Genomic DNA, 104,334 nt, shown 5'->3' with positions numbered 1-104,334 from the left:
TGCGAGTGCCGTGTCTTCAATGCCCTTGGTCAATACCTCAGGTGCACTCAGAAGGCAGAAGCACCACGTTTTTGCAGTAAACACGGACAGGAAGAGAGCACTGCCTGGAAAAGAAAAGTTTCAGAAGAAGGAAATAGTGCTCAGGAAAGAATGCTGCGGACTTGCTTCTAATAACACGACAGGTAACTGACAGTGTGGCAAAGAGCCAGGCTGAAAAGCTGGTCCTTTTAGACAGCCGGTGACGAGTTAAATGGAAAACAGGTGTGTCTGGTTGAAACCAGAAAGCTCTCTTCTGCCCAGAGGAGGAAGTCTGCTCATTATAGCTGCAGTCATGTGTCCTTTGTCACTCCCAAATCATCTGTCATTATTCACTCAAAGACTTGTGTTTGATGTACACAAGTACTGACCTGAAGGAACGCTTGGTGATTTTTGTCTGTCTATCTCGATCAACATGATTGTGTAAAAAAGCAAAACCAAACACTTGGACCACACCATCCATTCTTTTTTTTTTTTTTTTTTATATCAATAACTTATGATGTTTTAACCCATTTACTCATTGTTGTGCAAACTAGAACTAAATGTCACATTTAAGTTTAGTAGGACCTTTTTTTAGCCTTGAAGTAATTTGTATTGTAATGACCAAAAACTAATTTTCATCAAACTATAACACTAATACCTGAGTTCTTGTGTTCTGGAAACGATGATAACTCCACTATGTTATCCAACAGCTTCATGTTATTACAATGGGTATTATGTTAATTTGTAGTACTGTGGCATGTATTACGTACATAAAACAGAACAGATATTTGTTTTTTATTTTCTCCTGAAATTACATGAAAGAGGGAAATTCCAGTGTTGTATCCGGGGCATTCCTTGTGTTTATTTTTTTGTTTTGATGTTTTAAACCAAAAAATTATAATCAACTAGAAGATCATAAATCCTAGTTCCAGAGGGTGATGACATCTGCCGGGAATGTCTCTTTTGATATGTGTATGGATGCATGCCTGTATTTGATTTCTGTTATACACAAGTGTTTCTAGAACAAGTGTTCTGCCTCAATAAAGTCAATTCTTTTTTCTTTTTGTCTGACTGTATTTTTTTAAAATGTTGTCATTCATATTTTAAGCGCAACTTATGAACTTACAGAATTCTTAAATATGAAAACTTTTGTGCAGAATTTAAATTCCAGATACCTGCCAAAGACCTTTTTGAATGAAGTGTTGCAGGTAGAAAATTAAACCAAGCCCATAGAGAATTTTTAAAATTTTTTTCTTTATTAGTTGTGACATGCAGACACATAAAGGAAAAAGAGATAGTTCCAATTCTTTATTTTATTTCTCATAAAATTTCAGGTTGTGCCAGGGAAAAAAAGAGCAAGGCAAACTGATTGTCTCGTTTGGATATTCTTGGCCATCAACCTCTGTTTCTACAGCCAAAACATTTTTTCTCATTTTCAATATTCTTTTTCATTTGGTCGAGCAATTCACAAGATTCACGAGTTCGTCTTGGTCGCAATGTGTCTACTGGCTTGCAAATAATAGTTGCAACGGTTCCACACTGTGAACAAAAACAGATATGAGTTTGACAAGAGTGTTAAACTTGGAGTAGAGACGCTTTATGTAGTTCTCATTAAAAGTGCAGTCCTTGGCGTAATTTCCATAAACTTAGCAAATCTATATTTTTAAATAAAAAATAAATGCAAGCAAGTTTCTTTTCTCTTTTTGTCCACTTACCTGCCATGAATGTTTCTCTCCATAACGCACAAAGGTTGCCAGGTGCTCACAGTTGTTGAGTATCGCTTTGTACTGATCACAGTTCTCACGCATGCGCTGTATATTATTTTTCATATTTTCTTTGGTCATAACTGGGATTCTGCCGTCCAGATAATTGTCTAGCTGGTAACCATCGTTTTTGTCAAATATATCAAAACGACAGTCTTGAGGTGAATCATATCCTGCATTGAGACAGTAAATAAACTCTTAGAAATAATGTGAATTTCATTAAATTTTACATTTACATCCCTCTTTTCTGCTTTTTTTTCCTGACTGTTTTCATTCACATCTCCACTGTAACTACAGCTTCATAGTGAACACTGTAAGACTGGAAGTTTGTCTAATTTCAGGCCCGATAGCGTCTGCACAAACAAGCTGATGTAACTGGATACCAACTCAACATGTTTGACAAATAAATTACCTTGGACTATTCTGTTTTTCCTGTGAAATAAGTTAATCAGTGTCTTATTCTCCTACAGGTTGTCTTTCTTTTCCTGGAAATGTAAATCATATACTGATTATTCTCACATACAATTTTGGTTTAATAAATACATACCTAGGCGGTGAAATATGTAATCTTTCTTATCCATGGGATTGTATTCGTTGCCAACATACACAGCATAATTGTTTGAGTATGGGCAGAGATTTGTCACAGGGGCATTTCATTGAAATGATATCTCCAAATTTAAACTGTATGTGGAAGAAAACCAAAAGTAATTTTTTTAAAAACACAAAATGCAAATCCTATGGAACTAATTTCAGTGATTGTTTTTACCATTTTTAAATAATGACATTTTGAAATGTGATGTGATGACATTACTTAAACTAAATTCTAAAATATTAAACTGTAGTAAAACAAATGAATAATTACAGAGTTTAGTTTACTTAAGTCCGGGTGTCCATACAAAATTTGATAAAATTGTAAAAATTTTAATGTTAGGATTTCCAATTCACTCTGGTATTGGAAAAAAAAAAAGAAATCTTTACTTACTCCATTAATCCCTGCTACTAAGATGACCGCATGAAGGACTAAAGCGCCCAGGATAAAAGTCTTCATATTCTGGAAAAAAAGTGAAAAGTAGAAAAGCATTTTTTATTTATTTAAATTTAGAAAAATAAGGAATAAAAAACAAAAATAAGGAAAACAAAACAAAAATAGGAAAAAAATAACAATATCAAAAAACAAAATGAACAAAAATCAGACTTACGACTGAAGAAAACTGACGAAAATGGTCCAAATCAGTTCCTTAAACTTATTAATGGACATATACAACAAAAACAAAAAAGAGTGTTTACGAAGGTAATTTGTAAATGAATCTGTCAACAGTTTTATGAAAATGCTGCTAATATGCTGCAGATTGCCTACTTGTAACAATTATCTTTTTATTGTCAGCTTTTGTGTAAAACAAACACAGTCATACATTACAATCACCTCAACAAAAAAAAGGTCCTTGCATAATTTTGGAATTTTTGAAGACATGAAAGTAGGAAAACCCTCCCACATTCTAGTTATACAGTATATTTGCTTTGCAATAACTTCTCATCAATAATCCCTACGAAAAAGAATTGCTTGACGGGATCTTACCCTCCTCTGCAGGATGGTGGAATGGTGTCAGGACAAAGAGGAGAATATTCCTATATATATTATTCAGAGCAGTTTTATCATGTTAAGTCTGTCCAACCGTCATGTCATTCATCAAAAGTGACAAGATAAGTTATTAAACATTGATGCAAAGTAGTTTTAATTTGCATGACTATCTTCATGATGTTTTTTCAGGTTTCTAGTGGTTAGAAATAAAATTACTGCTTTTTTTTTCTTTTGTGTCTTGTCTAGCATTTAAGCAAGCAGAATGTTGGTCTGGATGCTGTGTTCTGCTGAGCTAATTTACTTTGCCAAGGGGAGCATTACTGGTATGATGATCTCCTTTTATTTTCTGGAGTATTATTTTATTTCTTTATTTATTTTGTGTAATTGTAATACAGAGTTTCTACTGCTAGACCAAACCGGAAAGGACAGAAGAGACAGAAAGACAAAGGGAAAGAGAACGAAAACACCTCATAGAGAAAAAGGAGAAGAGAGAGATAAAGAGAGAAATAAAGAAAAAAACAGACATATGCATATACTTACGCATGTACCCTCATACACATTCACCTATATAAACGAATATAACGAACGAAAAAGATAATGAAGAAGGAAAATCACTTTTCAAATACATACAAGTTGAAAAGGAATCCACCAGATCATAAAATAATAGTAATAATAATAATAAAAAAAAAAAAACATTACTACAAAAAAAAAATAAAAATACAGTGGATAAACAAAATAAAATAACCCAGTTACAAGCAAAGTTAGAATGGTTGATCACTTTTGTTATTATTATTACGATTATTATTATTATGATTATTATTATTATGTTTTGTTCTTGTTTTACCGTATTTAGGATAATTGCAGCCCCAGTAATGACATTTCATAGAATAACCGATGATTAATGAAAATAAATGTTTCAAAATGGAAACTGAAAGACAACTAAGCCAAACTGCAGAAACAAGAAACTTGAACATGTCTGCCTACAAAGTTATTCTTCCTGATTCTCTGAGTCTTTTGATGACACTGCACCGGCATCTGGAAATACTCACAATTTTGGGGCTAAACATGAAAATAAAGCACCTTAATGCTGTTTGTTGCAGATTGATGTTTTTTGTTTTTTTTTTCCTTCACTTTTTTTCATTAGTAGGCTGCTGCTGTTATTCACATCTTTCTTTCATCAGCTTTCATGTTTTAATGTTGTAGCCTACAGCATCATCTTCTGACACACTTTAGTGCTAACTGTGATGAAGGAAAATGCAATAGAAATATGAACACATTTATCAAAAAAATATCAATTTAAATTCTTTATGTTTTAAATGTAATCTGATGCAAACATGCTGTTAAAAGAGAAAGACAAAGGTGTGCCTCTTTCAAAGACTGTTAAAAGATAAAAGAAACTACGTAGCCTCCCACTGATGGAGGGCAACTTAACCAAACAGACCAAACGATAACACAGATAATGTTCAGTGGAACTTACAGTGTTGTATTCCAATAAAACTCCTGTCAGGGCACTCTGATATGTCTTAGTTTCTGATAGTCTTAACCGCAAAGGCAAATGTAACACAAAATGAAATGTTGTTTCCAGTGTTCAGTGAAGAACACACACACACACACACTGTCGTGGAATTTATCAGATGAAAAATAGATCTAGAAATCAACCATGTTTTGTCCAGTTTATTGACAATGTACAGTTGCTGCAAGCAAGTGGTCTCGAGATCTCTGCCCCTGCTCAGGGTGTTACAGCGTTCTTTAAGCATACACAAATAACCTTTGCCTGGCAGCACTAGTCAAAACAACTGCCAGCTTGAAGATAACAGTCAAAGCTGAAGGAGGCCTTGAACAGAACATTCAGCTTTATGCATGAACCTACTAGAGCAAGCTTTCTGAACTACTCTAAACTATGCAGAATATATATTTTGTACTACATAAAAGAACTTTAATAAAGAAATAACACATCAAAACTATGCTATGTGTATAATTTCCACCACACACACGAATACATATATGTATATATATATATATATATATATATATATATATATATATATATATATGTTTTGGTTTTTTTTGTGTGTGTGTGTGTGTGTGTGTGTGTGTGTGTGTGTGTGTGTGTGTGTGTGTGTGTATTAATGGACAACACACAATGCACAACACTTTCTTTCCTCTGAAGAATATTTTTATATGTTTATTTTCTCTTACATGCATGGCAATTGAGAACATGTACAGTTCTTTGCTATATTCTTGGATGAATGTTTGTCTCCATCAAAAAGTAAAAATACATGAATTTGTTTCTTTCCTGTTTTCTATATTTGGACATTTGCCAAGTGTGAAGCACTACAATAATTTCAACATCTATGCCTACATAGTTTACATAACAATACAAATACAAACATTTTGAATTATGACTGAAACTGAAAAAAACTTTTCTTTAATAGCCACCTTTATTTTTTATCTATTTTTTTTTTTAAACTTTTTATTTTTATTTTTTTTTGCCAATTTTGCATACCCAACTTGAATTTTACGTTTTCTTACCATGTAAATCATAATGTGTCCACAGTAGCAGAAGTTTAATCATAGTTATTTTGATGCATACTCCTATGCTGATTGGATATACAGATAACAGAGTGCAAGTGAAAATGTGGTTTTTAAGAGGTTAAAAGATTTAAGATATGCTACTGAACATGATGAATACACAATAATACACATCGGAAGTAGTGTTGTTGCGTTCTTTCGTGTGTTGATCCTCAGATTATGGCTGATTTCATGAACTGGAAAAGGAAACAAATGTCAGAACAGAAACGTAATTATATTCAAGCCTTCATCTGTATTTAAATGTGGTCAGTTTTTAAATCATATCTTGTTTTACCCTATAACTGCATCAAATCCAGTCCAGTCAACTTTTTTTTATATAGCACTTTTTAAACAACATAGTTGACCAAAGTGCTGTACACAACTCTGGGCTCAACAACCATTACAAACATCATAGTACAAAGTGAAAAAAAAAAAAAACTTTAAAAAGCTATAAAATTATTACGAATGAAAGTCACACACAATTAAACAACAAAACTGGATGAAATAAAACATAAAACATAAATATGTAATACCTGCAAAAATCTAGATGTCAATGATTTAAATAGTTTGAAATATTGAGCTGTTTAAGCACACTAAAGATCCAAACTGGGAATTTTGCTTTTGCATTTGACCCATCTCTACCAGTTAGTACTAGAGAACAATAAGCTGCAATGTTTTTGTCCCTGGGATGATGAAAGGCCATGTTTCACCTCTGTTGGCACTCCCTGGACAATAAAACCTCCAGACCCTCCTTCTGCAACCAGAAGGAGACCTCTACCCCTAATTGCCTTCATTTAAATATTTTTTATTAGTTATAATATAAGATGCAGAAGCATCTCTAAATGCAAAATTAGGTGTAACTTTTGGCATAAATTTTCATTTGTGTGCTTCTTTAAGCAAATTGCTGGTTTTCAGCATTAATGACCAGATAAACTACCAGTCCCACTCCTAACATTTTGGTGTAAATTGCACATCACAACATACTAACTTACATTGTTTCTTTTGTATGGTCTGACATCATAATCTTAGCTGAGAAGCCTTTTGAGAATGACAGTAGCTGAGAACATCTCAGGTTTACAACCGTATTTCTATTCTTCCACTGTCTTCACTTACTTGGGTTACTTTACTGTGGGTTTGGATGAAGATGTAAAAGACAAAATGAAAAAATAGGATTAATAAAGTTGGGTAAACTCACCTGCTTGAAAGAAAAGCTGGCAACCTGACAGTCACATGGCAAATTTTGCAGATGGGCTTGGAAACGACCTGGAACAAAGCACACATATTTCACCTCGCTGAACCTGACCTTTGGGGTCACTCAGATACACAGAAACCTCATGTATTATTAGCCAAAGTAATATTTTTGAGTCTGCAATTACCTTTGAGAATGTGAAGTTTTGTCAGGACTGCTACGTAGTTGTCATAATCAATCCCACCTTGGGACTGGTGTTCAAACCACAGAGCTATGAAGGCTTCCTCATCTAACTGAAAATCTGTGTTATAAAGACAGTACTGAGTTAAGATCAGTCAAATGAAACACTGAATATGATGCAAACCTTTAGGTATATAGTAAACATGTATCTTGGTTACTTAAATTTGATGTATAATATCGAGCCCGTTTTAAAACCCGGGGAGACCGTTCTTTTAAAGCTGTCGCTCCCCGTCTCTGGAATGAGCTTCCCCAGGATCTGCGCTCTCTGGACTCATTAAATGCTTTTAAAAACCTCTTCAAAACATATTGTTGTTCAGGCAAGCATTTTAGCTCCAAAAAGACTTGGTGACACTGATGTGTATTTATACTGTTTTTATTTATTTTTTTTCACACGTTGCAGGTTTTTTATGTTTTATTGTTGTGAAGCACTTTTTGACCTTCTGTCTACGAAAAGCACTACATAAATAAAGTTTATCTTATCTTATCTTATCTTATCTTATCAAAATGTGATATGAAGTCATTTTCATTCATGAGGATTCTTGCAAACAGAAACATTGTTTTATCACATAGCCAGCACAGCTCTGAATAGCCATCGCTGTTGTTGCCATTAATTAATCAATTATTACTTAATTCAGCTTATTTGTGTTGGAAATTTAGTTTAAAGATTTGAAAAAAAAATCTTGATCAGGGCCTGATACATAATTATAAGGAATAATATGTCAGACTGTATGTGTATGCAGTTTTTCTTATGAAACATACCATATGTATGAACCAAAGTCTTCCTCATTTGGGTTTGAGTGACAGCAGGTGGATCTGTGCTCTCGTATTTCTCCACATATTCTCTCCTGACAACAGCCACATAATGTTCCAGTTTGAACATCTCCACCACATTCAAGTCTGCCGTTTTGTCTTCCTGAAATGCTTGTTAAAGAGCGTAAAAGTTAAAAAAAATTCAACATACTCTCATACAATATCCTCTATTTATGTAAGCTACATGATCCAGCAGTTTGAGTAGGGAAGGATACATCCATGAGAATCAAAAGCAGACGGGCCGTCCTGAGAGTAAGGGCTTCATTTTAAATGATAAATAGAAACATCAGTGTGACATATTCTCATTCAGCCAATGAAAATATCTGGTGAAATAAACAGATAAACAGAGAACTGACATTGGCCACGAACAGTATAGCCACCAAATTTAAGTTTAGTGAGAACATCTTCAGCCTTCAGCATCTGCAGGTGAAGACAAATAAAGATAGATGAGAGAAGATTGCAATAAGTTTAGTTTCCTCAAAAAATGCAAGAATAGCATGCACCATAATTTAGTACAGCCTGAAAAAAAATGTATGAATATACGTTCTTTTTGTGAGTGTTTCCTGGGCAAAAAACATAAAATAAAAATTAAATTAAATGAACAAATGACCCACCAGAAGTTTAGTGTGTTTCTTTCCAGACAAACCAAATGACTTTGACTATAAATTTTCATCTTATTTTATATTGTTTAAAATGAAGTCAGTTCCAGGCACAGATTGAGATGGACACACTAATGATATTTTATGTGTGTAGGAAGGTATATGCCGTCTGCTTAATCTGATATAATTAAACCATGAAACTCTATTAAAAAACTTGCAAAGCTAGCTAAAGTTGATGTTTTTCCTCAAAAGAACGTGAAAATTGCTTGCACTGTGCTTTTTTTAGAGGCTGTGGCCTCGACTGTAATACAGCGCAAGGTGAGTTACTGGTGCAGCTTCTATGCCTGGCCAGAAGAAATCGCTGTTGAGTCATTTTTATTGACACATGAAAAGCACTAAACATAATCACTTTCAAATTGATAGGCAGGCAATTGGAAATTAAATATTGAAAGATTTTATAAATTAAAATTTTAAATAAAGTAAAAAAATATAAAAACTAATTATAAAAAATTAGATGATTCCATGTATTCCTTTCTGCTTACTGCACACCATTGTGTATTCCCTTGTGTATTTACTTTAGTTCATTTTCTGCTCTCTCATTGTGATTCATAATGATTGTGATGTAACTCGTCCTTCTGGTTTTCCCGTGCCAATTCATTGTTTGTTTTGCTGTTCACCTGGGTTGTTAGTTTTCAGTTTGTACTGCCATTCCAAAAGTTTTCTTTGCTTTCTTATTTTTTTCTCAGCAATATTTCTGGTTTTCTGGGCTTTTTTGTTGTTGTTGTTGTTGTTGTTGTTGCTTAGACCATCTCAGTTCACACATTCACCTGAGCTTCAAACATCTGAATTGGGGTCCTGCCACCATGTCTCCTGCTGCTTTGATCCCTGACATTTACCGACAAAGTTCTTTTTTCATTTATCTGAAATTTTAAGCTAAACCACTTTAAAATAACAACTTTTCAAAATTTTTTTTAGCTCACTTGCCTCTGCTCTGCTGTCTTCCTGTAAAAGAAAAATAAGCAGATGTTATTCAAAGAAAAAACAATAAATCGACTGCCCTTTTCACTCTAACTTTCTAGTGTCCATAACTTACAGATATACACATTTCCTGTGGGAATGAGTTACACTGCAGCTCTTCGGGCCAGGAGACGCCAAAACTATTCATGAGACTTTCACAGTGCTGTCTGGCTTTTTCACAGAAAGACCTGCACGGCACCTGCACCTGGCCTTCCACACACTGTGGGGTGTACACCCGACACAAGAAGAGGCGAATGTCTGTTGAGCATACGGCCTGCACCATCGAGTTGAAAAAGGACATCTTTGAAACCGCTTCTCTTTGGCTTGTGTGGCCCAGGAGATTTGGAAAAATGGTCTGGTTGTAAGACAAGCCTTGGCACACAGGAATTCGGATTGGCTCACAGATTCCCCCGCTGGTGCTCACTCCAAACTGCAGACATAAACGCACACTTTTACTCCAGGTCTGACTCTCTTAAGCTACTGTAAGCTTCTCTGATTTATTTGACTGTATCCATGCATTTGTCATCATTAATGTTTAAATTTAATTGGCATCTAATTTTTGCTGCGAACTGATGAAAGTTTTGAAGCAGGTTATTTTGGCTGAAATTCTACCACCACTTCAAGATGTCTAGGGTTAGACATGCCTAAAAGATAACAAATGTGATGAGAGAGAAAACCCATGATGGAAACTTCATTCAAACTTGTAAACTATGCTGATAATTTGCGGCACTGGTGATGTTTAGCCGATGAATTTTATTATTGGCTAATGAAAAATGGATCGAAGTGGTACAGCAGCTCCTGTTAGTAGCAGAAACTATCAATGCATCTCTGATACAGAAACAAAACTTTGAAACAAAACAGATTGTACTTTTTGGAACTTTTCACCTTTTGTAAGGTGGCTAAAAAGACATCAGCATGTATAAAAATGCATTTTTGAAAGTTAAATCATGTATACCTGTTCTTGTACAATTAATAGTTAAATAGTTTTGGTCTTAAAACTTGTAAATTAAAAACTATTCCTGTATTACTGGAATGGCAAAAACCTTAAACGTCATTTTACTGAACTGGTTTTGTTCTAAATTGGACATTGGACATTGGACCTATTGAAATTGGACACAATGATACGTTAAGGGAATAGTCACAAATGTTTAGATAGTGAACTGAATAAGGCATGAACCTTCATGAAAACATATATTTTTCATATTTGAGATATGGGACAGACTCACCTGTTCACAGGACTCTGTGCTAAATGCTTCACATCTGAGGACTTCAGGCCAAGGGAAGCCAAACCTGTTCAGCACCGGCTCACAGCTTCCTCGTACCTGCTCACATAGTGTTCTGCAGGGAGGTTGAGCTTTCCCAGACACACATTTTGGAAGGTACACGGAGCATAGCAAAGGCTTTAAATGAGCAGAGCATCCAAATTGCACAAGTGGCGTAAAGGTAGTTAATGCCAGGCTGGCATCTCCCTGTGTTCTGTGGCCAGAAACTCCAGGCAGAGCTGTTTCTGTGTAAGACAGGTCTTTGCAAAAGGGAATGGTAATGGCCTGACATGTTGATGGGAACGTTTCAGGACCACTGATGAATGGACTCTGTTAAATGAAAAACACACATCAGTCCAGTGAGAACAAATGTTTTTCAAAAACAACAATTTACCAATACCAATGTCTGCTTATGCTGCTACAGTAAACATTTTAAAAACTCATTTATCAATTTTCGGCAGTGATTTATTGCAGTACTGGTTGACGGGACTCACAATGTACTCTGTTTAGTATAGTTCCAGCTGCATAAATATGGAGCTCTGTTTAGTTTTCTATCACAAACTCTTCACTGACTTCAACGATGCAAGCGTGTCTTCGTGTCACACAGACTTACCTGTCCACATGACTCTGTGGTGAAAGCATCACACTTCAAAGACTCGGGCCATTGAAAGCCAAAATTGTCCATCAGTGTTTCACAGCCAGACCTTGCCTGCTCACAGAGTGTTCTGCAGGGAGGCTGACGTCTTCCTGAGACACATTTAGGCACATAGACTGAGCATAAGAAAGGCTTCAGTTGCGGGGAGCATTCCACTTTAATAAATGGGTGAAACGGTTGTATCCCAAGGCTGGCCTCCTCCTGCGTTTTATGACCTAGAGAGTTGGGAAAGATGGTTTCTGAATAAGGCTGATCTTCACAGAGAGGTAAAGTGATTGCTTGGCATGCTCCAAGGGTGCTTTCACTTCTGGGTGAAACAGGGGCGACAGGGACGGGTTCAACTTGAACCTGGAGGATCAGAAAATACAAAACCAGTGATGCATTTCATTGTCATAAATCACAACCGCCCTTTTCCTCTTTTGTTTTGTTTGACACTGGCGGCCTCTGACACAAAGAAGGATTCATAATATACTATGTTATTTAAAGGTTAAACGTACAGATTTAAGTTTCATTTTGACTGTTCAGGCACATTCACATGAACACCTACACTGAATTATTTTCTTCTTTTTTTAAAAATCATTGGCGATTTTTTTTCCCCATAACAATATTTTTCTGCCAGTTTGTCATTGAAAAAAGCTTAATTTACAAGTTAGTGCTTGTCATTTTTTTTCTCTTCAAAGTTACATGCACAATTATGTCTCTCATGCAACACAAGGACCAGCAACTCACTTATGTGATTGTTTATTTAGGTATTATTAGAGTTTAAACAGTGCCTCCATGTGGCAGTGAGATTGCAATTCACTCTTAAAGAAAAAAGAAATAACTTAACAATAAACACAAGTTACAGCACTAAACCAAGATCAGTTCATTAATATGAAAGACACAATTATATATATATATATATATATATTTTTTTTTTTTTTTTTTTTTTTTTATGGTGACACAACAATAATTACATAGATAAATGCAATGTCATCATTACATTTAAAGAAATACTTTTAGGTGTTGATATTTCCTGACTGAATGGATTTAGTGTAAGGTTAGGTAAGGTAAGGTAAGGTAAGGTAAGGTAAGGTAAGGTAAGGTTAGGTAAGGTAAGGTAAGGTAAGGTAAGGTAAGGTAAAAATCAAAGCATAAAACTGAGGTATGACTCACGTCCTCACTGCTAGGGAGAGACATGTAAATTAAACCTTTAAGATGAAAAAGAGATAAAAAATTAAACTCAAGTGGTAAGCTAATGTAAAAAGTAAAGCATGATTTATAAAAGGAAACAGCCAGTTATTAATGTCTCATCAATCTTTTTTAGTTTGCACGATCCTGCATTTGATGCTGTTAATCACTAAAAACTTGACAAAAAGTTTTTAGCCCAATTTTTTGCACATCTTGTATTGTGACATAATATCCTCTTCATACAGTGTTAACAGTTTGGACATACATAATCGCCCATACAGACAGTTGGTGAGATGATGTTGTATTATGCTGCAATATGATCAAAAACAGGATTAAGATGTGAACCATTTAAAACATGGTTAAAATAAATAAACAAATAAAATAAACAAACAATAAACCCCAAAGAAATTACAACTATGATGAGAAGCATACATTATGTACTGCATTCATTTGCACTTTGGCATCTGGGATTTTACCAGGTAAAGGGCAGTTCACTTTAAAATACTTGTTAGAATATCACTGTCAGTACTTGTAGTAATATCAGGAAAGATCAGTCAGACTCTAAGGGTGGCCCACGCCCCCCCATGCCACCCCTTTTAGCTCCACCCTTGTGCGGAGTTTGTGAAACCAGATTAATTTAGTGATTCTCCAGATATGTTGAAGCTCCTTTGTAATAAACCCTCCGATTTATTTGCATTACTAACTCGTAAACCAAGTGTTCAGCGAAAACTGAACTGATTGTTGACCTTTAATATTTCTGTTAGCTAACTTTTCACTATGCTAAAAGAAAACCTGTAACAATATTAAATAAATACTTAGATGTTTCTTGGTAACAGATAAATTAGGGAGTGGGTCATTTATAAAAGGAAAAAGGGTTGTTGGTAAAAATGTAACAAAAAGCACCAACCAGTAAATCAACAGCTCCCGACTTTCTTATGGAGTTTTAATCTGCACAAAACCAGCAGTGTAAAAACAGTTTTGAGATTCATCTGCATGTCTGTTTCTTGGTCTGAAGCAAGTTTTTCATTTAGTTTTGTTTAGGTTTAACAACAGACCAAAGATATTGGTCATTTGCAAATTTTAAAATTGTAAATATTCAATATTTATTCAATTAATCTCATGAGAGCTGTTTTCTCTAACTTCTTTATGTTAAATTAGACATAAAAGCCAAGAAAAGGAATTGCTTTCATTTAAATAAAGGTTAAAAAAAAAAAGGATGAATAATGAAATGATGATTTTATATAAATACTAATGTCAGCTAAAAAACTGTTCCCAGATCTTTAAGTGAATCTTTAAATGACTTCATCGTTCTCCTCTTTACTCAAGGAAAACATGGAAAAACTAATTATAAAACAGAATAAATCACAATTCATTTATTCTCACCTGTATGCAGTTGGACTCTGGTAGAGATTCACACCGAAGCCTCGTTGGCCAGGTTAACCTCTTTGCTCTCAGTGTGGATTCACAATCTCTCTTGACATTCTCACAAAGAGATCTGCATGGTTTCTTGCGACTGTCGTCCTCTGAGTTGCATTCAGGCACAACAACACGACACATGAGTGTAGCGATGTGTGGTGAACAGGCCGTCGCCACCATCTGACCAATCTGCTGCAGGTTGTAGCCTTGGATTCCAGTCGGATGAGGGGTAGTTGTGTATCCCAGACCTTGACAAAAGCTGGATGTTACTGGCTTGCAGGTTGTCCTGTCATTCCTCCCGCTTTGTGCCTGCAACAGCGGCAGACACACAGCCACCAAGAACAAATGCTTCATAGTTACGACTGATCCCTTCAACAGTCCTGAACAGTTTCACAGAGCTTTTGGAGATTTGGTGTGCTTCTCTAAGAGCAGGAGGTGGAGTGCAAGTCTGGAAATGAAGTTTCTCGCAACAAGGCACTGATTCAGGCTCACTGGCAAGGTCACAAAACATTAGGATGCTGAACACATAATGAAAACCAAACTGGCCTGAGAGAAGGAGTACGATTCTGGGAACATTTAACCTAGTGATCATTGCAACATGGGCAACATCTGACTGTGATTATGTGGTTTCTGAGTCACCTATGCAGGGGGTGTTGAGCTTAAAACTGGCATAATAAACCTGACTTATGGAGCGAAAGTACTTAGGCACAGATTAAAAGTGAAAACTTTTCTCGTTGAGAACTACTAGAATTTTATTTAACTTTTCAAAGCGAGTTTAAAGTTGAATCAAACAGCCTTAAATCAGAGTTAAGTGTCTAGGAAGTGTGATACATGATGATTAAAGCCATCTTCATGGAATGATTCATATATAAATATATATATATATATATATATATATATATATATTTATATATATATATATATATATATATATATATATATATATATATATATATATATATATATATATATATATATATATATAATTCCTGTAAAAGTGAAAGATTATAGACATTCACAATTTTAGTAGGTAAAACATTAAATACTTCAGCATCCTAACTCTGGAGGTTTCATATTACGTATTCTTTATTCTGACTTTTCTCGTCCTGACAGAATGTATTGGTACCTGTAATGTTTTCCTATGTTTTGTGTGACTTTGTACTCCAGGTTCACATCTCACCTCCTGAAAATGCTTCTTTCTCCTACTGCTTACCTGTTCACACGACCCTGTAGTAAACGCTTCACACCTTAAGGAGTCGGGCCACTGAAAGCCATAATTGCCCATCAGTGTTGCACAGCCAGACCTCGCCTGCTCACACTGCGTTTTGCATGGAGGCTGAGGTCTCGCTGAGACACATTTAGGCACGTAGACTGAGCACAGGAAAGGCTTCAAATGAGAGGAGCATTCTGCTTCTATAAGTGGAATAAACTGATGTATCTCAAGACCGGCCTCCTCCTGAGTTTTGTGACCTAAAATATTGGGCAGGATGGTCTCGGTGTAAGGCAGATCTTTGCAGGGAGGGATGGCGATGGTCTGACATGTTGCAGGGGTGGGCTGAGTAGCAGGGATGGCCTGACCCTGGAGGAGGAAAAAAAATCGGTGATATATTAAACTTTCATCTAACACAATGAAAGATGGTCTTTGTTTATTCATTTTCATCCCTGCATCTTTAAATGAACAAAGTTACATCATTGGTTACATATTATTGTGATTTCCTCCAAAGATATAAAATCTGCACATAAACTGAAGCCCACTATTCATCCATCCATCCATCCATATTTTAAATATAAATCTTTCAGTCAGTAATGGGTGTTTTGGACATTCAGCCAGGTTGCCATGTTCAACTTTTGAATTGACATATTCTCCGGTGTCCAGACCACTGTTAATAACTCCTCTTGGTCTGAAGGATAGCAGTAAACAGGACCATTTCACACATTGGTGTTATCTTTATAATGGCTTTTACTCACTTGTACACAGTTGGACTCTGGTAGAGATTCACACCGGAGCCTCATGGGCCAAAAAAACCACTTTGCTCTTAGTTTGGATTCACAATCTCTCTTGACTTGCTCACAAAGAGATCTGCATGGTTTCTTGCGACTGTCGTCCTCTGAGTTGCATTCAGGCACAACAACACGACACATGAGTGTAGCGATGTGTGGTGAACAGGCCGTCGCCACCATCTGACCAATCTGCTGCAGGTTGTAGCCTTGGATTCCAGTCGGATGAGGGGTAGTTGTGTATCCCAGACCTTGACAAAAGCTGGATGTTACTGGCTTGCAGCTTGTCCTGTCATTCCTCCCGCTTTGTGCCTGTAACAGCGGCAGACACACAGCCACCAAGAACAAATGCTTCATAGTTATCACTGATCCCTTCAACAGTCCTGAACAATTTCACAGAGCTTTTGGAGGTTCGGCACCACTGTGTCTGCTTCTCTAAGAGTAGGAGGTGGAGTGCAAGTCTGCGAATGAAGTTTCAAGATGCAAAGCACTGATTCAGGATCACAGGTATGGTCACATAACATAAGGATACTTGCATGTAATGTAAACCAAACTGGTCTGAGAGCAGGAGCACTGCTATGGAAATTTTAAGCAAGAGATCATTGCAGCATGCACAACATCTGACTGTGATTATGTGCTTTCTGAGGCCCCAGTGCAGGGGGTGTTGAGCTTAAAACTGGCATAATAAACCTGACTCGTGGACAGAAAGTACTTTGGCACTGATAAAACAAAACAGAAGTGAAAACTTTTTTAAAAAATGTAATTAAAGAAACAAAACAGAGAACAGCAGTGTGTGTTTGTGCTTATTTGGAGAGTAGCCCATCCACGCTGTGGTATCAGATTGTTTTTTCAATGGGTTTACTGAGCGGTGTTAGAGTCTTATTTAACATTTGAAAAAAGGCTAAAAGTTCAATCTTCACTGTACAAGAAGACTGAGATCAGATTTAGGTCTTAAGGATGAAGTGTGAGAATTTACATAAGAAGATGAAAGCTGTTGATTGAATGATATATTTAATTAAAGAGGAGAGTTTATTGACATACTCAGAATTTTAGCATTTACATCAAACACCTTTCCATTTTAACACCAGAGGATTGGGGTTGGTTTATATTATACTATATTATACTAAATGTCTGACTTTTCTCTTCCTGACAGAATGTACCTGTATACAGTTTGGCTGATTCACACGGGAGCCTTGTGGGCCCAAATAACAACTTTGCTTTTAGTTTGCAAACAATACTGTATTTCTTGACTTTGTCCCAAACCGCTCTGCATAGGTTCTTGTGACTGTCATCACCTTTAGGCACAACAATATAACCCAGAGCAGGAGTGTTACTAGGAGAAGTCTAATGCAAAGGTCAAAGAGCATTGTGGCATGTGCAACATCTGGTTGTGATAATGTGTTTAGTGCTTCATCAAGAAGGTGAGAATCAGTTTCATAAATCAGGTACAATACACATGACTTGGACAACAAGTCATTTAGCACTGATATATATATATATAAAAACAACTAATGTGTTTTGTGTCCCTGGTTCACAGAAAATTTTATTTCTAAAATTCCACATTCACATCATCTCATCATCATGATTGACTAAATGAAAAAAATACAAAAGTTTATCACCTTGAAATTGAAACACTACACTGTAACAGAAGCTAGCTGGCAATCTTACTGAAATATATTGTTTCACCCCTTTTAAAAACTATTCAACTCAGCCTAAAAGCTCATGGGGTAAATATACTTTATATAGTTCGCTTAAATAGTTTCTTCACAAAACATTCATAAATCCTTTGGGCTACCAGGATTTCTGAATCCCAGCTGACGTTTCACAAGACTTGCATAATAATTAAAAATCCAAAAACTAGAAACCCAAAAAGGGTTTAATATACTTGACCCTGTCTTTAACAACAATGATCTAGGTTAAAGGGGGTGTGGTGTCACACAGACCATGAAAAGATGTTGCAACGTATAATGTGAGAGTTAATTCAAGTCTTGAGTTATTGTAGCAAAATACGTACAGAAAGGCCCCTGTGCAGACCTCTCCGCAGCTGGGGCTCAAACCAGCGACCTTGTTGTGAGGCTGCAGTGTGGCACTATAAAAACAATACTCCGCTACAACCACGAAAAGCAAAGCTTTGTTTATTGCTTTGAAGACAAGAAACAGTGCAGCAAAGAACAAAATTGACCCGTAAAGCTCTATTAAAATGACAAATAATAAATTAGAGTTAAAACAACAAGAACATCCACAAGATTCTGGTTGGTTTAACCAGACACTAAACGATGCAAAAATAGAAGAAAAAAAAAAATAGAAAAAATAGAAAAAAAGTAAAAATAGAAAAAAACATGATTGGCAAGTTATAAATACTACATGTCTATACAGGCAAGTGAATGTCCAAAGGCCTGAAAACAGAAATATTCTTCATACACACACGATTCAACATTACTAAAAACGTGGAGTGAAATAAATTGTAAATTCCCTTTTTTGTCTTCATTGTCCGGAAGGCTTGAGAGCTACCAGCACAAAGTTTCTTGGAGAAAAGTTTGGGTTGAAGAGAGGAACTAAGTGACAGTCCACACCTGCAGAGAGAGTGTTAGTGCTTTAGTTTCAGAGGATGTAATTACACACAAGTTCCACTTGGGTCATAATTAGGGATGTCATGATGATAGATTGCATTAGTATGATTATTGTCAATTAATGACTATTAAACGATTATCATGGTTATGGTTTGTTAATACATTGCACTCCTTAACAGTCTCAAAGTTTTTTTTATTTATATATTTTAAATTACAAGAGTAATAAAAAAAAAACAGATTTCTGTTAACAATAAATGAATACAACTAATTAAGCCTGGATTTTTCACAGAGAAAACAGATGGCGCAAACAACCGCATCTCCACATAAACAAGCCTCCAGGTCCATGTAAAATACTAAGGGTGGGAAAATCAAATTAAAAAAATGAATATTGGGATTTTTTGCTTCACAACTTTTCTTTTTTCTCAAATAAATTAAAATGGACATTATAGCAGCAACATGATGGTCTGGCTACTGTGTTGTTTTTTCCTAATTGAAATTAAGAAAACTGATGTGCAAAAAAAAAAAAAAAAAAAAAAAAAGTTTTGTACTTTTTTCTTTTGTTTTTCACAATTTAAATCAAAAATTGGAATCAAATTTAATTGAGACAAAAAGCATATCGTCACAGTCCTATAAAATACACTACAGAAGTGGTTGTGAACATTGCTGAAACACAGCAAAGAATCTTGAAAGATGGAAAAAAAAGCCCATCTGGCTATCTTTCGATCTCTAGCTGCTTTTATCAGTTTAGTTGACATTTACAATAAAAACAACAGTGGAACAGTGAGAATTAACAGGACCACTAATCTAAAATTAAATAGATTTTTCAATCCGGCCCTTTGCAACTTAACAGCAAAAAGGCGTCAACCTCATGCCGAGTCGATGATATGAACAGCAAACTGTGAAAAATATTTTTTATTTTCACTCATATAATTCTGTGAATGCTGCAAAACCCATCATGTTGCACTGTGAGTCCATGAGTTGCAGACAATTATAAAATTGCAAATAATTTAACGTTTAATTTAATTGTTACATTACACGAACATTAACATCACTTAACCAAAGTATGGAAAATTTACTTTAGTGCACACAGCTTGTGGCTATCCTGCAGCGGGAGAAACATTTAATGTATTTACTTCTTTCACTGCCACTGTTATGATGCAGTTGAACAGGAAGGTGATGCAGAAATATACCCTGATAAACTTTTCTCCTACAAAATAATCTGACAATGATGACTTAATCCATTTGTTTGGGGATCATAACTCTTCTTCTGGTATACTTTCTTGCACTGTTATGCCTCTCTTGTGACATGTGTTTGTCGTTTCTGTTTTTGTTCCATCTCAAGTTGTGCTGATGGGTCTTTGTGGTTTGGACAGAATGTTTTATGGAAAGTCACAGCACTGAGGGATCTTTATGAGTAAATAATAATGCTGTGTAATAATAAAATCAAATAATTGTGACAGTGTCATCTGTCTCACCGTTCTCCTGCAGGTAAATCATCCGGTCCAGCAGCACCAACGTCTCCACAACAGGAGCCAGCAGCAGGGCCAAGCTGAAGTACACCACCACCCTGTTCTGATGCCTCAACATGGCTTCCACTCGCTCAAGGTCCAGAGGCAAGTTGGGAGGAAGGCTGACCCGGGCCAGACCCAGGCGGGCATATCTAAGAGAGAGGGTAGATATTCATTTAACCAATAAAATGCAACCAAAAAAAATACAAAATTGAAACTGTCTGACACTGACAACCTTGAATGAAATGAGCAAAAATGACAATGCAGCAGGGAGATGAGCAGATAAGAAAATACAGGTTTGTTTTAGAAGCTGCAGCTTTCACTCACTCAGTAAAAGGTAGTAAGTGGGCTTTCTTTATGGTCTGGATTCCTGCCCTGCGGAGATCTGGTCTCGTATCCCTGATGAAAGTCTCCAGCATCGCTCTGTAACAGTGCGTCCTGAGCAACACGCTTTCCTCCCTGAGCCTCCGGACGTAGTCCTCCACCGCATGGCATGCCCCCTCTCTGGCCTTATAGGACAGCTGATGTTCTGGAAGCCCCGCCACCCAGTAGCTCATCGGGTACCCAAACTCAGAGGAGAGTGACTGAGTGTCTGGTGTGAGTGGAGAGGAAGGTATGACCAATCCTGGAGGGGTGGGGTTTTCTTTGGTTGTGATTTTCATGTAGCAACACGCCACAGAGGTGATGCCACGAACATGTGGGCAGTTGACAAAATGTCGGAGGAGGGTGGCGCTGAGGTCACCACAGGCATGAAGACCAGTCAAGACAAAGTCTGGATAGCTTTGCAGGCTGTTTTCGTCTTGGCTGACAACTGGCTGATCAACAGCCTGAAGGTCTGAGCAACAATTTTCAGCAGATAACTCGTCTTCAGTCTTGTTCTTGTTTGCATTTTGTGACTTAGTATCAGAGTGTGATACTAACTCACTGGAGTTGGGAGGTGGTGAACTCTGGACAATACAAGAACATCCCTGATGGTCAAAGCTCCGTGGTCTTTTCTTGCTGGGCCCAGATGGAGTTGGGGGACCTTCTGAGATATGATCTGCAGCTTGTAGCTGTTTGATGAAAGCCTCCCATGATGCCCTGGGGTTTACCCAACCGGCCACATGCCGAGGAAAGGGTTGGGACAAAGCCAGATGGGAGGTGCAGTTCTAAGATAAGAAAAGATGTTTATTAATATTTATTTCTTATGACATACATGGACAGAATGACACAGAGGCTGCTATACAAACATTTTAATGTTTACAATTTATCAAATGAAATTCAAAATGATTATCCCATCACTCTGCAGCCCCTCTCAGCTCCTTGGAACAATACTTTTTTTGTACTGCAGAAGGAAGGAGTATCTATGCTTATATTTATGTGGTGGTTGAGTAGATGTAGAAATCCCTAAATACATAAGACTAAGATGCTATTTGCTTTTAGGTAGATTTCAAACAATTCATTATCTCTGACAACATGACAATGTGAAACATATTAAGGTAATTACTAACTTTTTTCTGCCTTTCCTTCTCCAAGGCCCACAGTAACTGTCCGTCAAATCTGGATGCCATAGAAACAAGTGTGTGGTCGGCCTCAATAGCAGTCACAGACAGTCCAAGCCCGAAAGACAGGAAACGAGTAAGATGACCCTGTTTAGAGAAAAATGTGGGTAAATTTCAAGTTTCATTTAATATCCAACCATTAGAAAGATCAGCTGTATGAAAGATGTTTTTTGTCAAAATGAATATTTTTCAGTAATATGTTGGAGGATTTCATAGTGGGTGAACCCAAGAATACAAATCCTGCATGCCACACAGTAAATCAGAAGCGTCCAGTTCCAGTCCTTAAGGGCCATAATCCAGCAGATTTTCCATGTATCCCTGTTCCAACACACCTGACTTGAATGAATCAGTCTCTGTGCAGAACTTCATTGTCTCTTGGATCCGAATAATGTGAGCCAGGTGTGTTGAAAAAGGGATACATTGAAAACCTGTGGGACATCGACCCTTGAGGATCAACTTTGTAGTAAATCATCACAGCTGGCAAATGGTACCTGCCCAGAGCCCACATCCACTACTCTTCTGCAACCAGTCTGGTCACAAAGTTGCTTCACAAGCTGTCCAAAAAAAGCAAAAAACAACAACAAAAATTAGAACACTGTTAAGGAAAAATAATCAATGCCATGATTTCAAACTACACAAAGAACAAGCAATGCTGTACCACTCCAAGCTTTCGGATCTCATGCTGTTTCTTGGGTTTCACGTGTTTCCTGAATATATGTCCCAATAGAGAACTTTGGCTCTGGTTTTCCTGGAACTCCTCGGGCTTCAGTAAACTGGCTACCTTGCCTCTGCACTCTCTGGGAAATGCCAGGGCATGAGCTGTGGCACGGAAAGCCAAAAGAGACAGCGGCCACACCGAAGGATATCTGTAACAACAGTGCTTGTAGTTATTCATTTACGTCATTGATCCATATTGTTTATTTTTCAATATCAGCTTTCTATAGAGGAGCACGATTTATTTAGCTTTTCTGTAATCACAATCCCCTTTTATGTTACTGTGTTAACACAAAACGTACAATAAATTATACAATTAAGTTTATTTGTAACCATATTTTACTTCAACATACTGTCATTCACTGCCCATGCATTGGAGGTGAGTTGAAAACTAGTGATAGCCTGTAACTACTCCTGTAGTTTTCATTGGTACTGCCCTTTTGTTATCCCTTTTAGCCCCATGAAACATTTATAAAGGCAAATCATTGTAATCCAGCAGTACCTCCTATCTTCATGATAAGTATCCAGCAATAAGTCTGCAATCTGTGGATAAGTCAGGTCCTGCAGGACCAGCTGCCAGGTGCTGGGGAGCGTGTGCCAAAGATCTTCAGAGAAGAACTCCTGTAGGTGGGACAGAAGTGACTTTCACAAAAAGATACAGCCAAAATGTGCAACACAGGATTTTAAGTCACTGTAAGTCATTGTAAGTCTCACTTTAGCATAAATTTGGGATCATTTGCTGGTGTTCAATCAGTGAGGGTAAAAATATACCATGGAGAACAAGGTAAACAAAAGTGGAAACAGAGAGCAAACTGTACAAGATAAATCTTTACGCACAATAATGTAGGAGTCGGTGAGGTGGTAGTACTGAGACAAAAAAACCGCAAGTCTCTTCGCTAGCTGTTTTTGTTGCTCTGCAGAGAAATTTGATGTAAACATTTCAACATCCTGGGCTGCTAACAGGACTGACATGAGACATGCTGTGTAGCTAATGCTAGCATAGGTTAGCTTGTTCAAGCTACACTATTGTTCCAGTTAAAACTAACAGTGTCTAGAGTGCCAACACGGTTATCAAATTTCAGATAAAGAACAAATCCATAACTAAATGTAGAGTGATTTAAATGGACGAATTCCAGTCGCTTTTAAAACAGAGCTGCTATAGCTATCTGAAACTTTAGGTAGTATGTCGATGCGTTCAAGAACCCCCGTATTTATTTTTTTCCTTTCAGTATGTTTATGCAAAGGAAGATTACTTTAAAATATATTCACTGAATACTGATTAAATAACACATGTTGGAATGCGTATCACATTAAATGAAAAAAGTTGTTTAATCAGAATTGTTGCTTTTAAAGAAAACGAGAAAGGTTCTGTAAACAGACCGCCGGAAAGGTCCTTGAAGGCAACATGCCCCGGATGTCGTTGAATGGGAAGCCTCGTGTGGTCCAAGCGTCCAGAAGGTCTGGTTTTGTGTTTCACATAGCTATTCTCAGAGATTCTCTTTAAAGGAATCTATCGATATGGATCCATAATTGTTCATAAAGATACTAAGCTGAATTTTCTTTACAGTAATGGACATTTTAATTATTATAACTAGCAGCAAGAATTAGCGAGCTAACGTTAGCTGTGGTTAACATCACGAACCGCTAACTAATGTTTATCCCAATTGTGAGACTATCTGATAGCACATTATCTTTATAAGAATCTTTAAATATTGAACGTATTTAATTTGTTTTTCAATGATATTCTAGTAATTGCTTATCTGTTACTTTTGTAGAAACGATTAAGTTAATGATAAATGGTTATTTAGGCATGAGCTTTATTGCAATGTCCAAAACAATAACAAAATGTTTTAGTATTCCAAATAAAACAAGTGAAATAATGTAGACCACCTTAAGACAGGAATTAATGTGGTATCCAATGAGACACTGTCATTAAGTTTTATGTTAATCTGCCGTGACTATTTAAAAAAACAAAAAAAAACAAAGTCAAAACAAAACCCGACTTGACTTGACGCCCAGTTCAGCTCAGTATGTTCAACTCGTGACTTCAGGATCATCATCTTTTCAGTTTGGGGTTTGTCTTTTCTATTGTCTTAAATTTATTTGGAATTATTTATATATTATTTAGTTAATTTAAAAGTATATGTAGCCATTAAGCAGATATTTTTATCCTATGATTCTTGAAGTACTGAATGTTTTATTATAAAGCTGTAAATTACACGCTAAAGGGGAACGATGTCCTTTGAAATTACATATAACTATTCTTTGGCTTTCATGGGATCTGTGAATTATTTTCATCCATTGATGTTTACTTTAACAGAAACCAGAACATGATCAAATTTAGATCTCATGTATTTTTAGATTCTCCAGCCTCCTAGTTTTTTGGAGTTTCCTGAACTCTCAGTCTTTGGACGAAGTTGTCCAATTTGATGAAAATTATTGCTCACCTTTGTGGATGCACTCTTTCTTATTGTTATGTATATTATTCGTGGTGTTATGGGCTTATAGGAATAGGATTTTTTTAAATATATAAATATACTGCAGTAGTCTTGATCCACTTTCTTTTAGTTTTTCATCAGCTCTGGTACATGGTGAAGAGTCGACTGCTGTACGAGGAGTCTGTTGTGAATTGTCATAACTTTGATAGTTTGAACTACAAATACGGGCTATTTGTAATGAGGCTACCCAGTAAAGTTAACCAGTAAAGCGCTTAAACTCTAGAGATGAAAAGGGGGGAAAAAGACAGTAAGTGAATAATCACTAGCAAATAAAATTGCATAGAAATAAGATGTAGGATTTAAAAGAATCTCGTGCTCGCAGTTCTTTTTGGAAAAAAATGACATTGTAGCATTTTTTAAAAATATTTTTATGTGTTTTGAAGTAAACATTTTAACCAAAACTGCAAAAATATAAAACTCTGTTTTTGTTGAGACCTAAAAAAAAAAAAAAAAGAGTAAATTTTACTGTCGTTTGAGGGACAGTATTATCATTTAAACACAACTTAACTACTAAAAATACGTTTTGTTTACAACAATCATGTCTACATTTTCATTTCCGCAAGTTATCACACACTAATTAGAAACTCAGGTGTAACTTGATCATCAACATTTTTAGATGCTCCACCGATGTACACAAGTTGTGAAAAGCTTTGAGACTTTGTCAGTCAAGACACTGCTTGATAATGTTTTTCTTACAGGATGATACAGCCAAACTGGTTTCATCTGATACAAACGAGGCTACGAAGAACAGAGATCTACTGATGCTTTCAAAATAAGCAGAACTTCAGATTCATTAAGAAAACATATTTGATGTCAACATGTCAGACCTTATTATCAACCTTTGCTCTTCTGATGGCAGCTCACAAAGAAGTAATCCAGCAGGAAATAAGAAGAAGAAAAACAAGTTTTTTAAGAAAAAGATGCAATTCTTAGCCTCAAAGGGCTACCTGAAAGATAAACAAAATCACCCCCGGCACAAGAAGAACTCCAAACATGACCAAACTTCGTGCCAGAATGGAGGACCCAAAAAGTTTCCTTGTACTGTCACACACGACAAAAGTTTACCTCATCTAGCCAATGCTGCCAGCGCCTCTCGCTCTTTGCCTTCGACATCCTCTCACATCCTGCCTTCAGTTAATGTCACTGTGAACAGCAAAGGCAGCCATGAAATGCCAAAGAAGCCTGTGGACACTAAACCGGCCCCTGGCCCCAAGCCTTCAGTATCAGGCTACCATAAACCCGCCGCCACCTCTGCAGCAGGGAACCCCACTAAGTACCTTGCTATTGACTGTGAGATGGTGGGTTGTGGACCAAAAGGCCGCATCAACCAGCTTGCACGCTGCAGCATAGTGTCCTATGAAGGAGATGTCGTTTTTGATAAGTTCATCAAGCCGTCGATGCCTGTTACGGACTACCGCACGCGGTGGAGTGGTATCCGACCGAGAGACCTCAACAAGGCCACGCTGTTCTCCGAGGCCAGGAAGGAGGTGAGAAAGTGCTCGCTACGTTACAGAACCAAATCATATCCCTTCAATTAGGAACCTAAATTAAAGAAAATTTTACATTTGCGTCACAAATTATTATAGACTTTCAACAGGATTAACCACAGCAAACACTAATGTGAACCAGTCGCATTATTCACAACTCTTTATCATATTAATACTTAGAAAAAAGAAAAAAAAACTTTACAGAGGCCAACATTGCTTAAGATATGAGACATCAAATTTAGATACTCCATACTATAAATGCTTATTGACCATTGTGATTGTTGATGCACCTCAGAAATAAAAGCACATATTAAATAAAAGAACAGCATTTTCTATACAGTTTTAGTTTCTTGTTTATTTATAGAAATGGATTTGCCATCATCTGATTACATAAACCTATGAATGCAGTGACTGACATGTCTTATTTGTCTGTGTAGATTCTGAGGCTGCTCATGGGGAAGGTGGTCATTGGCCACGCCATCCACAATGACTTCAAGGCCCTTGGTTACACTCATCCCAGTGTCTTGACCAGAGACACATCCCGAATCCCTCTGCTCAACCTGAAGGCAGGTTTCGCTGAGAATGACTGCGCTTCACTGAAGAGACTCACAAAGGCCATCTTTAACCGTGACATCCAGGTAACAGTTATATGATATAATAAGATTAATTTTGATTTAATTTGGCACATTTTCATAAAATCTCAGCGTTTGATTTAAAGGAGTTAATTTAAATCAGTTTTTTTCAACCACTGTGCCGTGGCACACTAGTGTGATGTGAGACGTTATCAGGTGTGCCCTGAGAAATTATCCAATTTCACCTAATTGGTCTAAAAAGCAGCTCTGTGTTCATCCAAGCGGGTCCTAGTGAAAGACAATAAAATTCCTTTATTTTGTGTTTATCTGATTTCTATTCAAGAGGCTTTGACGAGATGGAGTTTATATCAATAATATGGACATTTTGGTTTGTGGTGTGCCTTGTGATTTTTAAGTAAAAAGAAGTGTGCCTTGGCTCAAAAAAGGTTGAAAAACACTGATTTAAATTAATATACTGTAATTGCCTTTTGAAAGTTGTTTAAAAAAAAAACAAAAAACAGATAATTCTAGTAAAAAAAAACTTGCACATTTTGAACTATAGAGCATGTCTTTACTTTTTGTCTGTCGCTTACTCTGTCCGGCAGAATAGTTTTATGAAATTTCAGTTTATAAGGATTATAGTTTCCTCTGAAATGTGAAAATGGCTAAAATTTTTAAACTGAATCCTCCCTGTCTTGTGTCCTCAGACTGGGAAGAAGGGCCACTCTTCTGTGGAGGACGCTAAAGCCACTATGGAGCTTTACAAAGTGGTGGAAGAGCAGTGGGAGAGGACTCTTCTCTCCAAATCAATGGCCACTTAGTGCCAACTTTAGGTGGATGACATAGAAATGAATGCTGTTAAACAACATTCTAAAAATACCTAACCCATCTCATAAAAATCTGTTTAATCTCCACATTGTGTGACTGGTATGCCAGAAAACATTATGAGCATAAAAGTAGCCAGAGCAACATGCTGAGCATGTTTACCTTGAACCTTTCAACATCAAATATTCCTTCAGCAGGGTTTGGAACAATGTGGGACTCAAAGTTGGCGATTGGAAACCTGGTTAGTCCAACATTAGCAGCACAAGAGTCAAGGTGTAGAAGCAAGCATACATACATACATACATACATACATACAGGTTTGGTCTATTAGATTATGTAATGGTGTGAAAATACCAGAAAAGGTGGAGGGGATTATTTTCCATTTTCTACGTGTTTTATATTAATGAATATTGGTGAATTTTTAAGCATATAAAATGCTCAGTGGACGGGTTTAAGTCTGTACTAATGATGGGAGAAGCTTTGTTGTGAGATCCATATTCATATTAACTATGAGCCATTACATTCTTTCTCAGGATTTACACTGATACAAAACGGTGCTCCTGCCACTTAAGGGTGGGCATGTCTTTCCAACAACATATGTACATAGTGGCATCAGTTTATGTGCTCCTGTCCACATGAAGGATTGATTTTAAGTAAGCAGAAGGAAAATACTTCTCAACGTGTCATGAGGTTCAGTTGTCTTATGGGAACATTTGTCCGGTAATCAGTCTTAGTGGTCACTGCTAATGAAGGAATTGAAATTGGACTATGTTCATTAAAGGGGTCTTAATTATTTTACAAATAAAAAATAAACTTGATATTATTCTAAAAAGTATGCAGTTATAAAAGAAATGCAGACATAAAGTGCATTTTTATTAAGCATTCAGTTTAGACAAAAACAGATAAACAAAAAAAACAGATAAATCAAGATTCAGAAATAGTTTATTCAAATATATTTCAAGCCTACATTTTTGGTGGAAAAGAGGTCAAGTTTTCTGATCCTGATCACTATGAGAATTTTATTAACTTCCACTAGTGGATTTTTAAAAACCCACTCACACAGCAGTCTGAGCAAGTTATTTCATGGTTCTATCAGAAGTTGTTGTACTGATGGTGATCACAGACGTCCTTGAGTTAAGTGATTATTGGAAATCTCTCTAGTCAACCTAAATCTGCTATTTTGGGAAAACTGGTGAGAAAAGATTTTAAATGTTGTTCCACTTCATATTGATTGTCAAACATTTAGTTTTCTTCCATACATTCAGCCTGGTTTTACTTTCAATAAATCATTACCAAATCATTTTTGAGTTCATTGACTAATTATCTTGATGTTTAATGTTTAGGCAATAAATAAATAAGACACTGATGTACAAAAGACTAGTTTAAATGTTTAAGGCTTGTGTTCTTTCTTTTGTTTTTTTGCTGTGTTCTCGTGTCAGATTATTAGCATAGACGTAGCTAATAGCATTATTTTCCAGATGATGTGCTGGATCGGGATAAGATTGTGATGGTTACTTACTTAGGGAGTCCTTAAAATATGTTAAAATATTGTAAATATACGATCAAAAAATTCCCATATGGTTGTAGATTTAACTCAGCACCTCAATGACAGCACATAATCCAAAACAACAGAGGTATTATTGATTGCATCATTTATTGTATTTCAGATCGAGGTGTACCTTAAAATGTAAATGATAGTTTATAAGAGATGAGTCATCAGATCTGGATGTGTTTTTTATATAGAGTTGGATTATAACAAGTCTTAATGTCCAGTCTGACCAGTGAGGGATATGAAGCATATAATTTTAATTTTGCTTGGTCATCCAGTCCTTTATTTTTTCTAAATGATCTATTTATAAATATCTATATACATAGAGTATCAAATATTCTGCAGGCTTACTATGATGATTTTACCTCCACAAAAGTGGAGGTTGTGTGTTGGTTTGTCTCTGTTAGCAGCGTTAACCCAGCAAGAGATTCTGGTGAACTATTTAGGAAATCTCAGAAATGAAATAAGGAACAAGTACTTAGATTTTTGTGGTTATTTGGATCCAGGAAGTTTTTAAAGAATTCTTTACTTTACGAAAATCGTCTCTGCTCAAGGAGATCGTCAGCAGGCTCATTCTGTGGAGACAATATGTTTGCTGTTAAAGCCTTTATTAGGTTTTCATCTCATTGAATCAGTAAATTAAACTGGTTGTCAAACATATTATGAACATGCCATAAACAGCACTTTTCTTAATTGGAATGTTTTTTTTTTCTAGTACTTCTAATATATATATATATATATATATATATATATATATTTTTTTTTTTTTTTTTTTTTTTTTTTTATATTACCAGTCTTTCAATCAACACCTATACCTGCTGGCAATTCTTTTGACCACCCGTCACATTTAGCTTGCCTCTAATCTCTTATGATAAGCCACTGCCACACTTTGTCTCTGCTTTCACAACTGTTTGTCATTTGAGTGTATCAGCACTTCCCTGCTGTGAATCTGACACCAGCACATTAATTATACAGCATGCCATCCTTCCTGAGAAAAACCACATCAGACACAACCGCCAGCACGTGGAAGTTCATTAAAGAGATAGAAAATCACCAAACCTCGCAGGTAATGTTCCACATGAAGATTAGTATTTGGTTTCAGGCACTTCCTGTTTGTACTGTTGGAAAATTGACAGAAACCTCATGTAACCTAAAAAGGCCTCCACAATTATATCACAAATGTGTTGTCTCATGGCTGTGTGAAGTCCATAATGTGAAATCTGGATCAAATGTCTTTGTAATGTGAATCTAAAATCATATAACTATACACGTACCCCTCAGCTCTGTGATGCATTTTAGCCTCTATTAGCATATTGTTTTTTGTTTTCAGTCAGTAATTTCCTAAATCAAATGTTATTGATGTCCTTTTTTAAAAATAGAATCTGTCTATCCATCCATTTTCTTACCTGCTTGGTCCAATTAAGGGTGGCAGGGAAGCTGGAGCCTATCCCAGCTGTCGTTGGATGAGAGGTTAAAAATAGTATTTCAGGTAATATTGTATAAGAACATCCAGCAGAGTTCAGACTTAGAAATAACAAAAAAGAGAAAAAATTTAGTCTGAAATTTGAGGCAAAAACAGTAAAAGGAAACCAGTTTAAGGCCAAAGGTTTTCAGATAAAGTGTGTTCAAATGTTTCACATCTTTTTTAATTTTCTGAGAACAGCGAACGTGATAATCATGGACACTTTCTATAATAATGAGATGAGGGCAGAGCAGGTTTTGATCTGCAGATATGATTAAAAATTAAAGAATAACTGATTAGTTTAAATGCTACAAAAGCATCTCGGTGTTGTTCAACAAAGAACAGCCCAGCGCGCACACGTAAGTGTTTCCCTAGTAGGCTGTAGTTCAGGTATTCTTTATCTTCAGAACTTAACAATATGATTTCACAATAAGAATTTTCTAAATAGAAAAAAAAAAAGACAATAACAAACCAAGCAGCAAATTAATCATTCTTCAAAATGAAGGATTAAATAATCACCTGCTGTGTTGGTATAAGACCACAGAATACATGAAAGAGCACTGGTTTTCTTACTAGACTATTTTGTACTGAATTTTATGTAACTTATTGCCCCCTGGGTCAACTTATTGAAAATAAAACTCTGTAGATTATTCGTTATCCTTTATTGTATATCCCTTTCCATACACACATCCTACACTATATTAGTCATGCCTCTGCATTAGCCCCATGTGCATAATTAGGTTTTTATTACCAAGTGCCAAGCTGCCAGGAATTCGTCTATTCTACAGATTTTTAGTTGATCTTAAACATACAATACATATACAGCACAGTGTGGGCTGGTGTTAAGTAGGTGGATGTGGAGGGATTATGCTGACCCAGTAGCTTGAAAAACATACTTGGTCTTGATTTTCTTACATTATTTGCCTTTCATGTGTGGATTTTATCTGACTGTTTCTTTGAAAAGTGATTAAATAATATATTTCTACTCAGACAATAGTCTGATTTTCATAAAGTGTTATGAAAGAAAATGCTGTGATAAACCAACTCAGAGAGAGGTTTGGAAACTCATTGATTCAGGTTTTGTCCTGTTTACAACTTTCCTTTTCTGATGGTGAATACACACAATTGTTTATGAATAATTACTAACGACACTTTAAAAAACTAACAACAAAAAAGGTATGCTAGGTCTATGGGCTGGACACATGCTTTTTTGCCTTTAAGTTGTGTTAACTGTCTAAGTTACCAAAATGTTACCCTGATTTGTAAACTTCCTCTTTTTTAGTTTAATTAAAGTTTCCATGAAAATTTCATTCTCTGATTACTTTTTCTGTCACTCTCTGTTTGCTTTGTTTGCTTAATCTCCAGTCCACAGACTGGTCCTGAGCTGCTACAAGATATTTTTTACAAGGCTGAAGTAGTTTGAAAGAAAAAAAAAAAACATTATTTACAATGGAAATCAATTTTAAAAGCAATGAATAATAACTGGCAAATATTTTATAAGATTAAATAATTTATGTAACTAAATATTTACAAATTACTATTGCATATAGACACTGACCAGTGAAATTTTGATATGAGATCTCGTTACAATTACAGCGAAGCTCTTGCGCCCTCTAGTGGCCAAAGCTACGTGCGGCTGATTGCATCTTTAACTTTCAGTAATTATTTCCCAGAAATCGGGTTGTTCAATTTATATCAGATTAACGTTTGGGGACCCCCCCTCTCAACTTTAATTTCACAGCACACCAGTGTGAAAATAATGGATTAATATAGTGATTTCACACGTGGTCGCCTGTCAGCAGGTTTTATGGTTTTCTAAGCAGGAGGGGGATAAAAGAAAAGGACGAGGAGGGGGTCCTTGGTCCTTTAACGCTGCTCCAATCCCGGTTTCTCCTCTTCACCTCCCCTCATCCTAGCAGCAAGGGAAGATTTGGCTACTTTCAGCAGAGAGGGGCTGCATGAGGAATTATAACCAGCACCTGTCCGGATTTCCATCCAGAACACATCGCGGCTCCGCAACTTCCGAAAAGAAAGACTGAGAGTTAACCCGGTTGAAAATGAAGTAAGCCAGTACTGTTTAAAGCTTTTTAATGGAGCAAAAATGCGACTGCTTAGATGTTCTTTTTCCTTTTCTTGTCTGTCAGATTTTCTCAGCTCGTATGTCAACCTTTTTACTTTATTGCAAATGCAAATATTCACGCAGGCCTGCAGTAAAACATGATTATCAGGTTATAATTAAACCAACATGTAGTCCCTTTAGACCATTGATTGAAAAGCACAATATGTGCGTGATTAGGATGCGCATGCACAGGCGAAATAAGACACTGGCTGGCAGCATTTAATGTCACCTGCTGCTGCATCACTGCATCTTAGACATACTGCTGAAAACACTCCAAAGGAACTGATTTTTGGAACTGTGATCATGCAAAGTAATAATGATGATGATAATGATGGGTTAGTTACTACTAATAACACTACAACACATATTAGAATAACAATATACAGTTCATAGCTTTACAAGCAAGGATAAGGTGAGTTTTGGAAATGAATATTTACAAGTACATAATATAGCTATATAATATAATATGAGTGATATGTGTAGCAGACTTTGACAAGAACTTGCAAAGTTTGCAAAGAGGTATTTGTAGATTTCAGTGGACAGAAAGGAGCTCTAATGAAAAATGACAGTATGGATCTTTGTAGTTGGGTGGGCATCTACCAGGTCAATAAGTCTAAGACGCATTTTTGACTACTGGTGATTTAGTTAGTTATCAAACAGAAAGCCTGTGCAGGATTCAAACCAAGTTTTTGTTATTTTTGTCACAATAATGAGTTCTGTTGTAGTTTTTGAACTTACTGGAGATGGCTAAGGCAGGCCTTTCTGATACCTGAGCAGGGCAAATTACAGTAATTATTTAAAGAATACACAAAAGCATGTTTGCAATTTTTGTTTGCTTGTTTTTGTGCAGGTGGCTGCTAAAAGCAGATACCTGGTATTTCAGACTGTCTAAAAAGGATAAAAAGCATTCTTGACTTGAGCATTAAAACTGGGGTTAAATCAAATATTACTCTGAGATTCCTGCAGTATGACAGTAATTATTAAACTATAACCAGCAGAAAGTCCTTTCAGGATGTGATGTGAGATTTGTTTAAAGACAAACATATTTTCAAGGTATTAAGCGATATATATTCATATATATATATATATATATATATATATATATATATATATATATATATATATATATATATATATATATATATGGACATAAATTTAATATTTTTCTGGTCAAAAATGATAAATTGTTTAAGTATTTTAGTTTCCTCTGCACTAAGCTGAATGCCCATTGAACCATACTGTAATTAAAACACACATTGACTTTCGTCCTCATAGGAATATCGGACATGTTAATCTAATCTATTGTGTTAATCTATTTAGTAAACTAATGTAAACCACATCTTAATAGAATCATACTATCTTAAACATTAATACTTAAAAAAAAATGAAGCTCAAATTTATTTTGAACAACTTGCATCTGTGCAGCTGGAGATGCAGTTCACTTTATTGCAGTCAAATAAAGTTTTGAAATCAATTTTCCCATTTATTTTATTTAGTCACGAGAAGCCATTAAAATCCACCAGTCGCTCCTAAAATGGGACTACTATCCCATTTGAGGACAATTTGAGCAACCTTGAAGGTGTAAGTATTTCACAGACAGCAAATATTTAAGCCTCCTTTTAGGCGTGGTTTTACAGTAACCTCTACTTACCTTCAATTAGTCATCAATTACTTGTTTAAAAAAAAACAAAAAACACGCAACATAGCATGTACAGCATAACGTTATCAAAGGCAACTCTAAATGCTTACAACCATCAAGTCTTCCCGTTCAGTGCATCGTATTTTCTCATTAGAGGATGGAGTCTCATTTCCAGGAGTTATGATATTTTTATATAACATTTTTCTTCCAGATGGAAGATGGAAAAAGCGGATTAAAATTGAACATAAATGTAAAGGATTCTGTATCTATTCAGCCTTGCAGTACTTTATAAACACTTCTTATTAATGCTTCACACTCCATTGATTTTCTTACATTTCTTAACTCCAGGTTGCTGTCTGTAATGTTCATTATTATAACTATTTTAGAGTACATTTATTCACTAAAAATGTGTTTTTTTTAATTGAAATTTATTTAAATATTTAGTGAGTACACTTTTAGATTGCTTTTGTCATGCTGATTGTTAATGCAGGTTATTACTAACGCTGAACTTTCCTGGAACTTCAGGAGGCGACACGTCTCCATAGCAACATTAAGTTTCCGGCAACTCCTCAGGAAAGTGCCCCACACAATGTGTCCATACCAAATCTGTGTTTGCTGTTTTTTTTCTCCCTATGTTTGAGTCAGATGCAATTAAATCTCACTGCAGTTCTGCCTGACCAACCTGTGGCACTTACCCGTGAAATAGTTGAAACTCTGCTGCAGCTAACAGCTGAGTCTCTCAGCTTATTGCATTTGTCAGAGCTTTACAAGTTCTGCCCTCTGGCGCTGACAGTCAGCAGCTAAAAGTTAAAAAAGACATGGCTGCCGCTTGAGGCTTACTGGGGAACTGTTCCAAATCATTCCTGTGAACTTAACATCTCTCTTGGCACTCAGTCATGCTGTACGGAGCTTTTTTCTTTCTTGCTGCTACCTCTTTTCTCTGGGAGGTCTCCCTTGCTTCCAGCCCTCCCCGGCTGCTGCTTCCTGTCAGATTGTGTCTGCCAGGGGAGGTTCAGGTTGCCCCTGGAGATGGGCATCCTTTGAGGTGGTGTGATGTGGGACTGGTGGGCTGGAGAATCTGCAGAGGAGCAAAACAGGCTAACGACGGTGGTCCTTGCCGTGAGAAAACGGAGGGGTTGCGATAGAGGTCAGGTTGGTCTAATGGTGGCTCAGCAAGCAGCCTTGCTCTCATTCTCAATCTGAATGACAGATGCGTTGGAGACGGTGTTTGCTGCTCTGGTTATGTGTGTGTGAAAGACTTTCAGGGTCACTAAGTTCACTTGCACTTATTTATTTTGAATCCTGGCAAGCAGGATGTGAAAGGATAACTTAAAATATGCTTTAGGTCAGATGTGAGATCAGCTCATCTCTGTACTGCATCTTAGTATTCAGGAATACGCCTGGCAAGTTCGAGGAACATTAGATAAAACAAAGAGAGATTTATGGATTTTTGTTTTTTTACACAGATGTAGATGTTCCTCTGAATCTACAATGTCAACATTTTTTTCTAGCTAATGGGGTGAAATTCTTTTCTTTTTTTTTCAGTCCCGTGTCTTATGCAAGTCAACAACTTCAATTGAAATTGAATCCAAATACTTTATTACAGATGTTGTTCTGCTTCCACTCATCTATACACTCTTCATCAAGGTCAATAATGATTTCAGTGATTCCACATCACTCTTTCACTAACTCAGCTTTTTAGCTTTACATCAATTCCTGATTATACTTCTGGCTGAATAATCAGTGTGCTACTTGGGATCCTCTTCACTCTTCAGCTATAGTTAAGTAAAGAGAGTCAGAGTGAAGGGAATAGTGAGCATTCCTACATATGTCAGTGTTGTACCATCTGATAACCCTTCCAGTATGAAGATGTGACTACAAATGATATTATGACTGAAAACAGAACTGTCCCAAAAAGTAAGCCTGTTTTTTTCTCCTTTAAAGCGGGAACATTTTCCCTTCCCTTTCCCTTGACGTGCTTTGCTATACACTTCCTTTCCAAAACATAAGCTTTCTGTGATTAAATGAGATCATACGAACTTCTAACTATTTTTGCTACTATTCAGCTAACATCCTCACGTAATCTATTCCAACTTTTTTCACATTTGTTGCCACTCTGTCAAAAACATCTTCTTTGGTTTATTCCAACATTATTTTTGTTCTTTTCAGACAAACATATAACTTTCTTGTATAACTTTGGCTGCTCCTGACTGGACATTAACATTCATTTAACAAATCCAATTGATCAAAGCAATGAAGTATTGATTACATTATTTGTTTTATTTTAAAAATGTAATTTGTGATCAAGTTATCATGAATCACTCATTGTTAATTGACCTTATAGACCACCAACTCAGAATAAACACTGCATTTTACAACAGGCTTTTAAACCTCTGACTGGATATAAACGCTTGAAAACGTTTTAGGGTGAGATATTGATCACAATTTACCTCCCAGAGTTACACTTGTTCCTGAAAAACTGCAGAGTTATATCTGCTGATAAGAATTCGTTGTTGACATCAAAACAAACGCCAGAAGAAAAATAGTTTAGGTTAGAGGTATAAAGATGGGGGGGCTGAATTATTTTACTCTGAGCTGAGACGGTGACGAAAAAAAATCATTTCTCATGGGAACAGCTCACTGAATGGCCCCAATCAAAGTGCCGGACAAATGTTTACTCATGTATACATTATTTCCGTGTGATATCTCCTTTAGTGCAGCTTCAAACATAAATCCCTTCGGTTTTTTAGTATGAAGCACTTTACAATCTTCCATACATCTGATAAATACTTTAAAGGGGTCCTATTATGGTATTTGGAGTTTTCTGAGCTTTCTACAGTGTTACAGTGTTGAATCCTCATCAGACATGTGAACGGCACTGTTTTTATCACCTAAACTCATGTTTGAGTTTGAGTTAAGGTTCGGCGATTGGTTACCTTCTACTGGTTAACAAGGGCATGTACAAATACATCAGGCGGGTGGAAAACGTGGGATAAAGTTATTTCCAACGATGGCTGGTGAGTTTACCAAAGAGAGACATCCTGCTGCATTTGTTGCTGTGGGTTGCTGTTTTCCACTTCGTTTTCAGGGTCTGATTCAGGTTCCAACATGTAGGGCTGTATGCTATGTGTTGACATTGTATTTAGGTTTTTATTGAGTTCATATGAGCCTAATCCTTCTGTTTATGAGATGTTACAATGACGGCGAAAGCAGTTGCAGTGCGCGCTCCCGATGTAGTGCAGTGGCGGGAGGCGGGGCTTAATGCAGAAGAGTCTCAATCCACTCGTTTTGCCCGCAGGCTGATCTGACAGCCTACGGAGAGGGTCGGTCTGAAGTAAATAAAGAGATTTGTGACAATAACTCAATCAATCCCAGCCCTTCTGGTCTCAGAGATAAAAATAAATTAGCCTGAAATGCACATAATAGTTCCACTTTAAACATTATATGATGATAATCTAATAAACCCAGTTTCACTAAGATCACTTAAGATATATTAAATTATGGTGACTTGGGATATTTCAATTCAGGAATTACTTCCTAAGTTTATCAATAAAGCTTCACATATCGAAATCCGAGATCCAATCAGGAACATTAAGGAATTTTTGGGACAGCCTGATTCATCATTTCAGAATGAGTGTTTGAGTAGCTGCATGCTTCCGCACTCAATTACCTGCTGGAGCATCAGTCTTGTCATTACACTGGGTAAAGCGACAAAAAGGGCCAAACTCTCACAAAGCTGGTGAGGTCTTTCAAGAATGTGGCTTCCCCCTTCCTTCTCCCTCCTCCCATGCAGCCTCAAATGACCTTCTCTGGCAAACTGAGCGGTCAAACATCCTCCCTTGGCCCCAACCTCCTTTCCCCTCAAGGTGAAGTCATTGACTATTCAGCCACTTGCGATGCCTGTCTTTGCTCTCGTGATGTTGCCTGGGATGCATCCTTTGCCTGGGGAAAACTAGTTCTCTTTTTCTCCCTCCCCCACTCTCCCTCTGCCCTCCATGCTATATGGAAATACAGTGATGGCAGGAAGCCATACTCTCAGCTCAGCACCCAAGACAGTGTGAGTGAGTCAGAAAATTGCTTGAATGAGAAAGGATTGTTAGATTCTAGTTGTGAGAAGATGGAAGATTTTTCCAACAATCTTACCAAAGTTTTTTCTGGTCCTCATCACAACAGGATGAAATCAGTGCAGTAGGAACCTGAATTGTTTTTATTTTGGGTATTGTTTTTCTATTTCAGGCTCTTTTGGAGGATAATCTGCATTTCAGTTACAGCTCACATTATGCTCAGAAAGAGTATTTCATCTTATTTAATCAAACTCGGCTTTAGAAACTCAAAATTCTGAAAACTTGGGTTGCCGAATAAAATCTAATTAAAAACTGAATCTGCAGACATTTATGTGCATATGGGAGATGGCCGGTGATCATACATGATCATTCGCTCTTCCGGCAGTATTATATTACAAACAGGAATGATTCTTTGATTGAAATCACTACACAGACACAGGAACACTTCCAAAATCTCTGTCTTGGACCACAGTTCACCTTGACTGTAGGTAAGAGCTTCATTATACCATGTGATCATAATGCCATCTTCTCTGAGCAAAAGCTAATGGTCTGAAATAAAGTGTATAACTTTGGTGAGGTCAGAAAAATCGAAATTTGAAATTCTTTCTTTGGCAAAAAAAAAAAAAAAAAAAAATGGAAGCCACATCCTCTGGCCCAAAGAAGCGGAGAGGATCCTGCATGTTAACAGCTATCAGCTAAAATAACTTGCATGTTTGATGGTATGAAGGTGCAATATTGCCTTAGAATTAAAAGTTCTATCTGAAAAGGGACCAGCAATACTAAAAGTAAATGCAGAATTTAATTCAAACATACTGTATGTTTCCATCTTCTTGTTGTCCAAGGAAAGCTTTCTGAATTTCAGTGAAGCAATGCTAAACCACATGCTACTTCTGTCACAACAGCAGGGCCTTGCAGTAGAAGACTCTGCGTGCTGGACTGACTTGCCTGCAGTCTATGACTTTAATTAGTTATTAATTATTCAGTAAGTCTTTAACTCCTGTTTTTCTGACAGTTTTTGTGGTGGACAGCATGAAGCTCAGTCATAAGACAATGTAGCATATTAAAGAAGTTCTACTTAACTCTAACAGATTTTCTCAGTGCAGCATCCATTCTGTATCCTGCTTCTACTCTGAACTCTTTCCAGTGAGTAAAAGTCAGTCCAATATTGACTCTTATCTTTTGCCTTGTCAGTTTCTCTCTGTCTTTTCCTTTCTTCCTCCAACACCAAAAAGCCTTGCGCTTTTTGGTGAATCAGTGTTCAAAATGATGAGTGTTTAAACCACAGTGCATAAAAAAATGTGTTTTCTAATCTCGGACCACTGCTGGGTAACGGCGTCTACAGGGATGTACATAAGAAATGTCACCATGCCATCAAAACTAGTCAAAAATAGGGCTACTTTAAGGTGTGGTAAAAGGACACTGTTGAACAATAACCTGCAAACTTTACGTCCTTTTACAGTGATGTTGTTCTTTTATGTGCAGTTTAGGTTTGGGCTTTGTTTTTACAGTTAGTTCTAATGATTCTCATGAGTACCATGAGACTAGAAAACGTCAGTATTACTTCTTTTAAATTCAGTATAAGTTTGCTGTCTGCTTGGCTTTTCTATTTCTATTTTATGAGTTCCTGGCAGCCAAAATCTCTGTTCAGTAAAATAATCTCAGCAGCCACTTCTTTCCCATGTGGCATCTGTCTTCAAAACTTTCATTACTGCATTAGAAAAACAAAAAACAAAAAAAAACCTTAGTGATTTCATATGAATCCTGTTTTGATTAGGTCTTTCTTTGCTGAGACCCACAAAACTAAACTGAATATCTTTCATTTGTCTCAGAAACAGTTTTTTGCCAACATGACAGATGTCTGATTCCACTAAAATGTTCATATATTTTTGTCTTAGACACAGAAACCTCCTGCTGACACTTCTTAAAAGAAATTGTGCAATAAAGTTCTGAATCATACACCCCCATCCAGCCTATCCCATTTCTTCAAGCCTCTTATAAACAGAGGTGTGTGTAGCCCACCTATACCCGTTGTCTGTAGGTAAGGGCCCCTGAGTTCTTTACTAAAAGCTTAATGACTGTAATATCTAATATTTCCGTTATATACAACATACATTAGCACCAAAATAGTTTTTAATCGTTTTTAACTGCAACTAGCATAATGAACTACTAGTTATTTATAACAAGTGTATTTACATTTTATCCAGGTTACATGTGCATGTGCTCTATAAAGTCTGGCTTGCTTTGGGGTTCATTTGAAAGGCCTACATAATATATGTCAATTATGGCAATAAAATTTGGTTTACAATAAGGTACTGGAGAGAGAGAGAGAGAGAGAGAAAGAGAGAGAGATGTTGAAACTACATGAATTTGTTACGTCCATTTCCTAATGAACTTCTACAGCATTTCCGTTACTAATGTTGTTAGCCACAGAAAAGCAGAGGAATAAAATCTTGAAGAAAAATAATCTCTTAACCTCCTACAAGAGATTGTTTGATCATAAGTAATAAATAAAAGAGAAAAAAAGTCAACCAAGAAACAAATGCTTGTATACTTCTGGACAAGTGGAGTGATGATAATGTAAATCGAATTAAGCTGACAGCTGGGCTTCGGTCCATCCCTTCTGGATGTTTTTAGGGAATCAGAATGCAGGTCACACGTTGCACCTCCTGAAGTCTGATTCAGAGCAGCTAGAAATCTCAGAGGACACACAGGCAGTCCTTCTGTCTGTCTGAGTCGGATTCTCTGCTCCAGCAGGCACACTCACGTATTCCCATGGGGATTGCTCTCTGGCATAATGCATTCCTTTGGACTCCATTCTAACCTGAAGCATTAAACCTAAACCTCTGCTTACTTCATTTTCATTTTTATACTAAAAAAAAATCCTAGCCCTTAAAAACAGTCCCTCCTCACTGAGATCTCAATTTCTGTGTCATTGCATTCAGACAGGTGATAAGATCTAGTTTTTTTTTCTTAATTTCTAAGCTTCCATGCTCCATAGTTTAATGTACAATATTAACATGAAAAATACACAATTACAGCACAGTTATCAATGATTCACACATGCCCACAGCGCTTATTGTTTTAGACTGTATTGAGCTTCGTGCCAGCGAGATTTATTCAGACTCCATAGAGAAGAATTCTTTCTCATGTTCAAGTTTAAACATTTAGTCTCTCTCTTCTTTTTCTCTTTGTGGTATTGTAGACTGGATGTGCCTCCACCCGTGCTGCTGTTTGCCATCTGTTTCCTCGTCCTACCTTCGTCCTCTACTACCCACCACGACTCAGGTACACACCCGTCCCTTTCACTGTGTATTACTTCCACCACCCGATTCACAACTGACATTTGTGTTTTCATTAAATCACAGTGACCTCTGACATTGTATGGCAGTGGGGTGGTCTTCAGTTATTTCCATCTGTTTACTGTTTTTGCTGACAAATACACCCTGGGGACTCAAGGATGTCCCAGTGTTCATAAAACAAAAAAACAAGAACAAAGTTAACTGATGAAGCTCTGTATATGTCTTATCTTGGATTGCATGCAGCACTGCTGTGTAACTTACAAACAATACTTTTACAATATCATGTTTTAAGCAATGATAGCATATCACAAGTATTGTTTTCTTAGTATAAAATGAATGTTTGCGTCAAGTAAAGCAATAGTTTGACTTAAAAGCAGTTTTACTTTGTAACTCCAACTCAAAATGATCTCAAATTATTTAATTAAGATCGATGTTCTTGTATGATTGAATCAAATGAATGCTAGTTTAACACATGAACTTTAGTTTATGCTTTTTTTTTTTTTTTAGTTACATGTAGAACTTGGTCAAAAGTAGCTCACTTTTTCTCCTTGTTTCTGACTTTAATGCTAAGCTAGGCTAAGTCTGTTGACTGTGTGTGTGTGTGTATGTGTGTGTGTGTTTGTGTGTGTACAGAAACTGAGTGGTCACAGTAGGCTTGTTTGACTCAACAAGAAAATGACAAAGAACATTTACACTATCTTTCATCATAAAGTTAATAAATAATATTCTTATTTTTTTAGATGACTCAAAACTCCTGCAAGTCACCATCACCAACCAGCCGGTGATTGCAGTCCTGGGAGGTTTGCTGACCTTACCCTGCCTGGTGTCGTTGGCTCACCCTCCGCCGTCCCCCTCTACAAATGGCCGTCATGCAGTGCTGACTGTGCCCCGTGTGAAGTGGAGCGTCTTGACTCATGGTCAAGAGACAGAAATCCTGGTGGCCCGCGGCGACAGAGTCAGAGTTAGCGAGATCTACCAAGACCGGGCGTCGCTGCTCAATTACGCTTACTCTCCAGCTGACCTCACCTTGCGTCTGGAGAACCTCAGGCAGAATGACACTGGCTTCTACCGCTGCGAGGTGCAGCAGGGTCTGGAGGATGCCGACGATGTTGCACAGGTCAAGGTCAAAGGTCAGAGATTCTTTTATAACAGACTTACAGAGAGTTGCTAGCAAGTAAAATAACATGATGATAATATTCACACTGTAGGTCAACCTTATTAAAGGAGTGCTATTATGGTATTTGGAGTTTTCTGAGCTTTCTACAGTGTTACAGTGTTGAATCCTCATCAGACATGTGAACGACACTGTTTTTTATCACCTAAACGCATATTTGAGTTTTTTGAGTTTTTTCTACTTGGAAATCCTTGTGACGTCCCGGGGGATAAGGTTCGGTAATTGGTTACCTTCTACTGGTTAACAAGGACATGTACAAATACATCAGGCGGGTGGAAAACGTGGGATAAAGTTATTTCCAACGATGGCTGGTGAGTTTACCAAAGAGAGACATCCTGCTGCATTTGTTGCTGTGGGTTGCTGTTTTCCACTTCGTTTTCAGGGTCTGATTCAGGTTCCAACATGTAGGGCTGTATGCTATGTGTTGACATTGTATTTAGGTTTTTATTGAGTTCATATGAGCCTAATCCTTCTGTTTATGAGATGTTACAATGACGGCGAAAGCAGGTGCGGTGCGCGCTCCCAATGTAGTGCAGTGGCGGGAGGCGGGGCTTAATGCGGAAGAGTCTCAATCCACTCGTTTTGCCCACAGGCTTATCTGACAGCCTACGGAGAGGGTCGGTCTGAAGTAAATAAAGCGATTTGTGACAATAACTCAATCAATCCCAGCCCTTCTCGTCTCAGAAATAAAAACAAATTAGCCTGAAATGCACATAATAGTTCCACTTTAATGTTCAAAGGGAAATTGCTTTTACAAAATCTACTCTAAACTAAAGAGTTATAATATTACTCAAACATTTAAGCATCATGACTGAGGAATATAAAGAAAACTGGGATATAAGAGAAAACTATGTCAGTTTCCTGGTCATCAAATGATGGATAGCATCTCAAAACTTCCTGTTTGTACCACAGATGTAACTCTAAAGTCTTGTATTTACGACACTGAAATACGTATAAGGTAAATTAATTGTATTTTACATCAAGGAAGAAACTAAATTGCCCTTTTTTAACCTTATGATCCATGTATAGTTTATTATTTGCACTGTTTGGGGGATTTGGGAGACTACCCAAACTCATAAGCATCCTGATTCTGCTGCTGTATTACAGATAAGTGTGAACTTATTATTTTATCTATCATTTTTTATATATACAGGCCAAAAATGATCTGAAGTAAAACCTGCATCAACAGATTATTTGGTTGCTTTGGAGTAGTCAAGGCAAGCTGTTAACACATGCAAGATATCAATTAATCTCTCGGCAAGCAGCTGCTTATTAGTTATTTGCAAAACTTTGCTTTTTTTTCAGCTCTTTTTTATGCTTCAACTAAATCTTGGGAGAAACTGAAGCTCCTTAGCTGGCTCTGTATTTTTACAGATTTTTACCTACATGTAGATATGCAGCCTCAGGTTATATAAGGATATTATCATTTTATGTTTTTAATTTTTGTTTGCAATCTGTGTGTTACTTCCTGGAAGCTGACACACACTTGTGCCACTGATGGAAAAGCTGCACTTTTGATAAGGTTGACGTGTTGCTTGTCTGCCTTAGGAAAGCAATGTGTGCTGCACCAGTCATCTCGAGCTTAACACACAGTGTAACAATTTTCCTTCAGGCTTATGCCATACTCTCATTTATCATGTTGTAAAACATAGTTAGGATTCAGTAAAATAGCCAGATGTCCGAACAGACAAGGCCGAGTGTATCATGTGCTTCCTGTGTTGAGGAAAAGCATCTTAAAAAGACATGAAGGTTCAACAAAGTACATGAAAAACTTGAGAAAGGGCTGCCGTTCGGGTTTTATTCCTGTTTGACAGTTATGCGATACGCATCGAACATGTGTGATTGATGGTGGTCTCATTCAGTGCACCCAGCAAGTAATAGATTATGGATATTCTGACCAGAACCATTTGTGAGCTAATATATCAGGCAAAGAATCCAAATTACCATATCTTTGAATCCACTAAAGTTCTTAATAATATTATTGTGGAACATTTTTTTAATCATGTTTGGGATTCACTGTAAAAAAAAACAAACAAAAAAAAAACCAGACATAATTTTCAGGCTATGAGCTGCTACATTTTTCACACAATTTGAATCCTGCTTAATGATGCGGGTTATAAATGGATTTTTACAGGCTAAGTCATTTTGCTCTTCATGCACACACATAATCATGGAAAACGCATGAAGAAATGCACGTGATGCAGCCTTTAACTTAACAGCGATTGATGTGGCTGTTGAAGAAAGAAATAGAGCTGCAGCATGCTCTGTGAAGGTGCAGCTTATATTCAAGTTCAAGTTCAAGTTTATTTATATGGCACATTTCTACAGCAGCAGCTGCCTAAAGTGCTGAACAGTAAAGCAACAAACAACACTGCACAATTTAAAAGTTAAAATTAAACACTGCAAAAAACAAAAATCTGGACACAAAATAAAAATCTAAAATAAAAGTAAAAAAAAAGAAAAAGCTCAGGTATGACCAAATGGCAGCGCAAAGAAATGGGTTTTAAGAACAGACTTAAAATCAGGGACAGATTGAGCAGCTCTGATGTGAAGGGAAGGCTATTCCATATCTTAGGAGCAGCAACAGAAAAGGCTCTATCACCCCTGGAGTTTAATCTGGCCAATGGGACCTTAAGTAATAATTGAGAAGAGGACCTAAGAGTCCTGCCTGGAGCATGTTGATGTGACAACTCTGATAAATACGGGGGAGCCAAACCACTTAAGGCTTTAAAAACAATTAATAAAATCGTGTACTGCAGGTCCTAAAACTAACTGGAAGCCAGTGCAGAGAAGCGAGCACAGGGGCGCTCTGCTACCTGGAAATTATGGTATCTTTATTCAGAGGACACAATAATTTGTGAATTTGAAAACAGGAGTATGATTGTCCCTTAAGGTCACCTGCTTCTATGCTCCACTTTTTGTGTCAGCATTTATTTCGGAGTGACCTTTCATTTCTAGCTGACTGTGAAGGAAGCCTTTTTGGGCAGTAGCTCTCATTGTGGTGTCAAAGTTGAAATTTTCTGAGTTGCTGGAACAAACCTAAAACTCCTGGGTCTAAAACATTTATTATGCATGTTAATGTTTTGAAAAATTACAAATCTATAAATGATTTAGCTTTTTTTTTTTTTTTTTAAAAAAGAAAAGAAAAACTGTAGGCCAAACTGTGTACAGTTTTGGTTGTTCAGTAGTTCAGTCTGAAACAGTTTAGTGGTTGTAAGTTGTTTGAGCTGCAAAGAGGTTAAAACAATTCACTTTTAACTAGACCTGTCACAGTAACAAATTTTGCCATATGATTAGTGGTCTCAGAAATTATTATAGATGATGATGTCTAAACACTAAGACAGTTACAAAGTCTATGGTCAAGCTCATATAAAGGGGCATGTATAGACTTGACCAGAGGTGGAATGGTAAAACTAAATGTCTTTGTTTGCCTTCAGTATGTCATTTTCATGTCATTGTAAAGTTGTGGAATTGCCGTTAGTAACATGTATGTTCATCCAGGCAATTCATACTGGCTGTGAAATATTTGCAACATTTTTTAAAATGTCACCTCTCTAACAATGTTAAAGGGCGGTGTCGCTTTACCAACCACGCTGTCTGAGTGCACGCCATGTTGCACTGTCCTGTTTGTATTTAATCTGTCGGTGAAACACCCCGGTGATCGTGGACTGTCGGGAAGATGGAGATGGTCTGTTTGTTCAGGTCTTTTTTTCCCAGCTGGGAAAACTGCAGTTGATTGTTGTGTTTTAAGTGCAGATGGAAGCTTGTTGTATTTTTGTGTTTAGTTAATAGTGTCTTAAAACAAATGCCATCTCTCACTTTGGGTGAGAGAGTGAGGGAGAGAGAAAAGAAAGAAATGAAAATTATTGCGCCTGGCAAACTTCTTGCGAGAATTTTTACTTGTTGTGCGATTAATTGACTTATTGCTTATTGCGACAGGCCTACCTTTAATGCAACCTTGGTGAATTAAATTCTTATTAGTCATTTGTTTTTATCTATAGGTTGTGTGTTATTCATTTTTTTGTTAGAGGATTAGTTTTACATCATAACACTGTTGTGTTGGACAAAAGTTTCTGATGTAGTTTTAGACCGATTTTATATATAGAAAGGTTTTAGGCAGAGGTGTCCAGCTCCAGTCCTCAAGGGCCAGAATCCTGCAGGTTTTCTATGTATCCCTGCTCAGACACACCTGATTCAAATTAATTAGTAGTAGAGCTTAATCAGTTGTGCACGTCATTGGCTGTTTGATCCATTTAGTGGAAGCTAGATGTGTTGGAACAGGAATACATGGGAAACCCGCAGGACAGCGGCCCTCGAGGACCGACTTTGGACACCCCTGTTTTAGAGTTTCAGTGATGTTCATATATTCTGTCACAGCAATATGTCACTTAAGTTTAATAGTTTTAGTTTTTTAGCTTTATTTTTTAATTAATTACACCTTGTAAAAGGATAGACCTGGATTGTTTAAATAGTTTTGTTTTTTTTAATCTTAAAGACTTGTTTCAGAACCAAGCTAGATGGTAACTTTATGCTTACATGACATGCTTACCCAGTTGAGATGGATAAACTTACTGCAGTTGGGACAAATTTAGCCACAAGGAACCTTTGTCAAAACACAACAGATCATTTACATCGATAAACTTTTTTAAATGACGTTAGATTCCTCCATCATACTTTTTTGCGTGGATGAGATCTTTCCATTTAGAGAGACATGAGAAGAAAGCTAATGTTGACAATGATGATGATGATGATGATGATGATGATGATGATGATTATGATGATGATGGTAAAAATTAAGAAACCGGAAAGAAGCGAATGGAGTTCATGTAATACTTCCTGATTTCATTACAGATTATTTTTGTATTTCAAAACAATGTAAGCAGAAGAATTTTTTTTTCTTGTTTTGGTAAACTGTAGAAAAAGCAGCATTTGTGCACACAGGCCTCACAGCAAGAAGCTCACTAGTTCGAGCTTCAGCTGGGTGGAGGTTCAAACAGGGTTTTTCATGTTATACCTGTGTATGCTGGGTTCTCTCTGCGTACTCTGGCTTCTTCCCAGTGTCCAAAGACATGTTAGGTTAATTGATCACTCTAGAGTTTCCACTAGGAATGAATGTTAGCATGAAGTAGTTTTTTGTCCCATGATGATTGCTGGCATAAGTTCCAACTCCTGACCCTGAATTGGACTAAGCCATATAGAAAATGAATGAAAGTCCTTTTAGACAGGAAACTTTAAGGACTGGTAAATTATTTTTGCATGTACCAGAACTACGAATCACTGTCAAATGTGCTTTTGCTCATACCACGATGTACTCAGGTTAGATATATTTATATTGATTATATTGTGATTTTCCTAAGTTTTGAACATACTGTAAATGATGATTGATAACAGCAAAAAAAAGTCACACCATAGAGTGTCTGTGTTTCTTACATTAACTCCAGCTTTGTTTGTAAAGAGCCAGTGTGAACTTAAACTGGAACTGAATTAAAAGGCATCAATGTATAATTCTTCCTCTGACGGGTGTGAAGCAAACTGTGCTATACTGAAAAACATGAGTGATATGATTTCACTGTATAAATATAAGTCATAACAGGGTGCACATTTTAAAGATCTCTCCTCTGGGTTTTTCAGGTGTGGTGTTCCATTATCGCGACGCATCCAGCCGATATGCTTTTACCTTTGAGCAGGCCAGAGAGGCCTGTGAGGAGATCGGAGCTCACATGGCCACCCCAGAACAGCTCCTTGCAGCCTATCACAGCGGATATGAGCAGTGTGATGCTGGCTGGCTCTCAGACCACTCAGTGAGGTCAGGACCTGAGGGAAAAGGGTCCAGCAGGACTCTTTGCTAGACTCAATTTCTTACTCTCTGAACGCCTGCATTTTGAGTTATATAGAGTAAAATCACATTCTGCCACATTTGACAGCATTCCAACATTTTACTTTTGCTCCACATGAACAACAACTCTGAGAAGTGTAGCTAAGCACACATAATGGAAGCCAAGTTAGGACCTCCAGCTAATAGTTTGCTCTTTACACATCATAACACCCAGATCATCAACTAGCTGACATGATCTAATCTCAAGATATTTCCTGACAGAAGGTGAGGCACTTGGTGCTTCATTGTTGCGACTTTCAACCCATAGATATCCTATTCAGATGCCAAGAGAGGGCTGTTTTGGAGACATGGATGGCATGCCAGGAGTGAGGAGCTACGGACTCTTAGAGCCCGATGAGCTCTACGACGTCTACTGTTATGTGGAAAATATTCACGGTAAGACAACTCCAAGTAGACTTTTATTTTCTTATTTTAGATATCTTGTTGATGCTGTAAAATGTTTGTTTAAATTAAAAGAACTCCGGTGTTCTGATATTAAATGCAGACAATGTTAAATGTGCTACATAACTTTCAAACTCACACAGTGACATTGTGTCACACAAGGGCCTGGAATCTAAGCAGGGCTAAAACTGGAATAGGGAGATAGCTTGCAGTCAAGCTGATCTTAGTGTTTTATTTTTTTTTTTAGACAAACAAAGCAACATGTGCTCTACTGTTGTCCTTATATAAGTGTGTTTTTATACAAATAGCATGGTTTATTTTGTGACGACCTAGCGAGCTGTCCAGGGTGTACCCTGCCTTTTGCCCAAAGACTGCTGGGATAGGGTCCAGCTTCTCCGTGACCCTTCAATGGATTAAGCAGTTAGGATAATGAATGAATTTTGAGAAGGAAAACATGCACAGGAGCTCTTAAACATATAACACACTGCCACAGTACAGAGCTCATGAATTTAGCCGGTCACGGATACAGAGGGAGTGACTTTGTCCATTTTTTTTTTTTTGTCGTCAGGCCACCAGCTATAATAGCTTCAGGGAAAATTTTTTGGGATCCCAATTGAACAAACCGTTATCTGCATAGTCAGTAAGACTTCTCATTCTATGCACTGGTTGGCTGAATGCAGCCATATTTGAATATAGCTAATAAAAAACTAAATCATCTTGAAGTGACAAATGGTTTTAAGACTTCGCTGTGTTTCATCTAGTAAATCCACCCAAATGTGTCTGTGGCTAATATTCAATTTACAAACAAAAACCAAAAAGCTTCATGCAACAAAAACTCCTTGCCTGCAAATATCAGCTGACAGAAATAAAACCTCAGAATGATATTTCTTTAGAAAATGTTGTCCAAATTTGTGTCAATAGTTTCGGTGGACACATTGATGGCACAGATTTCTGTAGCTGTCTTTTGTTTTGTCTTTAATTCAGACACTCAACAGTTAGTAGAGCTGAAACATAATAATGTCATATGGCCAACACAGACAGGTAAAATACTGAATTGTAGAGGTTTGAGCACACATAGTCAGTCAGTGAAGCAAACAAGTTAGAACGGTAACAAACAGTAAGGCTGAATTGAATATATCAGCCTAAAAGCACCAAAGGAACAACACAATGTTTGCAGGGAAAAGTCCGAAACCAGGAAGTAAAAATCCCAAGGAAGACACAAATGGTAGAAATGCTGAACACAGTGACAAGAAGGTACAAAGTAAACATATCACAGTGTGTGACTGCTGATAACAAACAGGTGTGTAGGGACCACAGAGCAGGTGTGGAGCAACTGCAAAAAACTTTAGTAAGGGACAGGAAAATATATAGAAGGAAAAAAAAGTTCAATAACACACACAATGGCTCACACAACATTTAATGAATGTTTGAGGTACTTTGATGTAACATTTTATAGAACTTGTCTAAAGACTTACAGTATGAACTGATAAAAGTGATAAAATGCAGCGTTAAACTGAAGAGGGGAGATAAAAGACTAGAAAAGCACTCGGAGAGTGCAAACCTCCGCCAAGGCCTTTAAAAAGTTCCTGGATCCAAACGGTGATCCGGATCACCACTAAAATTAAATCAGTTCTTCCTTTTCACATTTCCAACAACTCCTGAAAATTTAATGAACATCCATCCATAACTTTTCTAGTTATCTTAAACACAAACAGACAAATGCCGGATAAAACATCACCTCCTTGCCGGAGCCTCAGGAGATAATTAAACAAATCTCAATGCCTGTTTTTTTTTTTTCTTCATTTGTTCAAAGGTGAGGTGTTTCATGGCTCGGCTCCCCAGCGCTTCACCTTCTGGGAGGCCAAGGCCTACTGTGTGAGTCACGGTGCAGAATTGGCCTCCACAGCTCAGCTATATGCTGCCTGGAACGATGGACTGAACCACTGCAGCCCAGGTTGGCTGGCAGATGGGAGTGTGCGGTACCCCATCGTCACCCCTAGAGAGCGCTGTGGAGGTGGTGAACCCGGGGTTAAAACCATCTACCGATACAGTAACCAGACAGGATTTCCTGAGATTAACTCTCGACATGACGTCTACTGCTTCAGAAGTAAGGGAGCTGGTTTTTTCTGCATGACATCTCAGTTTTTTTTTATTTAGTTACTCTGCCCAGGGCATCTCATGATGATCATTTATGCTAATAGGGGGTTAACTAAATAAAATATTTCTGTCATGCTCATCTCTCCAGGTGATAATGGTCCTTACACCGAATCTCCCCATGATTTTCTTGCCACTGAGCCAGAAGACATTGGTCAAGATATTGTTTTCTTAACCACAGAGGAGGATGCCAGTCCAAATGAGGTAACACCAGACCAGATTGAAGAGATTCAACATGCCTGGACAAAAAATCCAGTAAAGCAGGAGCCTGCAAACACCCAGTCACCAACTCAGATTTATGAAAAGGAGCCAATGTTCACACAAGACTCTCCTGAGTCTGTAACTCCCTCGTCTGATCATGAAGAGAGCTTGCCTACCAAAGATACCTGGGAGTTAGTGGAGGTCACCAACCCCCTCACAGAGTCTGATATGACTCTACTAGAACGCAGCTACCCAGAGTCCCATCAGCCAGCTCCTGCAGAAAACCCAGATCACGAGGAGTCTCATGAACCTACAACCCTGAAACTTGATGCTGCAGTAACTATTGAAGACTCAACCATGCCTACAACTGATGTTACAGTTTCCAGAAGCCAAGAGCCAACGGAGGATCATCTTTTTGAGACTGACAGCCTGGATCTGCACGTTGTAAACTCCCAGTCTGAAGCAGATGCAGATGAGGTGATTCAGGAAGAGGTTGATCTTCCGGTTTCACAAGAGGACCACACTCAAGGTGTCCACATAGAGCACACCTCTGTAACCACAGTAACCGAATCTCATATCTCAGAACAAGCAGGAAAAGCCACCACTAGTCCTGTTGAGAGTATTTCAGCCGACGTTTCACCAAACAACGAAGAGACAAATATCCACACTGCTACCGTGTTGCTATCTCTTGATAACAGCACACATGACAATGATTCAGCAGAGGAGGAATCTGAAGAGGAGACTGCAAATCCTCTTCCAGATGAGGACGCACAGTACTCCGGGACACAAAGTTTCATCGGTATAGACACCACTGAAGTTGTTCCTACTTCTGGTTCAAGTAAGCTCCTCATAGTAAATGACTCAGAAGACACATGGGACAATTGTTTCAACTGTTTTAAGTCTGAGCTGCTATATTAGTAAGTAGAAATAAAATTAGTACATTACCATAAAGTACTATGCATGAAAACACTTCTACACAAGCTGGTAAATATTTAATGCATTTTAATGCTTAAGCCACATTAAATGGTGACTTTTTACTGTTTTCTGCCTTGGTTTTCCTTTTCAGTTTAAATTGCTGCAGCTTTTAACAGATTTATCTGATTATATTCTCTCTTTACAGGTTATAATCCCACTGAAGAGCACTCAGGTGGAACAGGACAGTCCTCTAGCACAGTGGACCATGATGTTGAGGAATTCAATATTACTTCTGAGGATACTGAAACAGATGAGCAGAGTGGACACATGAATCCAAAAGAAATCCCAACATCAGAAGTCACAGATGACACTTACTCCATCATAAAAAATAATCTGTTCACAATGTTGGCATCCTCAGCCTCTGCAACCATATCCACGCCTTCTGTGGAGGTTGAAGTCGACTCCCAAGAGATTCCAAAACTCCTCTTAAAAAGTAATGCTTCATCTGAGATGGAACATCTAGATGACATTCAGGATAAAGTTGACCAGGAGGGATTAGGAGAAAAGCCTGTAGTCTCCCCCAGCACCGTCCAGAATATCCCAGACAATGATCCAGACGAGGGAGTGGATGAACCATCGGGAGAAAACCCGCATATGAAACCAGAACTCTTGTTGACAAACCGAACCCTTTCCGTGGACGGCACCACAGATAGAATTACTGATGATGCCCACACTGACTCACCTCCACCATCAGAGATAAAAATCACACTGATCCCTCATCTGACCCTTGCACCGGGCTGGGAAGCAGAGCTTTCTTCCTCCACACCACAGGAGTCCCTCTCTGATCGGGAATACAGCGGCGAGCCTCCTGTCACAGAGGAGAATGATGATATCTCTAAGGAGCACGAGTTCACCACGGATAACATCAATGGTAAAGTTTCCTCCTTTATGCTGTGAGATAAAGGAATAACTTAAAAAAAGTATGAGTTCAAATGATATCACCACTTTGATTCTATTGCAGGCATGCAGCAAAAAAAGGCTGCAGTTCTCTAAGTTTAAGTATGACCCGAGAATTTTCACGTTATGATGAACTTTCTCAGCAGAACCTGAGGGGGATGAGGAGGAGCACAGCACTGAAGAGCCATCAGTTAACATCTGCACATGGCATCCCGAGGAGGAGGAGACCTTCAGTCCGGCTGTAACCACCGACAGCAGTGACGGGACCATTGTTGCTCCCACCCTGCAACCTGAGTATTTCAGAAAAGAAGAAGGGGAGCAAACAGGCATGGGTCCCTCTCTCCCTGCTGCCAAAGTTTCTGCTGCAAAGGGAAGCATTGCAGGTATTTTTATTCTGCACAGCACAACGAATTGTAATGGAGACATCAGCTGGTGTTAGTGTGGTTTATTGTTGTTTGGGAAAGGGAAAGTCTGGATCTGAAAATGCCAAATCAGGAGATTTACTATAATCTACAATGAATAACTTGGGCAGATTCTACATAACAGATTGTTTAGCCTCCTGCTTTAGACTCAGACACAATGAAATAAAAGTTTAATTTTTGTACCAGAGGTTCTTGGTAAGTATAACACAGAAACAATGAATTTAATATAGTTGACCTACTTTTAATTCAATGGGACACAAATTATCCCTGATTTTTTATTACTTATCATGAGTATATCGTTAAAACTCTAAAGACGTTGGCAAATACACAAAGTTTCTGGTTTGATACTTTGGTTTATTTCATTGCTCAAAACATTCATATGTGGTTCACTGGTCATTTTAAAATGATTATTGCTAAAATAAAGACAAGAAAATACGAAGCTCTTCCAGTGTGTTCGGTACAGTTTGTGTATCTCTTTAAGATACAGCTGGAGTAACATGTATTTTTATCTTTTTGGGCACTATTTGTGCACCTTTAATTCTCAGAGTGTATGAAGAGCTGATAACAATTAGAGTTTTCTCCATAATGAAATAAAATTCTCCAAAGAATTTTCTCTATTTTTTTGCCAAAAAATACAGAGTTTTTTTTTTTAAAGCAAAAGATTTTACACAAAACCTCATGGTAAAAATTGGTTGTATTTTTGGGGATCTTTATGAATGATCGCTCAATATAAGCAGCCAGTAGGCGTAAATAATAAACAGAAAATGACAGTGAACAGATGAACATACTGTGATAAATATTAGTTATAATGTAACCTCAATACACTGGAAAATGCTAGTGACAGAAAATGTAGAGCTCAACAGTGTCTTCATTTTTACATCATCATGAAACAGAACTTGTAAATTTACTGTAACTTTGCATAAATAAGATATTTTAAAGATACTTTTATTTATTTCTAAAGTTAAAATGTTATTTGTCATTAGATACAACAAAATCCCATTTATAGGATATGGATTATTACAATTAATACAGCCTCTGATCAGGCAGTGAAAAACAAACTTGGTTTAACATCGCCATCTGCTGGTCGTTCTTGATAGAGCACTTCAATTTGAAAATAAGCTTTTAGGGTTTGTTGTGGCTGGAACTGAGAAAGTAGAGTCTCCCTTAAGCTAGTATGGATGTTTATTCAGTCCACAGCTTTACCAGAACACCTGCTGGCGTTCTTGGGCATTATAATGAGCCCCATATTGCACTTTTATGTGTTTCCAGTATTAATATGGGATAACAGTATTAGCAAAAGGTTGATTTTTATTATTACAAATGTAACCACTTTTAGTAATTTGATAGAGAAAAGTAAATAATCTAGAAAATAAGCTAATCTTAAAGAGTAATGCTGTTCAACTCTTCAACAGCTTGTCAAGTTCTGCACAGTGATCGATTTCATTTGAATAATGTGTGTTGAAGCAAGGGAAACATCCAGTACCTGCAGGACAGTGGCCTTCAAAGCATCGTCCATTTTTCATCTGTGATAACTAGCCAAAAGTGACCTGCCAGTTTATCCCTTTGAAGTTGTTCTAATGTGCCTCATGCTTTGGCAAGCATTCAGATTCCTTGTAATACTAGAGAATAAATATAACTGTTACATTTTTTCCCATTTCTCCGATACTTCACCTCTTTTACTTCATCTCTAGCATAAACGCATGGTGTGTATCTGGATAATCAATGAGACACTAACATGTATGATTCTTTTAATTGGAATGTGGCTTTGAAGGAGTCACACACTAAAGAAAACCAAAACAAGAAAGAACACACTGATTGCGTGATACCATTGTTAGTAAAGTAAGAGGGAGCACAGCATTATTGTTCCTATTCAGATGGAAAATAGCTAGTAGCATAATGTCTGTGTAAATACTGAGGCCCGCCTTCTGGGATGCAACATCAATAATAGACACTAATAATTCATAAAAAATCTAAGGCATCCAATGCAAACATGACCAGAGTGAGAAGCAGCTAATAAAGCCTTTCCAACACACACTGCAAAGCAAGTTGTCAGCGCAGAACCTTACACCTCTGACTATTATATCTATTGCAAGGACTCCACAGCTTCTTCTTTCTTACAGACACAGTGAATATTGTATAGCAGAATTTTAATTTTGACCTTGATGTGTTTGCAGACTCTTGTCTGGAGAATCCGTGTTTGAATGGTGGCACTTGTGTCGACAGTGAACCAGTAAGGTGCCTTTGTTTGCCCAGTTATGGAGGAGACTTTTGTCAGACAGGTGTGGTGCCAGCTATCAAAACATGTATAACTTGCCTCCCAAATATTAGCAGTTTCTCGTTACTGTTTTGCACTTGGATAATTTCTGTTCCGTCTCACCCCCTTCTGCCTCAGATGCTGAGGAGTGCGAGCCTGGCTGGGAGAAGTTTCAGGGCTTTTGCTATCATCACTTCAGCAAACGGCAGAGCTGGGAAGCAGCTGAGCAGCACTGCCGGATGTGTGGCGGACATCTGCTCTCTGTAATGACCCCTGAGGAGCAGGACTACATCAACGGTATAAGTTGGCTGAAGAGAAGTAGGCAGTTATTACAGGTTTAGTAATCAAGAGGCAAAAAACAATCTCTTTTGGCAAGTTAAATAATATTACCTGGAGTCAAGGGACAGTTTGCAAGTAAATCTGGCAGCATCGCACGCCAAACTTGAAAGTTACTGAATGTGTTGGAAGCAACACATCCCTGATATAGTATAGTTTTTATAGTCATATCACAGAGCTGTTAAATACTAGTTTGACACATTCAGTCCATCAAGGCAAATAAATATTTTGTTGAAGATTAACTTTATACAAATACTAAAAAAAAGTTATTGGAGTTCCATTTTTTTTTCTTTGAAACTGATTTTTTGCAACTTTAACACGCAGGAACTTGAAGCCCACATCTATGGGTGATATTTGCAACAGTGGTCTGTATAACAAACAGTACAACATTTAAGAATTTTTGAAGGACAATGTGAATTTAGTTGTTTCTTTAAGTTGAAAGACTGTTTTTTAAGGAGACAACTAGACATTTTACATATCACCTTTTGGGAGGATCACCAAAGTCTCCAACATATTTAAAGTTGGAAAAATAAAAACCAGTCCACCACTACATCACTGCTATTCGGCAGATATCAATGCAGACATCTTTCCAGCTAACATTCTCCATTTCAGACTGATGAATGATATGAAGAGGTTAAATTTGTCCAGGCATGACAGAGACATTTCATGTCTTCCAACTTATGCAATCTTTCATTTTTTTCTCAGACCGTATCGGTCGTGAAGTTGCTGTTGGTATTTTGTCTGGCGGCAGGGTGACACGATAGGAATCTGGCATTCCTCTGGTTTGTTTTTCAGCCTGCAGGAAGTTGCTATGGATTCCATGAACTGATACGCAATGTTTCATAAGCAAAGGCGCTATTTTACAAAACCACTTTAAACATTTTTTAAAAAAAGTTGAATATTGTAAATGTGTGCATATTTTTTGGTATTGTAAAATTTCTACTCCATATTATGGTTTTTAAAAGATAGTGCTTGTTGTGATACTCTTACATATATATTAGCCTCCAAAATATCTTCTGAAGGCTTTGCTTTCCTTTTAAAATAGGAACTTATTCATAAACGGCTTCTTGCTCTTTTGGAAATCATCATTTTTAACCTGCTGCAGACTCATAGTGTGGCTCACATTTAATGTATTAGCTTAACTTATATTTCCTGTCTTAAAACTGAATTAGAGAAATCATGCATTTGTATTAACTATGCAGTCTATATTATTTATGAACTACTCAATAAAGATGAATCATTGGGATTTATGTAACTTTTTTTTTTTTGCAAAACACAGGGTTGACAAAAAACATGCATTTTTTTAGACCACAGTGAGAAGCGGCATAAAAAGGCTGTAAATGCAAAGGCTGTAAATGCAGATAAATGCAAGATGTAAGGACAGGAGTCCCAGGAGTCTGAGCCTAGATGGTGGAGGAGCAGAATCACCAACCAGCTGACTCTAAACCAGACATTTTGCACTTAATATGTTCAGATATTAACAGTATTCCTCTGTTTTGTCGTTATGATCAGTGTGCAAACATTCAGTACAAACCTCTTTGAGTAAATAGTATATTCTAGTTTTATTCAGCATAAGGGCAAATTAAAATTTGTTTTAATATTTCTCTAAAATGATCTGAATTTGAGTCATGCAATAGATTTGTTTCACAAAAGTTTTTTTTTTTTTTTTTTTTTTTTTTTTTTTTTTTTTACTACATGCTTGTTCATACCAGTTTTGCTTATATGTGCCACATAGGGGCTTAAAGATTCTTACAAATGTAAGAGGAAAAAAAATCCAAGCTATTTTCATGCTGTAGAAAAGTACTAAATCTGAATTTTCACCTCTTTTGGTTTTATCTTGATGTGTTTTTTCATATTTAATTTATAAAAGGTGCCATAATAATGAATTTTACATAATAATGTTGTTATTTCTAGAATTAAATTAATTGACAAAATGCATATTGGTGTTTAATTTAGACAAGTACAAAGAGTATCAGTGGATCGGACTAAATGACAGGACCATCGAGGGTGACTTCCGCTGGTCAGATGGGAACCCTCTGGTAAGTTTCACTTCTCATTTCCATGACTTAGTGTGTGTTAACTTATAAGCTTTCGACATGATATTAGGTAATCCTGTTTCTTTTTTCTATTTTTACTTTTATTTTTCACATCCATCAGTCCGCAGCACTAATAAGCTGGATTTGATTGAACCTTTGTCCCTTCATGTCATTGTTTTAACCTTGCCTCTGTCAGCTGTATGAGAACTGGTACAAAGGCCAGCCTGACAGCTACTTCCTGTCTGGTGAGGACTGCGCAGTGATGGTGTGGCACGATGGTGGCCGTTGGAGTGATGTACCATGCAACTACCACCTGTCGTACACATGCAAGAAGGGCGTCTGTGAGTCTACATTGAAACATATCTTTTCCTTAAAAACATAAAGTAATTAGCAACATTTGCTTTCAACAGCCTTCTGTGGAGAGCCCCCCAGGGTTGCTTTTGCTAAGGTCTTTGGAAAGAAACGGCAGCGTTATGAAACCAACAGCAAGGTGCGATACTACTGTGAGGAGGGCTTTATGCAGAAACTGAATCCTGTTATCAAATGTCTTCCTGGTGGTCAGTGGGAGGAGCCTCTAATCACCTGCGTTTCAAGTAAGTACATGTGGTCTGTTTCAGTCATTCACATCATGTGAGTGGAAAGATTATATTGTTTCCTAAATACTTCATAATTATGAGCATTGGTGACAATGTAATATCCAGGTGTTAACAAGAAACACTATCTTTTGACCATCATTTATCTGACTGTTATATGAGGGTGGTGTAACTTGGTAAAAATTTGGGTGCAATCCGTGATTTTACTGTGTTTCCTGTAGCTCATCCAGCAGAAGAGGATTCAGTGACATCAGAGCCTCACCAGCATGAGGAGCTGATGGGTGCAGCCACAGAGAAAGCAGTGCCACTCTTCTGGGACATTAAGTGGAGTTTTTAAAGAAAAAAACAATGTTTTTCTGTCTCAAAGGACTGCTCCATCCAATGTTTCATTCATTCATTCATTTTCTGAAATCGCTTAATCCGATTAAGGGTTGGGGGGGAGCTGGAGCCTATCCCAGCAGCCTTCGGGCGAGTGGCAAGGTACACCCTGGACAGGTTGCCAGTCCATCACAGGGCTCCATCCAATGTTTGCTTTATGTTTAACAGCACAAAACAAATCATTTGCATTAAAAACTCATTTTAAGTCCACGATTCCAGAAATCATGCACATTTTGAACATACTTCAATCCAAAAATGTGTCTCCCAGTACACAGCGTGTTGTTTTTCTGAACAGCTCATGACACTTGGAGAGAGCATGTTTATTTGGCCATTTGAAAATAACCCAGTCTTATCTATATCACTGGGAAAAAAAACGTAAAATCCAAAATAGCTTTCCTTTGAACGAGTTATATCTTTTTGAAGATGTAATCTTGCACAGTAACCAGTGGATTTGTTTTGGCAACCTCGTTTTTATAGGAGATAAAGGATTCTGCAGAAGGCTGAAGAACAATTGAATCATAAGAATTTACATTCTGAGAGTCTGAAATGGAAACACATCAAATTAAATGGATGTCATCTTGTACTGCAAGTACAAAATAGAAAACAACATGATTTTAGAAGATTAATGGATCAAGAAAGATTTAAACACAAATATAATTCAGACATTCATTGCAATAAAAAATTAATCTCATTACTGGTTTGGATAATGTGTGAATCTGTGAGAGAATATTTGTAGTTGTTTTAGGTACATCTAAAATAGTAAATCTTAAAATCAACCTGACAATGACAATGTTGAATTCATAAATTTGTCTCATGCCACACATTGTATTTTAACATTTCAATAAAAAAAAAAGAAAACTGGCATTCATCTTTCCTTGTTTAACTTTCATAAGATTTCTGTAGGCATTAAACTGTCCATGTGTCTGTTTAACTTAATCTTCAACACTTCTCCCTTTCCTTTTAAATGTGTATTTCTTTAGTATGTGTCAAGCAAGTCTTGGATCGATTGGCGTATGGAACATGTTGAGTGCCTTACAACTTAGCTTCATCCGCACCACAAACACAAGAAAATAAAACATCAGCATCACTTCTAGCTGCTCTAATCTGTCCGTGCATTGTATCCCTACCAGCAAACAAGACCCTGAGATAAAAAATAAAAAAGATTGCAGCAAGGAATGAACCCCTTTTCAGATTGAAGGCCATGATCTCAGACTTGGAGTGGCTAATTCTTGTACTATCTTGAACAATCTGCTTTGCATTTGGACACCTTGGTTCACTCTAGAGCAGGGGTGTCAAACTCCAGTCCAGGGTCGGTATCCAGCAGGTTTCTGTTGTTTCCCTGCACCATCAAACCCAGTTCAAATCAAATGGATCCAACGGCTTCATGCCAACCTATTCATTCATTTCCATCAGGTGTGTTGAAGCATGGAGACAACAAAAACCTGCAGGATCCTTGAGCACTTGGGTTTGATACCTGTGTTCTACAGGTTTCCACTCAGGCCAGTAAAGCCTATTACATATTCCATGAGAAGTAAGACCTTATTTGTAGCTCTCGAGGCCATGAGACTAGTTCAGGACACCTTTGGCTTGTTCTTTCTGAATTATCTGAGCACAACTTTGAGCTACTAGAAATACTGTGTGATTGGATGGACATTTGAGGTGGGCGTGGTTGACCAAGCAAAGCATCAAGCAAAAATTTGCAACTTCAAACTGCTGATCGAGGTGGTGAGAAAGTATGAAAATGAACCCATGTTGTAACATTACTACAAACCATTTCACACATAAAAGTATGCCTGGACTTTTCAGTTCTGCTGTGGATTTAAGTCAATTAGCCATTTTCTGAAATTCTTAGAGACTTATATTGCTGTGTTGACTTGTTTTTTATCCTACAAGGGTTTTTTGTGAAATGTAAAAACATGACAAAATTCTTATATAGACACAACACCCACTGGAAATCAGTTTGGCTATTAGTCGAATTCAGGGTTGCAGGAAAGCTGGAGCCTATACAGGCAATTAGCATATGAGCGGCAGGGTACACCCTGGACATGTCGCCAGTCCATCGCAGGGCTTATTTTAGTTGTACTTTTCTATAATTCCACAACACATTACAAAAACTTATTTTTTATCAGCTGATCAAAAACCAGTGGTATTTAGACACATCTTTATTGAGTAAATTAAAGCACAAGCAATGAATTTACAGATAAACTAGTGCAGCTGGAATGTAAGTGTTGGCTGCTTCGAATGAGGTCACAACATGCAGGTCACCGTTACATGAAATGGACACACCAGCAGCTATTCCAAGTTACGAGAGAGATGATTGTGCATATGGATCATGTTTCAATCTGCAAATTATACCCCTGATCCCAACAGGTTGTCATTTTTAAACACTTCCAATAATGAAAAATCAGCCCCCATTTGTCATTAAGTGTTTATAACTTAAAACTTGAATTATCATTTTCTTTTTTGAATGGTTTGAAAAGTAAATATTTCTGCAAAATGCTTGATACAGGAGAGAACTTTTTGTTTCTTGGGTTTTTGGGAATTTTTACACGCTGATTGGTTTGGTCATTTAGGCTACCTATAGCAATAGGCTCCATAAAGATGTGTCGTCCTGTTGGGGAATCCAAGTGAGCGCACCCCTGCCTCAGGGATGCCTCCGCAGCGTTTCCTGGGGTTGCTGATGGGAAACCGCACACTGCCGTCCTTCAACCATCCTCCATTACACTGGTCGTAGTTTTGGAAGTGCCATGCAGCGTAAAGCTGCCCGACCAATGCTATCTCAGATCCCTGGCGTTTGCAAGCATAGACTGCCTGCTCGAAGGAGAAAGATCCCGATATGTAGAAGACAGAGCCTGTGAGTGCAGGAAATATTCACAGAAAGCAGACTCATTAAAATGCTGATGTAACCATTTAAAACTTGCAAAAGTTGAAATATGTTTGGTTTGAAATGTTCAAACTTGTTTGGCTCATTTTTAAGACTTTTGTGAGAATTTTCAAAGCCAAACGTTTCCAGTTGATGGATTTGTTAAAATCACATTGTGACAAATGTCCGCTGTCAACCTGATGTCACATGGGAGCAACCAAAGGTCAGCCTGTTGCTACAGAGCTGACAATCACACTCACTTAAACACCACTAAACTACTGTTTGACAGAGCCTTACAGTGGTGAATTTATTGGATTTTCCTAGATTATTGAAATCATTCACAACACAGTTATGTAGTTTTGCAAGGTTGCTTTTCATCAAACAGAAGATTAGATAAATGTGGATCCCTATGGAAACCTAAGAAAAACTGGGAAGAAAAGTCAAGTACTCTAAACCTGAGGTCTTTATTTGGCCCTTTAACAAAATTTTTTTGAAAAAAAGCAAAACAAAACAAAAGAAACCAACAAAAAAACAGCTTTTTTTTGGATTTGTACCATTTACACAATTGATCAAAATGATTGTAGTGTAATTTTTCTTGCTTCTTTGGTTTATTAAGTTATCAAAACAAGAACTAGTAATGGGCTAACATACCTAATTTTGGCATTACATACTAAAACCAAGTCATAGAGTTGGCTCAGGCAGATTTATCTTGATTGTAGTGACTGTAAAATTTGCTCTACCAAACCATACATAGGATAATATTATAGTTAAATGCCAATTCCAAGTTTTGTCATTCAGTTTTGGTGTTTAATACGCTACGTGTAAATCTTACAGAAATGTCCAACAGGACTGAAAAACCAGCTAATCGGGACCTGCCAGCAGATGACAAGCACTAAATGTCATGGTGATAAATGCATTGCATTTTATAGAAACCACAGCTACATACAGAAATGTGTTGCAGAACAACCAAAAAACTAGCCTGTTTTGCAGGTTTGATTGGTGGGTTTGGAATAAGCTGTTCCGGTGTGAGAACTTTTATTTTTATTTCAACACATGCTTTAACGTAATACACAGCTATTTAAAACCTTTAAAGCCACCCACAAAGCATCACAATTAGTTAAGGTAGGGTTACACTGGGCTCTTGTAGCTGAGATGTTGTACTTATGCTGTGCATATGTATGATCTCTAATTTCCCCTTCATGCATTCAGAGGGGCTACCTAAAGCCATGTTTGCTTCCAAGCTTACCAGATGTGTGTGAGGTGAAGCAGAAAGCATCAAACCGATCACGATTCCTATCTTTTGGACCATAACTGCGAATTCCTGGGAGCAACCCTCCTCCACAGACTGGCCGGGGATGAATGATCGGGTAGTGGACGGTTCCATCGTGAAGCCAACCTGCATTACACCAGTCCAGACCCTCAGTCCAGGCTGCAGGGAGGAAAAGTGAGAGAACGGATCAACACATGCACCATTTCATGTTTGGAGACAAATGTTTGTAGATGGTGTGGTACCTCTGTAGAGCTGGTTATAAGTAGCTATTGTAGCGTCCTGCTCAGCACAAGCCTCTTTAGCTTCATAGAACGTTAATTTGTAGCGACCACTTTTACTTTGATATGGAAAAATCACACCTAAAAACAGGAGTGAAACAGGAGTTTGCATTCCCATACCCCCGACAAGAAAGACCCTACAGGCGGGACAACTTTTCCAATGTAAATTTGACATCATCTGCACTTATGAGACATGCTTTAATTACCTTCAATCCTCAAAATAATGGCAACATTTTCATCCTCTATGCCATTTATCAGCTCACAGCGATACGTGCCGCCATCTTCCAGCTCAAGATGGTTGAGTTGCAAAGAGGCGTCCATGGGGTGAGCCTTCCGGAGAGAAGCCCTCGGTCCAAGATGGCCGTATGGCTTGAAGGCTTTTGCATTTGATATCATGATGATGTTCTCATGCCCCACATGTTCAGGTTCCAGCTTTGTCCATTTTATCTTGTAATGACTAGGTTTGATTCTGAGGATACATGGTAAGGTGACGTTGTCTCCCCTTCGGCCGACAACCTCTGCATACACAGGTGGCTCAAGAAGATACTGCAGCTTCTTGGGAGCAGGTACTGTGAGTGAAACGACAAAGTCTGATCAAGACCAGTTGTTTGTTATTTGCTCTGTATACATTGCTGTTTCCAGAAAGACTGGCAGTAATAATCTGTGGCTCGGAGCATTGTTGCAGCAGTTTTACACATTTTTTCAGGTCAAAATCTTCAAATTTCTATCATTACATGAAGCACTGATGAATAAATAAACTTTATTAATCTCTGAGGGAAGCATGGTCATTATGAGCAGTATGTTTTGTGTAAAGATGCATCCCTTATTTCATAAAAACACCTTTGACAGCAATATTACATTTTATAGAAGCCATTTAAATTTCTATTTTTCTTGGGATCACAAATTTATTCTCTCCATTATCTTGACACATCAAAGCTATTTTATCATAAAAAAAAAGAGAATTTGGGATTTTGAAGTGGTTTGCTAGCATGCTAGATAGCTTCTTGGCGTTTAGGGCGTATTTTGTTGTGTTTAGTGGTTGTTAAGCTGCCATTGGTTGAAGCAGAGAAGATAAAGCTGTGTATTATTTAATCTCTACATACATTTAGAAGATTTCAACTTGGCTACAGAAAACAAGCACACATATTTATGTTTTGATTTATGATTCATTAAAATAATTACAATTACCCAAATCATTAAAGCGATGAAGAAATCAGAAATTAAATCCACTGACCAAAGATATAGCCTAACATTTGGACATCTTACAATTACTTCATTGTGTCCAAATCCATTTTTCCTATTTTTCAGACTTTAAGTGACAATGACCTTTTGTTAAGAAAGTATTTATGTTGAAATGGACATCAGAGGTAAACTTTCTAATATTACTTATGTATAAATTAATCAATTTCTTTCCTCATGCTGCATTTCCTTGTAGCCACATTCTGTTTATCAATAAAAAAAAACCACCCTGAAATGGACTAACGATCTGTCCAGGGTGTAGGCTCCCACTCACCCGTGACCCTTAATCAGACTAAGCGGAACAGGCAATGAATGAATGAATGAATGAATGTCTAAAACACATGCGCTATTAACCAGAGCTCACATCACCACCTAACTTAAAACAACCACTCCCATAAACCAGGTCCTAAGTGGGCAAAGGAAAAGTTCATTCAGCCCTATTTCAATACAGTGTTTGTCCTCAGTTCTCATTAAATCCGACCTGAATGTGTTGCAGGCGAAAGATTAAATTAATATCAGAGAAGCCGCTGGAGTTGTCGCCTGAGGAACTGAATGTTTGGGTCAAAGCTGAGCCTTGTTCTAAGTTGTGTGACTCAAATGACACAAATAATACAAATCACAGGACAGACTTGGTATGTACTCTGTCGTCACCCAGTTTAAGTTAATAATACCAACAGATTCTTATTAAAGTCAGAGCTCTGATATTCAATAAAACCTTTCTGAAAGACATGTCACTGTTGGGACTCTACCTGCTCTGTTGTGGGCATACAGAGCTAAGGACCAAGTGAAGTAGCTTGATGTTAAGAAAAGAATCACAGCGCAGTTCATGATGACGAAGGCCATTTTTCTTGTTCCTGAAATCCATGAAAAAACACAAAACAGAAGTCTTCAATTCAGTCTGTTGCACAAATCCAGTTACGCACAACTCCTCCACTTAAAATCATTCAACAAATTCTTATTCAGGAGAAATTGTAGTTAATCAGCATCAAAGTAATACTAAATAATATTTTCAATTTGTTTGAATTTTGCAGACCTGTAAATTTGAGATGATGCAATTTTCCAGTCACCCTCCAGTACAGACCAACATAATCACGTTTTCTGTCGGTGTCCAATCAGGAAGCTCCTGGATAAATCACAACTTTACTTGTGTCCACTCTATCGCCATTAGTTCCTCTGACCACACTCGGTGTTCAGCTGTCAGCTGTCTCTCCATTTCACCCCCGTCTCTCCTCACTCCAGTCATATGGTCCTCTCTGTGATCAGCAGTGTGTAAACAGGGCTGTTGTCCTCTCTGCTCCAGATGTTAATGACCATGTCTGACAATCTCAGGCTTTGTTTCCATTTTCCAGTTTGCGTTTCTTGAAAATGAGACAAATAGAAAATAAAACCACAATTGATAAACTTTCAATTAATTAATACACAGCAAATGAGATCAGCTGGAGAGCTTTGGAGTGTAACAACTGTTTGCAGTTCAGCAAGGAAATGTCTGAGTGACCCAATACAAGACCGATCTGACATTGACATTTGTAGAGGCCACTAACGGCCGCTTGCTTGGCTTATGTCTTGGATCAGTTCTGACCCAGCAGACTAATCTGGCATCAAGCAACCTGATGAACTTGGAAGCTGGTTTTGTCATCCATCAATGTTGGTTAACTCTGACCCAACCTGCTTCTATAAAGATGTTGTCCGACAGACAAAGCTTTTCTTTTTCTCTAAAGTCCTTTGACAGAGGCAATAATTTCTATTAATAAAAAATATGATTTAGTGCTGCCTCAATTGATTAGTTATTAGCTTTGAAAAATGCGTTTTTTCATTGTTTTATTAATTTTTCTATAAAAGTCTGTCTGAAAATATATATCTGTGAAGCAACAAAATAACCATGTCAATAATTGAAAAAAAAAAAAAAGTATTCTTTATATCAGGTTTTAAGTGGAACCTATATTCTGTCAATAAATCTCACTGACACATAAAGAAGCTTCAGCTTCAGTGGGTTAAAAAATGTCTAAAATCAGTATGTTCCTGTTTTTAGACTGTTGATATTTGATATTTTAAATTGAATCTCAAGACCCACCTTTTTAGATTGGCATTTCATCCTGACCAGGGTAGTTTTGTTTTAGGTGTAATTTATTATGCTTATTTTGTCCTTTGTATGTACCTGTAGAACACCCTAAATACCCTGCAGCACCGTGGCAATTTCCATCAGTGTTTTAATTTATCATTTTAATTCTTATGTTTTTATGTATGGATTTTATATAATTATCATGTCTCTGTTTGGGTTTCTGTAAAAGGTTATACAAATCAAATCACTAAATCACTAATTTGACTAATAGATTAAAAAAGATCAATTTGATTGCAGGGGCAATCAGCAATGGAATAACCAAACAGATAATATAGACCATGAGAAGTTGGTAAAATAAAAACAAACCCAAGCTAATTGCAAAATATAAACTAAACATGAAGGTTATCTTGGCTGGGTTGCAAAGCATCGTCATCTTATGTTCATTGTTGACAATTTTCTCCATGTTGCAGATTAATTTTGTTAGTTAAAATGAAAAACTCAGGCATACAGGCAGGCAGCAGAGATGATGACAGTGACTTTAAACCAATAATGTTTTTTCCCACTTAATTCAATGTGATTAAAAAAGACAATCTTGGAAATAAATAATGGCATACCATACAAGAATAAAAACATAGGCCTTATCTAATAAACTCCCCTGTAGTGACTGTTTTTGAGAAACAATGCAATAAAGTCCTTAAACAGCTTTAAAAACAGCTTAGTGGCCATTTTCCTTCAAAATTGCAACATAAAAGATTTGTTTACCTATATGTATGTGGTAAAACTTTCTCTGTTCTGTTTTTAAAATATTGATAAAAAAAAACAAAAAACAAAAAAGAAGTTGAAGTTCATTAGTTGTAAAACAATGTTGTAAACAGTAAAGTACAATGAAGGCCTCTAAGCAAGTAGAACAGAAATATACTAACCTTCATGTGAAATATTGCTCTACAAAGAAAATTATTAGGTATGGTTGTATTTTTTTACATCTACCTGCTGTTACCAATTTATATTCATGCCTGCCTTTAAACAGCATTGTACCGTGAAACACTTCCAGCGGTGAGACATCTCTGCAGACAACAAGCTCGTCTGTGTTTTCTAACCTTTCCCAGAGGGCTGTTGCCAAAGAGCGCTACAGTGTGTATTCAGTCATCTTTGTTGCTGCCTACATGGTTCCAAGGTCAATGGAAGAGGATGCTGTGTTGGATCTAGTTTCCTCTGCCACCATGGCTCCCGGGCACAAGGGCAGCATTGTAAAGATCATCCCAGTCTCCACGCAGTGACAGCAGGCGGTGGACACACAAACGCCTTCCAATGTGGAAAAAAGATGCAATAATAGGATTCCTCTGTTTTTGCTTGTGTTGCTTTCCCATTGTGGTTTGTCATCAATGGAAGTCTTTCTTGGTCTCCAATTAGTATTCGAACAAACACCTCAAGGTGACAACAGCCAACTGTTCCTGCACAGCTCGATCCGGATACTAAAACCGTGCTGTTTTTTTTTTTTTTTTTTTTTTTTTTTTTTTAATTTACTCTTTTCATAACATGTTTGTCAAATGAAAAAAAAAGTGTTAACTATAACTCCATGAATGGATATTAATTTATTCCTTACTAACACACACACTTGCTTACACTCCTGTTATACACAGTAGACAGAAATTACAAATAAAAAAAATACAAAGTAATAATTTGAATTGTCAAGTGGAAATATTTGCAGCATCTTCTCAAAGGTTCATATAAAGGTAAGTTTTGCTTGTCAAAATAACCCTTTCTGCAAAAATTTTTTGAGGCACACTTTGTGGCTCCTCCCCTGGCAGCTCCAGCTCACTGTCTACTGATGGCAGTGGATCCTTGTGTCTGTCTACAATGACATGTGTTGACTTGTGTTGAGCTCTGAACCTGAACTGTGGCCTTTCTCTTTACAAAGAAGTCAGAAGTATCTTCCTTTGTCTTCATTCTTTTATGTTCCTATGCAAATTAGGACTGGTTACACACTATATTTGTCCCCATTTTCATTTTGTAGCTTACTTTCTTCATAGTTTATTTTCAGCTTCACAGTGGAAATCTTGATACACTCAATTGACGTGTAGTCCCTAAATAGCCGCTCCAGAAATACACCTAACGCTAACCGTATACCTAAATTTGCAGTGCTACATAATTTCAGGCTAACATCAGCTTAAGAGCCTTTCATAATCCTACTAGTTGCACTTGCACAGAAATATATCCTCTGGAAATGCACAGCTGAATGTAAAAAATTCTGAAGGATGATGCCTAATGGCGATGGTGATGTCACTTCTTCCCCATCGATTTTCTATGGAAGTTGCGTGATGAAAATCACTGCCGTCTTCCAGCCAAAAAACAGTCGGCATTCATTATGTGAACTTTCGCCCTGTTTCACGTAGACATGCACACAGGTGCTTGCGAAATGATACAAGAAAGTTGAAAAACTTTGGTCACTGTCACATGACTAGACAACTAATCATTGACGGTTTCAGTGACTGATCAAGTTGAACATTAATTTTTCTGGAGCCTTGAGGTCCACCACCAAATGATGATATTCACCAGGCTGTTTCCATGTTTGTAAAATAGGATGAACCCAGTGTTGCTTTTTTCTTTTGTGGAGTTAACAGTGTGAGACTGCGGCTGTCGCAGCTGTTTGTCGCATCTCACCAGGGCGACAGTAAATTTGGACTGTTCCCCTTGTTTGTCAGTCTGCTCCCCCATCCCACCCCCTTGAGCCTGTAATGAAATCACTTTAAATGTAGTCCAGTCTGGTGTAGGGATTTTGGAGATCCATTCATGTCTGTAAAGATATTTCTCCCTTTTTCCAGCTGCCTTTCAGTCGAATGAAGTGGCATCAGGGGCGTCGGATCCGATTTCAGAGGTGGCCACATGCTGCCCTGACCACCTGTCTGACCCCTGGGTGACATAAGCTGTTCTGGGAGAAAAAAATGAACATAAATGTCTGTAGCTATATGTATTAGATGAATATTTCAGTTTTTAATTGTATTATAAATATAACATTAAAAGTTTTCTAGAAGTACTTGCATTCTGACTTGTTCACTAATGGGAGATTACAATGTTTATAGTGTGCTTGAAGTTTAAAATATCTTTTTCGATTTGAAACTAATGTACTCTCAGGTTGCGGACATGAACCTCCTGTTTATTTTTTCTTCCTCTGTACTTAATTTAATATCTTTGTGAATAAGCAGAAACATCACCCTCTGCTGTTCACGTGTCCGACAAACAGCTGAGTTCAAGTTCTAGCTGAGACATTTCTTTGAACTTTGAATAAAGTGAACGTTCAGAATATCAGAAAGCCATATGTTTTTACTTAATTAAAACAGATCATTCATCTCTATGTCTTCTGGTTTCCCTGTTTGACTGATTTCCCATTCCTCTGCTCTCTGCAGCTGTTGAACGTTACTTTTCAGCCTGCAGGTGAACACTCCCTATAGCACAGTGACGCCTCATTTCCATTTGATTAATGCATTTGTTGTTGTTGTTGCCCTGGAAGTTGCACTTGAGGAACTGTAGAAGTTTTAAAACATTTTTAATATTGGTCTGGTATATATTTTACTTTTCAAACTAGATGATTAAGAAAAGGAGCAAATGTTTCTTCAAAGCTTTACTGCCTATCTTTGGAGCAGACAGATTGTTCTGTAGGTTGTCACTCGTGATAAAAGTGGTAAATGACTAAAAGTTCTTCCCACCCACCTACAGATGAGGCTGATATGAGAGCGAGCTGGTCTGCCTGCATCCCTGATGTAGTATCAGTATGCATGATAGTGTGGCAGTAGAGCGTAACCATGCTGACAGAAGTTGTGACATTTGGTGGGGTCATGAGGGAGCCACATGAGTTAAGGTATGTGCTGGCTGACATTTCCACCTCTCTCACTCCTGTAAAGACATGCAAGCCCTGAAAGATTTTTAACATTTTGCAAAATGCTCCTGCTCCTGAACTCTAATGCTGAAAATGACAGTTTTTAAGTGTCAGAGACCTTGGCGCCCCTCGCATTTCACAGTGGAAAATACGGGTACCCTTTGTTGTCTTTGAATACCTTAGACAGGGTTTGAGAGAGTAAATGGAGCAGGATTTGGCCTTGTAACCTTGTAAGCACACAAAGTACATTTTAAAAAGGCAGCTTGTACCTGAAAGCTGTTTTGCATTCTTTGCTTTAGCAAACATTCATTGAACACATCAGTAGAAGAGGTACCATGGGACCAGAATTCATTCATTTGCTCTCCTTTGTGTAACTTCTGCAACTTTCAGGGTTGTGTTTAGAGAAAGAATGCAGGTTTATCACAGTCAAGCCAGAGGTGGAAAAACAAGCTGAAGACAAAAGTATCAAACAAGTAGGCTTTAAAGAAAAATAAGTTGTTGTTTTTTTTTTTTTTGGCCCAGTACAATTACCGACATTATTGGTGAGTTTGTCACTCGATGCAACCTGTTTCATAATAACCTTTCAAATATCTGTTTTGTAAAGAAAACTGCAAGTCAACAGAATCTGAGCTGTAGTGGGATGGTACTTGCATTTATTTGTTTGCAATTGTCAGTAATATTAATACACCATAATCTCAGTACATGTATGATATGTAGTTTGTTTAACCCATTCAGACTTAAAGTTTTGAAAGTTGTATTTGTGTGTTTTGAAAATGTTGATGCCATGTGTGCAGCAGGAGAGATAAATGACATGTTTCAGGTATGAATGGGTTAAAGGCCTGTTCTGTGATATTTTTCACATTACATGCAGTATAGTGAAGTACACTGATGAATGCAGGTGGTGCGACACGTGACTCACTCAAGCACCTTTATTTTTTCAAGCCAATGCTTGTGAAATCCTCAATCCAGGCGTTATTCTATGAAACACCACCTTAATTTGAGAAACATTAATAGTAAAATCACTTAAACAGCTTTCATCTGTAAGAAATTACTCAAGTCTTGGGACAAAATGTACAAACCTGTGTAGACAAATACAAAAAAAACCCCCACAACATTAATTTACTATCCTTAAAACAGAGTGATGTACTGACAAGCCTGACACTCCCTAACCAATCACTTACCAGCTGAAGTATGTCTTTTTCACGTGGATGAGAGTCACACAGTCAGATAAAGATCTGAAAGCAAAGATTTGAAAAGATAACTTCACATTCCCATACTCTGTTTAGTTTCCAGATACTTCTGGTTGTGTTTTCCACTTAATGCTACAACTGAAATCTTCTTAACACATGCGAACAGTAATGGTGTGTATCTGCAACAAGCCTTGAATAACAACAAAACCATTTCCACAAGTTCAGGGAAAAAAAATGCTTTAACATTGAAGGTAGACTTAATTTGTGTGATAACTTTGCCCTCTTTTCATGAGAGCTTTAATTTGCAGATAGATAATTCTGTCTTCACAAATGATTGTGACACCAAAGGCAAACACAAATGCTTGATGTGTAAATTTATTCCTAAATGAACCTGCCCTCATGAAAAACCCCCCACAGCACATAAAGTTACTATACATTACCTGCCTCAGTGTGAAGTACCGACAAAGCCCTCTTTATGTTTGTTATCTGTCACTTAAGTAAGAGGCAGGTTTAGGCTTGCATTTATCTCTTGCCATCTGGTGCCGAGCTTCTTGTGGCTTCTCTCTTGTCACTTCTGATGCCTTCTTGCTTCTGATCAGGAGATTGTGGTATCATCTGGGCCTGGAGCCAGCCAGCTGCACTGATGGAGTGACAAGAAGTTCACTACTACTATGCAAAAGAATCTGTGGAATCAACACTTGATCCTGCAGAGTTTTCTGATGAGTGAGGTGATACTGCTGGCAATCATCCTGCTTAACAGAAGGAATGCTTTGTTGAGCCACTCATAAATTTTGTGAAGAACAGGAATAAGTTCCTTTTTTTGTTGACTTGGAATTTTTTTTATTTTTTTATTTATTATGTTTATTTAGGTTTGGTTTACATTTCACATTCACAGAATAAAAGTGCATCTCCTTGGTTAACCACCTTGTAACCTCTGCTGCTGTGAACCCTTTATAGGACACGATCTGAAATTCTTGGAACCACAGACAATAGTGTTAGTACAATATTGGAGTATATTACAAGACTTTAAAACCTGAATATTTTTTTTCTTAAATAACACAAATGATACAACAGCTAGAGGTCAGTACTGAAGGTACTTTTTTAGATTTTATGCTGAATATGGATCTCAATGAAGTAGCCGGGATGTAGCCTGATCTTTGATGATTGTGGCAGAGAACGTAGTGTGGTTCTGTGATTTCATGGGCTAGCATGCAGAGGCATGCTATAAGTTCAATTAGTGATCAAACATGGTCATTTGCCCTGTAAGGGGTTAAATATGTAAATGTAAAGTCTTCTTGTTTGACAATTTGTAATAGTTCCTCTCTGTTAAACAGATAAATACCAAACATAAAAAAACAGAAACAGCTGAATTTATCATCCATAAATGAAAAAAAAAACTTCTTAAATCATTTGTAATAGCAAATATTTTAGAAATGTTTTTGTTTTCATCTCTTGGCTTGTTAATCCTGTGAAAGTTGCAATTCAGGTCTTAGACATTGTTTTGATTTGAAACAGTTTATAGGAATTTATATAAGCTTGGTTTAACTTGGAATGTTTTACCCAACACTGTTATCTATGCAGAAAACAAGTGATTTCTAGATGCACCCAATTAAAATAAATAAATAAATAAATACATAAATAAAAATTAGGCTAATGTTAATTTTGTTGGCATCACTTTTTTAAATGCAAAAGTTAAATATAAACCAATAGATTTTACATTTACCAAAAGAACAAACCATGTTTTTATATCAGGATTACATGAAACCTGGAACTTTTAGCAGGATCCAGTTAATTTAGTTAATATATCAAATAAATAGTTTGACATGATAAAGTCAAACCCGCTACTAACAAACAGCACAAATATGGAGGTAAGTCATAGTGATGGAATTTAAAGCACTTAAGGAATTGTCAACTATAATCTTACTTGAATGTCAAAATGACAGATGTTTTGTGTTTCTATAAGCACGAGACTCACGGAAGTGATCGCATGTCTTTTGCTAGTTCCTGTGGTTCAGTTAGTTTTGGAATGACAGCAACTGTTGGCATGTCACTAAAATATTTGAATAATAATGATAGTAATTAAACTGAGTCTCGTATACAGACGGCTGAAATGAGTTTCCTCCGCAGGGTGGCCGGGCTCACCCTTAGATATAGGGTGTGGAGCTCGGTCATCCGGGAGGGGCTCAGAGTAGAGCCGCTGCTCCTCCGCATCGAGAGGAACCAGTTGAGGTGGCTCTGGCATCCGGTCAGGATGCCTCCTGGACGCCTTCCTGGTGAGGTGTTCCAGGCACGTCTATGATTTCAAAAAGGCTGCGTGTGATGCAGGAATATGATTGTGACACAACTAATACCTTTGCAATGAACTTGTATCCTACAGAATTGTAGTCCTACACACTTTTCTGCAGCTTCCCACCTGCTGCCGCCCACCCAAAACCCCATTCCGACCTTATACAACTCCCCAGCAGTAAGAATTAAACAACACAAAAACACTTCTGGGGTTAATCGTGAAAACCTCATAAAAATAAAAACAATGGATCTAATAAAATCTGAAAATAAGACAATAAAGTGTGGCCTACTCAATATTAGATCCCTCCCAAATAAGTCTTTATTAGTCAATGACTTGATAGGTGATCACCACATTGATTTATTCTGTCTTACGGAAACCTGGTTACAGCAAGAGGATTATGTTAGTATTAATGAAGCTACGCCAGCTAACTATTTAAACTTTCACATTCCTAGAACTACAGGCAGAGGAGGAGGTGTTGCAGCTATCTTTAAGTCAGAATTTTTAATTAATCCTAAGCACAAAACTAACTATAAAACCTTTGAATTCCTGACATTAAATTTATCTCATCCAAAATGGAATTCAGAGAAACCGCTCCTTTTAGCATTAGTGTATCGCCCACCTGGACCTTACTCCGAGTTTCTGACCGAATTCTCTGATCTCTTGTCTGAGTTAGTGCTGACTACTGATAAGGTCATTGTACTCGGTGATTTTAATATTCATGTTGACGATGAAAATGATAGTTTAAACATTTCCTTTAGCTCTATTCTAAACTCAATTGGGTTTTCACAAAATGTCAATGGAGCCACTCACTCTCATGGCCATACTCTTGATCTTGTTCTAACATATGGTATTGAGACTGATAAGCTCAAAGTATTTCCTCAAAACCCTGTCTTGTCCGATCACTTCTTATTAACCTTTGAATTCACTTTATTTGATTACTCACTGACCAAAAATAAATTCTACTATAGTAGATGTTTATCAGACAATATTACAAAATTTAAACAATCAATTGAATCAATTTTTTCACATCTACCATGTGTTAGCATGACTGAGAGTCCCCCTTTAAGCCTTACTCCTGCTCAGATTGATCAACATGCTGATACTATAACAGCTTCAATGCGTACAACCTTGGATAATGTTGCTCCCCTAAAGAAGAAGAAATTAGGTAAGATTATGAAGGCTCCCTGGTTTAATTCCCAGCTTCGAGCTCTAAAACAGGCATCAAGGCGTTTGGAAAACAGATGGCGTTCATCAGGACTAGAGGAGTCTCACTTAACCTGGAAAGAAAGTTTAATCGTATACAAAAAAGCCTTACATACAGCAAGAACAGCTTATTATTCATCATTGATAGAGGAAAACAAAAACAACCCTCGGTTTCTTTTCAGCACTATACCTAGGCTTACTAGGAGCCGGAGCGCTGTTGAGCCATGTATTCCTTTCTCACTTAGCTGTGATGATTTCATGTATTTTTTCAGGAATAAAATTGACACTATTAGAGATCAAATTCACAATACTCTTCCTTCTACCTATAATGTTGAGCCTGTTGTGGTCTCCGAAGCATCCTTAGAACCAGGATCTGACTTGTGTCTAAATAGTTTCTGTCCTGTCCAACCCTCTGAATTAACTAAAATAATAGCTTCATCTAAACCATCCACCTGTATCTTTGACCGTCTCCCAACGAGCCTCTTTAAGGACATTTTCCCTTTAATTAATACATCACTACTAAGTCTTATCAATATGTCTTTAGTGACAGGATGTGTACCACAATCATTTAAAACTGCTGTAATCAAGCCTTTACTTAAAAAGCAATCTCTGGATCCAGAGGTGATAGCAAATTATAGACCTATATCTAACCTCCCGTTTATGTCCAAAATTCTGGAGAAAATAGTTTCCGCTCAGCTACATGCCCACATGAGCAGAAATAATTTATGCGAGGAGTTTCAGTCAGGATTTAAAGCTCATCATAGCACTGAGACAGCATTGGTGAAAGTTACTAATGACCTTCTTATGGCCTCAGATAAAGGACTTGTGTCCGTACTTATCTTGCTTGATCTTAGTGCTGCATTTGATACAGTCGATCATAACATTCTGTTACAAAGACTAGAACAGGTGATTGGAATTACAGGTACAGCGTTAAGCTGGTTTAAATCATATTTATCTGATAGACTTCAGTTCGTTCATGTAAATGACAAGTCCTCCTCCCAAACTACAGTAAGTCATGGAGTTCCTCAAGGTTCTGTACTTGGACCAATACTCTTCACGCTATATATGCTCCCGTTAGGCAAAATTATTAGACAGCATGGAATAAACTTTCATTGTTATGCAGATGATACTCAACTATACTTATCCTTTAAACCAGATGAAACAAATCAGCCCAATAGGCTACAAAATTGTCTCATAGACATAAAGACTTGGATGTCTAGAAATTTTCTCCTCTTAAACTCAGATAAGACTGAAGTAATTCTCGTTGGATCTGAAAAACTCAGAGCTAAATTTTCCGGTTTTGTAATGAACCTGGATGGCATTACTTTAGCTTCCAGTGCTACAGTGAGAAACCTTGGAGTAATATTTGACCCTGACCTGTCCTTTGGTCCACATATTAAGCAGGTAACTAAAACAGCCTTCTTTCATTTATGTAATATAGCCAAAATTAGGGACATTCTGTCTCGGAGTGATGCAGAAAAACTGGTTCACGCTTTTGTTACTTTGAGACTAGATTACTGTAACTCTCTATTACTAGGCTGTCCTAAATATCCCCTGAAAACCCTTCAGCTGATCCAGAATTCTGCAGCCAGAGTCCTGACCAGAACCAGCATGAGAGATCATATTTCTCCAGTTTTAGCCTCTCTTCATTGGCTGCCTGTTGAATCTAGAATAGAATTTAAAATCCTTCTCCTTACATATAAAGCCCTCCACAACTAGGCACCACTATATATCAAAGACCTCATTGTTCCTTATATATCAAGCAGAGTACTTCGTTCGCAGACTGCAGGCTTACTTGTGGTTCCTAGAGTCTCAAAGAGCCGAGCAGGAGGCAGAGCCTTTGGTTATCAGCCCCCTCTCTTATGGAATAAGCTCCCAGTTAGTGTTAGGGAAGCAGACACCCTCCCCACCTTTAAGACTAGGCTGAAGACTTATCTTTTTGATAAGTCCTATAGCTAGGGATGGTTAGCATCCCTTAGTTATGCTGCTATAGGTTTAGACTGCTGAGGGACATTTCCTGATACACTGAGCTTCTTTCTTTTTCTCTTTGTCTCTTTCTTTTACCCCCCCATAACAGTGTTGCATCATTAACATGTATGTCTCCTGTCTCAGCAGGTCTCCCTGGCCGGGAGTAGCAGTTCCTGTTGTCTGTTGTCTTTCTGTCCTCTTCCCCCCACACAGCAGAGGCAGATGGCTGCCTGTCCTGAGCCGGGTTCTGCCGGAGGTTTTCTTCCTGTTAAAAGGGAGTTTTTTCCTTCCCACTGTTGCCAGTGTGCTTGCTCAGGATGGGAGATTGAGTTGGACTCAACTCAATCTGTTGGTTTCCTTATATAGGCTGTTATGAATTGGCCTTCATTATGTTTTCCCCTCTGTCTGTAAAGCGTCTTGAGATGGCATTGCCGTGATTTGACGCTATATAAATAAAGTTGAATTGAATTGAATTGAATGAACATGTATGTAACATAATGTACTATTACATCCTGCAATACAGATTGATTTCCATGTTGACATGAAATCTAAGTTACAAACCAGTTGCAAACTGAAGACGGTGGGGAAAGGGGATGCTCCTGGCCGGAGGAGTGTTACAAAAATCTGAATTAAAACAATCTATACAACTGTTTTTAGTGTTGTTAACAAAGCCCCGACTAAAAAATGGCAGCCTGGACAGTCTGGTTTGTTATAGTGCAGATTGCAGAGATGAAGATACTCCAGGACCATCCAGACCATCACTGTAGTAGCCAATTCTAACATAATGCTACAGACATTAAAATGAAGAGGATGGGTATTACCTCAGTGTTCCATGTCTCCATGGCAAGATGCAAAGCCTGCTCAGTCTTCAAGCAAGTGGCTTTCTGTGGCTGACAACTCTACAATTCACCTTCTTGTTTGCGTGTGTTGCTGGTACCTATTAGCCCTCCTGTTGGGTTTGTTTGTCAGAAACAGAAATAATGTTCATGGGACAATTTGATCTAAAACCTGTATAGTTATCTAAAAGTGCCAGAAAAACTTTTTAATTAAACATAGTATATATCTAATTATTAACTTATTATTTTCTATTTACCTTTCATGGATTATGTTTGAATGGGGTTATGTAATATCTTTTTTTTTTTTTTTTTTTTTTTTTTTTTTTAATAACAATGCATGTTTAAATCTTTTCTTAACATTCACAGAAAAACCCAACATATAAACCACAATAGTTTTACATGACACTGATCTGTTTTTACTTTTATTTTATATTTTGATTTTTTGGCTACGTGACATATCAAGCACAAGCCAGAAAAATTAGAAAAAACAGCCATGTTGTATTTTTTTCTCTCATTTGAAAGTCTCTTACGTATACATATCTTCATCTCTTAAAATTCATGAAACAAAGCATACATCATTGATTATACCCACCAGTTCATCCACCTCACCAACTTATTTGGCTGTTCAGCATCTACAATGCTCTGTTGTTTCTGAACCACTTAGCTGCAGATTGTCTTGTGTTTCTTATTCTTTTTAAATTACTAGCTACCACCCACTGCACCAGAGTGGGTTGCATCAGGCCTTCCAGCATCCCCACGGTTCGGTAGCTTGGAATATTGCGGCAGAGTTTAAAGGAAAGGGTTACGAAGTGAGACATGATGGCTGGTGGCAGATCGTTTATAAATTAGCAATAACAATAATTGTTTTTATGAAAGGCCACTATAAGCTTCCCACAATGGAAAAAAAAGGCATTTTGGGGTCAAGAAGCAAAAGGGGCAGATGCTCCATCCCCTTTAGTTGCCCTCCCTCCACTTCCCACCCACATCCCTGCAAATGCCTGTTGCCAATGTTTCTGGAATAGTGGCTTCCTTACAGCTCCTCTTATTTTATGTCAATATTTACAGTCAAAGCTTGACAATATTTCCAAGCACCACTTTTCAGAATATTTTGTATTGTGATTGTCTTCTTGGAATAGCTTTACTTGCTAGTTATGACAGCAAATGTAGCACTAATTACCAAGTGTCTTCAAGGATATTAATAAGGTCAAACTAACAAAAACTTATCCAAAGTGTTTCCTCAGGTTAGAGGTTGGGCTTATGTTTACTGAAACATGGTTTGTTTTGGCCGACACAGAAACCGCTGCATTATAACCTTTTTTTTCCCAGCGAGTGTAAATGAAAAACACTTTCTAAAATATGGTGCAGTGAAATAATTCCAAAAGGAAAAAAAAAAAAAAATCCAACACTCAACATCACACTCATTTCTTCTCCTTGTGTTATAACCAGATATTGTTAGTTTAGATTAATTTGATTTTCTTCTGTAATTTATAATGTATTTTAATTTATTTTATTTTTAATTTATTTGTCTTTCCAGTTGTCTCAGTCTCTGGCTTATCCATGACACCCTCTGATGTTCTGTGAATTCTTCAATGATCTTTTTTCCAAATTCTGAAGCCTGAACTAATGAAAACAATATAAGCTCTTTGTCCAAAAGAAGACTGCAGTGAGAACCCTTTGCTGCAGTAAAAACTCAAGAATCATCTCACCATATTTGTGCTGAACTCGTACCATAACTGAACATGGCTGTTGTTACCGCCCCCTGCCTGTAGGTGTAATCCTTGGTGAAATATATGGGTTTTACTTACTGGCATGAAAAATTGACCAATTTGGTCATTTTAACTGGATGACTTGATGGCCGACAGAAAGCAGAACAGCAAGGAAAAGTTAACAATAGCAGGTCTGGTAATGAGGACAAAAGAGAACAAAACACTGAAGGAAATTTCAGAACTTATAATTCTGCTTTCAGATAAATGTGAAGCTTTGGTTGTGTGTTGATATTGAAGGAATATTCTGCTGAAGTTGCTGAAATTTCAGTCTGAAATTGGGTGAAACAGGACTGTCTTGCTGAACAAGTTGACTGAATTACATTTTCTCCATCAAAAAGCTGCAGTTCATCAGTTGTTCTCATTATATCAGGTGAAATCAAGCTCTTCAGTCAAACTAGTGTAGTAGAGGGGGCGGGCTTATCTGTAGCTCTGCCTCAGTAGGTGTGACCTGACAGAAGAAAAACTAACAAGTAAAACGAGTTCTTGTGTCTGTCAGGGAGCTTCTTCTTCTACATCCCTCACACACATACACACACACCACCCTGCAGTCTCTGCACGGAGGACACCTTAGTGTCTGTGCGAGAGAGACAGTGTGTCCAGCTGGAGTCTTCATTAGCAACAAGCCTTTGTAAGCCTCATCTCCTCACGAGGAAGAAAACATGACAGAAACAGCAACCAACATGCGGCTGAAGCTGCCAATCACCTGCTTCATACTGGAGATCATCCTCATCATCCTCTTCGGTGTATTAGTGGAGTACGACCACGACACTGGTGCATCAAAGGACCATGGCCATGGCAACAATTCATCTTCTACACACAGTGCTTACGAGAATGAATTCTACTACCGCTACCCAAGTAAGTGTCTGGTGACTAAGATTTTAAGATGCTTTTATTTCGTCTTATCTCAATGGCATTTTTCCCAAAGAAACTTAATGTTTTGTAACAAGTTTTTTTTACAAACAAAACAGAAGAATTTTTTACTTTAAAAGAAATTATATATTGGTCAAGCTGAACATCTAAGTCAGAGGTGGCCAGTGGTCCTCGAGAGCTGCAGCCCTGCCAGAGTTGGGAGGGTCCCTGCTGCAATACACCTGACACACATCAGTCTTAAATGTAGACTTGTGCAGCGATTCACATCAAACTCTGCATAATTACAAATTGATTTGAGTCAGGTGTGTTGCCGCAGGGAAACTCCCAACATATGCAAGAATTTGGCTGTGTCCAAATGTCCACACTATCCCCTAGTGGGCACACTTTTTTCTACGGGTGGCCGTATGTCCATCAAAAAAAAAAAAAAAAAAAGATAATAATAATAATAATGCACTCAAAATTACCCACAATGCATCTTCAAAAATAGTGATCATCAGTAATCACTAGACGTGTCATTAAAAGATCATGATGCATTGTAGGCAAGAGCTTGAAATGGCACAAGTAAACATCAAAGCAGGTTAAAAAGAACTATCCATAATTTGTTTGTATACATATTTATTTAATAGATATGCAAAAAAAGAAAAAAAAAAGAACAAAATACAATAAGAGAAAAAAAAAATAAAAATTTTCACACAACTTTAGATAGGATCTGGAACGACGCGTGGTGGTTGCCATTGTAACAGTCAGTAGTCACATGATCTGTGACGAGGAGAAAATAGCCAGCTGCGTGTCTGAATTGGCAACAAGATGACTTCACTATATGCTGCAAGACCTGTGTAGTACAAACAGGGGAAAAGCTTGGACAGTTGAACAAAGGCCGTGGCTCCTGATGACCGGAGTCGGGCACCCCTGATCTAAGTGATGGTGTTAAACTATTAGCCTGACATCAAACTGAAATAAAAAAAATACTTATATACATTTTAAAATCTTGATATCTTTCCAGAAACACATTGAAAACAAAAATAACAATAAAATATTGATAACAAAAATATCTGAAAGACGTTTTTAAAAAGACTGTCCTCTCTATTTCCTCTTCCCTTATCTATTTTTTTTCTCTCCTCTGTCTTCTCTCTTTTGTTCCTGTCGTCCTGTGTCCTCCGCTGTCCCCTGTCACTGCTGCTATGCCACATTCTTGTTAGAGTTTGATAATGATCATAAGCTACGCTTTTTGCTTCACCAGCATACAAATAAAAGGAAAAAAATAGGCCGATTTTGTTCAAAAAAAGGGGAAATTTCCCTTTTCATGTCAAAATTGCTCTTGTTGAACAAGTGGTGTGATAATGGACTTTCTGGCTTGTACACACAGTCTCACACAATAGTTTCCTCAACAATATTTGCACTTACAAAAAGAATTGCAAAATATTTTTAAAGGGGTCACAATCGCTGCGCCCCCACCTGTATGGGTTGACAGCTTATTGAGGCAGTATTGGTGTCATCTGAACCTCTAACTGCTGAGATGAAATGACAAGGGAAGACAACTGTAAAGCCAAGACGAGGCATGTTCGTAGGAAGCATTTCACAGGTTAAAGGTTTAGGTTTGTTTTGAGTTAGCAGATCAAAGAAACAACATAATGGAGTTTTCTAGGAACAATACCACGCCTGCATGAAGCATCTCTTGTGCTGAGGATAAATAAACAATTCTGTCATACTTATGTGAAAGCATTACGCTGTGGCCCTTGCAACCAGACACTGCAATAACTCTGTATGAAAATGCATGAATAGTTGGAAAGATAGATGTTGGAGCTATGGTACAGCACAGAGGGCAAAACATACTTACTATCCACAGTTGGGTTCTTTATAAAAGAATTTAAAATATTAAGCTACTATTTAATAAAAGTTACTTCCACAGTTTGCCTTTAAACATAATGAAGCAGGATGTAGAACGTCGACCTACCAATTAGCTCAGAAACTGCATGGCTTGGTGACAGGAAGCTGGACAAACAGGGCGCTGAGAAGACATAGTGGCCTCCTTTGAGCATGCTGAGTTCATTGCTTCTCTTTGTCGCCTGCAGCTTCAAGTGGTGATAGCTTAAATTCTTTCAAGTCACAACAACATTCTTTTAGTTCTTTCACCTTTTTTAGGTTTCATTCTCTACTGATTGAAAACACAGATACAGTTTTGAGTGATATCTTCTATGAACAGGAAGACCCCTTAGCTTGGACCCTGTCCCAGCTTGTAGGCTCCCGTCTACATTCATCTTTTCCAGCCCCTCCATGCATCAAAGTATCATCCCACATCTTTTACCAGTCTGGTCGTAGTACATGGTCTGTGCTGTTGTGGCTTCAGTTAATTGTTGCGGGTAAATAAAGTGTTACGGGTGGAGCAGCTATGGTTACACGTCATTGCTGATGTCAGTAAGTGGAAAAAAAAGTGTTTTCAAAAGATTAATTTGAATCTTTTTTAATGTTTTTTTTTATTATTATTATTATTATTCTGAAGGTTTTTATTTTTTATTTTTTATGAAAGAATGAAAGAAAAAAAACATCAAAAATATTGGATCATTCATGTTTGTGTTTCATAAAATATTTGATTATTAAATATTGTAGTAACGAAAATGAACAGCAGGCCTCTTTATTTTCTCCTAAATTAAACAAAACTTCCCTTTATCTGTATATTTGTAATAATAACAATATTATTATTAATAATAATAATATTATTATTATTATTTGTGGGAATATTATTGATTATTGGGCTGCACGGTGGCGCAGTGGTTAGCACTGTGGCCTCACAGCAAGAAGGTTGCTGGTTCGATCCTTGGCTGGTTTGGTCAGTGGCCTTTCTGTGTGGAGTTTGCATGTTCTCCCCGTGTATGCATGGGTTCTCTCCGGGTACTCCGGCTTCCTCCCACCATCCAAAGACATGCATGATAGGTTAATTGGTCACTCTAAATTGCCCCTAGGAGTGAGTGTGAGTGTGGTTGTTCGTCTCTCTGTGTGTGGCCCTGCCCTGGACTGGCGAGCTGTCCAGGGTGTACCCTGCCTGTCGCCCAAAGCCAGCTGGGATAGGCTCCAGCTTCCCCGCGACCCTGAATTGGAATAAGCGGTTCAGAAAATGAATGAATGAATGAATTATTGATTATTCCTTAAATATAGTCACAATTGTACAAATAATATGGAAAAAAAATGTATTTTCTATTAACATTAACTGGAGCAATATTGATAAATGTTGCTGCAGAATAGAACATTTTGACTTTAATTTAAAAAAAAAAAGCAAATTAGTTTCCTAAAAAAGAAAAATAATTTTTCATCTTCTAGTTGTTTTCTCAGATTTTTCAATCACACTGCCAATTTTGGATGTTTGTAATTTTGTTAATTGAGTTACTAAATGAATTGTTTCAGCTCTAACCCGAACCATGTTGTTCTGATCATCTCAAACCCAACAAGTAACTGTCATTGGAAATGTTTGAGGTATTGCTTTTTTACCGGGACAACAAGCAAAATTATACCTATTACAGTGAATGTGACACAAGCAAAGGATGCTATTACTAAACATACATGCCTGATGTTGTTTGATTGATTACTCACCATGAAAAAAAAAAAATGTCCTCAGATTTGCCCAACCAACATGCAACAAAGTCATCCGCAAGACACTGTTGTAATAAGGTTGTCGTTACCTCTCTCTGCCTGTAGGTATAATGTATGAAATGGTTTTAATTTAATCATTTTTTAATGGGATAAACAAATGGCCCATTTGATCATTTTGATTGGATGACTTGTTGGCCAACAGAAAGCAGAACAGCAAAGAAAAGTTAATAAGTTGAACAAGTTGACTGAATTACATTTTCTCCATCAAAAAGCTGCAGTTCAACAGTTGTTCTTAAACTATCAGGTGAGTTCAAGCACTTCAGTCAAACTAGTGTAGTAGAGGGGACGGGCTTATCTGTAGCTCTGCCTCAGTAGGTGTGACCTGACAGAACAAAAACTCACATTTAGAACAAGTTCTTGTGTCTGTCAGGGAGCTTCTTCTTCTACCTCCCTCATACACACACCAGCCTTCAGTCTCTGCACGGAGGACACCTTAGTGTCTGTGTCCAGCTGGAGTCTTCTTTAGCAACAAGCCTTTGTAAGCCTCATCTCCTCACTAGAAAGAAAACATGACAGAAACAGCAACCAACATGCGGCTGAAGCTGCCGCTCATCTGCATCATACTGGAGATCATCCTCATCATCCTCTTCAGTCTGTTAGTGGAGTACGACCACGACACTGGTGCATCAAAGGAGCATGACAACAGTTCATCTTCTTCACATAGTGCTTATGAGAATGAATTCTACTACCGCTACCCAAGTGAGTGTCTAGTGACTGGGGTTCTAAGATGCTCTTATTTCTTCTTCTTTAAACTGCATTGCGACAAGTTTTAGCATTACTGAACTAACTGAGTAGAAGATAGGTTTTAAAAGAGTTTTTTTTTTTTTTTTTTTACCTTGTTGATTGTTGTTGTTTTTTTAACTAACCTCAGATACTATCTCAATGTGACACTTTCTGTGGTTGAAAACTCAATTTAATATGTAATAGTTTTTAAAACCCAAAGCACTGTCAATGAAGACGCCATTTACTCATAACATATATATGTCCAATTTTTACATTAGAAGCCCAAACCCTTAGTTTTTTTAAACAAATAAACTTGACTTCATAACTACACAACAAATGGAAACAGCTATCAGTATAGTTATTTTTCTCAAAATACTTTTCATCCTCCCAACTGTTTTTCACTTAATAACACTGCCATACTTCCAACTTTGATTTTTATACACCAGCTTGCATGCAGCTTCTTCTTTTGTCACCTTTTTCAAGCTGTTTGCACCACTGTTTTATCAGAAAATCCAGTGCAACATGCTAAACTGCTGAGCTGAATTACAATAACAGCTCTCTGTTCCACTAATTGGACCAATCCCATTCTTTGTGTTTGAACTTTGAATGGAGATGACTTCCAGTCCATTGCTGTCCCATAGACACATCGGCCTTCGTCATTAGTGGTCTGATTGTATATAAACTGACAGTGTAGACAGAAGAACAACTGTTTCTGAACAAAGCAGCCATATTCATTAATGCATTTATGAAAAAGTAGATCTGTGCTTCTTCACAAAACTAAAAGTAGAGATCAAAAGTGTTCATCTGAAGATGAGAAACATGCACAAATGAGAACTGTTTTATCACTTTAAACAAGTTATGTATTAGTAAATATGATTTAAACATCCTGTTAATTGTACATATATAAGGTTTTCATGTGCTAAAGAGAATTTGACCATCTCATAGCAGTGGGTATCTTTTCTTTAAAGCTACATTCACATCAAACATATCACAGGAGGAAAATATGTCATTGAAGGCACTAAACCGTTTAACTGATGACATAACTGTAACTTCATAAACTTTGACAAAGAAAAACTGAGAGCTGGGATATGTCCTGACAAGTCAGATGCTGTCAGCAATTTACCTATAGGTGGTTTTATAAGGTGTACAGGTAGTGTCCTGCGGGGATAGCAGAGATTCCTTGGAATTTTCAGATGAAAACCTGCCTCTTACTTAACACTATAAATCTTCAACACATCAGCTCCCTCCTGCAGGTGGATATCGTTGCACAAACAGAAATAGCATGAAGCAGTCACATGAACAATACCATGTGTTGACACATCCCCCTGCCAACCAACAAAGTGATGTAGTAATGCCACATACAAGTGAATAAATGTGTATGAGGTCATATCATTATGACCTATGCCCTGATATAAAGAAACTGTAACATTAATCAGTATGTGGAGCAGGAAACTGTGTGTATGAAGACAAGAAAGTACAAAAAGCATCAAATCTGAGTTGATTTCTTCTACTAGTAACCTAAACACAGAGACGAAACTATTGCTGTTTTGAATTCTTTATTTTGTCTTATGCAAGTGAACTGCAGAAATACACTGCAACAATGGCCACAGTATGAACAGCAGACGAAGCAGAGGACTCTTAAAGCAATTGCTATGTATTTACCCACAATGCAACACTTTGCCAAATGCAGGAAGTGACTTTTTGTAGTCCACTTCCTGTATTTTGTCCGCTTCATACAAACCAAGACGTACATTTGTAGATGGACTGGGTTTGCTTCTGTCATACGAATCAGACTTTGTTTGGCGCATACACATTTCCCCACACAAAATGGGCTTTTCAAGCAAACGTACTGGTATTCAAATCAAAGAGGCTGATGTGAAAATGACCATAAAGACAGGACAATGGTGTTCAGAAGCCAGGGAAGTAGTCAGGGATAAAATCAAAAAAAAAAATCAAATGGTGATTGACAGTAGGAAAAAAAAGAAAAACACAAAAGACACAATCCCCGCTGGACTCCAACCCCCAGTCTTCTGAATGAAGCCCCTCTGCATTAGTAAAGAATAATTTTGCTGTTTCTACACGACGTCCTTTTTAAAGACTTTGCAAATAATTTTTAAGGAACATGAAGGTTTCTGTGACATTGGTTTGGATTGTGAGAGGTAATCGCTGGACTGTTTCTGCCAGTGGTTTTACTTTAGTTTTTGCCAATTTTGGAAGGATTCCTTAAAGATAAGGGGATGAAGTGTACGCCCCCCTTTTGATGAACTACTTTAACTTAAACTAAGACTTTGATTGCATTAGTATGTGAGCACAGTCCCTGCATGTTGGTATGCTCGGATCAGAGTTTCACTTACTATACCTCAGTGCTAAAGTCCTCTTTGAGAGACATTACGCATGTCTTCAACCTCTCAGCCCTGCTCTATTTTCTCATTGTTAGACTTGTGTGGGAATCATTAACATAATTTAACTTAATCAATAAGCTCTTTAACTTAAATGACCAAAAAACATGTTTGTTTGCCTTCTAAATGTCATCAATGTGTTAAAGTTACTCAAAGTCCAATGTCCCCAGCCAGCTTCACTCAACTTCATTCTACTTATCGAAAAAGTCACTATTTTTACTGATGCAACATTAACCCCATAATGTTTGCAGGGAAAAAAAGCCAAGGAAAGAGATTTTCTGCCATCATACTTTTTGGGGGAATAATAACAAAGATCAGTTATCAAATGTTGGTTTTAAGAAGTTGGTTTCAAGGGTTTAAACAAATGAATAATTGTCTTTAAGGTCATCCTGAAGGAAACTAAAAGTCATTGGTTTTCATGGTGTCAGATAATAATAAACCTGACACGTTTGCCGTCATGGGTAATGAAACTTAAGTTCACCTCCTTGTCCAGGATGTTTGCACACTACCTAGCCCCCATATCATTAAAAGAAGGACAAGGAAACAAACAGACCGGTTCACATTCCTCATGTTCTGAAAGTTGTGTATATCATGTTTTGTTTGTTTTTGTTTTAAAAATGTGCAAGTTGCGCAACCTCTGTGGTATTATGTTCAGTGTCTTAGCGTGAAATGCAAAGTATTCCTCACATGTATCGATCAATGGATCACCTTAGTGAACAAAGTTTTCATGAGATGAAACAGGCTTACAGATAGGTTGATAGATTTTTACTACTGGGGTCTCTCATTGGTGCAACACGGAATGAAAGGCAGCATGTTGACTTCATTCCTTTCTTATCTTCAAGAAGAAACATGTATGTCTATTGAATTGGTTTCTTTGTAATTAAATAATCTAAACTTAAATTAACATTTTCCTTGTGGTCAGAATAGATAAATTAACTTTTGTTTTTGTTAGATTCTGTTCACAAGCCATCCAAATGTTTCCATTTTATTTGCTATATTTTTTGTGGCACGTGACGATTTAGACACTCTAACAATTTTTAAAATTTATTTAGGTATTTTTTTTCTAACAGGATTGACATTAAGTCATGGAGAATCTCAGTCTTGAAAATAAGAGCAAAAATATTATCAAAATATAATTAAAGATTTGACTCTTATTTCCCCCAGCAGATAGAAATGTGTCTCAGACCACTAGGAGCTGCATCTATCTAGGTCAAAGTGGTAATGAGGTCGCTGGCAAGGCCTCTTCATCGCCATGCCAAAGACCAGTCACCATGGTGACAGTAGCCATGGCACTGAGTAATATTGTGCATGGCGATTTTGAACAACCAATAATTAGTGCTCACAAACTATATGAACTACAAGAGAGGAAAGAGACATTAGATCAATCTTTTCAGACTTGTGATCCAATAAAACTGGAAACAATGTAAGATATTTTAATTCTACATTAAAAACAATGAGTTGGGCAACATTTAAAGAGATGCATTTCCAATTTTAAATTGCAACGATTGAGTCCTGGAGAGGTTATGCATTACAACTGAACCTGGTGTCCTGGTTACGTAACTGAGCATTCAAAGAAAGGCTGTTTTTGCTACAAAGCTGCAGGTGATGTAACTCTTGGCAGTGATAAGGAGCATTTGTTAATAGAAACTGTGTACAATTGCAAAAGAGGATGATCTAAGACAGACTTTTTACTGTATCTGAAGAGTTCTCTCCTGTTACAAGGCTATATAGTTTTAAAGTATCAAGAAAGTGCAAAAGTCAAGATTTACTCAGGATCTATTTATTTATTGTTTTTTTTTAAAGATGTCCTTTTATAACTACAAGCAAAAGGAATTCAAACTTTAATGATTTAAAATGCCAATTTGACCCAATTTCTTAAATCCAGGGATTTACCATTTGTTACTTTTAATTTTTTATTGTTTTCTTATTGAATAGATATATCTGTTGTTATTTACAACTGTCAATCATCATTTCAAAGAAATTTTCCTTTGAATTAAAATGAAAAAATTCAAATACAAAGTAAGAGCTGGTAACCAATTTTTTTTTCTTGTCTTTAATCCATTGTTCATTTTATTTTGCAGGCTTCCAAGATGTACATGTGATGATCTTCATCGGCTTTGGCTTCCTCATGACCTTTCTGCAGCGTTACGGCTTCAGCAGCGTGGGCTTCAACTTCCTGATCGCTGCTTTCTCCTTGCAATGGGCTACTCTGATGCAGGGCTTCTTCCATGGCATGAAAGGAGGCAAAATCCACGTTGGAGTGTTGAGGTATTTAATTAACATAATGTGAACTTATCCACAAACGCATACACTACCAGTCTGTGTGTAGTTTACCTATACTTTAAATAATGTGTTGTCCATGTTCTTTCCTTTGAGTTTTCTGACAGTTTCTACTGTTTACTACTAAATAGTGTAGATGGTTTTGAAGCTTTTATCTTAAAAACAAAATTGTAATACATCACAAACACTGTAATATCCCTGCTTGTAAATATTATGTCTGACACAGCAATGACAGAATTTGCAAGGAAGTAAGAAAATGTTTGTAAAGTTGTTCATATCCTGTACAATCTTTGTTTTTTGTCTTTCAGTATGATCAACGCTGATTTTTGCACCGGCTCTGTGCTGATTTCCTTTGGAGCTGTTCTGGGTAAAACCAGTCCCATCCAGCTACTGATTATGGCCATCTTTGAGGTCACGCTGTTTGCTGTCAATGAGTACATCTTAGTGACCATTCTGGGAGTAAGTCATTCCACAAAGATACCCTAAAATGTGTTTAAAAATAATTTTATTCTGTTTTGATGTCTATGTGACTTGCGTTCTAACTTAACTTCAGTATTAACTCGTACTGCAATAACTGATTAAGACAGGAAATAAGTGGAAATGCAAATATTTTTGTTTACCTTTTTTTAATTTTATAAACTATGAAAATCAACCCTGCTCCAGGACAGCAGCTAAGTTGTGAATTGGATTTTGTTTCAGACGAGAGATGCTGGAGGCTCCATGACCATCCATACATTTGGAGCTTACTTTGGCCTGATGGTGACCCGAATCCTGTACCGGCCCCACCTGGACAAGAGCAAACACAAGAACTCTTCTGTCTACCACTCGGACCTGTTCGCTATGATCGGTAATTGTCAAGCAAAGCTGGAGATTTCTACACATCGTGATCTGATTGATTTGAAATACTAGCATTTCCATATGTTTGTCTATATAAGCTGTTTAATGAACACCACACATTAGTACTAAGTTGGGTTAAAACTTAGTCTTTTGCTTTTCTTTCTTTCTTTGTATTTCCCCAAAACTATTAATCATCAGTGTTGTATCCCAGTTGAAATTTGTAAGACAATCTTTCCAAGTAATCTTACAATCTGCATTGTTAAATCTCTTAAATATTATTATCATTCCTTTATAGGTACTCTCTACCTGTGGATGTTCTGGCCTAGCTTCAACTCAGCCATCACAGAACATGGAGCTCCCCAGCACCGCACAGCCTTGAACACCTACTACTCCCTGGCAGCCTGCACTATGTCCACTTATGCCATGTCTGCCCTCACAGCTCACGACGGCAAGTTGGACATGGTGAGGATACACCACTGTCCTCCCTGCTTTAAATTATGGCTTCTTACATCATAATGATCTACAATAATATGTTAATGTGATTTTGTAAAGACGTCATGGATGATGGCTGCTAATTCACAATCGGTAATAAAGCAAAGGAGAAGCTCAAAACAACACTGACATAGTAACAAATCAACATGGGAGACCAAAGATTGCAATAACAAGAAAAGTTTAATAATATCTTAACCCCCTGTCTGCAGGATCAGTTTTAAAACACATGACTGAATTATGCAAGAGATAAAAACCTGACTTAAGGCACACAACCCAAAAAAATGTCAATTATGAGTCACATGGACAAGAGCTGTCAAGCTCATCTGTCATCTAAGTTTTTCAAATAGCATGAGAGGTTGGTAAATCATCATGTGATCAATAAGGAAGTCATTCAGGTGGTTGTTGTCAGTTCTAAGAATTATATTTGCAGGTACATACCTGATACCACACAGCCTGTTGATAGTGCAGACACACTAAAGTCTAATGTGTTCCATTAGTTTGTTACCACATACTGTGAAAGCAAACATTATAAGATGGCTTGGCAGGTCCCCGGATGCCATCTCCCTCATCGTTGAACTTGTTCTTTGTGCTGCCGCGTACATCCTTGTGCTGTGGCAACATAAAGTTTTAGTTGAAATGATGCACAGTAGGAATACTTTTTTAAACGTGTTAATATGATCAATGCATATAAAAATATTTTTAGTTTCTATTTAATTGAAAATTAATCAGAATTAGTAAAGAAAAATAAAACTGTGATCGATGTGATTGCACTCTAGTCAGCTGACAGGAAATTAAAAGCAGTAGCATAAAAATAAATGTAAAAAAAGGAAATAAATTAGTCATAAAGTATGAAGAAAAGGTGGATTAAATGAAAAATGAGTCATTGTTAATGCTGACATATGAAAACAAATTAGAATGAATAAATGTGGAAATATAAAGACAGTAATGTGTTCATTTATCTCTGTATATTTACATACACATATTCTAAAAAATAATATTGGAAGTTTTTTCTTGCAAATCTTTTTATCTTTGGGTTTTATTTCAAAGTATGGATTTTGGTTCCTCTATATTATGTGATTTCCCTGACTTTTCCCTCATTTTCTTCACCTCTTACAAAATATCTGTGTAATAGTCAAGATTTCATTAGTTCATCTATTAGCTTTTTTTATATCAATAGGACTTAATAACTTCAAATGATTATTGGTTCAATAATCTTTTGCCTCATATCATCACATCCCTAGCTTTTAAACTGAAAAGGTAATGTTCTGAACCAGCTAACCGAGCCAGATGTGTTCCCCTGGGGAGGAAAATATGACCATTTATTATTATCATTTGTATTAATGATAGTAGTAGTAGTAGTAGTAGTAGTTGTAGTAGTAGCAGTAGTACACTGCAGTTGTACGTCCCAGTAACAGTGCACATAAAACAGAGAACTGTGAACTAGGTTTGAACCCTGCAGTAACATTTCACTGAAAGATGACATAAAAAAAGGTTGCTATAGAAACCATAAGCTTCAAGCCAGATGTTTATCCTCATGTATATTTGAGTTGTGTACGTCTAAGTGTAATAATGTGTGTGGTTTAAAAAGAAAATGATCAGGCGAGTGTAACTGAATTCTGAGGTTTTTAACTGGACTTTGAGAAAGTTACTGAATATTTTAAATAAGTTTATATTGTGTGAAGCAGATTGTGTTGCTTTTGTTTGAAAAAAAAAGCACAGTATCAGTTCCCACATAAAAGTGTACTTTAGCAGATTCAAATTGAATTTCTTATTTATATTTTAGGTCCACATTCAAAATGCTGCCCTGGCCGGAGGGGTCGCAGCAGGAACAGCTGGTGAAATGATGCTGACACCCTCTGGCTCCATGATTGTCGGTTTCTTGGCAGGTGTCATCTCTGTCCTGGGCTTCAAGTACCTCTCTGTAAGTGATTCCCTTTTTTTTTTTTTTTTTTTTTTTACCTTAAGCCATTAAATTAGGAAAATCCCAATCAGGGCTGAAAGACAAAAGCTAGACTTTAAAAATTATGTAAAAGTTTGGACTCACCTGTTCATTCATTGAACGGGATTGTCATGTTTAAATTGTGCATGATGATGTACATTTTCAGCTAAAATAAGAAAAATATTGACATCAGCTTGTGTTTTCTTCTGATGAGACTTGAGTGAAATTTTATCCCATGAGACATACACTTTATTGTTCTTATCATCTCATAAAAAGTGTTTTGAAATTTCATCAACAAAACAAATATGACACGATCAACAACTACTCTCTTGCTTTGCTCATTCAGCCAATCCTAGAGGAAAAGCTGAAGATCCAGGACACTTGTGGCATTCACAATCTGCACGGCATGCCTGGTGTACTGGGAGCCATTGTGGGAGCTGTTACTTCTGCTTTGGCTACGAAAGATGTTTATGGAGAGGGGTAAACAAAATTTATTTTGTTATTTATGATTGTCCTTAGAAGTCAGTGAAATTCCAATGACGATTTGATCTTCATAGCTTTCTGTCCATTTGTAATCTCAAATGTGGCAAAATGTTTTTGTTTTTTGTTTTTTTTTTATTTCCAAAGTATAAAATTGTTCTTCTTTTTTCATTTTGAGTTTTCCTGTTTGTGTATCATTTAGTTTCAAAGATGTGTTCCCTGATCTGGAAGAAGGGAGAACATCATCTATGCAAGGTAGCATCCAGGCCATTTCCCTTGCTATCACCCTGGGCATCGCCCTGCTGGGGGGACTTATTGTTGGTAAGTGTCACATTTTCTTTAGGTATTTGCAAACTCTAATGTGTATCTGTTTGTTTCTTTATATGTTGATCAGTATAACACATAACTAATAAAAATTACAATCTTACCAATAAGAGCCCAGCATGAGTCATAGGATATATACACTTTCTGAGGCTATTGGCATCACTTCATGGAAAAACATTTCTTAGTATTTTGTGGAACACAATCTGATTCTTGTGCCTGTTATTGACAACAGAGAGCAGAAAATTACGCCATAAGAATCTATAAGAATATTGACATATCACATAGTAATAAACTGTGTATATCTGTAAAGATTGTTCTTATTTGTTTTTAACATTTTGTTCAAAGGACAAAAAAGGAAAGTGGCCTTTTACTTATAAGTTCAGCCATACTTTATCACATGTGCCAACACATGACATAAACATAAATGCATTAACATATTCTTTACCCCATACTAATGTCTTCTAACACTACGAAGTCCTCTGATGACGACTGCCCATGGCAAAAATGTATATGTTTTTTGTTAAGTACATGTTTTTTGTTAAGTAGAAAAAAAACCTTTGCTAATATTATTTTCATGTCTTTTAGTAGCATGCATGTGCATTACTATATTTTTATGTAAATATATATTGGTCTTGATACCATATTACAGGATAAAATTACTGAGAAATACTTATAAGTCATTGGCTGATTATTTCTAAAATCAATATTATATCAATGATATATTTTACAATCTAGGTAACATTCACTTTTCTTGTATTCAGGTTTCATCTTGAAGCTGCCTGTCTTTGGTGCTCCTGATGATGCCTCCTGCTTTGAGGACAGCATCTACTGGGAGGTGAGTTCAATGACAAAATAAGCTATAAGCTATTAGTTATTAGTATGTGTACAGCGTGGAGCGGATACTGTATATGAGGAAATTCAAGATGACAAAGCCTATAATGAGGGTTCGGGTTCATGCACATTTTCAACCACTTTTTATGAAGCACTTGCATTTTTTTATTCTCCAGAAATCCCAAACTCAAAAAATTTGGTGGAAAACAAATGTATTACCTAATTTTACATCCATTAGAGAGTGATATTAAACTGACATGTCAGGAAACAGTGGGTTCTATTGTAGTTGGTTTCATGGAAGCCTCAATGTCACTTTCTGACCACCAAGTGGCGCAAATTTCCCATTGTGCACGCAAAGATTCCTGCTTGGTGATGTCAGACCTGTGACTTAGATTCCTCACCTGCAGATTGTGCAACACATCCTTTGCTTCTCTTGCTAATGATTTAAGATTGATTGATTGCACTCAGAATTTAGCAGAAATAAATGTAAAAGTGGCTTTTCTCCATTGTTATTTCTCACATATTTTCATTCTAAGTTAAAAACACAATAAATCTCTTAGAATGTGGAGCGCTTTACTTTTTGTTTTCATATAAATAGTATTACATTTAATAGCTCTAAATTTGTCCTTTTATCAACTTTGCTTATAAAGCACATTTTAAAAAACAGAATGTCTCCAAAGTGCTGCACAACTAAAATCAACAATATCAACAAACAAAATAACAACAATAAACATGAGATGCATTCTCAAAGTGACAAATGCACGACAAACACTGAAGAGATACCTGAAGTAGACTGGAATAGTGAGATATGGTGCCTTGAGAAAAATTTTGACATAAATACTTGAGGATTACTAGATGTGGTCATAAAAGTGTGGAAACTCAATTATCTGCAATTTTTTTTTTTTTTTTGTCCCAGGTGCCTGGAGAAGAAGAGAAAAGCCATGACAACGAACTGGCCGCTGTGATGACAGAAGAGTCTGAGAAGCTCAACAGTTAGATCTTCACATGCCAAACACCAGAAATCACAGACGCCCACTCTGACGTGTTAATATCCAAGCACTTGAGAGCCTGCTGGCTCAAAATTAATAAAATTTATCGTCACTGTGCTAATACCGGCTGCCTTTTTTTTTTTTTTTGTATGTCTAAACCCTTTTTTTTTTCTCCCCCAACATTTAAAACACAATTACCTTCTACAGATTATTAACGGATCACCTTTATTACCACTAGAGGTTGATCTAGAGCTGCTGTGCTCTGTGTGACAGGCCTGCGAGACTGCACTGGGAAATTATGGGTCCATTTGCTAGGAAATGCTTTCTAATTGTCCCATAGACTAAAGCAGGTTACAGAATTTAATTTTAACAGCCTCTTTAAACCAAAGAAAAAGAAAAAATAAAGCCATACACCTGCATTCAGTCTAAATGGCTCTTACAGGGAAGCAAAGCATTTCCAAAGGTTACCTTTTGCTCTATATGAATTAGTTTTACTTTTTTTTTTTTTTCAACAAATGATTTCATGCAGAAGCATAATGATATCTGCATATCTCCTATTAATTCAGGTTTGGGATATTCTGCAATTTTATTTTTCCAATATTAGACAGAGTAAGTTAGAATAGAAATGTCGCTTATTTTAGTTATTTGCATTTCATATTATTTGTATGTTTAAAAGTTAGAAAACTTGATACATTTTTAGATTAGCCTAAAATAACTGGATGATAGATGATAGTTGTATCCAATGGGGGATGTCTTTTTTTTTTTTTTTTTTTTTTTTACAAAGTCAGACCTTTTGAAACACATTGCTGGGTTTATTTGAGTAAATAAAGAGTGTAAAAGAATGCCTTGCCTCATTTGATTTTCAGTATTGAACAACTACGAATTGCAGGGATATTAAATAAAAAGGGTACAAATGTTAATGTCTCTCAATCAATCAATCTCAAATACAGCACACCGATTAATCTAATAATATAATAAGATGCCATAAAACAATGGGCATTTTGTTTGAAGTGTCCCTGGAAGATGTGGCCTGCACACAATACAAGGGATGAATGATACCCATAAGAAATGGGGGGGGGAAAGCAACAACAAACCACTTTTACTTTAAATTATGTTGGATATTCAAAGATTTAACAGCTTTCTTCAAGACTTTCATGGTGCAGCAACTGCATCCGGAAACCCATACACACATAATTAATTAGCTATTTTTGACTGAAAACGATCAAGCATAAAGCTGACCATTTAGTAAAGGATTTCTACTCTTAAGGTCAGCTCATGCCTTGTCGAATCCACAACCTTAAAAAGTATTCTATTTTTTCCATGGTTACAGTGTACAGCATCTTTTCCATAAGCAGCTGCACAAAAATAGCAACATAACATTTTCTGCATTAATAACAATATTTGGTTTTTTGTTTTTTTTGGTTTTTTTTTTAACTTTTCATAAGGCCTTTGTACATGCAAACTATTACAAATTAATTTGAAAATATACTGTATGCTATCATCTAGAGTCCACATGTTCGCTTTCACAAGGTGTCAAATGTTATGTTGTAAAAGCTAATATCCAAATTAAGACTGGACTGTTAACTTTACTCAATCAGTTTCCCAGTATACAGCTTTAAAATGTGAAAGATCTTGTGGAAATAAATCAGGTAACTGTCAGGACTGTGAGGATGCTTGCACCTGACAGCTGTTGCTTCTTACAACTTTCTGCTTGTCCATATGTTTTCCAGTCAGTCATAATATTACCCAAATACATAAAAACAAATAAGTCACTATCATGGAAGATCCTGTCATCTTATCTGCCTTTCTTGAGCCTAGTTAAAATGCATCAGACTTAACTTCTACAACCTAGTACTTTAATTTGGTCGAGCTTCCTGCACATTGCAGGAACCTAAAATTAGTCTGTTCACTACTTACTTTGGGTAAGCAAATAATTTTTAGTACCCTTTGAATAAAAGTCAGCTATGGAGGAAGTCTAGTTAAAATTACTTCAGATGTGCCTAAAGTCTGGCAAAAGATGAAAAAGAAAGATTACAAAAGCAAGCCTGAAAGAAATGTATGACATTTTTCCAACAAGAATGGAGAAATGCTTAAAACCAAACAAGAACGCTTCCTGTTTACCTGACTTGAACCAATCTAACCTATCTAACCATTGTGTAAAGCTAATCTTAACTAAACATCATGAAAAACATTAAAAATAAAGCCCAAATAGTGTCAAACATTTTATATTATTTAATGAAATGCAACAGCCCTGTAACCCTCCGATGTGTTCTGGGGTAATTTCCCCACAACTACCAGAACATGAACAGTAACATGAAAATCTAACAAACCATTATGACCGAACAGCAAACATACAACAAATCTGATATAAAAATCATTTTTGGATTGGGAAATTTTCAGTAAATATATCTGAGAATGCAAATTAACAATCTCAACAAAGTTTTGTTAGCCCAAACCACCATAAAGGTTAGCTGTTTACAGCTAAAGGTTACAGCACTATAAAGATGACTTGACCCTTTTTTTGTTTCCTTTTTTAAATATCTGTATGCATCCGAGCTAAACCGCACCTAATCCCCATCTCTTATTAGTGGATATTTGCTACATACTTTAGTTAAACAACATACTTTATCTATTGATCTCAACTTTCTCGACAGTTTGTTGGGTTTTTATGATCTAGCCATTTTAAATGGGTTTTCCGTTTAGTTAAGTGATGCATATCATAAATAGTACCAGGATGGAGACCTTCAGGATCCCTAACAGGTTTGGGTTTTGGATAAATAGAAGTTAATTGAAATTGCACTCCTCAGATTTTACTTTATAGCCAACTGTCTAGTCATGACTGGGGCAAAGACCCCAGGGGAAACAAGGACATGCTGGAGGAACTACTGCTCTCAGCTGGTGAAGAAAAACCTCAGGGTCCATATGGAAGAGATGGAAGAAGTGGCAAAAGAAAGAGAAGTCTGTGCTTCCCATGCATAAACTGCTGCCCCTGCAAGCCAACCCTGGATAAGGAGTAGTAGATAGATGGTTGGATGGACTATCTTAGTGACAGTATCCACAATGCCAACAAGAAACTGCAAATGAGACCAAATGAGACCAACAGCAAGTCCTCTGGAGCTTGTATGGTAAAAAAAAAAAAAAAAAAGTGTGTGTTTTGGTAATATAAGCTTCGTCATATACATATATTCAAATACATTCATTGATCTACTTAACCGCTCAGACCAATTAAGCGTGAAGCCATCCTAAGCAGGATACACCCAGGACAGGTCGCCAGTCCATTACAGGGAAACACAGAAGGACAAACTGTTGAAACACTCACAGTATTAATATTCACACAAACTATCATCATAACTGAAGGGGAGGGGTCATCATGTCAACTCTAGTAGTACTATTTATATAATGAGACCACATTCATCAAGAAGTTGCAACAGATGTGACTGTTGAGGTTACTTCCTACAACACCACCCCATAAAGTACCCCTTTTTTATTGACTGATTGAGGTTTATATTTATTTTTTATATTTCTAGTTTCTAGGTTTATATTTCAAGTATGAACAACAAAATAAATAAAGAGAACAAAAGAAACAAAGCATATAAGACATACAAATGCAAATGTGAAAAGGAGTAAGAAGAATTATAACGTGTAAACGCCCATTTCTTGTTAAATAATAAATAACAATAAGAAGGTTTCTGGTTTTTACTTCTATGCAAAGCTGACACCAAGTTTTGACAGCCTTTTTTTCTTACTTTCCAGTTCAGTCAATAACACCCCGCCTTACTAAAACATGTGTACCACTTTATCTGGTTTAGAAACTAAGATTAAGTTGCCTGGGCTAAAATAAATTGCTGCATTTTACAGTGTGAACATGGTGTAGATGTCATGTTCACTCTTCACATGCAGTGGCTCTCGTGACCACTAGAGGTTGTAAATTTGATCTTACTCAATGATAGATCTATCTGGTTGCGTGAACATACAAACTACAGACATGTTTTGGGGAGAAGGACAGTTTCTTACAGTGACATGACTGACCCAATCTAGAGTTTTTTCTGTCCATCCATTATCCCAGACCTCCCAACTTTTCCTTCTGGTGCAGTCAGGATACGTCTTCAAAGCTTCCAAGCAAACAATTCATAGGATTGTTTTATTTAGTTGTGTTTTTAGGCTTATGGAATAGTATCATTAGAATTACACAGGACAGACAATTTTACTCAGAACTATCAAGTTTTTGTTTAAACAAACAAAATTAACTTTTTTCATTATGTAAAACAATGATACACCTGCAGTTAATCATCATAAAGCGTTCAAGGATATTGTTTTAGCTCTTAGGATTTATATTCAAGCTATTTGCATACCTTGATGTCCTGCCTGCTGCTGTGCAGAATTAATCACCCCTCACATAGAGGCCCCTTTGCAGACTGCACGAGTCTTGTCTGACCCCCCCTCCTTTCCACCCACCCAGTTTGGTGATGGTGCAACGGCGTGAACAGGCGCTACAGTCTTTTCCCAGGAACCAAAAGACAGGTGGACAGCTGTTTACTGAATAGGCGCTCAAAATGAAGAGCTTAATTGAGCTTCATCAGACTAATTAAAATGCAAAGAAAAATAATCATGATTATGGTAATTATTCTATTGTGCAATATGTCTTTAGGAGATGTGCTTGTTTGGAATAATACCTGCAGTATCGTGAAGACAACAAAAACAGTAAAGTAACCATCATCTGTGTTTTATGTGTGCATCAACACTACCATTGTGTTGGAAAAAAAACATGTGAATCACTCTGACTTCTGTAACTTAAAATAAATTGAATAATGAAGAAAGTACAAGATAACATGTAATTAATGGTGCCATAAAAAAAAACAAAAAAATTTTTTTTTTTTTTTTTTTAAATATTAGGATTAGTTATTTTGGATATAGTCATTAGAATATGCTCAGTGGATATATAAAAGTCCTTATAATGTTTGACATTTAAACAAAAAAATGTAATGGGACCTACTTTCTGTTCATGGGATTTTGGCTCTTTCCTGATCATGTTGTAAGAACATCATTACTCAGTTTCACTGAAACATCTCATTCTATACATTATTCTTGACTTCCTGACTGTACTTTTCTGTATGTGATCAGTAAGCAAAGGCACATGGGCATGGTGCTGATCTGCCCCTCAGGCTATATGGTTGTCCTAAGCAGCTGTAACCTCCTGTGGCTCAACCTCCAGCTTGTATGCGATTGTTGTCCTTAACACTGCTCTGGAGGCGAGGTGAACATAATAGATTAATAAGCTCCCTCAGGACATCCAGGTCTCCTGTGGGAGCCCTCAGCCTGCTTACAGCCTTGTAGAGACCATAATGGGCCAAGGCTAAATTCATTGTCAAGCTAACATGCTGACAGGACATCAGGCCCTTGTGCAAAAATGCTTCATTCAGTGGAAATGATTGGGATTTATATGGTCCAGGGTGATTTCTTAGCCGTCAAAAAAAACAAAACAACCTTACTTGAAATGAGTAAATGTTAAAAGAAGTGAAAAGTAAGAAATTTATTATACTCTTTTGGGAACATTTAGTAACTTTACATATTTTAAGACTCAGAGCAAGTATTGTAAAATTACTTAATTGATAATATGATTTACGAAGCTCTTCAAAAGCTAAATTTTCACAAATAAAATTGCAATCAAAGAAAAAACAATGATTCTTGAAGCATCTAAGACTTAGTTGCTTGCTAAATCTTTATCAATTCTCTTTTTAAAGAAAAAAAATCAGCTGATAAAAGAAAGTACAGCACCCAGAAATTAGTTATAAATGTAAAAACAGGACATGGGATGTCACTTATTGGAAACATTTGACCCTAAACTCACATTTTTCAGCTTCATGTGTTTTTTTTTTATATCATATCCCCAAACAAAGCTGTTGTTGTAGCCCTTTCGTCACTTTGCTGAAAGGAGCAGAGACATGCTGAGAGGTTGTGACTGATGCCAGCTAAGCAGGGGGATGATGGCGCAGGGGTGTCGGTGGGGGAGCTGACTAAATGCAGGAAGTTGTTCAGCTGAAGAGGGTTTCAGCCACTTGACTGAAGGGAAATTGCCTTTAGTGCTCTAAGAGTACGTGGGAGTGCTTCTCTTGAATTTCCTACATGTAAAATGGCTTTCTCTGTGAATGCCAAATCAACAAAAGTAGTGGCAGAGTGCATTTTGGGCCTTATGAACGCTCAACTCAATCCAAGCTTGCCTGTGGTCCCTGTGCTGTGAAAGTGCAACCTGTCATGGCACCAAGTCCATCAAGACCAGCAAAAGCAAATATTGGTGATAACGGCTTAAAAGACTAATTAAAACAGTCATCTCTCTTGACTCTTAAGTGTTCCTGCAAAACACTTAAGACTCCAGGGTTAATATGGGCCTGAGTTAAAACATTGCACAACACAGACAGTCATTATTAGAGGCAGCAAAATCCATCCAAAGTTTTTTTTTTACATAATTCTTATAGGAAGGAAACTCAACAAATACATTTTATTTTAAATAAGGTCCCAAATCCATCTATTCATCCTTGAATATATCCAATGTTTGACCAAAGTTACATAGAAAGTGACAAATTGAATTCAAAAGATTTAAGATCGATACACTAATTTATTCGCAAACCCACAAAATGTCAATTTAGTTCAATTTCTTCTGTAATAAACCCCCTTCAGTTCTCTGTTACTTTAATGCCCTGAGGTCATAATATCATTGATGTGCCACACTGTAATGCACTCTTCCTTTTATGCTTCCTGAAACTGCATGTAGCCCTTTAATTCTGCCTTAAGTAAACCCAAATGTATGCCTTTTGGATGGAACAAAGAAGCTTTCACAATTAGGAAGAATCATATTCATCCACTGGCTGAATGACCATTGTGACATGGAAGGATCACATTTAGGGCAGAATGGGGCAGCCCTTTAATCCTGGGGTTCCTGCAATGGTCCCCCTGGCATAGCACCCCACGCACTAACAAGGCCTCCCACTGGACCCATTACAAGAGGAAAAACCAACAAAAGGCCGTTATTACACACTCCATATGAAAGACACCAGGGGTGAAAGGAGCCAAGCTGGACACTACCGGAACAAAAAAGCACTGACTGACCCCACCACCCTCATTGCCGTCCCCTACCCACCCACTCAGCACCCTATTGCCCCCACTTCCACCACACACATGCCTCCGAGTGCAGGCCTTGCTAAGGAGATCTGCAGAAGTTGGGGGCTTTGTGGCCTGTTAATTGAGGCAGCTGATTGAGGGAGCATGTGGCTCATCAGAGTCTCACCAGGGGCCAAGCCAGCACTCTCAATGAAAGAGAGCAGCTCTGAAGTCACGCTAAGATTACTGGGAGAGCAATGAGAGAGAGAGAGAGAGAGAGAGAAAACACTATGAACATTCTCATTGCATGAACACGTGGTGATGAGCTTTTTACACAGCTTTTTATAGATATGTTTGTGTTTATTTGAAAGCATTTGAAATCTGACAGATATCCGATGAATAACTACACCAGTTGATTTCAAACAATTTGAAAAATCATTAGCATTACTTTATGCATTTTGTTACTGCACGATTGTTTGATACCCACCTTCTGTCCTTGAATAAGATACTGAGCCCTTCTTTGCCACAAATGTGCTTGACATTCATACATTGATTTGGATCCATGAATAAATAAACCCTGACCTACAGATTAGTTTACCATTATTTCACTCTTTCCCTTTAAATTTAAATTTTTTAGGTAAATTGTGAAATCATGCATTATACACCGCTGGAAACCTAAGATCCTTTAAATTTGAATGATTCATACATAAATACAACTGTATATTCAGTAAACATATACTTTAGATCATTTGCAAATGCAATGTAA

General features: G+C 37.2%; 5 protein-coding genes across 6 annotated transcripts; 3 read left to right on the top strand and 2 right to left on the bottom strand.

The window, feature by feature from the left end:
• Positions 1-18,750: 18,750 nt before the first annotated feature.
• mettl25b (methyltransferase like 25B) lies at positions 18,751-23,592 on the bottom strand (the record flags this gene model as incomplete). Its single annotated transcript, XM_079241367.1, has 8 exons — positions 18,751-18,860; positions 20,333-20,517; positions 20,693-21,513; positions 21,856-21,993; positions 22,398-22,460; positions 22,565-22,772; positions 23,123-23,241; positions 23,458-23,592. 8 exons carry the CDS (start codon positions 23,590-23,592, stop codon positions 18,772-18,774), a joined length of 1,758 nt encoding a protein of 585 aa, XP_079097493.1. The 3' UTR covers positions 18,751-18,771.
• A 449-nt stretch (positions 23,593-24,041) lies between these two features.
• isg20l2 (interferon stimulated exonuclease gene 20-like 2) lies at positions 24,042-29,262 on the top strand. Of its 2 annotated transcripts, none has more exons than XM_079240823.1 (4): positions 24,042-24,078; positions 25,817-26,605; positions 27,043-27,243; positions 27,885-29,262. In XM_079240823.1, exons 2-4 carry the CDS (start codon positions 25,937-25,939, stop codon positions 27,996-27,998), a joined length of 984 nt encoding a protein of 327 aa, XP_079096949.1. In that variant the 5' UTR covers positions 24,042-24,078; positions 25,817-25,936; the 3' UTR covers positions 27,999-29,262. The 2 variants fall into 2 exon arrangements, with proteins under 2 accessions (XP_079096949.1, XP_079096948.1); XM_079240822.1 differs by lacking the exon at positions 24,042-24,078 and adding an exon at positions 24,602-24,694.
• A 9,308-nt stretch (positions 29,263-38,570) lies between these two features.
• bcan (brevican) lies at positions 38,571-59,790 on the top strand (the record flags this gene model as incomplete). Its single annotated transcript, XM_079240583.1, has 16 exons — positions 38,571-38,828; positions 39,008-39,063; positions 42,038-42,120; positions 42,875-43,264; positions 48,940-49,114; positions 49,452-49,579; positions 51,399-51,692; positions 51,831-52,778; positions 53,061-53,786; positions 53,956-54,195; positions 56,409-56,513; positions 56,627-56,785; positions 58,781-58,863; positions 59,057-59,201; positions 59,271-59,453; positions 59,675-59,790. The coding sequence occupies 16 exons, from the start codon at positions 38,571-38,573 to the stop codon at positions 59,788-59,790; spliced, it is 4,089 nt and encodes a 1,362-aa protein (XP_079096709.1).
• Positions 59,791-62,405: 2,615 nt separating this feature from the next.
• Positions 62,406-66,324, bottom strand: hapln2 (hyaluronan and proteoglycan link protein 2; the record flags this gene model as incomplete). The annotated part of the gene is made up of 5 exons (XM_079240582.1): positions 62,406-62,683; positions 63,941-64,123; positions 64,207-64,323; positions 64,449-64,811; positions 66,231-66,324. The coding sequence occupies 5 exons, from the start codon at positions 66,322-66,324 to the stop codon at positions 62,406-62,408; spliced, it is 1,035 nt and encodes a 344-aa protein (XP_079096708.1).
• Positions 66,325-81,323: 14,999 nt separating this feature from the next.
• On the top strand, positions 81,324-96,481 carry rhbg (Rh family B glycoprotein; the record flags this gene model as incomplete). Its single annotated transcript, XM_079240350.1, has 10 exons — positions 81,324-81,519; positions 90,383-90,569; positions 90,890-91,040; positions 91,281-91,428; positions 91,714-91,880; positions 93,694-93,831; positions 94,196-94,329; positions 94,532-94,650; positions 95,415-95,488; positions 96,401-96,481. 10 exons carry the CDS (start codon positions 81,324-81,326, stop codon positions 96,479-96,481), a joined length of 1,395 nt encoding a protein of 464 aa, XP_079096476.1.
• Positions 96,482-104,334: the final 7,853 nt, after the last annotated feature.

Source organism: Telmatherina bonti (assembly GCF_933228915.1).
Source record: "Telmatherina bonti genome assembly, chromosome: 5".
Classification (NCBI taxonomy): domain Eukaryota; kingdom Metazoa; phylum Chordata; class Actinopteri; order Atheriniformes; family Telmatherinidae; genus Telmatherina; species Telmatherina bonti.
This window is presented reverse-complemented; position numbering and strand designations above follow the sequence as displayed.

Excerpts from the sequence above, each read along its gene's own strand:
- isg20l2 (XM_079240823.1), top strand. The coding sequence starts at position 25,937 with ATGTCAGACCTTATTATCAACCTTTGCTCTTCTGATGGCAGCTCACAA. Across the intron at positions 26,606-27,042 it reads TCTCCGAGGCCAGGAAGGAG|ATTCTGAGGCTGCTCATGGG; the intron begins GTGAGAAAGTGC and ends TTGTCTGTGTAG. Across the intron at positions 27,244-27,884 it reads TCTTTAACCGTGACATCCAG|ACTGGGAAGAAGGGCCACTC; the intron begins GTAACAGTTATA and ends TTGTGTCCTCAG.